Genomic DNA, 144179 nt, shown 5'->3' with positions numbered 1-144179 from the left:
TTAAGCTTAATTTTCCAGAAATTTGATATATCATAGTGGTAAAAGTAAAAGCTACTTTTAATTCTCATCTATTAAGGGCAATCATTTGATTGTGTAAAGATTGATAGCATTACACAATTAGTTCCTATAAGATAGTTTTGGTTTGTTTAGTCGTTTAGATCCACATTACTATAGAATTAATCTGCATTGGAACCGGACCAAAGTGTCTCACTTTGGTTTAGTTTTGGCCAGTAGTTTGGATTGGCACCCACATAAATTGAAACTTTAAACTAAGATTTTTGAGTTTCGGTTTACGAAGTTTGGTTTAAGCTCTGGACCATGTTTGTTCAGCATGTTTCTTCATGTTATTCAGCAGAAGGGATATGTTTGGTTTTGAATGGAAATATCTGAACAGCAATGCTCGGTCAACTTATCAGGTGATAGAATTGGGTGGGATGCCAACCATTGGAGACTGTGCCACAATTCTGCGTGCTGCCATAAGGGCGCCTCTTCCTTCAACTTTCCTAACAATATTGCAGACAACGAGTGGCCATTTGGCCTAGCTTCTCCTTCTGCTTTGTGCCATAATCACTTTCAATAGAGCATTTGGCAGTCAGAAAAGAGTCGAGCTTGCTTTTTAAAGCAGAAATGAGATATTGAGGCGAAAAGCAATGGCTCAAATATGGCTTCTGCTTCTCCTCTGGCTGGAAGTTGTTGGGGGATTCAAATGTCGTGCTTCTAACAGAAGTGTGCACAAACGGCACTTTCAAATAGCATGGCACCCTGCAGCCAGGCCAAATAGGCTCTTATAAGCTCTGACAATTTTCTTGTCTTAATGATTAATAGAGATGGAACGGTTGTTTGAACAAAACTAGTCTGTAGGAATCATATCCCTCCGAGTAGTTTCGATTCGTATCCTACTGAGTTGTTTTGATTACTGATACAACACTCTAACATTATGTTTTCGATTTGATTTGGATTGGCCTTTTCTTTTCCCCTTTCTTTGTCTTACGATTGATTCGGCCCATTATATGATGAAGTCGTCATCCTGTGCCTCGATCTTGGGGAAGTTGATGCGGCTATTGCAATAGTTGCAGATATGGAGACTGGCGGAATCAAAGTTGCAGACCAAACCCTAGACAAGGTGCTTTCTGCTAGACAATCTGTTGATTCTCCAACAGACAAGTCATCTATTATGGAGTGATTCTTATGGTGACAATTATCAAGCCTTAATAAAAGTTTGAGAACGAATGATATATTGTTATTAAATTGAAGCTCAATGTGGAGTTTTGTCAAGAAGCTGCATGCCAATTTTGGAACTCTAGAGAGGGAAAAAATGCAGTGAGTTTGTCAGATTGGTTTGATCAATCTGTCTGGTCATTCGTTCATGTGTAAATGGACCCCTTTTCTTGTTTTATTTTGAAGGGCCATGCTGCTGTATACTAAGAAAAACAAGTCATTTCTTATAATTGTTTCAAGTGAGAATGTATATTATGGAAGGAAAATGTTTCAAGATAGTTTGTGAGCTCACAGATTTAGATTTTCAATTAAATTTTGTGAACCCGCATTAGATTTTCCAATGTGTTAATCATATCATGGTGGCGCAGACTTTGGGTAATAGCCTATGGTTTTAGTGCTGAAACATGAAATTTGCTATATCTTGCAGTTATAAATGTTGCTCATTTGTGAGTAGCAGAAGGGATAAAGATTTAAGAAATACGTTAAGAGGAATGATTGATTAACGTTTCAGATGCTTTTTATGCTTGACTCTGTATTTACACTCATCCTCAACCAAAAGCTATTACTCTCATACGCAAGGGCTGACTGTTTCAATGATGTTTATTTCATAGGCACTGTTGGAAGGAGATGACTGTTACAGCGAATTAAACTAAAAATTTTATTAAATTGATGCTTGGCATAAGAATGTTTTAAAATTTTATTAAAAAAATTATTTACTATTTAAAAAAAAAATAACTTTAAAGTTATACCATCCGTACAAAAACTGTATCGTATTAACATTAACATTTTATTGATACGATACGGTAAAAAAACTGATTTGAAGTGTGCCGCCTATAGCTCGAGAAGAAAGAAATGCAGCGCGTGCGTACAGTAACAAGCCAAGACCAGCAATAAATACCAGCAGAACATCTCGTGAGACGTCCCAGTCGCAGGTCGCAGCTCGTCTTCATTTCGTTGGCAGCCGCAGGCGTGTGCTCGCCCCACCCCCTCCCCCGTGACCGTGAGAGGAGGAGAGTCCTTCAAGGCTTCAGTTCAGGGCACGCCCCCGCCCCCGCCCCCAGTCACGCGTTTCATCCCTCCCCCAGCAATGCAACGGCTCCCCATTTCAAACCCTCCTCCCCGCCCCTCCGCCCTTCATATACTCCCATGCCGTGCCGCACTAGCTCCCCATGTACTCCCACCGCACCTCATCCAAAAATACTGTTCACTCATGGCTTACCCACTAGTCATCTTCTTACTCTTTCTCTTCCTCCTATACTGGGTCCATCTACGCGCCCAAAACCTCCAAACATATATTGTCCACGTCCGCCCAGATGAACTGCCCGGGGCTTACTTCCCATTAACTAAGCTCCATCGGCACCTCTCCTTTCTCGAACAAGTCATTCTCACAGAAGAAGAAGAAGAAGAAGGAGAAGAAGGAGGTGTTGGTGAAATACTCAAAATTTTAAAATTTAAATTTTTATTTCTATTTGAATTTTAAATTATTTATTTATTTCTTATTTATCAGTATTTATTATTTTTATTATTTATTTATTTAATTTATTTATTTACTTATTTTATTTTCTTTCTTAGTGAGAAAGAAATCAACGGATATTTTTTTCATCCCGTTTTTTCCGCCAAACTAAATCTTGTTCCGTTGCGCGAGTTCCGTTTTTTTCTAGTAATGAGAAAGAGTGTAAAATTCTCTTTCATTTGTTTTTATCCTATATCAAGAAAGAATAGATAGAAAAGATATTAGATAATTGATTAATCTTTATCCATTTTATTCTTTTATTTTTTATTTTTGAATATTTTTTTATTCATTGGGTGTTGAAACAATCTTCGTTCTCTTTATTCACTGAGTGTTGAAAAAATTTTTGTCAATCTCCTTTACGATCGTGTTCGTAGGAGGAGTAATTTCGGTTGTACCTTGAGGTGTTATTTCCGATTAATTTCGCATATAAGGACGGAAATATATCTTAGGGCTCGCACGCTTCCAAATAAGATCAAATTTTTATTAAAATATTTATATTTATCTGTAAGTTTGATTTTATATTTATAATAAATTAATTAGATTTTAATCACAATCGAATTTTTCTGCCAATAGGAGGAGGAGGAGGAGGAGGAGGCACAGGAACCGCTTCTTCTCGGCTGCTGTACTCGTACCATACTGCGGCGGAGGGCTTCGCAGCACGTCTTACTGAAAACGAGGCCGCAGCTCTACAGGCATCGCCAGGGATCGTGTCGATCCGCCCCGACCGCCGCTTCGAGCTGCATACAACCTATTCCTATAAGTTTTTGGGGCTAAACATTAGCCCGGGCGGCGCATGGGCCAAATCGGGCCTTGGCCGGGGCTCCATAATTGGTGTGCTCGACACCGGTGTGTGGCCTGAGAGTCCCAGCTTCTCCGACCACCAGATGCCGCCCCTCCCGTCTCGGTGGCAAGGTGTTTGCCAAGACGGAGAGAACTTCAACTCCTCCAGCTGCAATCGGAAGCTCATTGGCGCGCGGTTCTACTCTAAAGGCCACCGTGCCAACTACCCAACCAACCCACCGGCTTCCTCATCCTCGTTGTTGGAGTACATGTCACCCCGCGACGCACACGGGCACGGGACCCACACAGCTTCGACGGCCGCAGGCACTACAGTGAACGGGGCAAGCGTTTTCGGGCTCGGCACAGGCGTGGCTCAGGGAATGGCCCCTGAGGCCCATGTGGCCGTCTATAAAGTCTGCTGGTTCAACGGCTGCTACAGCTCCGATATACTAGCTGGGATGGACGACGCCATCCAAGATGGAGTTGGCATCCTCTCCCTCTCGTTGGGTGGCTTCCCAATCCCGCTCTTCGAGGATAGCATCGCGATAGGGAGCTTTCGCGCGACAGAACGGGGTGTGGCAGTCATATGCGCTGCCGGGAACAACGGGCCCGTGCCAAGCTCAGTGGCCAACGAGGCCCCCTGGGTCACAACCGTCGGGGCAAGCACCATGGACCGGCGGTTCCCCATGTTCCTCCGGCTTGGCAATGGCCGGATCCTGTACGGCGAGTCCATGTATCCGGGAAACAGGTATTCAAAAAATGGGGGGAAGAAGGCGTTGGAGTTGGTTCATGAATCTGGCGGGAGCAAAGGCGCAGAATATTGTCTTAAGGGCTCTCTTTCCAGAGCCAGAGTGGCGGGAAAGATGGTGGTCTGCGATAGAGGGATCAACGGCCGGGCTGAGAAAGGCGAGGCTGTGAAAGAAGCGGGCGGAGCTGCTATGGTTCTTGCCAATGCGGAGATCAATTTACAGGAGGATTCCGTCGACGTACACGTGTTGCCGGCTACCATGATCGGCTTCAAAGAGTCGACAGAATTGAAGAAATACATCAACTCGACAAGGCGACCGGTCGGGCAGTTGGTCTACGGCGGCACGACAGTCGGTCGGGCGAGGGCACCGTCAGCGGAATCACCGCTCTCGTCCGGTCAGCCCACCCGTCATGGAGCCCGGCGGCAGTCCGGTCAGCAATTATGACGACGGCCGACGTGGTGGACCACTACGGGAAGCCGATAATGGATGGGAGAGACAGAGCAGGGCTCTTCGCGATCGGTGCTGGTCATGTGAATCCGACGAAAGCGATGGACCCTGGTCTAGTCTACGACATCGAGCCGAACGACTACATCACTCACCTCTGCACTCTCGGATACTCACATTTGGAGATCTTCACCATCGCTCACAGAAACACCAACTGCAACGAAACTCTTCACCGAAACAACAACTTCAGCCTGAACTACCCTTCGATTTCCATAGCCTTCAAACAGAACAGCACGAGAGTGATGATTCAAAGAAAACTCACCAACGTCGGCACCCCAAATTCCACGTACGCTGCACAAGTGGTTGCGCCACGTGGAGTGAAGGTGAGCGTCACTCCGGCGGTACTAACTTTTAAAGAGGAAACTGAGAGTAAGAGCTTTCAGGTTCGGTTCAAGTCGACGAAGCGAATGGCGGTCCAAGGAAGCGCTACTGGAGAGGGGTATTTGATATGGAAGGACACAAGCAAAGGGAAGTATAGAGTGAGGAGTCCAATATCTGTTAGTTGGACTTCGTAGGAAAGAGTGACCTTCCGAGTAGGTTCTAACTCCCAAAAAATATGGGTTTGGAGGTGTATTGAAAGAAGGTAATAGGAACGAAGCTTCTTTATTATTGGCAAAATTTCCTGTGTGCCCCTCCAAAAAGCATATATTTTCAAAGGTACCCTTATAAAAATTAAAAATATGCTAAATGCCCTTCTAGATACAACAAACTTTCAAAACTACCGTTTAAAGTAACTTCCGTTAAAATCTACACTAACAGCAAAGCAAATATCAGTTTGTCTTTTTCATAATTGTCCCTTTAAATGTTCCAGTTCTCACTAATAAATTATAACTTTTGTATAAAATTCATAATTAGGATTTAGCAACATGCATACTTATTGTCTAAGATATTTAGTTAAAAAAAATATCTTTAATATAATTATTTAGACCTACTTATGAAATCTGTGTAAGTCATTTAGTTAGATTCTCATACTGATTTCTGTAAAATTTGTATAATCTAATCTAAAAGAATAGTATTTTTATCTTATTAAATCTTGTTAAATGCTCCTAAATTTTTTTAGTTTTTTATAAAGGGAGAGAGTGAAGAATTAATTGATTGAACAATTATAAAGCTTTATCATCAATAAGTCCGGCTGAGGATACTATTGATAGCACCAAAGACTTAAATTTAAACCTTTGATTATTTTTACCCGTTAGATTATACTATTCAACCAACCACCCACTCAACCCTAGGGGGCCCACATCATCCTAACCGCGCATTTCTCAATCCAAGGATTAAAAAACTAATAGCACCAACAGCTTTGTGCTATTGATAGTATTCCAGTCTAGTTCATCATCAATTATGTAATATAAAATTACTTATCAAATTTGAAGTAATAATAAAGTAATTTAATATTATGTACAAGATTAGAAAGAAGCAACAAAAAAAATTTGATGCAACTATAAAAATAATGCAAGTTAAGAAAATCAATTAGAATAGCAATACAAACTAGCATGTAAACAAGCTTTTATTTACATTCTAAAATAAATTGAAGTAAAAGAAACCTGAAAATCTAAGACTAATCTAAAAATATTGAGTTAAAGATTCTATAATATTTAAATAATCTAAAATAATTAGCTTGAACAGTTTGTAATTCAAAAATGAGTCAAATTTTGCATAATACAAATTTGACGATTTAAACTAACATAAGTATCCAAACTAACTTATCCAATACATGTCATAAAAAGATATTAATAAAATTTATTACAGTTAAATATTTAACTGATATGAGTTAAATGTTAGTACATTTATTCAAACTATTATTAAATATTTATCTTTATGTACAAAGAAGATTTAAAAAGTGAGGGATGATTTTGAAAATCCTTTTATTTTGAAACCCACTTATAATAGTCAATGGTAAAATAGATATTTCAATCTTTAACTTATTTTTAATTTTAACCTAACTGAGGCAAAAGTAATAGAGCGAGTGAGGACTTAACGGTTTGGGCATTTTTGAAAAAAAAAAAAGACATTTAAAGGGATAATTATGATAATATTAAATTATAAGGATATTTATGATATTTATAAGTTTTACAGGGGCATAGATGAAATTGACCCTATCTAATATTGATCTGAAGTGTAATATTGATCTAAATACTCATATCAAATTAATAAAAAAATCATCTTTGTTAAGGCGTAACATCCAAAAGCTCCTAAGTCATGGACAAAATAGGTATTTTAAATTTTAACCTTTGGTAAACCACTATCTAACCAAGTTCAAAATAACTTGAATAGATGGAGTATAACAGGAAGCGCATTTATGAAATACAGTATGCATTTGGAGGGGTAATTATGATGTAATCCATGTAGGGCGTGGGCGCATTTGGTAACGAGGTCTATCTGACGTTAATATATATAAAATAAAATTATAATCAAAGCATACATATTTTTATTTTTAACAGACTCATTACAATACGCATTATGTAGTACATAATATTACATATGAAAACAAACTTATATTTTTTTGTCATAAACTTTCGTCACAAGTGACGCAATTGTCTTACAATTTTAAATGAATAGACCTGACAAGCGGGTGGGCTAAGTAAACCGCGAATAAGTTATTGTACTAGCGGATTAATGGTATGGATAAAATTTTACCGTAGATTTTTAGATAGCTAATATCTTTACATATACAACGGGTTGACATGAAGGTTACCCACAATATTTGTTTTCATTTTTGCTTTGTTGGCATTTGGTTAAACCGAATCGGGTGCGCCCATGATCGGACTTGATCCGACGGTTATTATATTGTCTAATTGGAGTAGACTTAATCTCGCTTTTAAATTAAAAAGCTAATTAGTGATATATTCTAATCATATTAAGATAACAATTATAAACCGATTAGGCCTAATCTTTTATTTTTCTATTAGGGTTTTATGATTCATTATAAATATACGAATTATTCTCTCATAGAAATATAATAACAAGAAAAATAGAGAAAAATACTCATAAATTCGTGAGTAATTTGTGGGCCATCTTGTGAGAGAGAGAAGCCATATTCTCCATTAACCTTTTATTTTAGAGGGTCTTGAATAGTAGATTAGAGATCGTACTCGTTCATAATTCGATCGACCGTGGGTTTAGAGCATTAGAAAGCTTTCATGGACGATTTGATGACACGTGAATTAATCTCTACGATCCGGGCTCGAGCTCATCGCCTTCTAGCGCGAGTCGCTTCGCAAAAGATACGAACGAATACTTCGGCTACATTCTACATTGGTATCAAAGCCTTATTAGATTGATTTCGTGCCTAAAATTAATTTTTTAATAAGGTTGCATACGTAGAATTAAATCTACCATCATTTGAATTTTTTCTTGCATGTTAATTGCGATTTTTTCTAAGGTGAATACATCTGCATGATTTTTACACATCTTGTAGCATATATGATATAAATTAAATCTACAAAGTTTGATTTAATTTAGTTTTATATTTTATGAAAAAACAAAATCCTAAATCGAAATTTTGTAGGTGGCTTATTTGATGTATAATGCATATCCCATTATGAAACTTACATGATTTGATCAAGCTCCTCACAGGCTTTCTATTGATATATTTCTTATAAAATTTGGAATTCCACTTTTAAAGTTATGAATTTTTAAAAATTATCCAATTTTTTAAAAAAAAATAAAAAAAATGAGAAAAAGGGTGTAGCGATGGAACCCGCGCGGACGCGCGCCCGCGGCTCCGCGTGGGGCGCGCGTCCAGGCGCACTCACGCCAGGTTGCGGAGGCCCATGGTGGGCCGGGCTTGGGCCGTGCAATGTCCTGTGAGCATCCTACAGGCATTTAAAAAAACAAAACGAAGGCTTCTGCAGCCCCCGTAGGCGGGCATGCAGCTCGTGCAAGCACGCAGTCTGCACGGGGCTGCAGCCCGAGCAGCCCGCAGGATGCGTGGGCCTACAGTCCAAGCAGGTCCGGAGGCCCCCAGGCCTTTAGGCTGCCCAAGCCTGCAGGCTGCATTAGCCTGCAGACTTTGGGCCTTTTTCATGATTTTTTTTAAAAATGAAATAATTTATTTTTTTTAAGCATATTAGATGGTTTACTATACTATTGTGACATACTAGTGTTGAACCCGCACTTCGCCGCGAATAGTTTTAACACCAATATTTTGATGTGAATTTTAATATATAATAATTACGAAAAATAAGGAAAAGAACAAAATTAAATATCAATACATATATATATATATATATGTAAGAGAAAGCAAAAGAATAGTAGCCAAGAATGAATTGCTATGCAAAAATAAGATGGAATAATAACAAAATATATAATTATGAACTATGCAAAATATATATTTAGCTTGAATGATTACTAATTATTTGTAATTATGTAATATGCAATCATTTATTTAGTTTAAACAATTTATTTTTTAAACAATTTTAAAATAAAACAATTTTAACTTTTGTTTTCGAAAAATTATAATAACGGATTAAGTAAAAAATATTATANAATATATATTTAGCTTGAATGATTACTAATTATTTGTAATTATGTAATATGCAATCATTTATTTAGTTTAAACAATTTATTTTTTAAACAATTTTAAAATAAAACAATTTTAACTTTTGTTTTCGAAAAATTATAATAACGGATTAAGTAAAAAATATTATACAGAAAAAGGTTTAGATGAGGCCTGTGACACCTTCCACCCTGTTGGCACGTTTTCAGGGTGGTGCAACACGAATCCAAGTAGCTCTAAAAAATCCAGCAAAAAATACAAAAGAAATATAAAAACTCAGTGTAAAGATAGGTAAAGTTCAGTGCATGAGGGAGAGAGAAAGAAGAAACAATTAGGAAAAATTTTCAAGGTTCGAACTTGATGAGTACGCGTTCTCCTATATACACACCGGAATCATGGTGAGGATTTTGTCGTTTCCCCATGTAAGGAAATATTTGGATAGATTTGGTATCTTCCTAAGGTGGATTTTGAAAGATTTGGTACTTTCCCGAGATGTAATCATTGAATAAATTTGGTACCTTCCCAAGATTGATTTGGGAAGATTTATTACCTTCCCCAAGATTGATTTGGAAAGATTTGTTACCTTCCCGAGGCGTACTTTCCCAAGGCGTAAAGATTTGGTATGAGAGGGGGGAAAGAGAAGAGATGAAAGGAGAAGAGAAGAAAGGAGGAACGGACACGTTTACATGAGAAACTGTATTTTAATGGATTAATCAAGGTAAGGATTTTGTCGTTTCCCCAGGTAAGGAAATATTTGGATAGATTTGGTATTTTCCCGAGGTGGATTTGAAAAGATTTTGTACCTTCCCGAAATATAATCATTGGATAAATTTGGTACCTTCCCAAGATTGATTTGGGAAGATTTATTACCTTCCCCAACATTAATTTGGAAAGATTTGTTACCTTTCCAAGACGTACCTTCCCAAGGCGTAAAGATTTGGTATGAGAGGGGGAGAGAGAAGAGATGAAAGGAGAAGAGAAGAAAGGAGGAACGGACACGTATACATGAGAAACAGTCAATTAATGGATTTGTATTTGATTTGGGAAGATTTGTTACCTTCCCGAGGAGTATCTTCCCAATGCGTAAAGATTTGGTATGAGAGGGAGAAGAGAGAAGAGATGAAAGGAGAAGAGAAGAAAAGAGGAACGGATACGTATACATGAGAAACTGTCAATTAATGGATTTGTATAAGCATGCTTTAAAATATCATGATAATTTTTATGCCTTTATGATATATGGATGATACTTATGGTATGGTGTATTTTAATACATACTATATCAAGTGGTTCTTATTTTGGTAAAGTAAATCATATGTTTTACTCTCAAATATTTTGCGCAACTTAATTAAATAATTAAAATTTTGACTTAGGGTGTGTGATGTGATTATGAGTTTTTTCTTTACGGATCTATAATCTAATTTTTAATTTGTTTAATTAGAGATGTGACAAAATTGAATATATGTGTCGTGTGTTTTTTTTAAATATCTTTTTTTTTTGCGCATTGTGTGAACTTAGTGAGATAATATGGCCTCCAAACAAGTTGTCGCTAATCTGATCAAAGGTGAGAAATTGGATGGTAATGAATATGATATTTGACACCATCAAATTCAATATATTCTCGTTGAGCAAGAGGTTCTGAAAAACTTGAGTAATAAGATGGACCAACCCACAGAGGGCAACAATGCCCAGGCTCACTGAGATATGGAAGCCTATAATAATTGGCTTAAAAAGGATCGCATTACTTGCATCACATTGCTGAGCGGCATGCATAATGATCTCTTGTGCGAGTATGAGAAGTACACGACTGCGCATGACATGTGGAAAGCTCTCAAAACTAAATTTGGTGTGACTTCGGTCACAAGGTTGCGCGGCCTAACTATTTGATTTGACAGTTATAAGAAATGTGCCAATCAGGCTATGAAACAGCAAATGAGAATAATGTCAAACATAATTCATGAGTTAAAGGCGGTTGGCGGCACCTTGACTAATGAGCAGCAGATCCAAGCTATGATTCTCTCATTTTCCAATTCGTAAAAACATATGCGAGTAAGTTTGACGCATAATGAAAGTGTTAAAACTTTTAAGGATGTTGCACAGCATCTGGAGTTGGAGGATGAGCGCCTTGAGATTGTTAAAACCTCAACTGCCAATGTTGCTCAGTCAAACTTTCGCAGAACATCCGAGTTCAAGTGAAAGAAGACTGCTAGGCCTTAAAGCCATAGCAGATCCGTGCTTAAGAATATGAAAAATACTAAAAGAAAGAGAAGCAAACGAGGTGGCAAGAAAGATAAGTCGAAGATAACCTGTTTCGATTGTAACCAGCTGGAACACTTTGCTCGTGACTGCACTGAGCCGAAGAAAGCTCGAGAGCAACAGATCACATAGCGAGGGATCCGATGGGATTTGTCGAGTACCATCGTGTGCTTGCTGGGAGTAGAAAAGTATACATGGCAAACGATTCAAGTGTCAATGTATTAGGCATTGGCACGTACAAGTTGATCATGCGAGGTGATCACACCTTATACCTTCATGGTGTACCTTAGCTCCAGGAATTCAACAGAACTTGTGTAGCACACTGAGCTGCTGCAAATATGGAGTTTAGTGAGAGAATAGTGCTTTTTTACTATTCTGAAGGATTTGACTGTGTTTGCAGAGTTTGTGTTGAGTACCGGTACTGGAATGTGGTACCGGAACTCAGTTGCGAACTGGTTTAGTCAGCTCTCGGGTTTTGAGGAACTCGGCTCAGGGTACCGGTATTGGGCGGAGTACCGGTACTGCATTGGGCGAGTACTGGAATGCAGTAGAAAACTGAAATTTTCTAGCGTTCGGGTTTTGAAGTACTGGACCTTTGATTTTGGATTTTGATCTCTTTTTCTTCCTCTCCACCATTGAAGCTTGCACCTTGGAGCTTGGAGTTGATGAGGAGCTTGTTGGGGGATCAAACTTCAACCCTAGCACTTTGTGACTTGAGTTGAAGCTTGTTTGGAGGTTAGTATCTTTCTCATGCTCTCTATTTAAGAGATTTGCAAGAGATTTGGGAGAAAATCTAGTTTTTAGGAAATTAGGGTTTATTTTGGGGTTTTCCATTTTCGAGCTTTTGGGATGAGATTGATGAGTGTAGAACACTCTTAGAGATTGGATTTGAAGCTTCTTAGCTTTGATTTGGACTTGGACAAGTTCCACTTGGTCAAAGGTAATTTTCACCTATTTTATACTTGATTTTTGATGAATTTCGTGGTTAGCTTTTTAGAAGCTTGTAACTCTTTGAAAATTTTTCTTAGGGTTCTAGAAGTCTTGGGGACAACTTCATTTGGTTCAAATTGTTGCATAATCATGCTATTCATGTCATGATAGAATTTTCAGATACTTGATATACATATGTTGTAACGTACTGGACCTTTGCAAATTACAAGGTTCGAGTGTTTGATTGGTGTTCCGAACTTTTCCACACTTTTTGGAGAGTCGTTGACAGTGTTCCGACCTATGGCTCGCATTCCGAGAATCGAGGTTTAAAACTTAGCAGTAAAATTTCTAAAGTAAAAATTTAGGCTGCTCTCGGGTTAGACTCTGCAGAGCAGAGTACCGGTATAGTATCGGGCCTGTACCGGAACTGGACCGGGTACCGGTACAACATCAGGCTGGTACCGGTACCTAGTGTATTTTTCTGCGAACCCGAGGCTCGGGTTGGCGCAGACTGCTGCTTGGTATCGGTACTCTTTCCCGTGTACCGGTATGCAGTGCAGATGCTGACTGCACGTTGTTGGAGGGTCTTTTTGAGATTGTTACATTTCTATTTAACCCTCTACAGCCCCTTGAGGACTCTTTTAAGCCATAGAACGTGGAGAACTCAGGTAGAGCCCTCTCCCTTGGATTCTCTTTATTTTTCTTGAGATTTAGCTTGGTTTGATCTCCTCTTTTTGCTTTTCTTTGGTTCATTTTGGGTTTTCACCATTAGAGAAGCTTTGGATTGAGGAGAGGAGCTTTCTAGAGAATTAATCTTCAACCCTAGCTGGTTTCTTGTGTGGTTTGAAGCTTTTAGAGAGGTTAGTATCTATGATTCTTTATTTGGATCATGTTTTCGTGGATTTTTGAGGTTGAAACCCTAGAATGTGAATTTTAGGGTTTATTTTGTTGATTTTTGATTTGTAGCTTCTTGGACCTAATTGATTGGTTTAGAACCTTTGTTTAGGTTAGATTTGAAGGGATTTTACTCTCATTTGGAGATTAAGAGAGATTTTCACCATACAAGGTGAGTTTTTGCCCTTTTCTTAGGTTGATTAATGTTTGATCTTAGGGTTGTTCGTTTGTTGTATTTAACTCTCTTAACATTACCTTTAGGGAGCTAGGAGAGTAGTGGACACCTTCGTCAGCGCAAACGAAGGGTTACGGGGAGTCTTGGTGGGTTTGACTTCGTCGAAATGAGAAAAACTCCACCTATGTCAATTTTTAATTGTTGTAAAATAGAAATGCATGCATATTCATGTTAGATAGAGCCTACGAGAATTTTAAAATGCTTAATATACATGTGCTATATTTTATGAAAATTACTTCTATATAGTAGAGAGAGATATATGCATTATTAGCATGCATGAGAATAGCGTTCTATTATATGGTTTGGGAATCTTGTTGTGTCACGCCCCGAAACCCGCCTATTTGGTCAGATTCGGGCACGCCGACAGACCGCCGAACGGACAGAGTTTTTCCTGTACGTCCTAGGCGTCACAATTAATACAATTCATGATGTTCCAACCAGGAACAGAAATCAACATACAGATTGCATATGAAAAGGTATCAACAATATAAACACATCCTATGTTATTACAAGCATTCACATTAATACATTTGCTTACATCACAATTACACATTTGATACATCTTGTTCTTCCATTTCCCTCTACCCATAAGCTATGCCGACTCGGGGTACCACTATCTCTCGTCTCTGGATAGGACGCTATCTACAGAGCTACGTCCTTGCTTCGCGCCGCCGCGCCGCTCACGTACAAACCTGTAACACCCCAAAACAACGTGGGGTGAGAACCAACTCCATGGTTCCCAGTGGGTACGGCCACCCAAGGAAAAAGCTCGACCAATAGGTCCAAGAAGGCACTGCAACAAGTTAGTCCAATAACATATAATAGATATATATTCGATATTGAACTAAATGTCATGCCTCACGAAATGCAATATGCAATACCTGTAACTTTATGCAAGTAGATTAATTGATTCTACTTCATATTATTAGCCATTCTTTACTTATAGCCAATCTTTACTTTATTAGCTATCCTTTATCATTAGCTTTTCTCTAGTCTTTACTTGGTCACATTATGCTCATTGGCGATTCTTTCCTAAGGTTGCCCATACCTTAGCCATCTATGCCACTCGACTCGGTCTTGAGTCAATCCTCTGCGGATAGTCCGCACACTGGCTGCTCAACAGCCCATCGCACTCGATGACTCGGCCACCCGGTGGCGAAATCGTCGCACACGCTCAGCTCTGGCTCAAGTCACCCTGCGGCATAATCCACAAACCGGCTCAACCATCCGGCGGCGAAATCGTCGCACACGCCACGACAATGGTTCTTTAGCCCCGGGCGGCGAAATCGTCACACACACCCGCACAACTCTTGGTGTTCCACAAGTTCTGGGATTCCGGAATCCATTTCACAGTACTCAAGGGTTGGTCTTAACACTATGAAATTGACCTATCTAGGTCCAAGCCTTTACTCAACCTAAGTTAATACTTTAGGTTCATTGCTTTCATACATCTTAGCCTAGGTTTGTTAACACTAGGTCCATTATTCTCGTCTACCTAGATTCACTTGACTCTAGGTTCTTACCTTTACCTCACAACCTATGTTCTCTAACATTAGGATTAATGCCTTTCTCGTTAACCTATGTTCATTAACACTAGGTTCATTATCACTCTTGTTCAACCTAGGGTCACGACTCTAGATTCAATGCTACTCGATCTATATGTATACATATGTCCTTTACTTAGCCTTTTTACATTAGCATCCCTATAACATGCTTATCAAATATGTACTTAGCATTTTTACCATGTCATCATCTATATTCTTAGCATTAACCACATGGTTGCATTTATTAATTCTACATCATGCTTATCATACAATTACTTAGCATTCTTACATTAGCATTTCTACACACGCAACATGACTAACGTATGTCATTTACTTTATGCTTTCCACTTAGCATTATTTACACTATGTCATTATGCATCGTTTGGTAGCCTAACTTAGCATTCATCTCATGCATACACATGCTCTATCAATAGCTACCACTACATGCATCAATGATAAACATTTAACTTAGACATACAGGCGACCTAGTCACTTCGGTAAACACAACCCACCTTAACTCGCGTTCCGGTTGCTTATCGACACTTGCAATCGGCCTCCCGCAGCATCGGAATCCTGCACGGCCCAATATTGCAACTGCGCCACAACCGTGCTCCGCTTCGCAGCCCCGAAAATTATAGGTCTTCGGTTATGTGCTACGGTGCTCCAAATCCATTTTCACGATTTTACGACGTCGCCTCGGCCCTCCAGGCGGAAACGAAGCTAAATCGTCAGTTTCTTCAATATCTTTGCAATGGCTCGACGGATTGCCAAACCGACTTCGCCAACACGTTCGTAGACGTAGCAATTAGGTTTACAGAGGGTTAAATGAGATCAAACCCTTATATTTACAAAAATCCCACTTTGGATGCCCTAGATGCTACTATTGCAAAAACTACCAAATCGATCTTCGATTCATGCAATAAACACCTAATTAGCATCTAGGAATGCTACTAAATCCATTTCTAGAGCATTAGGATCAAACTCTAGAGATCTACCATTGTAGGGTTTGGAGCTTACCTCCAAAAGCTCTCCAAAAGCAATGGAAGAAGAAGAAGATGATGATGGTGATTCTTCTAAGCCTCTTCTCTTTCAATCCTTCCTCTTCTTCTTCTTCTTCTCCTTCTCCTTCTTTTCTTTCTAGAGAGAGAGAGAGGGACACGTTTTGGGTTCACACGGTTGAGGGAGAAGAGAGAAATAAGCCAAAACCAACTTCTATACCCACTGCACATTTGCACAAAGGCTCCTCAACAATGTAAGTGTTGCACAGCCCAAATTGGGCCATTTTCGGGTGCTGGGACCGGTCCTTGGACTTGAGGGACCGGTCCCCGAAGGTCCAGAAAAACAGCATTCCAGACTTAGCCAAATTTTCAGCTTTTTCAGCTTTCGGGGTCCGTTTTCACTCCGTTTTCGCTCGTTTTCGCTCGTTTGACCTCCGATTCTTTTCAAATCGAACCGAGACTCTCCAAACATGTTTTCGAACATATTTTCATCATCTTTTCATCCACACTAATGCTGGATTTAGCTCACGGCCCAACATGGCCTTTCGGGTTTCGTTTTCGCGCCTACGCGCACCGAAACGCCCGAATGCTCCAGAACTTCACCGAACTTTATCGAGATCATTCAAATGACTTTCCAACCAAATGTACACCGTAACTTCAAAGTTTTAGAAGTTCGGTATGTTACATGTTGCTTGTAAAGAAAATGACTTATATGATATGCTCTTAGACTCAGAACTCATATTTGATGTAGTGGATAAGAATGTCATAAAGTGGCATGGAACATAGTAAATGTGAAACCTTTACTTGATGATATAGTGATAGGCCATTGGGTCACTAGTTTTTGTACCATGTTTTAGACATGATGACATTAGACTTGAGACGGATATTTATGCTTGCTTGCCATTGTGCTCATTTGTACATGCTTGTGAGGGTCGCTCCCCACAAGCCGGCACTCCGGAGATAGCCATCGCGACATAAGCTCGCCCGTGCGGGATTGGGTGCCGAAATAGGATGCCGTAGGGGAGGCTCGTTCCTAGGGTGGGAATGTTGACTACTATGGGGCTATTAGGCACTGCGCAGGCCGGACTACCCACGGGTAGGTCCTACATGATTGGGATACTAATGAACTAAAATGCAAAGTGGACATTAGACAATTAGTAAACAATGACATTTACTAGTTACATTGTGGACATCTTGTTGGTTATACTTATGCATATTCATGTTAGAATAGCATTTATAATCATGAAAATTCATGCTAAAGTAGGGGCATAGTATTTAGTAAATTCAATTCATGTTAAATATTCATACTATTCCTTGCAATTAATTGTTAGAACTTACTACTTTTGCTTTTTAGCCTAGTGGTGCATTTTCGCTAAGGTCAGCAATTGCCCACTGGAAACTATTGTTTAATAGTTTTCACGCCCCCCTGTTTTGTTGTTTTTCTTACAGAGCCTCCACTCCGGGAGAGGCTCGGGATCGCGGGAAAGAAATCGCCTCGAGCTAGTTAGTGAGGGATTTTACGATAGGTGGTTCACCTCTCTTTTTGTTCCTTTTTGGAGAGGATGAGAGTTTTTGTACCCATGTATAGAGACCACCATTTTTGGATTTTATAGCACTTGTATTTGGGGTTTTGTCGTTGTATGTACTTTTACTATTTATATTAGTGGATTAGTTCTTATTTATCCTTCCTTATTTTAGAATCTAGTTGTTGTATGCTCTGATATCTCTAGATATTTTTTATTCTCGTTTTATTTATCGCTTGTTGCAGATGCGTTATATGTTGTAGGCATATGAAGGGTCTGGACACGCACCGGGCAGGCTTCCGCTGGGTCCCGGGGTGTGACATATGTTATGTATGATATTTTGCATACTCGATATAGTAGAGATAATTTGACATATATGAAATTGCCATACTCTATTTAGTAGAGGTTAGTTGGAATACTCTATTTAGTAGAGATTAATTGATATACTTCTTGTAGTAAAGTATGTTGTAGTATATATTGTATTAAGTTCTTCTTATGCATTACTACATGTTGTAGTATATATTGTATTAAGTTCTTCTTATGCAAATAAGGACATGCATACTAGAGATGAGTAGTAATGACATGAAACACTACATGGCTAGTGGAACTAGAGGGATTAGATCTTGAGTGCTATAACTTGTTGTTTGAAAAAAAAAAAATCAAAATTCAAAATGAAAGTATAGAAGGAAGGGGATAGGGAAAGGAAAGAAAAAATTGATTGAAAAGAAAAAATGGTAAAAAAAAAAAAGAAAAAAAGATTCATACCTTGTATGAAAATATCATTCCCTTTTTATATTTTTTTTGAATAATTTTCAAAAGATAGTTAGGATCTTATTATAAGGCCTCTCAAAAAAAAGAAGAGGGGGATCTGAAAGAGAAGAACAGCAAAGAAAAAAACAATCACGACGATTTCTACAATAATAGGGGATACGCATGCATACGCACAGCGTAAGTACGGTTTTTTTGTTGGTTTGATCAACGCGACCATCTTCGTGATAGGTTTCGAATCAATCAAATCCGACATTAAAATCGTTGCTTCCGTTGCGCGTATGCATTATAATCTCCAAACCGTGCGTTTTTTTTTTTTGTCAATTTGATCAATCCGACCATCTTCGGATTGATTTTCGAACCGATCAAATTTGACATTAAATTATCTGCTTCCGTCGTATGTATCAACCGTGCGGCCATTTCTTCGTGATAGGCTCGACATGGTATAAAAAAAAAAAACCGTGCGGCCATCTTCGTGATAGGCTCGACATGGGTATAAAAATCGTGCGGCCATCTTCGTGATAGGTCGACACGATTAAACCCGCGCCACTTGAACAAAACGTTGTAATAAAAAAAAAAATGGACAAGTTCTGTTTCGATCGCCACCTTCGTTCTCGATGCGATCGTACTGGCTCGACGCGTCAACTTCATTTTTCGGACCACAAAAAAAAAAAGAAGAAACAAAACAAAAAAAAAAGAGAAGAAACAAACAACAAAAAGAAAGAAAAAAAAAATAGAGCAATTCTCCCTTTCTCTCTCTGTTTCGTACAGAGATAAAGAGAGAGAGAGAGAGAGTTGTCTAAAGAGAGAGTTGTCTAACTCTCTCTCTCTATCTCTCGCAGTCAACAAAAAAAAAAGGGATTTGTTTCCTCTCCCTGCCAGTCAACAAAAAAAAAAAAAGGGAATACAAAAAAAAAGAGAGAGAGTTGGACTTCTCTCCCTCTCACTAACAGTCAAAAAAAAAAAAAAGGAGAAAAAAGAGAAAAGAAAAGAAAAAAGGAAACGAAAAAAAAAAAGAAAAAGAGAAGAATGAAAAACAAAATACAAAAAGAGAGGGAGTTGGACTTCTCTCTCTCTCTGACAGTCAACAAAAAGAAAACAAAAAAAAAAGAAAACAATTATTATTCCCTCACTCTTAGTAAAAAAAAAAAGAGAGCAAAAAAAAAGGAAAAAAAAAGAAAGGGGAATAAAGTTTGAGGAATTAAATCGGAGTTATTTAATTCAATGAGTTAATCCATTACGGGCCTAATTTCATAAGCAATCAAAAATAATACAAAGTCCGTATGCAAATTCGGGTTCAAGACCCAGAGCATGTGAAGCTCAAGACTAATCTCAGTCTACATACAAATTCGGGTCCAAGGCCCAAAACATGTGAAGCCCGAAATCCAGCCCATGTGCAGATATAAATCAATAAAAGTCCAGCCCATATACAGGTTCGGGCCCAGAACATGTAAAGTCCGCAGCATACTTCAACCCACATATAGATTCGGGTCCAAGGCCCAAAATATGCAAAGTCTGAAATTTATTTCAACCCACATTCAGATTTGGATCAAAAGCCAATAAAAACATATGAATAAAATTCCTCAACTCAATCCCACAAAGTCCACAAATAAAGATCCACAACCCAAACCCACAAAGTCCACAAATAAAAACCCAAAAACCCAAAAACCCAAACCCACAAAGTCCACAAATAAAAACCCAAAAACCCAAAATCCACAAAGTTCACAAATAAAGATCCAAAACCCAAAATCCACAAAGTCCACGAATAAAAAGATCCAAAACCCAAAGTTCACAAATAAAAATCCAAAATCCAAAGTCTACAAATAAAACCCAATCAAATCTATCAAACCTATGTCACCCAAATACCTCCAACCCAAACCAAATTCATGGGCTTCCCAAATGGGCCCCTCACTATGAATTAATTCTATGAATTAATTTTTTGGGCTTTCCAAATGTATTCCCTATCACGAATTAATTCTATGAATTAGTTTCATGGGTCCTCTTTGTCATAAATTAATATCATGAACCAATGGGCTCTCCAAATGGCCCCTATCATGAATTAATTTCATCAAATAACTTGGTGGACTTTACAAATGGGCTCCTAGCATTATTTAATTTCATGAATCAGTTTCATGAATACCTCGATTTCAATCGACCGAAACGTCGATAAACTAAACCCAAATCCAAACGACCGAAATGTCATCGTTAAACTAAACTCGGATTTCATGAACCATGAACCAAGCCTATACACCAAATCCATGAACCATATCCAAGTTCATGAACCGAGTCCATACATCAAATCCATGAATCATATCCAAGTTCATGAACATATCCAAGTTCATGAACCAAGCCCATACACCAAATCCATGAACCATATCCAAGTTCATGAACCGAGTCCATACACCAAATCCATGAATCATATCCAAGTTCATGAACCAAGCCCATACACCAAATCCATGAACCATATCCAAGTTCATGAACCAAGTCCATACACCAAATCCATGAACCATATCCAAATTCATGAACCAAGTCCATACACCAAATCCATGAACCATATCCAAATTCATGAACCAAATCTCATGAGCCAATACTCAAATCTCATGAACCAATACCCAAATCTCATGAACCTTTTTTTTTACTCTAGCACACATACCTAGAGTAAAAAAAATTAAACATCGACCACCCTAATACATATACTTAGGGCTATGTCAATCGCCTTGACACATATAACTAAGGCGAAATATCTCCAAATCGACAGAGTTCTAAACCATATAATTAGAATTCAGTCAAATGATATCAACTTCATTCGGACTCTAAAACATATACTTAGAGTTCATCCGGCTAACCCTAACATATATACTTAGGGTCTAGTCAACCTTTTGCTCTAGTACATATACCTAGAGCTGAAGTTAAATCATGCTCGACTAACCCTAGCACATATACCTAGGGTCTAGTCGGTCTTTTGCTCTAGCACATATACCTAGAGCGGAAGTCAAACCATGTTCGACTAATCCTAACCCATATACTTAGGGTCTAGTCAGCCTTTCACTCTAGTACATATACCTGGAGTGAAACTCATACCCGATCGAGCTCTAATATATATACTTAGAGTTCATATGAATCAAATCCGACTACCCCTAATACATATACTTAGGGCTTAGTCAGATCTTCACTCTAGCACATATAACTAGAGTGAAAACATATTAAACTCGGTTAATCCTGATACATATACTCAGGAATCAGCCACTCTCTACTTTCGGGTAATTCGACCCACCTCAATACATATACTTGAGGTTTGGTCACATCTCCACCTTGGAACATATAACCAAGGTGAATATAATTGGACTCTAAAACATATACTTAGAGCCAATTAGACTCTAATACATAGAGTCTAATATCGACTAGGTCTTAACACATATACTTAGGACCTAGTCAATCTCAAATCCAATTAAATCCTAATACATATACTTAGGATTTAATAAATCAAAACTTCAACCGAATGCTGTGTCATTTTATGAAATTCATGTACAGTGGGGGTATGCCCCTGCTTAAGCTATGTAAACGGCAAATCATATGAATAAAATTTTATTTTCCTGCTTGGTCTCTTTTATCAGTATTTATATTTGGTCTCTTAATCGAGGGTTCCTTAATACTGACAGTGTGGGGTAATTAACAACAGATTCTTGAGTCTGTTGGAAGCCATGAACCTATAATCCTGATTTTAAAATAAAAATATAAACAAACTTTATCTCTACCATGAATGACCACTCGCCCTAGAAACACCCTACAGCGGGGCCGGTTCGTTCGCGGCAGACACTTGTGATCGTCATAGATAATGGCGAACGTGAGCCTTTGCATGCTAGTGACATAATAACTTGTGATCGTCATAGACAATGGCGAACGTGAGCCTTTACTGTATCATTCTCCAGCAGTGCGAAGACACTTCTGGTACTGAGTTGGCCAATATCATATTCGTGAAGCACAAACATAAATGTACTCCTATTAATGTGGAATATGCTGAATTATTCGAGTTGGCATTGTCAATTCATCCAGAACTTGTTTTCCTAGGTGAAACAAGAATTGATTTTAATCAAATCAAAGTGCATAGTTCAGAGTTTGTTTGCTGTGTGGCATGTCTTGTTTAGAGATTCATCCAACGAAATCGGAATTCCATTTTTGATTTTGATTCTATTAAATGCCATCTCAATTTACATCGACCCTCATCTTCGAGTTAAATAACTAAAAAATAAAAACTATAACATAAAAAACTTCATATTATTGTAACAGAGAGACTTGAATACGAAATCATGGAGAAAAATTACTAGCTGAAATATCAACAAAATTGCTATAGCGGAAACAAAATTAAACTTACCAAATTCAGAAAAACAATATCCTATGGAAGACCTATACATCTACCTACTCAAGTAAAAAAAATCCTATTAATACAAAATATTGTTAAGCACAGAAAATTTTCAATAAAATACAATTATAATAAAAATACATCATCTGTTAACTAGTAGATCATAGTCCAAATCAGTGAAAAAATTAGTGAAATAATTCACCATAATTAGAAATTAATAATTTACTCAAAAATGCTACAAACTATTGAAAAATTATGTGAATCAATGAGTTCAAATGAAGCAATGACTTCTTAATTAGTTCAAATGAAAAACTGCATTCAAATTAAAGAAAAAATTATAATTTACTCACTGCTGCCTTCGTGTGGGGCGTACGTGTGGATTGGGCTAAGCATCGCAGCTTTACAAGTCCAACCGAAAATAGAGGAAGAGACTGTGAGGATGGCCGCATGACATGAGTTCGCCGAAAAATGGGAGAAGAATGAAGAGAGAGAGAGAGAGAGAGAGAGAGAGAGAGAGAGAGAGTGAGAGAGAGAGAGAGGAAGTAGAGATGGAGAAAAGAGGAGGAAGAGGGCGGAGGATGCAACTACTAACCCTCTCTTTCTCTGTCTCTCGCACCTCTCGCTCTCTTTCTCTATCTCTCGCACAGCTCGCTCTCGCTCTCTCTCCCACCCTCGCTGTCACGCCCCGGGACCGTCAATTTGGTTAGTTCGGGTACGTTGATCAGACGTCGAACGGACAGAGCCTCCCCTGCCAGCCCAAGGCTAACAACAATGAGATCATATATGTAAACAGTTGCCCAGGAAACATTAACCTCACACATGCTCTAAGCAAGTAGTAATACAAGCAATCAACAAAAGAGAGAAAGATCTAGCTATTACAATTCCATTCAACATATACATCGAGTTTATATTTTTCGTCTCCAAAATGTATACATGTTCATCCACAACTCACCAAAATATATATACATCATGTTCTCCCATCTATATAGGGTGTACTAATGCATAAGGAAAGCTGCTAGCTAACTAGGGCGCTATGCCCTTACCGCGGTCCTCGCCCTGTCCGCTCGAACTCGGCCCTGCAACCAAAGTGGGGTGAGAACTACGAATAGTTCCTAGTGGGTTTGGCCGCCGACTCCGCCGATCTTCCAACTAGGTCTAAGCAGGTATAAGTAGATAGATAGATAGATATGAAAATGAGCTGCTACATAGTAACAAAACCTACAACATACTACTATGCCTAAATAAACAGAATGAATGCATGAACAATAGTAATGCACTCTACTAACATGATACTATATCTCAATCTGCATGATATAAATGAAATGTCTATATAGCAATGAAACCTACTATCAAGTACTATGTCTGATGTCCAATCTCATCTCGGCTAACCCGGGGGTTATGCCCAAACTCACATCTCAAATCTCACTGGTGAGTAGACTCTGCGCTACACACACCAGAGACCGCCTGCTGGGTAATCGTGTTACCCAAACATGACATCTACTCCGGAGCTCACTTGGGTGGGGCGACCACACCAAGGTTACACAGACTATGTGAGTACGATCCAATTCTCTGACTCGAGGATAGTTAGGTCTCTGTTGCACTAGTTCACATGCTACTACTTAGGAAATCATCTTTTATTCATAAGTTCATGTCATCAAGTTGTAAGTGTTTTCACTACACTAGTCCAAATACCACTCTTTGGTTTACATGCTACTACTCAGGAAATCATCATCTATTCCTAAGTTCATGTCATAGTGTTTCCACTACACTAGTCCAAATGCCACTCTTTGAGTTCATTTACATGTCCAAGTGCATCTTTTATTCTTTGGCACTATAGGATTCCATGTCAAGACCCAATCCTCATGTGTCCACTAAATCAAGTGCTCAACTCACTATATGATTTCTTCTATAGAAACATGTAAGGAATTGAAGTACAACTACTTAACACAACCTATAATGCATGATAACAATATATATGAACAGATGTTATAATAAAACAACTTGGACAAAAAAGGAAGTTTAACTGCTTCGGGATGGACACTCCCCACCTTCTGGTGATGCTACGAACCTAGACTCCAACTTTCGTAATTTTCCGCCGCCTATCTCTCTCGACTACGGCAAACGAAGCCAAAAATAGGCTTTCCTTTAATATCTTCGCGCCGACTCGTCGGATTGCCGAACTGAGTTCACGAATGCGTTCGATTACCTAGGAGATAGATATAAAAGAGATCAATCCCAACTTTGAATCTCAATTTAACAAAACCCTTTTTCGTAACCCTAGATGTTCGATCTTGCATGAATACACTATAAGGATTCTCGATTCAAGTAAATAACATCTATTTAGTACCAAAGGGTTCCACTAAAACCAATTCTAGAGTTTAAAACTCAAACCCTAGAAATCTACCATTAAAGCTCCAAGAGCTTATCTCTCCACAACGCCTCCAAGCCAAGAAAAAAGATGAAGAAGACGAAGATCCACTTCCTCGCTTCAACCTCCACCAATCCCTTCACTTGCTTCCACCCTTGGGAGAGCTTCTAGAGAGAGAAAGTGAGAAAAAAGATGAAGAAGAAGTGTTCTCTAGTTGTGAACAAGAGAGGGGAGATGAGATCTATTTATAAGCTGCCATAACTGCAATAAACCCCCCAACAATTGCTATTTGCAACATACTGCAACCTGCAGTTTTCTGCACTTGGTACTGGTACGCGGGCTTTCTGTCACCGGTTAACCAGCTGCGCAGAGGCCAAACCCGAGAGCTGCATTCTCGGTTAACTGATCTGGTACCGGTACGTATTAGGGGTGTCACCGGTTTAACAGCCTAAAATACTCAAACCCGAGAGCTGCTACTCTCAGTCTGCTACGGGGTACCGGTACCACTCTGATGTTTAACCGGTTACAAAATGCCCAGACTGCAGTTTTGCACTTGTTCAACTTCTATTTCACGCCAAACAATATTAAAACTCAATCATCTCTTTTAGAACTCAACTTTACCCTTCCAACATTATTGGAATGTCCCATGGGCTATGTCCAAGCATCTCTCTCGCCACGCTTTGGTCCTTTTGACCAAAAGTGGTTTAATAAGATGGGAAATCAATATCTTACACTCGCCTCTCTCTCGGGCGGAGGATGCCCTGGAAGAAAAGAGGGATGTCGGCAGGGAGGGCGCTCGCAGGTCTCTCTCTCTCGCAAGATGCCCCAGAAGAAAAGAGGAAAAAAGAGAAAGTGTAAGGAAAAGAAAAGGGGGAGTGAAGTTATCATTTTTTCTTTTTTCCTAAATCAGATTAATTTCAGCCCTTGGATCTAATGGTTGTATGATCTACAACCCACATGGGATTGTACCAGTAGCATCACTCTTTATCAAATTATGTATCTCTAAAGGACAACAAATTCAATGTAAAAACAACCGTTACGTAAAATAGTAATTTATTATCCAGAATGACTATCCAAGGAATTGGAAGTTGAAATTGCTACATATGTATTTCTGATTAAAAAAAGGGCTTTCGCCTTCAAAATTTCTGAAATTATCAAAATACCCTTCCGTACCTCAATTCCTATAAGTAAACCCTAAAAGATTTGGGGATATTTGAAGAGATTTTTAAACATCAATAAAAATATTTTGATCAACCAGAAATATATATTATATATTTTTTAAGTTTCGAAGGGTAGTTGAATAGGGACAATTGTTTATATATCCCTGAAAAATTTTCGACTTTCTGATTTACCCCTCTTAAAAGACTAAAATTAAAAATATTTTTTTACGTTGCAACCTATTTCAAATATACCCTAAAGTTAAATTATATTAATGAACTGTTAGCAATAGCCGTTATCTGTATGAAATTATTATTTTACCCTTTCAAATATACCTTTCCACCATCACCGACTTTTCTTATTCGCCCTTAAGTTAGGGTACAAAACGTATTTTGATTTTTGGTCTTTTCAAATATACCCTTCTACCATCACCAATATTTCGTATTTACCCTTAAGGCTTCGTTTGGGATTGCGGGGAGATTGCGTTATATGCGGTGAGAAACGACGATTGGAAAATACTCTGTTTGTTTCCGTACATAATATTGCGTTTTGCATATTGCGGTTAGTCGGTTACGATATATTTTCTGCGGTCTCATCGGAGAACGCAGAAGCATATCCCTATATGCTTTTTCTCAACTCCATTCTATCTAATAGCATTAGATAGACCTCAATACCAAACTAAGCCTAAGTTAATGGCAAAATAGGCATTTGATTTTTTTTTTAACTCCAGTAGATACTTAACTCATGTTTAACTGAAGTTAACTTAATGGGTGGTAACTGTAGGAGTATTTTGGAATAACAGAGAAACATATGAGGGGTATATTGAAAAAGAAAAAAAATAGGGGTAAATGAGATATTTTGAAGTTTTGAGCGGTATATAAGGCAATTATCCCTATTAAATATTAGGGGCAATTGCTTATATACTCCTGAAAAGTTTCCGACTTTCCGATTTACCCCTCTTAGAAGGCTAATATTGAAATACCCTCTTTACGTTCTGACCTATTTTTTATATACCCCTAGAGTTAAAATCTGTTAATTAACCTTGTTAACTTTGTAAAATTACTATTTTGCCCTTTCAAATATACCCTTCCACCGTCACTGACTTTTTTATTTGCCCTTAAAGTCAGGAGCACAAAAAGTATTTTGACTTTTGGTCTTTTCCAATATACCCCTCTACCGTCACCAACATTTCTTATTTGTCCTTAAGTTAAGGACAAAATTGGCATTTTAATTTTTTTTTAACTGTGGTAGATATTTAACTCACGTTTAACCCAAGTTAACTTAAAATGAGATAACTGCGGGGATATTTTGTAATAACGGTGAAACATATAAAGGGTATTTTAGAAAGAAAAAAAAAGTAGGGATAAATTGAATATTTTCAAACGTATGAGCGGTATATAGGCAATTATCCCTAAATATATTATCCCAAAAAAAAGGGTTGAGATCTCTACTTCTTGAGCTTTTTTTGCATTTGGCTTCCTCAAAAAATTATTTTCACAAATAACACCACAAAATTTGTAATTGTAATTTTGGCTCTATCCCTGCCACACAGGCGCCACGTAAGCGCCACGTGAACAAAGATGGAGATGCTGAAATAAGTTGAACACGGTAATCCATTCACCGTGTCTAAACACAGTAGACATGGTGAAAAAAAAATATAAGTATCAAAAAAGGGGAATAGAAGTATGGAACACAATAAACCATTCACCGTGTTTGAACATAGTGAATGGTTCACCGTATTCAACTTAACGCCACTCCCCAGCCGGCTTGCATGATGCTGATGGGACTCTTGCGTGGCAAGAATAGGGTCAAATTTACAATTATAAATTTGATAGGGCTATTTGTGAAAAAAAAAAATTTGAGTGAGGTCAAATGCACAAAAAGCCCCTACTTCTGGGATAACTGAGCATCAAGTTCAAGAGGCAGTGGAATAAGTAGCCACAAGCAGCTTTCTACAGACCCAACTTTCTACAGGATTGGGTTCATATGATTTTTATTCAAACTCAAATTGAAGTATATACTAGCTCAAATAATTCTTCAAAATCTACTAGAGTGCTGCATTGTGTAATGAACATCTCGCAGAAGAATCTCAGTAGCAAATTGGACAATCCATGATCTTTCACTCCATGCAATTTTCCAAAACAACACATTTGATTGAGAAAACAATACATTCGTTTGAGAAAAGAAGCAAATGTAAAATCTAAATACAGAAGAGTATATAGGAACAATAAACTGGAGTAACCAATTTCACACAGCAAAAGCATTTCATTGTAAGAACCAAGCAATCCATCCAAATATTGCACCTGCCTCAAAACAACTGGATTTTTCCGTAACTCATTTGTTGCCAACAATTAAATAAGAACTTACAACAACTCATCTAGTACAAAATTATATGCGAAAAAACTGTCAGGAAATATAAAGAGGCACTAAGCGCCCTTCAACCTACGCATACTTTGACTGATGCAGAAATACAGTTCTGCAAGCTCCAATGCTAATGCAGGGAAAATTTGATTTTGATCAGGCTTTACATACGAAGATAGAAGCAAAAATGACAAAATTAATCAGAAGATATTCTCTTCCATGCCTGCTTCCAAAAGATATGATGTTAAAGGATGTGGATGCTTGGCGTCATGAACCATCTGAAAATCGAAGACCAAGTAGGTATTCATATAAATGCATTTCTTAGACGGTTCAGATCTCATTAGGTTGAATAATAGAGTTTTGATCCCCTTAATTTTGAAAAAAAATTTCTCAAGCAAGCACTGTAAGGATATACTCGGGATGGTAGCCAATGCACGAACCTAGCCTGAGGACGAGTTAATAAGCGGAAAGGGATGGGCCTCTGTGTTGAATACAAACTTATCTAGAGGAAGAATATTGTTCTCGCCAAATAATAGATATAAGTATTTCAATGTCTCGCCCAAGAAGAAAGTTTCCATCTTGTCTCTTTTGTATGGAGGTATTGTGGTGACATCATCCAATGAAGTGTAGCCCCCAGACTCCACCTTAGTGTACTTCTCAAATGCTTCAAAAATCTGCCAACCCCACTCACGATATCTGCAAATTTTGACATTTAAGGAGCATAAAGCTCTATGAACAAAACCAAAGAAGAAACTCCCCAAAAAAAAAGGAATCGAGAAAGAGAAAACATGAAGGAAAAGCAAACCCCCCAAAAGAAAAAGGAATCAAGAAAGAGAAAATATGAAGGAAAAGGAAAAGAAAAGGTACTTTGGATCTTCCATAATTCGATGCAACACAAAAAGTGATTCCACAGTTTCCGGGCGCAATAGATTGTGGCGATCGTTGGGTTTAATTATTATATCATTCACATACTCGGAGCTTTTGTTCCCGCCATCAGGACCACCTTCAGAGCCACCCTAATTCAAAATGAAATACTCAGTCAAATGCATCGCAAAATAAATAAATTAACTAGAAAAACAGCAAAAAAGGAGTGTACAATGAGTTTAATAATTTGCTTTGAATGAACAGCAGCTTACCTCGATATGGAAATAAGCTATTTCTGGAGATAATCCAGTAGAAGTTACAGAATACATTTCAAAGCAAGTTTTTGCAAGATCCTCAGCAAGCTTTAAATTTTCCAAGTCTTCTGCAGACAGTAAGTTATTTTCCATTGCCTTCTTCTTAGTCAAGCCTTTAGTAGCACCAAGAGCTAGTGCCCCTGGAAGAAAACACACCTGCAAAGTAAAAAATATCTCACATAAACACGTTTACTTATTCATTGAAGCATCTGAGTAGAGATTCTGTAAACAAGGCGAATAATGATAAAAATTCAGGGCAAACATATAGAAGTATCAAAGACTTGAGCATATTTCCATCTAAATAAGTTCAAAAACACTATCACTTAGCTGGAAAATGCATGCTTTGAAGAATTTCTTCTCTGATTGAGCAGGTGCAATTTCTATATCGTACCAAAAGATTCTGGGATATTACTGTATAAGATTTTTTAAACCTGTCACTAAAGCTGAAAGATAGCCTACTTGATTGTAGCTAATAGAAGATGATAAATCTATTACCAATATCACTATGCCTAATAAAATGTTAAATTAGTAGTAGACCTAACATTTAAATAGCCAAGTTACTGATTAATGGAAAATAATAGGCAAGCAGGGTTATCTACCTATCAAGCTAATAGGCAAGCAGGGTTATCTACCTGGACAGGCTGATTGATGCTGCAAAAGACGAACTGTCAAAATTCCTCAGGGGAAATTAAAAAAAGTTATACAGTTAACTTTAGATTAAAAGAAAAAGCAGCATTGTTTAGCTAGAACACACCTCTTGGAAATTTTTTAAAAAAAAAACGTGGGAGTTTGTCATATATTTGGCTGAAGAAAATTATCTTATTCCATCAGAAGTTACGAGCACGATAAGATAGAGCACATACCAGGTGATCCATCTTTGGACTGAAGGCACCTTTGGATCCATAAGGAAGCTCCCCAACAAAGACCAAGCCTTTGGGTATAGATTTCCGGACGAGAAGGTGCCTGACTCCTCTCATTGCTTCTGTATACATCTCATATAAATACTTAAACTTAGTATCTCGACCGTCCTTTTGCTGAATCCAAACTTTAATTAGGTACTCATAGTAACTGTCACCACGAGAGCCCAGCCTGATATTCTCTCCACTGAAGTGTCCAGAATGTGGGCTGTGCTCATAATAAAATGAAAAAAAAAAAGATGTTACTTCACAATTGCAAGTGTTGATAAGTAGTCTAGCTACAGAAAACTCAACCAAAGGAAATTGAATAAAGGGAAACCATCAAGCTCAACTACAAGGAGTCTTGATTTCTATTGGGATTAGAGAGTGAGCAAAGTTACAGACTAAGGACAAGAGAATGAATGGTTCTCACGTTTTCCTGATTTCTTCTAGTACTTTTTCATATTGTGCTAAGAACAAAACAATGTTGCCAGCACATTTAACACAAAGTTAACATGTAAACAAGATAAGAATAATCAAACAGTCATCATCCTGTGGAATGAGAAGAACATTTACAGGAATAAAGATTACAAAAAGTGTTAATAGATTTCAAATACCTGATGTAAATAGGCACTAGTCCTTCAACTTTGGGAAGCGTTCGCATATGTTCCAACACCTTCATCGCCTCTAGACCATACTTAGGATCGCCTGAAATTTCACTAAGATAGTTAAACTCGAGTTGCACAGTTGCAACCTCGGACGTGCTGCTTAAGCCGCCAGGTGCTGGATGCGCAGAACTATCGTGAAGAACAACATCACTGAAAGGAATAGCCGTCGGACTTGAAGTGAATGCTGATAACAACCTGTCAGCCAAATGTTTGGCTACTTCCAAAAGTACTTGCGGATTAACACCCTTAGATCCCTTTTCACCAATGCTTAAATGATGAGCACTGAGAAGCCCACCCAAGACCCTAATTGTAGTTTCAAAGAAGTTGACCTGGCCTTTGCCATTGATTCTTTCTATTAAGTGGCTTTCAATCCAAGTTCCAGCCTCAGAAGCAATATCCTCAGCACCCATTATTAAAGCTGTATCTAGGGCATCAATAATAGTGGCACCTAGACCTCCTAAACCATCAACGCCTCTTTGGCTCAAGGGCATCAATTCGTCATACCCCATTGCATAGTTTCTATATCCAGACCAAGCATGGATGAATGCGTCTTTGACCTTTTGTTGCCTCAATTGACTTTCTGACTTGTCAGCATCAAGATTAGAACTAACGTTATGCATTACATTGGGAGGGAGTTGGGGAGGAAGCCTTGGAGGCTTTCTCCAGAACCTTCTAATCACATTATCACCTCTATTTTCACGCTTGTCTTCTTTATTTGCAGCACCATTCTGAAGCCCGTTAGATGCAAATGTGTTGGAACTTTGATGTGTTACAAGTAAGTATGTCAAACCGAAAACCATCAATAGCATCAAGAACTTCCCCAGGCTACAGTTTGTGCATTGAGATCTCCGATTACTTGTAATCAGAGCCTGCATAATCATCTGTAACGAATAAACAAAGAAAATAAAAGCTCAGAGGCAAGATTCACAGTATTATTTGAATAATTGCCGGTGACGTCTCTAATCAAACAGCAATCTGTTACAGAGTTCTCAACCAAAAGACCAGAATAAGAAAAAGGAAAAAAAATAAAATAAAACTCAATGCCAACTTCCTATTCGAATTGTCCGAATCATGAAATCTTCGAGAGTACAATCGGATGTTACAGGACAGAGATTGCATGTCTACAAAGGCAGTAAAGATCCAAGTACGATTAGACCTAAGCAGAATTTATCAAGAGGATTTTGATAAATACGACTTGCACAAGATTATAGCAATGGAGAAGCATTTGTGACAAAACTCAAATGAGAAAAAATAATAAGAAGAAAGGTCTTACTAATTTTGAGCACTAAACAACAACACATATGAGACACTCCGATCGCCCAATACAAATCAACCTCAGTCCCCCGTGAAAGATTAGATCTAAGCTATACTCCCGGAAATCATTTAAGCAAACATAAATGAAGTAAAATGAGATAAATTCGTACAAATTTCGGACTCAAAGCAACAACACGAATCAGTACCCCAAATAAGATTGGATCAAAGCTAACTTTCTCAAGAAAGGATTCAACTTTGCGTAAGATTATAGTAAGGAGAAGCATTTAACTAATTGAAAATGAAGTAAAATAATGAAAAAATTCGACTTTTTGTTTGAGAGATAAAAAATTCTTACTAATTTTCGACTCAAAACAATAATATGAAATACAAATTCAGATAATTGGATTCGAACCAAGTTCAATTCCCAAAATAAGTTTGGATCAAAGCTAAATTTCTCATAAAAAATTCAACCTGCGCAAGACTACAGCAAGGAGAATCATTTAACGAACCTAAAACGGTACAAAATGAGAAAAAAAAAATTTTCTAAATTCTCGACACAAAACAACAACACGAAACAGAAATTTCAGACCATCGGGTTCAAATCAAGATCAATTCCCGGAACTAAGATGAGATACAAAGTTAAATTTCTCCATAAAGCAATCGATTCGCACGAGATTATGGTGAGGGGACCTTGAATCGGGATCGGTGGCGGAACTTGGCGTTGTCGTAGTCCACATCGCGCATCGAATAGGGCAACGATTTCGACATGGTGGAGATATATCACCGCTTTTTTCTTTTTTTTTTCTTTTTTTTTCTTTTTTTTTCCGTCCGCCGCGAGATCGCAGGGGAGGAAGCAACGGAATGGCGAGAGCAAACGGAGAATTAGGACGACGCAAACAACCTGCTTTCGTCGGAAGTCAAATTACGGTAAGACCCACTTTAGCGTGCCGCGATCGGCAAGATCGGACGAGCCCTGTTTGGTGAGGAATTCTCGATATCACACTTGCACCAAGTTAAGGGCTTTTTTTTGCATATAGCCCCCTGGCAAATTTTTATTTTAAAAATAGCCTTCTTAAAATTTAATTTGCAAAAATGGCCCTGCGCCTGCCACGCAGGCGCCACATCAGCGCCACGCGGGCGGGGCCAGAGCCAATGTGTCAAGTTAAACACGGTGAACCATTCACCGTGTTTAGACACGGTAAATGGTTCACCGTGTTTACTACGTATATTTTATATATTGAAAAGAGGAATAGGGAGTAAGGATGTCAATAGGTATGGATATCCGAAATATTATCCGAACCCAAACCCGAATAAATTATATATATATAACGTATAAATTATTTTTATTTATTTATATAAATATAAAATATTTAACCGTTTCTTAGATCTTCATCCAGCTGTTAAATATTTATATAATATATAAAGCGTGTTAAATATTTATATATATATAAATAAATAAAAAATAAATTTTATATATAATATATAATACAATATCTTTATTCGGGTTTGGGTTCGGATAATATTTCGGATATCCATACCTATTGACATCCCTACTCCCTATTCCACTTTTCAATATATAAAATATACGTAGTAAACACGGTGAATCATTCACCGTGTCTAAACACGGTGAATGGTTCACCGTGTTTAACTTAATACATTCGCCCTGGCCCCGCCCGCGTGGCGCTGACGTGGCGCCTGCGTGGCAGGCCCAGGGCTATTTTTGCAAATTAAATTTTGACAGGGCTATTTTTAAAATAAAAATTTGTCAGGAGGCTAAATGTAAAAAAAGCCCACAAGTTAATTATGTAATATATTTTTATTTAAAAATAATTATAATAAAAATATTTTTTTATTAATTATGATGGAATATATCAATTCAAAAAGAATAATTTTATTACTTGGAAACATCACGTCGGCAATATATCCGGTAAATTTTAATTTTTTTTCGTATTTAGTTAATGTCTCAAAAATAAAGAATAAAAATAAAAATAAAAATAAAAATGTATAAAACTCACGGGACCATTTTGATTTTATTATCTAAGCTTTTTAAAGTTTTAATTTTAGTATTTAATTTTTTTAATTTATTAGATTTAAATTATTTGATAATTCTTTATATGCACAATTTAAGCTATTTAATTATTTTAATAATTGTAAGAATTGTATAAAATATCCCTATTAAGTTTGTAAAGATAAGCAATGTATTCAAATTTTACAATCAAATAATCATTAATTAGTTTAAATTAAATAAATTAATTGAGATACTTCTATAATCTGCAGTTTACCATCCTGTACAAAAATTATTACTTTTATGTATTGTTTAACAATAGGTTCTTGTAACTGAAATACACATGAAATAATTTGATCGTACAACTTTTTTAACTACACTTGAGCAAAGTTTAAATGCCTTAAGCCATAAAAAGGCAAATTAAAGTTGGCCAATTTGCATAAAAAATCCACAAGTTTTGAGCTTTTATAAAATTGGACAACCTTTTTCAATTTTGCAGATTTGGTCCGAATCCTCCCTATCGCCTCCTCCTCCTCCAACAAACCCACCTCCTCCTTCCTCAGCCTCTCCCTCTCCCACGACGACACCCCCACCTCTTCCCCCAGATCCGACCCCTGTCCTCACGATTCTAATCTCGAGGACTCCCGCGGCGACAGCGGCGGAGGAGGAGGCCAGGGATCCCTCTCCGCCAACCACTTCTCCTCCGACCTCCTCCACGCCGACGTCATCGCCGACCTCGCGGAGATCGCCGGCCGCATGATTCATGTTGGGTTCGGCCAGGAGCGGAGCTAGATGTACGTTGCCGTCTGCCGCGACGCCATCGCGGAGACCTTCGCCGCCCTCGGCGTCGACAAAACGAGCATCGAGGAGGTCCAGAGGATCAAGTGGGGCACCCTCGACTCCAAGATGAAGAAGTGGATCCTTGCCCTCAAGATTGCCGTCCAAGTCTTACTCTCCGGCGAGGGAGATGAGAGCGTCCAAAGAATGCAATTTTTTAAGGTGTAAAAAATGGTGTAATGATGTAAAAAGGAAGAAGGAAGAGGAAGAGGAGGAGAAGGAGAAATTATACAATTTTGGGTGAAATGGTGCAATTTTGGGTTTGCACCATTTCTTCTTCTCCTCCTCCTCCTCCTTCTCCCCCTCTTCCTTCTTTCCCTCCGCTTCGCGTGCCGACGGTGCACCTAGGCCGGCTCGACTACGACCAGTCCGACACGCTCGGCGTCCGGATGCCCCTCACGGTGGTCGCCGAGAACGACAACCGCGCGGCCACCGCGAGCTTTTCGAACGTCGGCTTCACGCTCAGCTTCCACTGGATCAACGTCACGCTGCTGCGCGCCGCCCCGTTCGCAGTCCCGTGCAACGGCTCGTGGCCGTTGCAGTATGACGTGCAAGCGGCGCCGGTCCCGCTTGCTGTTGACACTATGCAGGCCATGGACGCTGACGCCATACAGGCCATGGATGCCATGGGAGAGGGAGAGGCGACGGAAGGAAGAGGTGGGTTCATCAGCGGAGGAGGAGGCGATGGGGAGGGCGCCGCAGAGGAGGAGGTGGTGAAACTCGTCCTCGAGGCAGGTGGTGACGATCTGGAGTGCGTCCTCAAGAAAAAAATAATGAATGAAAAAAAAAAGAGAGAGAAAAAAAGAAGAGAGAGAGAGAGAAAAGAAATATGAGTATTTTCGTCCGATGGCGAAAATCCAGTTCGAATCTGCAAAATTAAAAAAGGTGACCCAGTTTTGCAAAAACTCAAAACTTGTGGATTTTTTATGCAAATTGGCCATTAAAGTTTACCATTATATTTTTTTTAGAGATTATGCAAAAGTTTATGAAAAATTTATTTGATAATTACACATTGATAATTTTTAATAAGAATTTTACAATCATTTTAAATTTGAAATTATAATGTGAACTCTAAATTTAGATATCGAACGCAAATTTCAATTGAAATTTCGATCAGGCATGGTAATTCAATATCCAATTCTTGTTAAAATCATTTAGGTATGTAAAATTATCCTTTTCTCCCAATGTATAATTTTTATTTACTTTCTCTTTTTGAGATAATGTTATGGTCTTTTTGCCTAAAACATCTGTAGAACGTAGCCGAAGTATTCGTTCGTACTTTTTTGCAGAAGCGACTCGCGTTAGAATGCGACGAGTCCGGATCGTAGAGGTTGATTCACGTGTCCTCGGATCGTCCATGAAGGTCTTCTATCACTCTAAACTCTCGGTGGATTGAACTACAAACGAGTACAATCTTCAATCCACCGTTTAATACCCTCTAGAATAATAGGTTAATGGAGGATGTGGTTTCTATATTTCTCTCTTGATTTTCTTATCCTCTTTCTTATGAGAGATCGCCCGTATATTTATAAGAGATTCCAAAATCCTAATAGATATGTAAGAAATAAGGCCAAATCGGTTTATAATTGTTATCCTAATATGATTAGAATTTATCTTTAATTAGCTTTTCAATTTAAAAACGAGATTAATCCTAATCCAATAAAATAACGTAATAACCGTCTGATTAAGCCCGATTATGGGCGCACCCGATTCGATTTAACCGAATGCCAACATCTCCCACTCGCACATGACGGGATCGATGCCATCGTAATCACTTCCTCAATATAACACCACTATTGATTCTATTCATACAGAGAAAATGAACAGTACGACTGCCGAGTCAACCTGCATTTTGGAAGCTTTATACTAGAAACCGCATATGGCTAGCATAGAGACATTAACCCTCAAAAAAGAATATTAGACTCGTGATGTCCTACACTATTGAATTATATCAGGTTCAGCATCTCTAATCCCTTAAAGAGCCATGCTAACCTCTATTGTGCACATTATGACATTATACTCATGATTATTTCGCTATGCTGAAGCGACACAACCTATCGACAATGAGTCAAAGTGTCTGAACATAATTCAACTAGTCTTCCTTTAACCCTCATGCCACTAAGTTGAGAACTGATTGTTTTCTCAGCAATGTCCCGTAAAGCCGCATCACTCATAGCCGTAGGAAATATGCCAAAATAGCAACATCAATTTTTTTACTTAATGACATAGTCAAAAGCCACTAAGAGCATCTAATATATATAGGACATCGCCTCAAAATAATGTCCATAAGAACTCACACGATGAGGAAGCAGAGATCTATTCACTCATGTTCTTTATTTGGTCGCCTAACACATATAGTATGAAATACATTGTAATGCACTGGATCGTTGCAAATTGCGAGGTTCGAGTGTCTGATTTGTGTTTCGAGCTTTTCCACACTTTCTGGAGGGTCGTTGATAGTGTTCCGACCCATGGCTCGCATTCCGAGAATTAAGATTTAAAACTTAGCACCAAACCTCAAAATTGCAGGAATTTTGGTCGCTCTCGGGTTTGCCTCTGCAGGGCAGAGTACCGGTACTGTAGCACACTGGACCTTTGCAAATTGCGAGATTCGAGTGATTGGATGTGTGTAAGGTACCGGACTTCTAAAATTATGAAGTTACGGTGTATATTTGGCTTGAAAGCCATTTGAATGGTTCCGGTGAGGTTGCGGTGGAATGTAATATATCGGATTTTAAATATAAAAATAAAAATAAATAAAAATAGTATGAGATACTATTTTTATTAGATTTAGAGAAGTGAAATATAATTTGAAAATGACCTGTGCTGAAATCGGAGCGAAAACAGATGATTTAGAATTTTCTGTGAGAGACGGGGCAGATAAATTAGCAGAAAATGCACAGTGTCAAAAAATTATGAAAACTGGAGAATATATCAGAAATATTTTTATGAGGCTAGATTTAAAGTTTCATGTCATTCTGACATCCGAAAGGTGGAAAATAAAATCCGACAGCTATCTGATAAAGATTACAGTTCAGTACAGTTTTCAGTGACCAAACGGGGTCGAAACTGAAAACTTAAGATATATTCTTACTCAGTACGTTAAACCGAGCTTGCCTGTCAAATTTGAGCCCAAACTGACATTCAGAAGGGCTCCGACTGTTCCGAACTGCTAAACTGTCCGGAGATGAATAGTGTTTTGAGGGTGTTAATTAAAGAAGCTTGGCTTTTTCTTCCCTCTCAGCCTGAGCACCACCATGGCCACACACACACACACGCATGGGGGGAGAGGGGGGGGGGGGGGGTGGGGCGTGGGGGCGGGAACCCTCCTTTCTCTCTCTAAATCTCTCGCTCAAATTCGCGGCGTTGGTGGAGAAGATGCTTGCGAACGCATTGGAGGCGACGGATTGAGCTTTCGTCCGCCCGTTGGAGCGGCGTGTTTTCGTCGCGGCGTTCACATTGTGGTAAGCTTTTAGGATTTGGCTTAATCCTTCACATTAAGTGTTCTAATAGCCTCTAATGAGCTTTGTTAGCTTGTTGATCCATTTAATTTGGATTATTTGGAGGTTAATTCATGTTAGGCTTAGAAAATAGAGTTTTATAAAATAGTAGGGTTTGATCTCATTTGACCATCCGTAAACCTAATTGCTAGGTAAACGAACGCGTTGGCGAAGTCGGTTCGGCGATTCGTTGAGCTGTTGTGAAGTTATTAAAGAAATGGACGTTAGGCTTCGTTTCCTCCTGGAGGGCCGAGGCGATATCGTAAAATCATGAAAATGGATTTGAAGCACCGTGGCATATAACTGAAGACCTTTAATTTTCGGATTGTGGATTGGAGGCCGTTCGGGTGGTCGCGCGAGAGATCGGGCCAAACCGGGTGCCGGGTGCCGCGGCCAAACCGGGTGCCGGGTGCCGCGGGAGGCCGATTGCAATTGTCGACAAGCAATCGGAAAGCGATTTAAGGTAGGTTGTGCTTACCGAAGCGACTAGGTCGCCCTTTATGTTTAAGAAACATACGAATTCACATTGATGCATATAGTTGTATTGGTAGGCTTATATGATAATATGAATGCTTGAAACATATTATGTAGTTGATATTACCTACCAATGAGATGAAATGTATAATAAATTAAATGCTAAAAGAATGCATGAGATGCTAAGTATAGACTACTTTGGATGATGATTATATGTATGTTGACATATCATGTGATGCTAGTAATATATATACATGATGACATGTTGTGAATTAACATATTGTGGATTATGTTAAATAGAAACATATACATGATGACATATATTGCATATGATAGAAGAATTATACATGTTGCCATATTGTGGAACATAGTAGATGAATTATGCATGTTGAACTTGGTCGATTAGAGAAATTGACATTGGAAAATAAGAACATGAAAATTATAATACTCGATGTACACAAGTAGAGTGTCAAGTAGATCGAGTGGCATTTGGACTAGTGTAGTAGAGACACTATGACATGTTTTGAGAATAAGTGTAATAGAGACACTTGTGACATTATCGTTGGGACTAGTGGATTTCCCGAGTCATTGTTGACCCTAGTTGTAGAGCATCCTCACTTGGAGAGGATTTGATTGGGTTGTTGACTCTAGTTGTAGAGCATCCTCACTTGGAGAGGATTTGATTGGGTTGTTGACTCTAGTTGTAGAGCATCCTCACTTGGAGAGGATTTGATTGGGTTGTTGACTCTAGTTGTAGAGCATCCTCACTTGGAGAGGATTTGATTGGGTTGTTGACTCTAGTTGTAGAGCATCCTCACTTGGAGAGGATTTGATTGGGTTGTTGACTCTAGTTGTAGAGCATCCTCACTTGGAGAGGATTTGATTGGGTTGTTGACTCTAGTTGTAGAGCATCCTCACTTGGAGAGGATTTGATTGGGTTGTTGACTCTAGTTGTAGAGCATCCTCACTTGGAGAGGATTTGATTGGGTTGTTGACTCTAGTTGTAGAGCATCCTCACTTGGAGAGGATTTGATTGGGTTGTTGACTCTAGTTGTAGAGCATCCTCACTTGGAGAGGATTTGATTGGGTTGTGGACCCTAGTTGTAGAGTATCCTCACTTGGAGAGGATAGATCTAGCTCACAGTCTGCGTTTGGGATGGTATAGCCATCCAATCCCCACATGGAGGGGATTGTCGTCGAGTACTCCGAAGTGTCGTGCGACTAGGACCACTTGGAGGTCCGGACCACATGAAGGTCCGCAGACGGTCCCGAGCTTGGGTGCACTTGGAGCTCCCTCCCCACTTTGGGATTGAAAGGTAAGTTATTGGCGAACCCTAGGGCTTCGCTACAGATTGGGTAATAGAACAGTGAACAATGTCATTGAACATTATTATTCGAACATGGATCGAATTCGTTAGCATGATAGTAAACCTTTACTATTTGATGCATTGTATGAGTTTTAGTTGCATCCCAGTTGAGTGGATTTAGGGCTGAGGTGCATGTGAGACATCCTTCACCTTGAGCCTGGCTTTGTGCGATATTTCGCGTGTGATTGACTCAAGACCGAGTCGAGTGGATAGCTTATAAAAGCAGGTTAAACCCTATAAGTAGAATTGTAATTGACAAGAATCTAAGATAGAGGAAAACTTAGAAGTCAATTGGTTGAACTGTGAATAACAGGAATAAAAGTAGTATCGATTGAACTACTAGTTGGTTGTATGGTTGCATAAACTGCATGAATTTCATATTGCATATTGTGAGGCACAACATGTATTTCAATACTTGAATATATATATCTGTTGGATATCTGTTGTACTAACATGTTGCAGGGCCTCCTTAGACCGATTGGTCGAGCTCTTCCCTTAGGTGGCCGTACCCACTGAGAATCATGGAGTTGGTTCTCACCCCACGTTGTTTTAGGGTGTTGCAGGTTCGCATGTGAGCGGCGCGGCGGCGCAAGGCGAGGGCGTAGCTCCATAGATAGCGCCCTACCCCAGAGACCAGAAATAGAGGTACCCCGAGTCGGCATAGCCTAGGGGTAGAGGAAAAGAAAAAAAGAGCAAACTTGTAATAATATTGCGATCATTAATTGTATTTGAAAGAAAATGTAATGTAATAATGCAAATGTGATGTAAAAATGAATCTAATGGGAATGCTTGTAATAACATAAGATGTGTTATGTTGTTTGATACCTTCCTTATGCAATCTTGCTTGAATACTGTTCCTGATTGGAACTTCTTGTACTTGTATTGATTGCGACGCCTAGGACGTACAGGGGAGACTCTGTCCGTTCGGCGGTCTGTCGGCGGCGCCGCGACCTCGGCCAAATAGACGGGTGGTCGCGGGTCGTGACAATGTGTTTTGAGCTTTTCCACACTTGGTGGAGGGTCGTAGAATCTTTTCCGACTTAATCAGTTCGAAAACCTGAGTTCTGGACGAGTCCTGAGAGTTTTTACTCTCGGGGACCAGTCCCTAATGGGAGGGACCGGTCCCCCAGTGAGCAGTGTTGCAGCAGCCTTGAGGCAACCGGTCCCTGGCGGGCGAGACCGGTCCCCCAGTGAGCAGTGTTGCGGCAGCCTTGGGGCAACCGGTCCCTGGCGGGCGAGATCGGTCCCGTGCGGGGAGAGACCGGTTCCCGAACGTGGATTTTCTGGGGGCAGGCCGAGAGACCAGTCCCATGTCGGGGAGACCGGTCCCTCAGCCCGAAATTTGCCCAGACCGGGCTTTGCACAGGATGCAAAGTTGAGGGGTTTTTCTGGATTTTGTTACACTAGATGGCCTATATGGCCACTCCACTCTCCCTTCTCCNGATTTTGTTACACTAGATGGCCTATATGGCCACTCCACTCTCCCTTCTCCTCATCTCTCTCCTCACACCCTCTCCACACCTTTGTTAGAGAGAGAAGCAGGAGAAGAAGAAGAAGGAGAAGGAGAGGGGGAGGATCTAGCTTGGATTTGGAGCATTTCTTTGCCTCACTTTCTCTTCCCACTTTGTTGGTGCTTGAAGGCTTGGACTTGGAGCTTGCAAGAGAGGGGATCTTCACCCTTGGAGCTTGGATTGGAGCTTCTAAGGAGGTTAGTTGCTCATCTCCTTTCTCTAGACTTCGATTTGTTGGTTTTTAGGAGATGGAACCCTAGAATGGAATTTTAGGGTTGATTTTGGGGCTTTTTGATCTAGGGCTTTTGAGGCTCGATTTCTTGATTTAGAATCTTCCTTTTGGTTGGATTGGAAGGATTCTAGCTCTCTTTTGGAGCTTGAGAGAGATTTTCTACTCCCTATGTGAGTTTTGCCCTTTTCTTGTGTTTGTTAATGTTTGAGCCTAGAGTTGCTCGTAACGCTTGTGTATCTCTTCGCTCATTACTTTTAGGGTATTTTGAGACTCGTGGACAACTCCGTTCGGCGAAACGAAGGACACCGCGACGGTTCGGTGGGTTTGACCTAGCCTGGCATATGAGAAATTCTCATATCCCATGTTTTATGCTTGTAGAGTAAAAATTCATGCATTTCCATGATAAATGTATTTATTGTAAATTTTAGGATGCTTAACATACCTATATTATGTGTAAGAAATTTCGGGCCCCTATATAGTAGAGGGCTACCATGTGTGACTTGTATATGATGAGCATCCTATTGAGACTTGGAATCATAATTCCTATTGTGAAAACGAGCATTACTTTCATGTAGTTTAAGCTATTCCTATGTGAGACTTAAAGGATCTTAGTAAGCCATAAAGGGGCATATGACAAGATTGACATGTGAGATCGTGAGCTAATGTCATAAAACGGCATTGAGCTTAGGTTGTGTGTGAACCTAGTGAATAGGGCCATTGAGAGAATTGGAACACGTTTGTACATCGAAATGTCTAAGTGTCATAAAAGGGCACTAGACCTAGTGAATGATTAGAGCTTCACATTGTGACCTAGAGCTAGATCATTGAGATGCTAGTGACTATTACCATATTAGAGACATGATGATTGGGTGCTTGAGACGACGATTACGCTTGCTTGCTATTTGTGCTCATTCGCACATGCTTGTGAGGGTCGCTCCCTACAAGCCGGCCGGAGTTGGCCTACGCTACTTATGTTCGCTCGTGCGGTATCGAGAAACCTACGGGGTCGGGAGGGATAGACTCATTCCTAGAGTGAGAATGCTGGAGCTACCACCGACACTTAGGTGGCACAAGCTGGACTACAATATGTAGGTCCTAGAACATGTTGGAAACAATGACATTGAACCGGAAAATGACTATCACTACTAGATAGGCTTAGTAGTTGGATTATCTTGACATGCTTATAGCATAGTGTTGGGACTTGCAGTACACATGATAGTCTTATTCGTTGCATCATAGTATACCTTGCTACATGATAAAGCATATTCATCATACCTTGACATAGCGGTTCATGATACCTACTTGCTCGTTATGTTTGGACATATTAGTCATGCTTGGACATACTTCATTTTGAGAAAGTAGATGTACAACACGTTTGACATCTTCTTACTTGCTACATAGTAGTTTAGCTATTTACTCATGCTTCCTTAAATGTAAACTATTTATTATTATTGTTTCCTTATGGACTTATCCTTTTCTTTTGGGGCCTAGTGGTGCATTGAGCTGAGGTCAGTAATTGCCCACTGGGAACTATAAATTATAGTTCTCACTAGGGGTGGAAACGAGCCGAGCTCGAGCGAGCTTATGTCAGCTCAAATTCGGCTTGAAATTAATTTCGAGCCTAAATCTAGGCTCAAGCTCGGCTTGAAATTAATTCGAGCCGAGCTCGAGCGACCTAATTCGAGTCAGCCGACCTCGAGCTCTAACGAGACTATTGAAATTCTCGACAATTATATAATCAATAGTTTACATTTTTATATAACATTATGTATAATTTCATGTAAATATGTTCACAATAGTTCAAAAATACAAAATAATTGCATAGACAATTTAGCTACGGGACTGACTGTTCTTAGAGCGGTGAGTGGGTCTGAGGGTGAGAACGACGAGTAGAAGAAAGAAGAGGGGAAAAAAATTAGGGTTTTGAGATTTGAATCACACACTAGGGCTAAAAAAACAACATGAAAGTCTGACAAGAGAGAGTGTGTTATGTAAAGAGTTTTTATATGCTCTAATTGCACGTTTATCCTGTTCGGGTTTGATTACGGGGCAAGACAATTAAATAGTCCAAATTAAGTTAAGCTATATACCTATAAACATAGACATTATATGATATAGAAATTTTATTTATATATATATATACCGAAATTGAGCTTTATACTTTTAAAAATATCAAGTGTATTGGTGCTTGTAAAATCTTTTAGCCATTGAAGTTAGAGATATGCAGTATAGTATGATGTGGCTCCCTAGGGTTGAGTGGGTGGTTGGTTGATAGATAAATACTAATGGTTTGAAAAGATCCAAGGAGTAGATATAAAGCGGACACCAACTTTACAGGCACCAAAATCTTGAATCCTTTTAAAGCCACCATAGCTGCACTATATATATAATATATCAATGTATAGTAGCATAATTCTATATATATATATATATATTCGAGCTTTTCGAGCTTTTCGAGCCTAATTCGAACGAGCCGAGTAATACTCAAGCTCGGCTTGAAATGAATTTCGAGCCTTTTATTTTGTTCAAGCTCGGCTCATTTAATTTCGAGTCGAGCTCGAGCGAGCCGAATATCGAGCCGAACACGAGTCGAACGCGAGCCGGCTCGCTCGTTTGCCAGCCCTAGTTCTCACGCCCTTTTTTTCTTATTGTTATTTCAGAGCCTTCGGCACCGGCGGAGGCACGGGATCGCGGCAAGGGAGTCGCGTAGCTAGCTAGCTGGGAGCTACTTGTGAGCATAGGTGGTTTATCTTTCGTTTTAGAGTGTGAGAGAGATTTTGAGAACTATGTATAGAGAGACGACCTGTATACTCTTTATGTTTAGTTTGTATTTGGGATTTTCTTTGTACTACTCTATGGCTTTATTAGTGGATTTCAGTTTCATACTTACCCCTCTGTGTAGAACTTAGTTATTTACCTTGCTCTGATATCGTTAGATTCTTTTGCTTTCTTGTTTATTTTCGCTGTTGTTGTAGACGCCTTATATGTGTAGACATATGACGGATCCGGGCGCGCTACCGGGAAGGCCTCTGCCGGTCCCGGAGCGTAACAGATTAGTTTGGTATCAGAGCCTAGGGTTGAGTCGTAGGGGACCTAGCAACCCTTAGGCCGGTTGGACTATAGGAAATAGGTTCGTGAGAGACGAGGTCTATTTAACTTGTAAGCGAAAGTATTATGATTGGATTTTATGATAACTCTAAAAAGTTAGAGTTTAATCGGAGTGTATGGCTTTTAACTTCGCGGAGGGTTACGTTGGCGGTCGACAACGTAACATCGGGAGTTAGTTGTGGATAACACTTCCTTACTTTCGCATGATTTGGGTATTATTACTTGAGCGGGGGTTCGATAGCGGGGGTTACTAACTTGCGCTTTTATGTTTTGTAGTGACTATGCCGATTACGCGCTCTCAGTCGGCGGGGGCGGACAATGCGGCACAGTTCGAGGAGGCTGAGACCTCCGCTACCTCCGGATCCAACGAGGTCCGTGAGTTGAGGGGTCAGTTGGCAGCCCTCACTGATTTGGTGACGCGACAGGCGGACACGGCGCTTCGACAGGAGGCGCGGATGAAGCTCCTGGAGGACCTTCTGCTGCAGCAGGCGGCTGCCAGGGAGGCTCAGATCCCTACACCACCCGCACCAGTAGAGGTGGTCGCGCCCAGGGTGTCGTCCCCTGCACTCAACGCTTCTAGGACGGCACCAGCGGCGGCACCTCGGGGAGAGGACATCGCGGCACCACCAGCGCGAGCATCTGTAGCGGAGGCGGTTTTCCCCGTGATGGTTGAGGGAGCTGAGCGGGATCGGCTTATGGAACGCCTCAGTGAGTTCAGGAGATGCAGCCCTCGGACCTTTGACGGGGAGAACGTGGACCACTGGATTGTAGAGAAATGGCTTATGCACATGGAGAAGCTGTTTCGAGACACCTTCGTCGAGGAGAGGGACAGAGTGTGGCTCGCCACACATCATTTGGACGGCGAGGCCTATCGATGGTGGTTGGACATCCAGGACAACCCCAGCACTGATTTGCCAGCGATTACTTGGAGGAGGTTCAAGGAACTCCTGCTGGAGCATTACTTCCCTGACAGTGTCAAGAGGAAGATGGAGCAGGATCTGCGCAACCTGGGCCAAGGGGACAGGACGGTGGCGAGTACGAGAGAGAGTTCTCCCGGCTTCTTCATTGCGTGCCCTTCGTTGTTCGGGACGACGAGGACAAGGCCCGCATCTTTGAGCGGGGATTGCGGCCTTTGATCTTCCGATTTGTTCAGTCTTCCAACCTCCAAACCTACCGGGAGGTTGTGAACCACGCACTCATCGTGGAGAGTGGAGCAGCAGATCTGCAGGAGCGGCGAGAGGCCTTGGATAAGGGCAAAGGCAAGAGGCCTGTGGCTGAGGGTGCAAGTAAGGCGCACTCAGGGAGGCCGCCGAGACATCCGTGACAGCGGAGCCAGTCGCGAGGACGTGGCCAGTCTACTTAGCGAGGAGGACTTGATCGACGCCAGGCTCCGCGCTGCGTGATCTGTGGTGGTCCCCATTTTCCACAGTAGTGTTCACGCAGTCGGGGCAGGTGCTACCTGTGTGGCCAGGAAGGCCATTTCTAGTCGGACTGTCCGAGGAGTCCAGCACCAGCACCTTCTTCGGCATCTAACCAGCCTTACCGGGTCCCAGCCAGGGGACACCTTCTGCGCATCACCAGGCTGGACGGCCGCCAGTGCAGCGGCAGGCGGAGGGGTCACGACAGGCCCCGAGTGGGCGCATGTACGCGGCCCAGACTGAGGAGGCGGCAGCAGCCGAGAATGTGGTCACAGGTATCATTTTACTTTATGGTATTCGAGTACGAGCATTATTTGATACCGGTGCATTGCATTCATTCATAGACCGGCTATTTGCCGAGTTGCATGGCATCCCATTGATATCCTTGTTGCATCCGGGACGAGTCGTGGTACCCGATCATTCCTTAGATATTCGAGAGTTTTGCCCCAGTTGCCCTGTTCGGGTTGGAGATTGGATCATGCCCGCGGACTTGCTAGCTTTGCATAAACTTGGAGAGTTTGACGTTGTTTTGGGCATGGATTGGTTGACCAAGTACTACGCCACAATTGATTGTAAGAACCGAACTGTGACGTTTAAAGAGCCGGGGCAGGCGGAGGTTGTGTACCGAGGATGCCAGAGTTCGCTGTATACGATGACGATTAGCTCCTCTCGAGCTAGACAGTTGATCAGCAGAGGCTGCGTGGCCTACTTGGCTACTATTGTGTTACGGGGCGATGTAGACGCCCCTAGGATTGAGGACATCCCCGTCGTGCAGAAGTTTGGAGATGTGTTTCCAGCGGAGTTACCGGGCATGCCACCTGATAGAGAGATTGAGTTTGTGGTAGATCTCGTCCCCAGGACTACTCCAATCTCAAAAGCGCCTTATAGGATGGCACCGGTGGAGTTGAAGGAGCTGAAGGCACAGTGCAGGACCTTCTGGACAAGGGTTTTGTGCGACCGAGTGTGTCACCTTGGGGAGCACCGGTCCTATTTGTCAAGAAGATGGATGGATCGCTTCGCTTGTGCGTGGATTATCGTGAACTCAATAAAGTCACGATCAAGAATAAGTATTCATTACCAAGGATTGATGATTTATTTGATCAGCTACAGGGATCTAGTGTGTATTCCAAGATCGACTTACAGTCGGGATACCACCAATTGAAGATCAAGCCTGAGGATGTGTCGAAAACTGCTTTTAGAATACGGTATGGACATTATGAGTTTACCGTTATGCCGTTTGGGCTTACTAATACCCCGGCAGCTTTTACGGATCTAATGAACCGTATTTTCAAGCCTTATCTAGACAGGTTCGTCGTAATATTCATCGACGACATTTTGGTCTATTCCCGAAGTGATGCGGATCACGAGGAACACTTGAGACTTGTACTTCAAGTGCTTCGGGAAATGAAGCTCTACGCCAAATTGAAGAAGTGTGAGTTTTGGCTTAGAGAGGTGGCATTTTTGAGCCACTTGATTTCAGGATTAGGTATAGCCGTGGATCCTAGAAAAATTGAAGCTATCAAGGATTGGCCGAGGCCTACGAGTGTGACCGAGATACGGAGCTTCATTGGTTTGGCCGGCTACTACCAACGGTTTGTCGAGGGATTTGCAAAGTTGTCTACTCCCCTCACGAGGCTCACGTATAAAGGCACCAAGTTCGTTTGGAATGATGCATGTGAACGGAGCTTCCAAGAGTTGAAGCAGAGATTGACGACCGCCCCGATCCTAACCTTGCCAACTGCTGGAGCAGGGTATGTGATTTATAGTGATGCTTCCTTTAATGGATTGGGTTGTGTCTTGATGCAGGACTGGAAAGTGATCGCGTATGCATCTCGCTAGTTGAAGGATTATGAAAGAAACTACCCTACTCATGATTTGTAATTGGCGGCCGTGGTTTTTGCATTGAAGCTATGGCGCCATTATCTGTACGGCGAGCGATGCGAAGTATATACGGATCACAAGAGTCTAAAGTATTTATTCTCTCATAAATAGTTGAACTTGAGGCAGCGCAGATGGTTGAGCTACTCAAGGATTACGATTTGACGATACTTTACCACCCGGGCAAGGCTAACGTGGTGGCGGATGCGCTAAGTAGGAAATCGACGGAAAACTTAGCAATGCTTGTGGTTACTCAACCGCCGTTGATCGAGCAGATGAAGCGGTAGGAGTTGGAGGTGGTGGCTCCTGATACACCTTTGAGACTGATGACTTTGGTAGTGCAACCTACACTTGTGGAAAGAATTAAAGAAAAGCAAGTCTCCAATGTGGAGTTGCAAAGGATTCGAGCTAAGATGATTGATGGTTGCACCGGTGACTTTTCTGAGGACGGTGTTGATCGATGCGTTTCCGCGGACGGATCTGTGTACCGGCGGAATCAGCACTTAAAGAAGAAATTCTCCTAGAAACACACCGAGCACCGTATGCTATACATCCGGAAGGCACCAAGATGTACAAGGACTTAAGGTTGCTTTATTGGTGGCCCGGGATGAAAAAGGACGTTGGTGAGTTTGTTGCTAGATGTTTAACTTGCCAACAGGTGAAAGCTGAGCACCGGGTTCCCGCGGGGAAGTTGCAGAGCTTACCGATTCCGGTGTAAAAATAGGAGAAGATCACCATGGACTTTGTGATGGGTTTGCCCCGCTCGCAGGCCGGACATGATGCTATTTGGGTGATCGTGGATAGGTTGACGAAATCGGCACATTTCGTTCCTATCCACACTATTTGGACTGGTGAGAGACTCGCACAGGTATACTTGGATGAGATTGTGCGATTGCACGGGGTACGTACATCTATTGTTTCAGATCGAGACCCCCGATTCGTATCTCACTTTTGGCGGAGCTTACAAGATGCTTTGGGTACGCGCCTAGACTTCAGTACAGCTTTCCACCCCCAGAGTGACGGGCAGTCAGAGCGTACTATACAGACTCTCGAGGACATGCTTCGAGCCTGTGTGATTGACTTCCAGGGAGGATGGTCGCAGCACCTACCGATAGCAGAATTTGCTTATAACAACAGTTATCAAGCAAGCATCAAGATGGCATATTTCGAGGCACTTTATGGACGGAACTGTAGATCGCAACTTCACTGGAGTGAAGTTGGCGAAAAATTGGCTTTAGGCTCAGATGTGCTCCAGGAAGCTGAGGACAAGGTTCGCATTGCTAGGGAGCGACTGTTGACAGCCCAGAGTAGGCAAAAGAGTTATGCTGACAGGCGTCAACGAGACTTGGAGTTTCAGGTTGGTGATCACGTCTTCTTGAAAGTCTCGCCGACCAGATTGATTAGAAGATTCGGGATCCAGGGTAAGCTGAACCCCCGATACATTGGACCGTATGAGGTTTTGGAGCGTGTAGGCCCGGTAGCGTATCGACTTGCTCTACCTCCGAACCTATCGGGTGTACACAATGTCTTTCATGTATCGGTCCTTCGGAAGTACATCCATGATCCAGCTCATGTGCTTCACGCTACACCATTGGAGCTGCGAGAGGATTTGAGCTTTGAAGAGGAACCTTTGAGGATTCTGGCTCGCGAAGTAAAAAGATTGCGGAATCGTGACATTCCCTATGTGAACGTGCTTTGGAGCAACCACGAAGAGCGCGAGGCCACTTGAGAGTCGGAGAACGCACTGCGGGAGCGTTATCCCCATCTTTTTCAGATGGAAGCTTGAGGTACTCTACTTTTTGAGTTTCGCGGACGAAACTCCTTTTTAGGAGGGGTGAATGTAGCACACTGGACCTTTGCAAATTGCGAGGTTCGAATGATTGGATGTGTTTCAAGCTTTTCCACACTTAGTGGAGGGTCGTAGAATGTTTTCCGACCTAATAAGTTCGAAAACCTGAGTTCTGGACGAGTCCTGAGAGTTTTTACTCTCGGGGACCGGTCCTTGATGGGAGAGACCGGTCCCCCAGTGAGCAGTGTTCCGGCAGCCTTGGGGCAACTTGTCCCTGGCGGGCGAGACCGGTCCCCGAGCGCGTCCAGGCGGGGAGAGACTGGTCCCGTGCGGGGAGAGACCGGTTCCCGAACGTGGATTTTCTGGGGGCAGGCCGAGAGACCGGTCCCATGTCGGGGAGACCGGTCCCTCAGCCCGAACGCCCAGACCGGGCTTTGCACAGGACGCAAAGTTGAGGGGTTTTCTAGATTTTGTTACACTAGATGGCCTATATGGCCACTCCACTCTCCCTTCTCCTCATCTCTCTCCTCACACCCTCTCCACACCTTTGTTAGAGAGAGAAGAAGGAGAAGAAGAAGAAGGAGAAGAAGAGGGGGAGGATCTAGCTTAGACTTAGAGCATTTCTTTGCCTCTCTTTCTCTTCCCACTTTGTTTGTGCTTGAAGGCTTGGACTTGGAGCTTGCAAGAGAGGAGATCTTCACCCTTGGAGCTTGGATTGGAGCTTCTAAGGAGGTTAGTTGCTCATCTCCTTCCTCTAGACTTCGATTTGTTGGTTTTTAGGAGATGAAACCCTAGAATGGAATTTTAGGGTTGATTTTGGGGCTTTTTGATCTAGGGCTTTTGAGGCTCGATTTTTTGGTTTAGAATCTTCCTGTTTGTGGGATTGGAAGGATTCTAACTCTCTTTTGGAGCTTGAGAGAGATTTTCTACTCCCTAGGTGAGTTTTGCTCTTTTCTTGCGTTTGTTAATGTTTGAGCCTAGAGTTGCTCGTAACGCTTGTGTATCTCTTCGCTCATTACTTTTAGGGTATTTTGAGACTCGTGGACAACTCCGTTCGGCGAAACGAAGGACACCGCGACGGTTCGATGGGTTTGACCTAGCCTGGCATATGAGAAATTCTCATATCCCATGTTTTATGCTTGTAGAGTAAAAATTCATGCATTTCCATGATAAATATATTTATTGTGAATTTTAGGATGCTTAACATACCTATATTATGTGTAAGAAATTTCGGGCCCCTATATAGGAGAGAGCTACCATGTGGGACTTGTATATGATGAGCATCCTATTGAGATTTGGAATCATAATTCCTATTGTGAAAACAAGCATTACTTTCATGTATTTTAAGCTATTCCTATTTGAGACTTAAAGGATCTTAGTAATCCATAAAGGAGCATATGACAAGATTGATATGTGAGATTGTGAGCTAATGTCATAAAGCGGCATTGAGCTCGGGTTGTGTGTGAACCTAGTGGATAGGGCCATTGAGAGAATTGGAACACGTTTGTACATCGAAATGTCTAAGTGTCATAAAGGGGCACTAGACCTAGTGAATGATTAGAGCTTCACATTGTGATCTAGAGCTAGATCATTGAGATGCTTGTGACTATTACCATATTAGAGACATGATGATTGGGTACTTGAGACGATGATTGCGCTTGCTTGCCATTTGTGCTCATTCGCACATGCTTGTGAGGGTCGCTCCCTACAAGCCGGCACTCCGGAGTTGGCCTACGCAACTTATGTTCGCTCGTGCGGAATCGAGAAATCTATGGGGTCGGGAGGGATAAACTCATTTCCAGAGTGGGAATGCTGGAGCTACCACCGACACTTAGGTGGCACAAGCTGGACTACAATATGTAGGTTCTAGAACATGTTGGAAACAATGACATTGAACCGGGAAATGACTATCACTACTAGATAGGCTTAGTAGTTGGATTACCTTGACATACTTATAGCATAGTGTTAGGACTTGCAGTACACATGATAGTCTTATTCGTTGCATCATAGTATACCTTGCTACATGATAGAGCATATTCATCATATCTTGACATAGCGGTTCATGATACCTATTTGCTCATTATGTTGGGACATATTAGTCATGCTTGGACATACTTTATTTTGAGAAAGTAGATGTACAGCACGTTTGACATCTTCTTACTTGCTACATAGTAGTTTAGCTATTTAATCATACTTCCTTAAATGTAAACTATTTATTATTATTGTTTCCTTGTGGACTTACTCTTTTCTTTTGGGGCCTAGTGGTGCATTGAGCTGAGGTCAGTAATTGCCCACTGGGAACTATAAATTATAATTCTCATGCCCTCTTTTTTTTGTTGTTATTTCAGAGCCTTCGGCACCGGTGGAGGTACGGAATCGCGGCAAGGGAGTCGCGTAGCTAGCTAGCTGGGAGCTACTTGTGACCATAGGTGGTTTATCTTTTGTTTTAGAGTGTGAGAGAGATTTTGAGAACCATGTATAGAGAGACCACCTGTATACTCTTTATGTTTAGTTTGTATTTGGGATTTCCTTTGTACTACTCTATGGCTTTATTAGTGGATTTCAGTTTCATACTTACCCCTCTGTGTAGAACTTAGTTATTTACCTTGCTGTGATATCGTTAGATTCTTTTGCTTTCTTGTTTATTTCCGCTGTTGTTGTAGACGCCTTATATGTGTAGACATATGGTGGGTCTGGGCGCGCTACCGGGAAGGCGTCTGCCGGTCCCGGGGCGTGACAGGTACAGCATCGGCATGGTACCGGTACCCTATGTATTTTCCTGCGCGGCCGAGGCTCGGGTTGGCTGTCTGGCTGACTTGGTACCGGTACTGTTGCCTGATGGTACCGGTACGCAGTGCAGACTGCAGTCTGGCAGTTTTTGAGGGGTGTTTTTAGAATTGTAGCAATACTACAAGTACCCCACGCCCCCTCTTGTGTTCCCTGAGCTTGGACCAGTAGTGAACAAGGTAAGGGAGCTCTTCTCACCTCCCCTTTGATTTTCTTTCATTTTTGTTGAGATTTTTTGAGGATTAATCACCTCTTTTGCTTCCTTTTTGCTTCTTGGTGACATTTCCACCATGGTAGAAGGCTTCGAGCTTGGAGAAAAGCTTGTTGGATGAGAGATCTTCAACCCTAGCTCGTTCCAAACCTAGTTGGGAGCTTCTAAAGAGATTAGTAGCATGTTTCCCTTTTTTGATCCATGTTTTGGTGGATTTTACATGATGAAAATCTAAAATGTGAAATCTAAGGTTTATTTAGGGATTTTTGATTTGTGGCATTTGGGGCTTAATTGATAGGTGTAGAATATCTCGTTGGGGTGGATTAGAAGTGCTCTAGTCTCCTTTTGGGATTTGAGAGGATTTTTTTCACATTTAGGTGAGTTTTGCCCTATTCTTGGATTGATTTGAGATGAACACTTCGGGTGCTCGTTTGCTTTGTCTAACCCTCTTAGAATTTTTCTTAGGGAGCTAAAGGACGTGTGGGCACCTTCGTCGGCGCAAACGAAGGGGATCCGAGGAGTCTCGGTGGGTTTGGCCTCACCGAAATGAGAAAATCACCTATGTCATTTTAACCATTGTAAAATAAAAAATCATGCATATTCATGCTAGATAGGGCATATGTGAATTTTAGAATGCTTAAACTGTATATGTTATGTATAATGAAATTTTACCTCTATGTAGTAGAGTGATTAGTGCATTGTGATTATGCATATGAATAGCATTCTTGTATATGGCTTTGGATCATGGTTCATGTAGTAGAAATGACATGTATGATATGCTCTCGGACTTAGAACTCATGTTTGACATAGGAGAAAACATAATGTCATAAAGGGGCATTAAACTTGGATTATGTTTGACATAGTAAACCTAATGTCATGAAGTGGCATCAGATGAAGTAAATGGATTGAACTCTACATTGTGACATAGAACTAGATCTTTGTGGTCGCTAGTACTTATATCATATTTTAGACATGATGACATTGGACTTGACGGACATTTATGTTTGCTTGCCATTGTACTCATTCGCACATTCTTGTGAGGGTCGCTCCCCACAAGCCGGCACTTCGGAGATAGCCATTACGACATAAGCTCGCTCGTACGGGATTGGGCGCCGAAATGGGATGCCGTAAGGGAGGCTCATTCCTAGGGTGGGAATGTTGACTACCACGGGGCCATTAGGCACGGCGCAAGCCGGACTACCCTTGTGTAGGTCCTATATGATTGGAACAAGTTGAACTATAATGCAAAAGTGGACTTTAGAGACAAGTAGTAAACAATGACATTTTACTAGTTGTGCTTGTGGACATCGTGTTGTTTATACTTATACATTTTCATGTTAGAATAGCATTTATACTTATGCAAAATCCATGCTAAGTAGAGGCATAGTAGTTTACAAGCTTTATCATGATTAGCATACATGTTGTATATTCTATTTAAATGTTGGAACTTACTACTTTTGCCATTTAACCTAGTGGTGCATTTTCGCTAAGGTCAGCAATTACCCGCTGGGAACTATTGTTTAATAATTCTCACGCTCCCTGTTTTATTGTTTTTCTTACAGAGCCTTCCACTTCTGGAGAGACTCGAGATCGCGGGAAAGGAATCGCCTCTAGCTAGTTAGCGAGGGATTTCCCGATAGGTGGTTCACTTCTCTTTTTGTTTTATTTTAAAGAGGATGAGAGTTTTTGTACCCATGTATAGAGACCACCATTTTTTGAATATTATAGCACTTGTATTTGGGGTTTTGTTGTTGTACTACTTTATGTTTATGTTAGTAGATTAGTTCCTTTATCTACCTCCTTATTTTAAAATCTAGTTGTTGTATGCTCTGATACTCCTAGATGCTCATTTATCCTTGTTTTATTTATCGCTTTGTTGTAGACGCCTTATATGTTGTAGGCATATGGCGGGTCTGGACACGCACCGGGTGGGCTTCCGCTGGGTCCCGGGGCGTGACATACATGCTATGATAGAGAATCTCAATGAGTGTATGTCTTTCTCAATGTTATACGGATCCTAGCTCAGTCACTCTCGGAGTATCTTGCCCGAGTTCTCCATTTGCTCGCTACCTCAAGCGCCAAACAGTGAGCTCACATCCAATTCTTAATATGCAGGCCATACGAATCGTGGGCCTATTCATATGGACTCAAAATAATGTCCATAAAAACTCACACGATGAGGAAGTAGAGATCTATTCACTCATCTTCTTCATTTGGTCGCCTAGCACATGTAGTATGAAATACATGCTATGACAGAGAACTCAATGAGTGTATGTCTTTCTCAATGTTATATGGATCCTAGCTCAGTCACTCTCGGAGTATCTAGCCTGAGTTCTCCATTTGCTCGCTACCTCAAGTGCCAAACAGTGAGCTCACATCCGACTCTTAATATACAGGCCATACTGTAGTATCCCTGGAGTGCAGCAGTTGAGACTTGTCGACACGTCGGGAGAGTGTCGGGACAAGTCCGAGTCGCGTTGGCGCAAAATAGACGTAAAACGGACTCAATGGGGACGAGAGTAGGAATCAGCACTGGAATCTGCAAATTGCAGATTTTCTATATTTTGTACCTGTACAAAGGGGTGTACCGGTACCCTATATAGTTTTCCTGCGCGGACTGCTCTCGGGTTTGCCATCTCTGCTGCGTGTACCGGTACAACATTGATGTTGTACCAGTACACCAAGGTAGGTAAGGGGCTTTTTGGAAATTTTCTCACCTTGTTGTTGTCACCCTCTCCCCCACTCCTTCATATAAGTGTAGAGAGGCTGAGAGAAGGGTCTTCATGCAACCTTCACCTTTCTCTCTCTAGGTTGAAGCCGTTCGTGGTGGAGCTTGCCGAGGGAGTTCGGATCGACGCCGACGCCGCGCCGGGGAGCCGTTCGAGCACACGATCGTTGTAGTTGCTGCGTTGGGAGGCCGGGCGAGCGTGTGATTCTGCTGTTTCGACTTCGCGCCGGATTTGGAGTAGCTTTCGAGATGGGTTAATCGTCGGTTACCTTCTAAGTGTATATGTAGTTGACATGTGTTCATTGTGTTATTTTGCATATGAAAATTGCTCGATTCATGGATTTAGTATATTTATCTACAAAATCTGAATTGGAGCCTAGTACTGGACTATATATACTTACACATGTTGGACTTGGATATGACTTAGGAGAAAACCCGCAATTCTACCCTGTCACATGCTTAAACTATCTGATTTAGCTCTAAGAGCCGTGGTTTATTTGTATCACCGCAGTATCAAAGCTGTGGATACCCAGGGTAGTTTAGAATGTATTTATGCTCGTGTTGAGGTGACGAGTGTATTTTTACAGCAGTGTTTAGGCTGTTCCAAATTGCCGGGTGCCGTTGGGATTGACGTGGACCCAGATTGCTGTTGTTGCATCCGATTGTGCCGAGGGCACGTGAGTTCAGTTGTTAGACCCTGTTTACTTGACTATAGCCTATGAGAGCCTGATTGAGCTCGACAGAAACACGCTTGCATACTCGGTTAGGTAGCGCCCACGAGTGCCACTCCGGAGTTGGGCTTTGTGCTATTGCGTTAGTGTCGTTGGTCCTGGTTGGACTTGCTCTCCACTGACGACCTGGTTTGGTGTCAGATTGTATAGCTTCGACAGGCGGGATGGGTGTGTTCACAGTCTCTAGTGAGATTGGGTCAGGCTTTACTATTTTCCTACAGAGTGTTGGTGTTCGACCGAGATAGTATAGGTGTATATAGCTGTAGATTTACTCCAGCTTTCTTACTATACTTGCTTTTGTACACTTGGTGGGTGAACCGATGAATTTGAGGACGGTACCCACTGAAAACTACTTGTTTTTGCAGTAGTTCTCACACCCAGTTGTTACCCCTCTTTTGCAGAGCCTTCTGTTCCGACGGCTGCATCTACCGAGACCGATCGTGGCAAGGGCGTTTGCGGGTTAGAGCCCTTCAAGACGAGTCGCCGAGCTAGAAAATTACCAGCTACAGGTAGTTGTAGTTGTTGAGTTCATATACATACTTTTGTTGTATCTCGCTGAGCGAGCTGTTATATACATGGATACTGTGAAATTTTGTTAAGACCTAGCATCCAGTAAAGATTGAGTTATTGTTCTCTGCTTCATCCGCTAAACATTCTTCATGGCAATATAACTATGTATCTTTTCAAATTTTCTACACTGTACTTTGTCCATGCAATTCCATTAATATATGGACAACGATTTTGTTATGTTTTTCGACTTAAACTAATATTTAATATTAAAAATATTTATGCAAATATTTTTTTTACTATCGTGCATTTATTGTAAATCTTTTCAGCAGCCACGAAGCACAGATCCTTAACTAGTTATGAATTAAAATGTAAAATACGTGAACTATAATACATTTTAAATACAGCCCAATTTAAAAAATTTAATTCTAGGATCAGATTTTGTAACATTTTATAAATAATATTTAAGCTTTTATAAATGGTCTTATAATATCTTTGAATTTTAGTATTTGAATTTATAAGTTGATACTAAATTTTTGGTGCAATGGATAGAAAATGGTAGATAACTAAACAAGGAAACCATCGCCTACTAGCATCTCCTCTAAAAAAATAAAACATAAAAAATAAAAAAAAAATTTTAAAATCCACTAGTGCCTCCGTGCTGCAAAGCATTTGAGAGAGAAACAATTAAAAGATTTGAAAAACTTCAAATACCATCCTTATAATTTTACACTTTTTCACTTTAATACTCTGTAGTTTAAAATGTATCAATTTAATACCCTATAGTTTCACACTTTCTCACTTTAGTATCTTATAATTTAAAATGCATCAATTTAATACTATATGGTTTCATTTTTTTCTTTTCATCGGCTCTGTTTATATTTCATTAAATCATATACAAAAAACTTAAGATAGTCTACCTGAATTTATCGAATATTTACTTTAGGACCTTTTAGTTTTAACTTTGTCACTGACTTTTTTTTTCTCAATTAATATTTCGTTAAATTATATACAAAAAAATTTCAGATACTCTACCTAAGTTTATCGAATATTTACTTTAGTACCCTTTAATTTTATCTTTGTCACTGATTTAACGAAAAAAATTAGTGAAATAAATAGTAAAAAGAGAAAAATGAAACCAGAGTACTAACTTAATACACTTTAAACCATAAGGCAGTAAAGTGAGAAAGTGCGAAACCACGGACCAATTTGACACACTTTAAATCATAAGGTACTAAAATGAGCAAGTGTCAAACCACGGGGGTATTTGAAGTTTACCCTAAAAGGATTTTGCTGTTGTCTGTACTTAAAAATGGGCTACTAGACCTTAAAATCAAAATATTTAAATTAGAGTTTCTACTAACATTTCCGTTTCACATCATTACCTCCGCCTAATAATCGACCACTATTTCCATCATCAGGAAGTACGTTAAATACATTACACCAACCTTGACTTGCCCAAAGGAAGCTGCATTACTAAGTGAAAGGAAAATTTCACCAGCAAGCGCGCACGCGGGCGAGAGATGTAATATACCTTGCAGAAATACTAATCCAACGGCCGGAGATTCAAAACTAGAGAGAGACGAAGAGAGATGTAATATGCCCTTGTAGAAAGACGAATAGAACAGCAGGAGATTTTAACTTCAAATGCAACTGAGCAACTCCATGTATACTGTGTTCGTCTTCAGAAACTGATCCGTGCATGCTCCCTGGTGGAACAAATAGAAAAGGGCGAAGATGAAATTCTTTTTATTTAGTTAGATAGAAACAAGTGGAAGAAAAGAAAACTCGCACAGGAGAGCTAAAAAAAGATTTGTAACATCCAACTCGATTAAAAAATACAATAAAGAAAAATGATTTGAAGGAAATACATTAACAGTGGAGGCAACGAACCAAGAAGTGCGTCTTTACTAAAACAGGGAAGCGCATATCAAAGAATAACGAAGACATTTTAAAGCCAAAACAGCATGCAAACTACTCTATATTATAAATAATGCAAGCGGGGGCATCTACATATCTGCTACACAATTCCATTGATCAAGAGAAAATATTATGGAAAATTTAGTACATTGTGAAAGAAGAATAAGAACAAGAAAGAGTCAAAGGGGGGAAGAAAAATGTACCGCTAGATGATAATATCGGCAGCTTTAAAGATTGTGCTACTCTGAACCTTCAATAGCAAGCATTGCTGACGTGATATTTTTCCAAGGAACTAACATGCTTCACAATTAAGTATAATCTTTGTAAATAATTATTTTTTAATACGGAGTTTACTCCAAAGTTAGCAAGGTCTTTCCTGATTTCTTCTTCTTCTCTGCCCAAGCTGGTCCGTAGATTAGCAAGTTAGTCCTACCAAACCGCCGATCAGCAATCTGTGCAGTGTTTATTCATTAATGAGCACAAGGATTAGAAGAATAATACAACATAAGGATTTCACTATTAGATTTACGTAAGGATTTCACTATTAGATGTTTGTAGACTATTATGAGCAAAAGATGAAAAGGAAGAAAAAGAAAAAGAAAAGGACTCCGTACACTTACCTTTACTAGGTGTCCACAAGTGTCAGCCATTGAAGTTTTTAGTGGGTACTCGACAAGCTAAATGAAAAGACGTATTTTATTTCTCCAACAAAACTAATAAAGGTTATATGCATAAATGAAAAGAAAATGTAGAAGAGTAACTCACAATAAAGCAGTCTTCTCCTACCAAAGGAGATTTGGCAAGCTGATCCATTAGTATGCTGTAATCGACTGCAGTATATGGCGGTGTCACACTAATGTAATCAAATGACCTACTTTTAACTGCAAAAAGAATGATACCACCCACATTAAAAGAAACATTAAATGAACTTATATGAAGTGAAAATTCTTTATGTCACACAACTAAAATCCTCTTGTAGCATAACAAACTATTTCCCAAAAAGATACATATGAAACATGCCGAAACTTATAGTTAAGAAGCATAGCATGTTAAGAATTGTTCAATTATAAGCCGATTGCACAAAATAATATTGGCTACAACATCATTGGCTCAAGTTTCTTATGTTTTATATGTATATCCTTTTTCATTTTTTTATAACAAGGAATACCTCTAGACTGTTGAACATGTTCCAAGAAATTCTCTACACGATTCATATGGATAACTGAAGCATCAAGGAATCCAGTCCATTCTAAATTTGGCCGTAGAACCTCAGACACAATCCAAGGATCCATCTCAACAAAGTGTGCCTGACAGGAGGTAGTGATCAAGAGAATGCAAGTAATAAAACATGCAGAGTGACAATAATTAAAAACAGAGAATATATATATATATATATATAGAGAGAGAGAGAGAGAGAGAGAGAGAGAGAGAGAGTTGAGCTAGAATGCTATCGATAGCAAACGGGCTTCGTTGCCACCCATTTGTTTTCGATGATGGAGCCTCCAAATCGACGATTGGCACCGTTGAACATAATATATATCAAGGTTTTAAGTGTCCGTCGGCACGGACCATATCCACCGTGCCGTACCGTACCAACAAAATACCGGCACGATACAGACCCCGTGCCGATGGCACAGCTCAAAACACTCTATTCTTTAAATTAGTAAGTAATTTTCTCAATTAAGTTCAAAAGATATGATAAAAAGGCATAATAAATAATTAGAATATTTTGTTGCTAAAGAAATTAAATACTTCATACTATTATGTGTCGGCACGCAAGAATTTTTTTGACCGGCACGCATCGGCACGGCCCGGCACGCACCGTGCCGTACCGTGCCGGCAAGTTTCCGACACGACCCCGTGCCACAACACTTAAATCCTTGATCTATACCACTTGAAGTATCTAGAAATCAAATTTCATACTTTTTCAATATTGTTCTCTTGTCCATCAAGTGGACACAACATGAACAGCTGAAAATGAATATTCTTTAAAAAGTGATGATAGAAATCTTATAATCAAGATCGAGAGTATAGATCTTGTTTTAAATAGTTTAAAGAATTTTCTAACCAAAATTCAAATGATTTGGATAGCTTTACACCGTTAAACGAGAAAACGCCTCACATCTACCATTAAAATTATAAATTTTGAAACCCTTTGATCATTAGATCAACGATGTCGAAAAGATTTGAAATTTGGTTTCTAGATGCTTCAAGTGGTATAGATCATGTTCAACGGTGCCGATCGTCGATTTAGAGGCTCCATCATCGAAAACAAATGGGTGGCAACGGAGCCCGTTTGCTACCAATAGCATTCCAGCTCAACTTTATATATATATATATATATATATATATATATATATATATATACAAGGATTTAAGTGTCGTGGCACGGGGTCGTGCCGGAAATTTGCTGGCACGGTACGGCACGGTGCGTGCCGAGCCGTGCCAATGCGTGCCGGTTAAAAAAATTATTGTGTGCCGACACATAATAGCATGAAATATTTATTTTCTTTAGCAACAAAATATTCTAACTATTTATTATGTCTTTTTATCATATCTTTTGAACTTTATTGAGAAAATTACTTACGAATTTAAAGAATAGAGGGTCTTGAGCTGTGTCATTGGCACGGAATCTGTATCGTGCCGGTATCTTGTTGGCACGGTACGACACGGTGGATACGGACCGTGCCGACGGGCACTTAAAACCTTGTATATATATATATATATAGAACTAGGCTACTATGCTATTAATACACCAAGTCATTGGTGCTACCAAGTTTTTGGCCATTGAATTAAGAGATGTGCGGTTAGGATGATGTGGGCCCCCTATGGTTGAGTGGGTGGTTGATTAAATAGTATAATCTAACGGATGAAAATGATCAAAAGGATAGATCTAACGGCGGAAAACTTGGTAGCACCAAGTGCTTCGTGCTATTAATAGCATAGTAGCCGGACTCTATATATATATATATATATATATATATATATATATATATATATATATAATAACAAGATGTTTTCTTGCCTAAGATTTGATGACAAAAAGGCAAAATTTGGGTTTTAACAACCTAAAATAAATAATCAGGTAATTATGAGTATTCAAACCAGTATAATCAATCACATTTTCATGCACTAACTACTTTGGCTTTGAGCAAAAAAATGAAAAAAATGTCATGTGCTCTTTTGTGATAGTACTTTTCAAAATTACTTAGAACTTTGATCTTTGATCAATCATAACATGCAATTATATCGTTCTCCTTTTGAAAAGATTTGGGTTTAGCACCAATTTTAGCAAATTAGAAGCTTGATACGATTCTATCGTATCAGTAGGGATAATTAGAAGCTTGATACGATTCTATCGTATCAGTAGGGATAAACGATCATTTCGAGAGGATCTAACCTCCTAAAAAGAGAGATATTAGAGAGATAGAGATAGATAAGAAGGGAATGAGAGGGAAGATAGAACAAGACGATCAATTTCTTCTTATTATTCCAAACCCTAGAAGATACACATTTATATAACCCTAATTACACTTTTATTGGAAATGACTGAAATATTCTAAAATAACAATATATTATTTCATAATTAGAAAATCCTAATATAGAAATGTATCATTCCACCGCCCTCGAAAGCCACCTTGTCCTCAAGGTGGAAAATCCTCAACCTCGTCTATTTTCCTTAGATCATCTTCTCTGTTTTCATCAGGTTCGGCCTCGATAAAAAAATAGTTGTTTTGATTTGCATCGATGTCCGGGACTATGTTTTTCATCACAATTGTAGGAAAGGCCCTGATCTCTTCTCACTTTTGCTTTAGCCGGTGTAAGGCGCTTTATGGGTGGAAGCATCTCATTAGATATAGGTGTCGTGAAGCAGACAAAAGAGAAGGCTTAGGCTTCATAATGCGATGGTGAGCTATCAACTTCTCTTGTAGATGAGCAAGGCCGATGGCGACTGACATAGAAGTTGGTCGGAAGGCTCGAACATCATGCTTTAGGTCCTCTTTCAGCCCACTAACAAAGCAACATATGAAAAATGCCTCAGTTAATCCTGAAGTGCGATTGGCAAGCAATTCGAATCAAGCCCGATAGTCACGAACACTCTGAGTAGGTTCTTGTTGTAATTTTGAAAACTCGCCCATATAGTCCTTATATATGGTTGGACTAAAACGAGTGTAGAGGGCTTCTATGAAATCCATCTATGCTACAACTCCACTGCTTTTCTCAAACCATTAAAACCATTGCAATACTTCCTTCTCCATATAGTAAGATGCGAGCGGAACCTTTTGGGCGTTCGGTATTTGATTAAATTTAAAGAATTGCTCCGCTTGATACACTCATTCAGTCGAATCCTCTCCACCGAACCGTGGAAACTCTAAGCATGTATGCAAGGTTGCACCAATATATGATTTTCTATAAAAAGAACCAATGCCCCCTCCTTTATAGGAGTTGGGAGTAAGGGTATAGAAGGAACCAATGCCCCCTCCTTTATAGGAGTTGGGATTAAGGGATGATTTTTGTTGGAACTCGAGACAGATGTGTCTTCATGTAGTCGCAGATCCATCTTTATGCTCATAGCGACAATCAAACCTTTGAGATCATTAACAGAACCGCTAATGAGTCATATCTCGGTCTCCAATTTGTTGAGTCGGGCGTCGACGTTAGAAAACTGAGCGTTCATCTCTTCTTTTCTTACGAACTCTCCGTCTATCATCTCCAGAAAATTTTTTTGTGCTCTAGTGAACACCATACAAGACTCTGATACCAATTGATAAGATTCTATCGTATCAGTAGGGATAAACGATTACTTCGAGAGGATCAAACCTTCTATGAGAGAGATATTAGAGAGAGAGATAAAAATAAGAATGAAGGGAATTAGAGGGAAGATAGAACAAGACAGCCAATTTCTTCTTATTATTCCAAACCCTAGAAGATACACATTTATATAACCTAACCCTAATTACACTTTATTGGAAATGACTGACATATTCTAAAATAACAATATATTATTCCATAATTAGAAAATCCTAATATAGAAACGTATCAAAGTTGCAATAACCAAGATTCAAAACAGTTCCATCACAATGCTGAATTCGTAGTGTATATTATTTTGTTACTAAGGACTAATCAAGAATAAGATGTTCTCATACAAGGCACCAANTTATTCCATAATTAGAAAATCCTAATATAGAAACGTATCAAAGTTGCAATAACCAAGATTCAAAACAGTTCCATCACAATGCTGAATTCGTAGTGTATATTATTTTGTTACTAAGGACTAATCAAGAATAAGATGTTCTCATACAAGGCACCAAGAAGAAGTAACAAAACATAAATAGAAAATTTTCAAAATTACAACAGAAAGGAACCCGTTTCAAGTTAGAACTTGGGAGCAAACCTCTGAACATCCTCGACTGATAGCTTCAATGCCAACAGATCCGGTGCCGCTATATAGGTCTAGCCAGCGACCTGGCCTCAACGAAGCAGGACAACCACTAGCCACCTACACATAAAACTGTCCACTTCGATCAAAATCTGTCATCATTTATTCGGGACAAGTGAAAATTCTATGATCATAAACACAAAAAATTCTTGAATAATAATGTTTGGCTTGGCTTCAAAAATTCTATTTTATACATTTAGTTGAAAGCAATCTGCAATTATTTCAAAATAATTTGAGTCCTTTCTCACAGAAATCATGTCTACAATTCCTTTATCAAACTGTGAAATCTTTAAGTTTTGTACATACATTTCTCTGTTCTCAGTCTCATTGCCTAAACTTTTTTTCCTCTTTATTTTTTGAGAGAGAGAGAGAGATAGCATGCTACTTGCTTTGTTCATTTTCTTAAAAAAAATGAACTTAGCTAAAAATATAAAATAACTAGACATTGAATTTGGGACCTCAGTACCAACCATCAAGCACTTTACCACCTATGCTAGCGATGGTCATTCCATGGCCTAAACTTTCATTTCTATTTGGATGAACATTGCATGTAGCATATTTCTCTATTCTGATACGTTTTAACATAATCCCTAATTTTTCTTTACCATAATACCATGTTTGCAGTTCAGTATCTGACATTATCTAATCTCAAATGTTCAGTATTGTTGAATCATCCATAACTAAATTACACAAATAAAAGGAGAAAATAAATTTAGTTTAACAATAAGAGTTTAGTGCTGAACCTCTGCTACAGAAAAAACCTAACATTAGAGAGCAATCTCCGCTGACCATTACTTTCCTAATCAGTACTTTTCAAGGATTTTCATGTCACTTGATAGGCAATTATAAAGTTCACATCAACATTCTTTATCAGCAAATGAACAAATGGTCTGATAATCGTTAGGAAATATGAAACCAGGAAGTTGCAATGAAGTCAAAATCACCTGTAAAATGTCAAATGCTGCTCCTCTTACAACTTCCATCATTGGTCGGACATCCATTCCTTTTGGAGAAAGCAATTTCCTTCTACGAGCTTTTCCCCCAAGCACCTACCCAAACAAAAAAGTTCTTGTTCATCAGCATGAATATAACAAGCATAGTAGATGACAACTTGCAGGTCAAAAATTGATCAAGACCAAACATTGTTCCTTTTTCGAACTTTCTTAACCACGCAGATGGGCAATTCTAGCATCCACATGTTATATTCAAACTTTATTATTGTTTTACTAAACCTGTCCCAATCAGCATTATAGCACATTAAGAATTCCACGGCACATTAAAAATTCTTACATCACCAATTCACATATTACTAGGTCGATGGTCAAAATGAGCACGGATACAAGTAAAGCAGAATTTAGGGCCAGTAAGAAGCAGCATATACTGAAGTATGAATGTTCTCCTAAAATTAACAAGTTAGCGGAGTTTACCTCAATTGCAAAAAAAAAAAAAAAAAAAAAAAGATGAAGCCGAAGGGAGCAACCTGAAGCAATCTATGAGTGGTACGAGGCGACTTCGGCGCTTCAGTGAGCACCGGCTTTTGCCTCCCTTTCCCTTCTTTACCTGCTTCCTCTCCCTTCTTCCTCCTCCTCAACTAGAAATTGTTCAAAATGTAGTACATGAATCAGAGAGATACGAAATTCAGAACATGAAGTTAGATGAAATAGAGAACAGATTCGAACTCAAACCCTAGGCGATTGCTCATCTATGAAATCAGATGGATCGAGGCCGTAGCTTTCGAGTATCTTCTTCTTCGCCTCCTCGCTCGCGTATTCCTGCCGAGAACCTGCAAAACCCTTCCTAAAATGATGATCTCTCGAAGCGGGATGAGAGAGAGAGAGAGAGAGAGAGAGAGAGAGAGAGAGAGAGAGAAACTCACCGGAGAAAGAGACGGTGGTGAGCGAGGTGCGATGAGCGAGGCGTAGTAGGGGAGAAGGTAGGAGAGAAAGAGAGGAGGGAAAGGGGTAGGGATGTGGTGTAGGAGAGTGGAAAGAGGGTGGGAGAGGAGAGGAAAGAGCGGAGGACGCCATTAATGCCGAATCCTGAAGCTCGAGCAGTGAAGGGAGAGAGTGTCGAGCAGGGGATAATGACGAGGATTGAGGAGGGGGGTTGCAGACGGTAGAGGAAAGGGGTGAGCATCGGGTTTTTTTAGTGCAACAGGCTTTTCCTAAAATTTTATTCTAAAAATAGATCTATCAAATTTTTATTTATAAATATAATTCTATAAAAACGGTGAATGATTCATCACTTTTAAAAGCGGTGAACCATTCACCGCTTTTTTTTTTTTCTCACTTTTTTTTTTATTTCTACGATGGTAAAAGCGGTGAATGGTTTACCGCTTTTATCTTTTTTCTACTCGTAATGAGAAGTTATGAATGCGATAAATCATTTATTGCATTTAGAGATCTATTTTTATAATTATTTTTTTAACAAAATTATTTTTATAATTATAAAAATTGATAGGTTTATTTATAAAAAAAATTCGTGAGCATCACAGTGAGAGAACCACTGAAGCGGGCCGCGGTGGGGTATTGGGGCCCAACATACTTTGCAAACGAGTAGGTCTAATGGAACGGGCTTCCGGAGAAGCTTCTGAGTTTCACTTATTTTTGAGTAGCTAATAGCATTTTAATCCTTTTGGGAAATAGTCTCCTTCAGGCACTTATTTCGGGGTAAATACAAATCAAATAAAAGGTTTAGATGTGACAATGTGTTTGGCAATAATTCACAAGCCGAAAGTAATTTGATTTCATGGTAATAATTGGAAACGAAAGTATAACTTATAAATAGTATGGAGCTATTATGCTTTCGAAAGTGTAAAGGAGTCGGTTCTTCTGACTTTTTGATTCCCAGATTAAGGATTATCGGATTGGAATGATAGTGATTCTTCTTAAATTTAGTGATCCCCCTAGAAAAATTAAATTAATCCAAAAGCTTGAAATTATTAAAGAATTAATTCAAACGTTAAAAGATTAGAAACACCATATCAGTGGTACTTCCGGAAGCATGATAGTCGGACTTCTAATAAGTATAACCATCAATCTTAATAGCCGTTTATGTTTTTCTTTGTTTGTGGGACCTTGGCACTTAGAAATTCTAAACTTGTCGGTTAACATACTTAGAGACACTATAGGAGCCTCACCACATTTCTGAAGACCCAGAAAACTTATTTTCATTCTTTAGATCAAAGCAAAATGCTATAAGCTATTTTTGCAATCATTTTTTCAACATGAACCTCTGAAAATTATTTAAAAAATAAACCTCTGAAAATTATTTAAAATAAACCTCTGAAAATTAACCTCTGATAATTATTTAAAAAATTATTATTTGTAGGCACCTCCGAAGGAAATTTGAACAAATTCATATCACACTAATCCATATGATAAATGGACAAACTGTTGAGATTAACAAGCTCTGATGCTATTCGCAACAGGTACTAGGATTAAATTATGATATTATGAACTATATCATTTCAAAACCATGCCACTACATTGAGTATCACTGAATTAACAGCTAATAAACATTATCAATTCCATTAAAAATCAGCATATCGTATGATAGTTTGATACCCTTGATAGAGTTGTCCCCTCAGAAGTAAATAAAAAAATAAAAAATAAAAAAATCACATCCACTTAGTACACAAGTAGCAATTTTGATTAAATAAATCATAACAATCATCAAACCATATCGTCTACCGTAAATTTACAGTTTTGCCTCGATAAACTACATTGTATTAACTTAAACCAAAATTTGTAAGACCCTCCACTGCAACAGGTAGGGCCATTCTTTTCTATTTCTTGCTAATCTTAACTAGACTGCCGTGGAAACTTCTCTTTCTAGAATGCCAAGGGTTCCCACAGGCTTTGTTCTTAAGCCTTTCGTCCCCACTTCTTCAGCAAGCCTTTCTCTGCTAATCTCTTTAGCTTCTGCTCTTTTCTCGTCTGTACTTGTTCTTCAAACCCCTCATCTAACATCTTCATTTTCTCAACTAGTCTGGCCTTAAACACCTGCAATATAAGCAATTTACATAAAAAATTAGCATCCAGTGCCAGCATAATATCTATATACCTTCAAATAAGCAAACTAATAACAGAAGAACTGCTCTCTGGAATGCTAGCTACTATTGCTATCACATGCCAAATTTCGTTAAACTAAAGAATATTAAAGCAAACAATAGCAACAATACACTTCAAACATAAACGTAACCGAAGAAACGACCTAACGGATAACAATTCACTCTTCTTTAATAAGGCTATAACAGAGATGATATTCTCAATCCAAGCTGCTTACTATTTCAAAACCATAGATTGTAGATATTACATATGATGAGCAATAAGTTCTTTAGAAGATATGATTCTAGTGATTCTTTAAGCTGTTACTGATATGTTATTATTCCGAAATAATTCATCTCTAACAGTGAAAAGGGGAATGTGCTTTGAGAAAAATTCTCCAGCTCTTAGCCCGGAAGTCATCACCCATCTCTATTCTGATTATAAAGAAGTGAACTATAGACGGTACTCAATTTTAAAGATCCATTTAGGCAAATCTACGATAGAATGGTCTTAATAAAATAAAATTAAGATACGTTGATTAGTTAAAAATAAGCATCATATCATTGCCATACTAAACCTCAGTAACAAAAGCTTATAGACTGTCCCCCTCTGCCAGCCCTTGCAGTATGTCCCACACGATGGACATATTCCTGTGGATACCTAAAAGCGAAAAGAAAAGTTGATTGATCAGATTATACTATATTATATTATGAATTCATATGATTGGCTTGGAGTTTTAAGGTCAAGAAAAAAAAAAAAACTGAAAGAGAAGTAAATGGTAAATAACAATAAACCTTGGAACATCATAGTTGATAACAAGATCAACTGTTGGAATATCCAATCCACGGCTGGCAACATCAGTAGCAAGCAAAATACGAACCCGACCAGACCTAAATTGCTGAAGTGAGGCAAGTCTTAGAGACTGAGACTTATGCGAGTGCAGAGCAACAGCATCCTGATCAAGTTCTTCCAATAACAAACCTAGAAAATGACCAGTCCTGCAATGACATTAATGAAGCATCAATTATATTCAATAAAAAAAAAATCAAACTGATAAAGTAGCATCACAAATCACAAGGTAGACAAAATAAAAAGAAATGCGAGAGTACAATACAATTTTTAATGTGCAGATGCAGATCACATCACTGACAAATATTGGCAGTCCAAAAATTTCACCATCTATCTCCAAATAATGGAAAAAGTTTGGAGCTGAATCACATGCCGAATATTGAAGTATAGGAGTACCCAACTTAACTAAAGGATCCTACATATAAGTTGATATGGCGTTGTTCATAGGCCTGCACCTTAAGTACAACCAGCTATGGCTGGCAGCCTAGATTGAGCCCTGGGACTGATCTTCCCATTAGCAATGTGCCTTTCATGAATTGAAGTTTATCCACTATAGGTAAGGGAGTAGAGCCCTGTACTTGTAATTGCACAGCTGGAGAATGAACAGAGAAAGAAGCTTGATTCCTTGCAGCTAAAGAGAATGACCCCTGTCCCACAAGATTTGTCCTAAGCTGCACTTCTGCTTCATCTTGATCCCCAACTTCTCTCTGCTCAACACCAATTAATACCTCTCCTAACTTTGGTAAGGAAAGAAAGCTCTTAGCGCGCAAAGCACATCTCCGTCTCCTGTCATCTGAAGGGAACTGGAAGATGGGAAAAGAAGACCTCTTCCAGGTGAATCCTAAATATATATTAATCTTGCATATGCGGCATCGTTATGTATCCTTCGTTCTTGGATTCTGCATGAATTTACTCACAACTCCAACAACAAACAAACGCAATGTCAGGTCGTGTGATCATTATATAGACTAGCATGCATGACTGAACGTAGAGCCAAAATTCACTAGCAGACCAAGTCAGACGCAGGTGCCAAATCCTCAAAGTAGAGTGTAGATCGGCCTAGTGCACCAACCACATGGTACGATGGGCACTCAAAGACCTGGTGAATGATGGCCCACCCCACCGAAGAGAGCTTATGTCATATGGGAACTCATGGCTGGAAACAATCCTTAAGGTTTTGATGTCCATTGTCCAGTTACAATAATAAGAAAGAATCAAAGTCCTGGTTGGTTGGTGAGCCTAGTGTTAGGAGACTATCTAGCTTGGTTCGGAGAGCACTTGTTGGGTTAAAGATTTGTTTTTGCTAAATGTTATGGCCTAAATGCTGAACTATTGAACCTACTTGTTCGGATGGGTGCTCACCCCAAAGTGTTCCCGGACTGCATGCATACATCCGTAAGTAACTTAGTGCAATATGGCAAATTTCATTGAGAGTCAGCAAAGAAAAGAAAAACAGGTCTACATTATTAATGTGTATTTGAGAGATTGTCCTCGGGCTGGGGAGTGTCCACATGAGTTCTTTCTTTTATCACTTAGGAGCCGTGCGAGATGAAAGTCCCATGCATGGTTTTGAATGAGAGAAAGAAGTGAGGAATTCTCTTTTCGACTCTGACTCTCCCACTCTAGTCATTGTTTTCCTTCTTTCCGATACTTCGAAAGTAGTTACTTCAGCTTTAGCCACACGAATTTTCGATATTCCTCGTTCTTTCTCATCAAACGAATGGCATCTTCTCGTCAAAAGAAGACACTTGGTTACTATCATGCAAAGACATAACTAAGAATATATGCGACCAATAAAACGAAGACAAATGGACTTGCAAATTTACATGAAAGCTTTTCTATAACTAGAACAACTACTAGAGATCACATACCTGCAAGTAGAAACGAATACTATGGCCGAACGGATGCCGTCATCCACCATTTTCGTCAAAATATGGAAAAGGTAAAGCTCCCTTGCATCCGGAGTGATATGAAGGTTCTGTTGTTTAAAAGATTCAACAGTCTTAAACCCTTTGTATTCTTCAAAAAAGTAAGACTTCTTTGCGGAAATCTCAAGCAATGACTGCAGATTATCTGTCATTGTTGCTGAAAACAATAAAGCTTGCCGATTTTTGGGTAAATATTGAAATATCACCCGAAGCTCCTCCTCAAAATTGACATCCAAAACTATCTACTTCATCCAGCACTAGAAACTGAGGAAGCCAAATTACTTGCTTTAGATACTCCCGCTTAGACAGGTAAGACTATTATCGTGAATTAGTGCAACATGGCATTGTCTAAAGTTGGCATGATCTCTCTTTGAGCCTCCATTAGTTTAACATCATTCATATTTGATTAGTCCATTTTCTTTTGCAGGGCAGTAAATAAGTGCTAGTTACAAATAAAGTAACAATTTAGTATGAAAACTGCTGATGATGCAAACTTTGCTCAACAAACTACTATGAAATAAACAACTAAATTTCCTACGAGTCTTATAAATCCCCCCATAAGTACATTGTCCAGTATACCAACTACACAGTTTTTTACCCTCTTTCCAGTAAAAAGGAAAGGAAAACTATAAGAACGTAGGCACATTTTTTTTTTCCAGTAAAAAGGAAAGGAAAACTATAAGAACATAGGCACATTCTTTTAACAGTAAAAAGGAAAGGAATGTTGGAATTAGTTTAATTTAAAAGATTTGAGTTAAATCTAATAGATAATTAAAGGATTTAATTAAAATTTCATCTAAATATAATATATTTAATATGAGAAAATTGGGCCCACTTAACTCCCTTTCTCTCCTCTAACCATGAAAAAGGGGTAACGTATCTCACTTTCTAGCGAGACGTGGGATCGTGGATACCACTTTAGCGGAACTTCTCACAACGGTTCTTTGGACTGTCAACTTATTATAAAGGCACATTCTTTTAACAGTATCGTGGATACCACTTTAGCGGAACTTCTCACAACGGTTCTTTGGACTGTCAACTTATTATAAAGGCACATTCTTTTAACAGTAAAAAGGAAAGGAATGTTGGAATTATTTAATATGAGAAAATTGGGCCCACTTAACTCCCTTTCTCTCCTCTAACCAAGAAAAAGGGGTAACGTATCTCACTTTCTCGCGAGACGTGGGATCGTGGATACCACTTTAGCGGAACTTCTCACAACGGTTCTTTGAACTGCCAACTTATTATATAGGCTAAATTATAGAAAGGATCGTGGATACCACTTTAGCGGAACTTCTCACAACGGTTCTTTGGACTGTCAACTTATTATAAAGGCACATTCTTTTAACAGTAAAAAGGAAAGGAATGTTGGAATTAGTTTAATTTAAAAGATTTGAGTTAAATCTACTAGATAATTAAAGGATTTAATTAAAATTTCATCTAAATATAATATATTTAATATGAGAAAATTGGGCCCACTTAACTCCCTTTCTCTCCTCTAACCAAGAAAAAGGGGTAACGTATCTCACTTTCTCGCGAGACGTGGGATCGTGGATACCACTTTAGCGGAACTTCTCACAACGGTTCTTTGGACTGTCAACTTATTATAAAGGCACATTCTTTTAACAGTAAAAAGGAAAGGAATGTTGGAATTAGTTTAATTTAAAAGATTTGAGTTAAATCTACTAGATAATTAAAGGATTTAATTAAAATTTCATCTAAATATAATATATTTAATATGAGAAAATTGGGCCCACTTAACTCCCTTTCTCTCCTCTAACCAAGAAAAAGGGGTAACGTATCTCACTTTCTCGCGAGACGTGGGATCGTGGATACCACTTTAGCGGAACTTCTCACAACGGTTCTTTGGACTGTTAACTTATTTAAAAAACTACACTTTGCCCCCTTAAAAAATAAAAAATGCTCACTTCGACTCCCGTCGTCAGTGCTCCGTTAGAAATTCGTTTATATCCTATTATTATATATTTTTTATACCCAAAATACCCTTAAAACCCTCATCTCAAATGCGCCTCCTCTCTTCTCACCGATGTCCTCGACCGCGCCGCCTCGCCCTCCTCCGCCGCCTCGCCCTCATCTACCCCTTCGTCCATGCCCACACACACGTCCTCGCCCTCCTCCACTACCTCGCCCATCTCTCAGTCCACACCACCCTAATCTCCTCCCTACCGTTGCCGAAATGGAAAGGCGGCGAGGGTGCAGGAGAAGCGGGAAGCAAGTAAAGGAAACGAAGTCGGAGTCGGAGTCGGAGTCAAGGGAGGCGCGAAAGACAGAGGAGGAGAGGTTGCAGATGAGCAGGATTGGGGAGGAGACGAAGAAGGTGAGGAGCAATTTGGTCATTTTATCATCACAGTTAACACCGTACCCCTCTGTGAATAATTTCATTTTTAAAGAGGCAAAATGTTGGTTTTTAAATGCTATGGAGAGAAAGTAAAAAATCGGGTTTTGATGGAGGTTTTCTATAATTTAGCCTATTATAAAATAGAGGAATAAAAAAAGAGATAGATATAAGATTCTAACTAACAGATTTTCTCCTTTCGTTCGTCCTTTCTCTACTCTATCTTAGTTAATTTTGTAAAGTTGAGATTTTGAGAGCCAAATTGATGTTCAATCAAGCACTCCTTTGAGACAGTGCAATCAAAGAGATCAGGATAATCTGAGTGTTGTATCGCTAGAGCAACTAGCCAGAGACTCGCAAATGGAGAGGCTAAAGTTACTCTAGGATAGTGCATCACACGCCTTACCAGGCTATTTCCCAAAACCCTTTTTTTCTTTCAATTTAGTTGTCTTTAATTTAATATTTATTTGTCAGTAGATTTAATCAAAAATATATGAAATCAAATCAAATTCTAGAATTTATCCCAACAATCTAGAGTAACTTTATCTGGAATTTGATAAAATTTATTTATCAATTTCTCATGATTTTATTTCAATTTTATTTATCAGGATTAGGGTAATTATTCAATTGAAACATAATTAGGTAGAGTATAATATTTAATCGGAACATAAGAACGCAGAGTATATTATACATATATATTAGAGATCAATCTAATATTATATATTAGAGTATAATACTCTAATATTATATATTATACTCTAATATTATACTCTAACATATTATACTCTAATATTATATATTGGAGTATAATATTTAATCGGAACATAAGAAGGCAGAGTATATTATACATTATACATATATATTAGAGATCAATCTAGATTTTGCTTTTAAACCTAATTAAAATAGAGAATATAGATTTGTTGATATTAGAGTTAATTCTAGATTAGTTATTATCTGTAGTGAAAAAAAAAAGAAAAAAAAATTGTATATTTCTTATTAAAAAAAGCAGTTGTGCGACAAAAATCCTGTTTTTAGAATTAATTTATCTAAATCCCAACCTTGGACTTGTGGCTTGAAGATAACAATTTAAATCTTTTCCTGTTTTTGAGAAAAAAAAAAAGTATAAAAAAAAGGGAACCAAATATAAAAAAAAAAAAAGTGTGGTTTCCTACAAAGAGTTTGCTGCAGTTTGGGCTTCCGAGATTTAATTAATTATTTTAATTATTTTCTATAAAACAATTAATAGATCGATAGCCTTTTATTTTTGCTGATTGCTAGTTTTTATTATTAGCATTAATTTCATGATTAGTGCTTTCTCTTTTGGAACTGTTGTAAATTTATAGTTTTATTTTTGCAGTAGAGTCGTAATATTTATTAGCTCTATTTATTTATTATAGCATGGATGATGCTACATCTGCAAAATCAAAACCATTTGATGGAACAAATTTCCGTCGATAGCAGAATCAAATGCAATTCTGGCTCACCACTTTGGGATTAATCTTAGCTATTTCTGATCCAACCGAGATGACCTCGAATCTAGGTCATACTAAGACACCTCTGCTGTAAATCACCGTTGGGGTTCAAAGAAGTACACCAGTAGTCTCTCCCACTACAGTGGCCACACCATCCACACCTCTCCCCTCTTCTGACACAACTAATTATCACTGTCAGACATTGTTTGAAAAGGCATGCCTGAGGCGCCCACGTCAGGTGAGACGAGAGGCGCGTCTCAGGTGCGCGCCTCGCAATAATTAAGTTTTCAAGGAGTTTTTATTCAAGTTTTCGAATTGTCGGATTTTGAATTTGCATATTATACTTTAACCCAATAAGATACTTAAAAAATATTAAAAAAAATCTAAAAAAATTCAAGTTTTTGGATTATCGGGTTTTGAATTTGCATTTTATACTTTAAACCCGATAAGATACTTAAAAAAATCTTGAAAGAAACCCAAAAATTCCCTAAAAAAATCAGCTGCTCGCACCTTCCTCTCCTTTTCTTGTTCTCCCACATCCTCTCTCTGTTGAGCATCCAACAGCAACTATGCTAGAAGCAGGAAGCAGTGGCAGCAAACCAGCGATGGCCAAAATAAGCAACCAGCAACAGCAGCAGGAGGAAAACAAGAAGCAGTAGCAACGTCAACAAGAACATCAAATTAAACTATATGCATGCGTTTTCTTTACTTTTTGATGGTTATTTTGAGATTTTTTTAATATAGAACATTAAATTAAATTAGGCTTAGTAAAAGTGCGCCTCGCCTTCTTGAGGCGCGCGCTCCGCAGTGCGCCTCGCGCCTAGTCTCCAGAAGTGTCTTGTGACTCTCCGCGCCTCGCATCTTTTTAAACACTGCTGTCAGAACAAAATATTAAGTGCTTTAAGTGAAAAATTATATGACATATATTGTCATATTACTTCAGCCAAAGAAATATGGAAAATCTTAGATGCTAAATATGGTCAATCAGATCCTAGACAAAAAAGATTTAAAGCTTATGATTTTATAAAGAATGGTAGAAAATAAATCCATAATTGATCAGTTAAATGAATTTGAATTAATAGTAGAACAACTTAGGTCTAGTGACGTGACCTTAGATGAAAATTACGTTGTAGCTAGTCTAATTGATAAATTACCACTATCTTGGTCAACTCACCTCTACAACCTAAACCATATTCAAGGTGAATTAACTTTGAATTATGTCCTAAACTCTATTAGGGTTGAGGAGAAAAATAGAACAAAAGATAAAAAAGAAGAAAAACAATCTGTGATAAATAATTTGGAAGAAAATACCAAATTAAGGAAAAATCAAAATAGAAATAATTTCAATAAAAAGAGAACATTTAATAAAAGGTGATTCAATTATAATAATAACAATAATATTAGGAATAATAATAATAATAATAATAATAAAAAAAGAACTCGCGCTGAGAGGAATAGTAGGGGTCGGTGCTACTACGTGTGTGGCAGGACGAACCATATCGCCAAGAACTGTTTCTACAAGAAGACGTCTCCCCCAGCATCAAAACGAAGAACATCAAATACTGGGCAGCCTCAAGTTAATATGCTGACTGTTGGACCCAGTACCACTGAGACGTCATCCAGGTTTCTTTCTTTTTTTTCGAAATAATATGACCTTAGATGCTAATGACTGGTGGATTGACACCGGGGCTAATGTGCATGTGTGTGTTGATCGCTCTTGGTTTTCCATCTATCAGGTCTCAAGTGGAGGAACTGTGACTTTGGGCACATACGCTACAGCAAACATGTTGGGAATTGGTCGAGTGGGTTTGAAGTTGTCTTCTGGCAAGACTTTGACCCTTCACAATGTCTATCATGTGTCGAAGATTAGAAGAAACCTAATAAATGGATCCCTACTTGTACAGAGAGGTTTTAAATTAGTTTTTGAATGTAATAAACTTGTAATTAGGAATACATTTTGTAGGAAAAGAATTTTTATGTAATGGTTTGTTTAAGTTGAATGTAAATTTCTCCGCATGTAAATACAAATTCTCATGTTTTGAATGTTGAGTGCTCTTCCCAAATTTGGCATCCCAGACTTGGACATATAAATTTTAAATCATTAAGTAATATGATGAAATTAAATTTAATTCCACAAGTAGAAATAAATAAGAAAATATGTCAAATATGTGTACAAGCTAAACTTCCTCGACAACCCTTCAAAAGCGTAGATAGACTCTGATTTACTCGATTGGTTCATAGCAATGTATGTGATACAAGTCGAGTATCTCGAGGAGGAAATAAATATTTTGTAACATTTATAGATAACTTTTCCAAATATTGTTATGTATATTTAATGAAAACTAAGAATGAATTATTAAATAAATTTAAAGTATATAAAGCTGAAGCTGAAAATCAAACACAATAAAATAAAATTTCAGATCCTATCAAGGAGGAGAGTACACATCTAATGATGTCACATCATTTTGCCAAGAGCATGGCATCATACATATGGTAACTGCTCCATATTCACCTCAATCAAATGGGGTAGCTGAAAGGAAAAATAGAACTTTAATGGATATGGTAAATTCAATGATATTAAATTCAGATGTACCTGAAAATTTGTGGGAAGGAGCATTAATTTCTACCTCTATAATTTTAAAGAGAGTCCCTCTAAAATATACTAATAAAACGCCATATGAGCTATGGAAAAATAAAAAACCTAATTTAAATTTTCTTAAAGTGTGGAGGTGTTTAGCAAAAGTAAAAATACCTGAAATTAAAAGAAACAAAATAAGACCTAAAACAGTTGATGCATTTTTTGTAGGATATGCAACAAATAGCAATGCAAATAGATTTTTAGTAATTAATTCTGAAATAAGTGAAATATAAAATAATACAATTATAGAGTCTAGAGATGCAATTTACTTTGAAGATAAATTTTCATATAAAATTAATATAAATAATAATATACAGACAAATAATCAAATTTCAAATACAAGAATTAGACCTAGAGATCAAAATGTAGATGAAGAACGTGAGCCTAGAAAAAATAAAAGAGCAAGAATACCTAAATATTATGGAGAAGACTTCTATATATTGCTATTAGAAGAGACACCTACAACTTGTGAAGAAGCAATGAAATCCATAGATACTGAATTTTGGAAAGAAGACATAACAAATGAAATTCGACCAATTAGAGAAAATCAAATTGGACTTTAAATGATTTACCTCCAGGATGTAAACCAATAAGTTGTCAATCGATATCTAAAAAGAAATTAAGACCATAAGGTACTGTAGAGAAATATAAAACTAGTTTAGTAGCAGAGGGATTTACCCAAAAATCTGGAGTTGATTATTTTGACATTTATGCTCCAGTAGCTAGAACTACAACAATTAGAACTCTATTAGCTCTAGCATCAATTTATAAATTAATTAAACATCAAATGGATGTTAAAACCACATTTTTAAATAGATAATTAGAAGAAGAAATCTATATGGTGCAGCCAAAAGGATTTATAATGCCAGGCCAGGAAAATAAAGTATGCAAGTTAAGTTGATCTTTATATGGCCTCAAGCAAGCTCCTAAACAATGGCATGAAATGTTTGATAACTTAATAATTTCAAATGGATTTGAAACTAATATGTCCGACGAATGTGTTTATAGTAAAAGAATAAGGATCAAGTTGTAATCATGTGCTTATATGTTGATGATATATTAATATTTGGAACTAATATGGATGTGATCCTTATTCTTTTACTATAAACACATTCGTCGGACATATTAGTTTCAAATCCATTTGAAATTATTAAGTTATCAAACATTTCATGCCATTGTTTAGGAGCTTGCTTGAGGCCATATAAAGATCAACTTAACTTGCATACTTTATTTTCCTGGCCTGGCATTATAAATCCTTTTGGCTGCACCATATAGATTTCTTCTTCTAATTATCTATTTAAAAATGTGGTTTTAACATCCATTTGATGTTTAATTAATTTATAAATTGATGCTAGAGCTAATAGAGTTCTAATTGTTGTAGTTCTAGCTACTGGAGCATAAATGTCAAAATAATCAACTCCAGATTTTTGGGTAAATCCCTCTGCTACTAAACTAGTTTTATATTTCTCTACAGTACCTTATGGTCTTAATTTCTTTTTAGATATCGATTGACAACTTATTGGTTTACATCCTGGAGGTAAATCATTTAAAGTCCAATTTGATTTTCTCTAATTGGTCGAATTTCATTTGTTATGTCTTCTTTCCAAAATTNTTTTTAATTATGCTCTCTCTCTAACTTATACTCTCTCTCCCTTTTTTCTAAAAAGATGTTGAAACTTTTGGTAACATTATCTAAAATTAATTAAACTAATTAATTAATTAATTGTATATTTTTTGCAATATTAAATAACATGGCTAATTAATATTACTATGCGAACCAAATACAGGAATTCCACATTCTTAGTAATAGGATGAATAGGAATAAGATTCTCGGATATCTTTTATTCCTAGTAATCTTTCATAAATGCGAACCAAACGCACCCTTAAAGAAAAATACCGATAATCCCGTTTGTATTGATAGATATGCTCAAATCATAGGGTCATTGGGATTTTCAATTAATTTTACTAGACCCGATTTAGTTTTTGTTGTAAATAGGCTAAGTAGATATTATATAATCCAAGTAGAGAGCACTGCGTGGCACTTGAAAGAGTATTTGCTTATATCAGAGGCACTCTTTCATATGCATTACATTTTAGTGGTTATGCTTCAGTCTTAAAGGGCTATAGTAATGCAAATTGGATCAGTGACACCGTAGATGTCAACTCCACAACTGGATATGTATTTATTTTAGGTGGTGCAGCAATCTCGTGGAAATCAACTAAACAAACAGTAATAGCTAGAAGTACTATGGAATCAGAAATGATTGCACTTAACCTTACCGTTAGTGAGGCAAAATGACTAAGAGAATTCCTACATCATATTCCACTTGGTGAACATCCAATTCCACCAATATCAATACATTGACTGTAAAGCAATTATTGATAAATGTGCACAGAAAATTCAAAAGTAAAGATGAGTCGACATATGAAAATGAGACATAAATATATTAGAGGGTTAATAAACAAAAATGATATTACTATCATTTGTGAGATCCATAAAGAATATTGCTGATCAACTGACTAAAGGTTTATCTAGGGCATTGGTCCTAGAGTTGTCGAGGGGGATGAGGGTAAGCCCACAATAGAAGTCATTGGCGGTGGGAACCCTACCTAAATGGTAATGGGTAGAAACAAACTGAATGTATGAACTAATGTGATGAGCACCACTTTATATTTTCCTATCCCTGTGGCGACAGTGCTCAAATTACAAAAGATAAGGGATGAGGAAGAGCTAAGCTCTAAATGGTTCAGAGACCCATGAGGCAGGGTGTTACCTTACCTACACCCTTATTAGGACCTACTACGGCTTCATTTAGGATTGCGGGGAGATTGCGGGGAGATTGCGTTACGTGTTATGAAAAAGTACGTCGGAAAAATACCCTATTTATTTTCATACGTAATATTGCGTTCCGCATATCGCGATAAGTCAGTTACGATATATTTTCTGCAGTTACACCGGAGAACGCAAAAGCATATCCTATATGCTTTTACCCCAACTCCATTTTATTTAATAGCGTTAGATGGACCTCAATACCAAACTAAGCCTAAGTGTATGGAGTCGTGAGGCTGTGACTATGGAATTTGGGCTAATTCCTAGAACATAGATGATTCGATACATGCGCATGGCCATTAAAAGCACACATATGCTATGAACGAAACCGGCTGTACTGTGTGCATGATTTGTAGAAATCCGTTTCACCGGCCCGATTCAAGGCCTAGTCCATCGAATGCTCGTGGATGTATACAATCAACACTAAGCTAAGGTTCAAACTGAAAGGTACCTATAGCCGAATGCAAAGTATAAAGATCTCAACTAATTTTGATGGCTTTTAATTTTTTATATTTATTAATGGTTTTGATTGTTTATATGTTTTCGATGTTTGAGAAGTTTTTTTTAATTGAATTTTAAATTAAGCGGAGGAATGTTGGAATCAGTTTAATTTATAAGATTTGATTTAAATCTAATTGATAATTGAAGGATTTAATTTAAAATTTAATCTAAATATAATATATTTAACATGAGAAAATTGGACCCACGTAATTCCCTCTCTCTCCTCTAACCGGAAAAAGAGGTAACGTATCCCACTTTCTCACGAGATGTGGGATCGTGGATTCCGCTTTACCAGAGCATCCCACAACGGTTCTTTGGACCGTCGACTTATTATAAAACAGAGGAATAAAAAGACAGATAGATACAAGATTCTAACTAACAGATTTTTTTTTTTCTGTCGTTCCTTCTTTCTCTACTCTATCTAAGTTTATTTTGTAAAGTTAAGATTTTGAAAGCCGGATTGATGTTCAATCAAGCACTCCTTTGAGACCGTGCAATCAAGGAGATCGGGATAATCCAAGGTGTTGTATGGCTAGAACAACTAGCAGGAGACTCGTGGAGGGCTAAAGTTATTGTAAGACAATGCATCCCACGCCTCACGAGACTATTTCCCAAAACCTTTTTTTCTTTTAATTTAGTTTTGTCTTTAATTTAATATTTATTTGTCAGTAGATTTAATCAAAAATCTGTGAAATTAAATCAAATTCCAGAATTTATCCCAACAAGGAAAGCTATAAGAACATACGCACCTTGGTCCTGGAAAAAACAGCAACTATATCAGGATCCCCCTCAAGAAGCGTCCTGATTCTCCCGGTCGTCGCGATCACGACATGCGACCGCCTCGCCAGGCCCCGTGCCTCGCCGATGGAGTCGAACCCTCCGATGGCGACCATGCACTGCAGGTTGAGCGGCGAGCCCAGGGCCCGGAAATGCTCCGCGAGCTCGCGCGTCGGAGTGAGGACGAGGGCGAAGACGCCGAAGGGGTCCTCGGCGAGGCGGTGGAGGATGGGGAGGGCGAACGCCGCGGTTTTGCCGCTCCCCGTTTGGGCGATGCCGAGGACGTCGTCGCCGGCGAGGATGCGGGGGATGAAGCAGAGCTGGATGGGGGTGGGGCGCCGGATCCCGAGCTCGCGGCAGGTGGCGACGGCCCACTCGGCGAGGCCGACGCCGGAAAAGGAGGCGGCGCCGCCTCCCGCACCCGCGGAGCAGTCGGGATCGGGATCAGAGTCGCCCGTGGTCGGTGTCGATCGAGAGGGTGGGATTGGGGGGTGGTGTAGAGAGGTTAGGGTTTTGGGTTTGAGGAGGAGGAGGCAGGGGTTTGGATTTGCGTTTGTTGGAGGAGAAGATGCGGCGGAACGGTCTCTCCACAGAGCTTGCTGGTTCTTCCAGGAGTCCAGGGGAAGAGCGAAAGACAGAGAGAGCATAAGTTCCACGGGTTTAAAAGCCACAGTTATAAATTACAATTTAATTTATAAGTTTTAATTTTTAAATTAAAAATTTTCAAATTTTAAATTTAAAAATTTTAATTTTAATTTTAATTTTTAAATTTTAAATTGGCCAATTTGTATAAAAAATTCACAAGTTTTAAGTTTTCGCAAAACTGGGCGTCTTTTTCGATTTTGCAGATTTGATCTGAATTTTCAACAAACTAACCAAAATATCGTTATACATTTTTCTCTTTTTTTTTATTCTAACGTTTTTTTTTTTTTTTTCTCACCGAAGAAGNCCCCCGCACCTCGTGCCCTTGCCCGCGTACGCCCCGCCCTCCTCGCCTCCGATCATGCCTAGGCCGCACCGCGATTCCTTTTTTTTTTTCCTCTCCGACTCTCTCCACCCGCCGTCCCCACCACCGGTGCCGGCAACAAAGAGGAAGTGCTTTTTGGGGCACAGAAGCACGCCGGCGAGGAAGGGAGAGAAAAATAATTGCACTCCGATGAGGGCGATGGTTGCGATAGAGGGCAAGGAAGGGTCGTGACCAAAAAAATTATAAAGAGAAAGAAAATAAGAATAATAAAAAATAAAAATAAAAATAAAAATACAAATAATTTCTACAGGAAAAACCAAAAATTATAGAAGAATGAAGAAGAAAATGAAATTGCACTTTTAAAATAAAATTACATAGTTTAAAAAAAAAATTTGCACTGTTTTAGATCAAAGTTACACTCTTTGAGACAAAAATTACACTCTTTGGGATGAGAGTTATACTCTTTAGGCGAAAGTTGCACTATTTGGATGAAACACTATTTGGATGATATTTACACCATTTCTTATTCTCTTCTTCTTCCTCCTCCTTCTTCCCCTTTGTTTTCTTATCCTCTTCCTCCTTCCTCCTCCACCTTCTCCGCCACCGTCGCCATCAAGCACCCCTCGCGCCACCGCCCCCCTTCTCTGCCGTCGCCGCCACCCTCTTCTCCCCATAAATTTTTATACAATGAGTAATCTTCTAGAGAAAGCAATGAACTTTACTTTACTATATCACTTAGGCTTAATTTGGTATTGAGGCCTATCAAACGCTATTAGATAAAATGGAGTTGAGGAAAAAGCATATAGGGATATGCTTCTGCGTTCTCCGATGGGACCGCAGAAAATATATCGTAACCGACTCATTGCGATATGCAGAACGCAATATTACATACGGAAACAAATACAGTATTTTTCCAACGTACTTTCTCACCGCACGTAATGCAATCTCCCCGCAATCCCAAACGAAGCCTTAATCTATATTGGCAAATAAGAATGAAGAAGGATTAGTAAATTACCTCCCCAGTAGCAATTGTTATCTCCGAGAAGATGAACTAAACGGGGCTCGAAGAAACATGAATGAATGCCAAACATTGCTGCAGAGTTGTACACGTTTCTCTTCAAAGTACAATTTACTGTGACCATTTTGGTCGAAACTTCAATATTGTCCGTACCCTCTCCAGCGTAGAAGTTACTCATTTCCAAACTCTATGCCGAAAAAAGAAAGTCTAGTTAGAATAAACTATCCATATAAGTAGTCACTATCTCATTACCAACATTTCACCCGAGAGAGATTAGTTAAGAATATAAGAATGATCGAGCGAAAAACTTGGAAGTTTCGTCAACAAAGCTCAATCTTATTAAGCAAATGATCAAGGGGGGCGGTGGCGCCGGCGGAGAAGGGAGCGGCGGCGCGAGGAGCGCTTAACAGTGACGGTGGCGGAGAAGGTGGAGAAGGACAAGAAAACAGAGGGGAAGGAGGAGGAAGAAGAAGAAAATAAAAAAATGGTGCAAATTTCACCCTAATAGTGTAACTTTTGCCTAAAGAATGTAACTCTCATTTCAAATAGTGTAATTTCTGTCTCAAAGAGTGTAACTTTCATCTAAAACAGTGTAAAATTTTTTTCAGACGATGTAATTTTATTTTAACATTGCAATTTCATCATCTTCTTTTTTTCTATGATTTTTTTTCCTGTAGAAAAAAATATTTTTTATTTTTATTTTTTATTATTCTTATTTTCTTTCTCTTTATAATTTTTTTTTGTCACGCCCTCTCCCTTGCCCTCTATCGCAACCATCGGTCTCGCCGGAGTGTAACTATTTTTCTCCCTCTTCCTAGCCGGCGTGCTTCTGGGCCACGAGAAACACTTTCTCTTTGTCACCGGCGGCGGCGGTGGGGACGGCGGGTGGAGGAGGGTCAGAGAGAAAAAAAAAAATGTCACGGCCTCGACGGGGTAGGAGGCGAGGAGGGCGGGGCGTGCGCGGGCGATGGCGAGGGCGTGAGTGGCAGAGGAGGGGGGCCGTTTCCGCGTCCGCCTTCGCCGACTTCTTCAGCGAGAAAAAAAAGAACGTGAGAAAAAAAAAAAAAGAAGAGAGAAAAATGTGTAAGGGTATTTTGATCACTTTTGTCACGCCCCGAGCTTCGCCTATTTGGTCAGATTCGGGCACGTCAACAGACGCCGAACGAACAGCACCTCCCCTGTCTGTCCAAGGCTCCAACAACAAGTATAATTAAGCAATTCAAATAATGAGATTTGCAATTATACAAGGCTTCAACGAGGGCAAGCAACAACAAGTAGTGAAAGCTCTAAGCTACTATATACAACCACATACATAATATTTGATTACATTTTAACCAAATATAAGTAAACTAAATCTATTACATTCATTCTCTTTGCATTCATGATTCTTTTACATCACATAGTCATTCGCCCAAATTACAAGATTCTTTACATCTTTACATCACTTGATCAACATAACAAAAGTTGATACATAAACAAAATGGAAATGACTATAGTCCGATGGCCACTAGTTATGGCGCTAAACCCTTGCCTCGATCCTCCGTCGCCCTGCTCGCGCTCGGATTTTTAGGGTTAGTGGTGTGAAAACTACAACGAAGTTTCCAGTGGGTTCGACCGCCGACCTCGCCGACTTACCCACTAGGTCTATTCAGGCATATGTATTTCAAAGAAAGAAAATAGCAAACCATACTAATGCTAATACTATGCCTGCAAAAAACTATCAACAAATAGATAATCATATGTATGATGAATATGCATGCATGCTTTTCCACGTTTACTTTGGCTTATACCCAATTAAACCGGTTAACATTTGTTAACCCCAACAACTCACAACCCAAAATCCCTATCATTCGGGGAGGCTCCAAGCACTACCACCCAAGGGACCGTCTTCGAGGACCGCGCTCCCTGTGGTGACAATACCGGAACGCACCGCTTTAGGGGGAGCTACCATGTCACGCCCCAAGCCCGCTACTAATTTGGCCCGGTTCGGGCGCGTCGAACAGACGCCGGACGGACAGCACCTCCCCTACCCGCCCAAGGCTCGACAACAGATCATGTACAAGAATTTGCCCAGGAATTTAATTCAATACATACATGATCACAAAGAGCACAACTAGTGCTAACAAGTAAGAGCAAGATACAAGTATTCCATAAAGTAATTAAAGAGAGATATGTCTATCTATTACATCCATTCAACCATTCTTTTACATCAAGTTTACATTTTTGTAACTTGCAAAATAGATATATATACAATAATCCTCCAAAATACATAAGCAACTCCCAAAGTATAAATACATCTCAGGGTACTCTAATGCATAGGAAGCTGCTATCTGACTAGGGCGCTATGCCCTTACCACGGTCCTCTGCCGGTGCTCTCTCGCTAGGCCGTGCAACAAAGTAGGGTGAGAACTATATAAATATAGTTCCCAGTGGGTTCGGCCACCGACTCCGCCGATCTCCCCACTAGGTCTAAGCAGGCATAAGCAGGTAGATAGATAGATAGATATCCAAAACTGTATTGATGCATATTGAAAGAATTGCAAAACTCTACTATGCCTTGGGATTCAAGAATGAACAAGATAGCCATGCATTCGCTAACATGCTATAATACCAACATCAGTATGGATGCAACTCTACTATGCTCAATATGCACAATATGCCAAATTTGCATAATTCTCTTGAGTTTATTACCCAATCATTTGGCTGGCCCATAGGCGTGTCCTCAACTCACATCTCAAATCCGTCTATGAAGGGGGACTCGAACCACCCGAGGGACTGTCTGCGGGACCCCACATAGGTTATCCCTTGGGACCCCCACATAGACTATCCCAATCGATTCACGTGCCAAACTCCGGAGCGCACTACTTGTGCGGAGCGGCCGCCACAAGCGCTGAACAAACAATGTGAGTATAATCTATTTCTCATCCAATGAGGAGATCTAGTCGCTAGGACTATCATGCCACAAGTGTTCTTTAACACTAAATTCTAATGTCACTCGTCAAGTTGTTTACTTGGTATACATGCCACTCATCATAATGCAATGTCTCGACTATTCTAGTTATGTATCATCATATTCAACCATGCAAGATCAAGTTATTGTTTATCTCTATAGGGTTCTATGTCACAAAGCTCATTCTCACGCATTCCTAAGTTCACATGCCAAGCCTACTATGCCGCAATACAAAGGAATGTGCAAGAGTAGTAAAGTAAACATTTAAACACCCTACTATGCATGATGCTATATGAAATATAATCAACATAAAAATACTTAGACATAGGGAGAAGCCCAGTTGCTTCGGGATAGACACCCCCCACCTCTTGGGTAATGTCGCGATGCTAGGTACTCGATTTCACGATCCTTGGTCGCCGCCTTTGCTCTTCGGGTCAACATGAAGCCCCGAACACTTGTTTCGGCTATATCTTCGCACCCGCTCGACGAATGCTCAATCCGTCGGTTCCCACGCGTTTAGACATCTAGCAATTAGGTTTACATATGATCAAGTTAGATCAAAACCCCTTACTTCCAAAAACCCCAATTTTGGAGCCCTAGGTTTAACCCAATGCAAAAATCCCCTTCTAGCTTCAAGGTTCAAGCATAAAGCTTCTATTTGGCATCCAAAAGATCCAACAGAACCAATTCTAGAAGATAAAAACCCATAAAAATGGTTCTACGATGAAAGCTCTCATGAGCTTACCTCTATAGCAAGCTCCAATGGTGGAGAGGAAGAAGAAGATGCCAAGGATCCTTTTCCTAGCTTGCTCCTCCACCAAATCCTCCTCCTTTTTCACCTTCTAGAGAGAGAGAGAGAGAGAGTTTAGAGAGAGAGGGAGCTAGGGCTTGGGTGAGAAATGAGAGAAAAAGAGAGTGTTTTCTCTTCTATACCCCCAACTCAAGTCACAATTGCAGTTTAGCCCCTCCACTTTACTTCTCTTGACCTGCCCAGACTGGGCACTTTTCGTGCTCGGGGACCAGTCTGTCCCTAGAGGGACCGGTCCCCGAGAGCACCTCTCTTAGGCAGAAGCTCGCTGCCAGCTTCTACGCATACAGGGACCGGTCCGTCCCTACCAGGGACCGGTCCCCGAGAGTGGAACTCTCGGGACTTAGCCAATTTTTCTTCTTTCTCGCTGGATACGCGTACGGGGACCGGTCCTTGCCTTAGGGACCGGACCTTCAAGGACCGGCCCCTTTCAAGGGACCGGACCCCGAGAGCAGACATTGCGAGCAGAATTTTCTGCCGCATTACTAGCTTACGTGGACCGGTCTCTCCCACCAGGGATCGGTCCCCGAGAGCAAAATCTGCCAAGTGCAGATTTCTGCACAACTTGCTCTCGGGGATCCACTACAATGCACTTTTCGCATTTTTGACTTCTTCGGCCTTTCCGAAGCATTCCCACTCGACAATTAATCGATTCTGAACGAAGTCCAACTTTCGGATTTCGAGAATTCACTTCCTTACATCTTCCCCTACTTAAAAGGAGTTTCGCTCTCGAGCTCCCAAGTGGCTTCACGATCATCGTGATTGCTCCACCGGACCTTGACATAAGAAATCTTACGATTTCGCAATTTGCGCACCTCCCGCACAATAATTGACACCGGGAACTCCTCATAGCTCAGATCTTCTTGAAGTTCTGGCGGTTTGTATAGCATCGCGTGCTCGGGGTTGTGAATATACTTGCGAAGGTTGGAGACGTGGAACACACTATGAACATCTGCAAGCTGTGGCGGCAACGCGAGCCAGTAAGCTACCGCTCCAATACGTTCCAACACTTCGTAAGGTCCAATATATCGAGGACTCAACTTCCCTCGAACCCCAAACCGCCTTACACTCCTCATAGGTGAAACCTTCAGAAATACGCGGTCTCCAACCGTGAATTCTATTTCTCGGCGGCATTTATCTGCATAGCTTTGCTGTCTAGACTACACCGTGAGCAATCTCTGTCGAGCGAGGCGAACTTTCTCCTCCGCCTCCCGCAAGACATCGGGGCCTATCTCTACACGCTCACCTACATCACCCCAGTGCACAGGAGATCGACACTTCCGCCTGTAGAGGACTTCGAACGGTGCCATCTCAATACTAGCTTGGTAACTATTGTTGTAGGCGAACTCGGCCATAGGTAGTGACTTGCCCAACTACCCTTATAGTCAATGACACACGCTCACAACATATCCTCCAGAATCTAGATAGTTCTTTCGGACTGCCCATCTGTCTGAGGATGAAACGCTGTACTGAAATTGAGCCGTGTGCCAAGGGCTTCCTGCAGGTTTTTTCAAAAGTGTGAAGTGAATTGGGGGTCTCGATCCGATACAATTGATTTCGGCACCCCACGCAATCTCACTACTTCATTAAGGTACACCTGCGCCAACTTATCACTCGACCAGGTAGTGTGGATTGGTAAAAAGTGTGCAGATTTCGTCATACGGTTCACAATAACCCAGATCGCATCGTGGCCGCCCAAACAACGAGGTAATCCAACCACGAAGTCCATAGCTATATCTTCCCACTTCCGCTCCGAAATGGGTAAACTCTGCAGCTTCCCTGCAGGATATCGGTGCTCTGCAACTTGCTGACACACCAGACATTGCGCTACATAGCGCCCAATGTCCGCTTTCATTCCCGGCCACCAGTACTATATCTTTAGATCTTGGTACATCTTGGTGCCGCCCGGGTGAATACTGTAAGGAGTCTGATGAGCTTCTTGCAAGATCAACTTTCGAACCTCCTCGTTCTCCGGTACACACCACCAGTTTCGGAACTGGAGCGCACCATCGGCGTCTATGCCGAAATCACCACCACGCCGACTCTCGATGTTGCGCCGTACCTTTTGGAGATTAGGGTGCACAGATTGCAGATTTCTAATCCTCTCCAACAAGGTCGGTTGGACAACGAGAGCCATTAGCATAGCCGGAACCCCGGGAGCCACTATCTCAAGATCCAATCGTTTCATCTCTTTGCATAGAGGACTCTGAGTCGTGACTTTCTGCGCGAGGTTCTCTACCGACCTTCGGCTAAGGGCATCGGCGACTGCATTCGCCTTTCTCGGGTGATAGAGAATTGTGACATCATAATCCTTCAGTAGCTCTAACCACCGCCCTTGCCGCATATTCAGTTCCTTCTGTGTGAACAGATATTTCTGACTCTTGTGGTCAGTATATATTTCACAACGCGCGCCATACAAATAATGTCTCCACAACTTAAGAGCAAACACCACTGCGGCTAACTCCAAGTCGTGGATAGGGTAGTTCTTCTCGTAGCTCTTTAACTGACGGGACGCATACGCGATCACCTTCCCGTTTTGCATCAGAACACACCCCAATCCCAAATAGGACGCGTCGCTATACACCACGAAGTCTTAACCCTGCACCGGTAACGCGAGCACCGAAGTCGAAGTTAGCCTCTCCTTCAATTCTTGGAAACTCCGGTCACACTCGACGCTCCAAACGAACTTGGTGCCTTTCTGAGTAAGACGGGTAAGTGGAATTACAATCTTCGAGAATCCTTCCACAAACCGTCTATAATAGCCCGCTAAGCCAACAAAGCTTCGGACTTCTGTAACATTAGTCGGGCGAGGCCAATCCTTTATTGCCTCGACTTTCCTCGGGTCAACGGAGACTCCGCCCTCGGAAATAACATGCCCAAGAAATGCAACTTCTCGAAGCCAGAAGTCACACTTTTTCAACTTAGCATATAACTTCTTCTTCCGAAAGATTTGAAGTACCTTTCTCAAGTGCTCGACATGATCCTCCATACTGCGAGAATAGACCGGGATATCGTCTATGAAAACTACGACGAACTGTTCCAAATACTCCCAGAAGACACGGTTCATCAAATCCATGAACGCTGCCGGGGCATTCGTGAGCCCGAATGGCATAACCGTGAATTCATAGTGCCCGTACCGTGTGCGGAATGTAGCCTTCTGCACATCCTCCGGCTTAATCTTTAACTGATGATAGCCTGACTGGAGGTCTATCTTCGAGTACACACTCGACCCCTGCAACTGATCAAACAGGTCATCGATTCGGGGTAACGGGTACTTGTTCGTGATCGTGACCTTGTTCAACTCGCGATAGTCTACACAGAGTCGGAACGATCCGTCCTTCTTGTGCACGAATAATACTGGGGCTCCCCACGGCGATACACTCGGCCGGATAAACTCTTTGTCAAGGAGCAGTTGAGCCCTTAACTCCTTTAATTCCGCTGGCGCCATTCGATACGGAGCCTTTGAAATCGGCGCGGTCCCGGGAATCAAGTCTATCACGAACTCGATCTCCCGATCAGGCGGTATCCCCGGTAACTCTGCGGGGAACACGTCCGGGAACTCCCGTACCACCGACAACTCCTCGAGTGCCGGAGCCACTCGATCAACTTCTATAACGGTCGCCAAATAAGCTGCGCAACCGCGGCTGACTAGTTTCCTTGCCCTCGTCGCCAACACCGTCGCGGTGAAGCACGAGCTCTTACACGCCTTGTACGTGAACTCTTCTTGTCCCGGTTCACGAAACGTGATCACTTTGCTCTTGCAATCAATCGTCATGTAGTACTTTGAGAGCCAGTCCATGCCCAATATGACGTCGAACTCTTTCAACTTCTTGAGCACCAACGTACGGATTGGCATTATCCAGTCACCTATTTGTACTGGACACACCGGACACTTCGTGTAAATATGAAGTGCAGGCCTAGGGCCCTCTACTCGCCACATGCTATCACTCGCTTGAATCTCTATATCACGCATGCGTGCGAATGATCTACTTATGAATGAGTGTGTGGCACCTGTATTAAACATAGCTCTGGAGCGAACTCCGTTAATTAAAACCATACCTGCCACAACATCATGCTGCTCCGCTTCGACGGGCTCCTCGGCTTGGGCCTGAGCGGCGAATACCCGTCCGCTCGGCGCTGATTGAGTAACCTCGGGCTGATGCGGCGCCATCACGCATCCAGCCGATATGGCAGTAGGGGGAGCTCCTCCATAATGCGCCGGAGTCGCTGGAGTTGACGCAATTGACGGGGTAGGCGGGGCCCTCGCTGGACAGTTGCGGCTCAAGTGCCCTTCTTGTCCACAGTTGTAGCACTTGCCTTGACGTTGCCTACATTGCGGCGCTCTGTGGCCCCCGTCCCGCAAATAGTGCACTGCTGCGACCCACGACTCCACGACTGTATGCGCAGATGCTTCGGGGGCTTCTTGGAACTCGATTGTCCCCCCGAACCACCGCCTTGACGCTTCTTTCTTCTGTCCTTGGACTCGGCCAACATCTCGCACTTCTCTCGAACATGGGCGTCACCGTGCTCCGCCCAAAGTGCTCGTTTCACTTATTTCCACCAACTTTCGCCGTCTTCTCGAGACAATGAGTGGCGAGGTTCACCTTGTCCTTTTCCAGTGTATAAAGATCCTGTAAAAGGGTTTCCATTGAGTCGATCCACAACTCGACTATTGACGGCTCCACCTTCCCCCCTTCGAAGATTGGCGAGTTGAACTTCTTGAATCTCATAAGAGCCGTCAACGCACGCTCTCGCTCCACTTCCTCAGCCGCCGCATCGGGTGTTGCCGTACCCGAAGCCGCCGGAAGCACACTTGCCAGCGGGGGACATGCCGCCACCGGAATTGCTGCCACTCCCTCACCCTCTGCCGCCTCAGGCACGTGCACCGAGGGTGTAGGAGGATTACGACCTTCGGTCGCCGTCGCAGCCGTTGCTGCAATTTGCCGCTCCATCAGCTCCTGGAGCCGATCAAGGCGGTGCCGGAACCGTTCTGCGCGTGTAGCGTCTTGGAGACATTAGTTCCTGAAACGCAGCAACCGGGTCAATTAACTTAACCCATCAACCCATTCGCGATTACCGAAATTACGCGACTTAACATTAAAATCAGGCGGAAGCACACAAGTGTACTCATTCTAGACTCTTAGCGTCATATCGTCGGCCGCTGACACAACCACTTCAAGCCAAGAACTAATACCACTTGAATCCATCTCTATTCACAACTAGAGACATATCACTCTCAACTTCGACCCAATCGCATCTTCCGCCACTCGGCATAGGTTCACGTCATTCACGCACCCAAAGCCTTAAGGCTTACCAACCTAAGGTCTCCTAGGTCCATCCTAGACTTCTTTTTTTTCTTGCTCTTAACTTGCTCTGATACCATAAATATCTGTCACGCCCCGAGCCCGCTACCAATTTGGTCCGGTTCGGGCATGTCGAACAGACGCCGGACGGACAACACCTCCCCTGCCCGCCCAAGGCTCGACAATAGATCATGTACAAGAATTTGCCCAGGAATTTAATTCAATACATACATAATCACAAAGAGTACAACTAGTGCTAACAAGTAAGAGCAAGATACAAGTATTCCATACAAGTAATTAAAGACAGATACGTCTATCTATTACATCCATTCAACCATTCTTTTACATCAAGTTTATATTTTTGTAACTTGAAAAATAGATATATATACAATAATCCTCCAAAATACATAAGCAACTCCCAAAGTATAAATACATCTCAGGATACTCTAATGCATAGGAAGCTGCTATCTGACTAGGGCGCTATTGTCACGCCCCGAGCCCGCCTATTTGGTCGGATTCGGGGATGTCGACAGACCGCCGAACGGACAGAGTTTTTCTTGTATCGCGGATAGAGTCTCCCCTGTACGTTCAAGGCATAGCAATCAATACAATGTACGAAGTTCCAACCAGGAACACATTTCAACCAAGATTGCATTATGGAAGGTATCAAACAACATAACACATCCTATGATGTTACATGCATTCACATTCATACATTTTTACATCCCTAAGTAAAGCCGACTCAGGGTACCGCTATCTCTGGTCTCGGTGGTAGGGCGCTAACTACGGAGCTACGCCCTTTCCTCGAGCCGCCGCGCCGCTCACGTGTGTACCTGTAACACCCCAAAACAACGTGAGGTGAGAACCAACTCCATGATTCCCAGTGGGTATGGCCACCCAAGGGAAAAGCTCGACCAATAGGTCTAATGAGGCACTGCAACATGTTAGTCCAATAACATATAACAGATATTTAAACATTTATTCGATATTGAACTACATGTTATGCCTCACGATATGTGATATGAAATCCATGCAACTATGCAAGTAGATTAAATGACTTACTCTCTATCATTGTCATTCTTTATGCTATTAGCCATTCTTTATCGTAAGTCATTCTTTACTACTGGCAATTCTTTACTCTTTGACATCTTTTATTATTGATATACTTTAAGATTAGCCATTCTTTCTTAAGGTTACCTTACCTTAGCCAACTATGCCACTCGACTCGGTCTTGAGTCAATCAACTGCGGATAATCCGCACTCTGTCAGGCTCGAGGCGAAGGACGTCTCACATGCACCTTGGCCTAAAATCCATTCGACTGGGATACCGATTTCATAGCTCATAATGCATGCTTTCACACATTCCCTTTGACCTTTACCCAATTATCTCGGTTAACCCTTGTTAACCCCAAAACTCACAATCCACATATTCCGTCTACCGGGGGAGGCACTTGGCACTACCACTCGAGGGATCTTTGCCGGAGTACTCTCCCCGTGGTGTCTACACTCCGGAGTACACCGCTTGAGGAGGAGCTACTTCTCTCAAGCCGGAACCAATGTGAGTATGATCCAATTCCCAATTCGGGAATATATAGCCACAACGCCACAAATGCCACAATGACATAACCGGTTTCTACCTTGTCACATATGCCACTCTCTAGGCCACCCTTGCCATAACATAGGTTTACTTGACTCTAGATTTAATTCACAACCTATGCTCACAACCCAAGGATTATGTCACTCACCTAGATTTAATTACCTCTAGGTTCATTCTCAACCTATGTTCTTTAACACTAGGTTCACGTCCAACCTTTGTTCTTTAACACTAGGTTCATGTCTAACTTATGTTCTTTAACACTAGGTTCATGTCTAATCTATGTTCTTTAACACTAAGTGCATATCTAACCTATGTTCTTTAACACTAGGTTCATATGCCACTCGATCTAATATATAGATGTCCGCATACACAATACAACTAACATAATCCTCTATATGTTAACTTACATTTTCTAACATTATCCACATGCATCCATCTAGCATTACTATAACATGTTCATCATGCATTCATTAATAATCTTCATGTTAGTATGCTTCTCCTAGCATCATGTAGTCATGAAATTATCTAGCATTTATATAGCATGCTTCTCATGTATTCTATGATAGTCAATGCATAGCAATTATCACAAGCATATTTACTTAGNATTTTCTAACATTATCCACATGCATCCATCTAGCATTACTATAACATGTTCATCATGCATTCATTAATAATCTTCATGTTAGTATGCTTCTCCTAGCATCATGTAGTCATGAAATTATCTAGCATTTATATAGCATGCTTCTCATGTATTCTATGATAGTCAATGCATAGCAATTATCACAAGCATATTTACTTAGCTTTTACATTATGCCATTAACATGCATTCCTTTAGTGTTAACTACATGCATCATTTCAATGCCAACATGCATTATCTAGCATTTATATAGCATTTAATTCATTATGCATTTCATCTCATTGGTAGGCAATCTCAACAACATAGTATGTTTTTAAGCATTCGCAATATCACGTAAGCCTACCAATACAACTATATGCATCAATTAGAAAACCATTACTCTTAGACATATAGGCGACCTAGTCGCTTTGGTGAGCACAACCCATCTCAAATCGCTTTCCGATTGCTTGTTGACATTTGCAATCAGCCTCCCGCAGCACCCGTGTCCGGTTCGGCCCAATTTCGCTAATACTCACCAACCGTACGTCGAATCGCGGCTCCGAAAATTATAGATCTTCGGTTATGTGCCACGGTTTTACAAATCCGTTTTCATGATTTTACGATGTCGCCTCGGCCCTTCAGGTAGAAATGAAGCCTAAATGTTCGTTTCTTTAATAACTTCGCGTAACCTCGACGAATCGCCGAACCGACTTCACCAACGCGTTCGTTTACCTAGCAATTAGGTTTATAGAGGGTCAAGTTAAATCAAATCCTCATATTTTACAAAACCCCATTCGGAACCCTAACATGCAATTAACCTCCAAATAATCCAAATTAAATGGAGAAAACATGTTTAGAACACTCTAGATACTACTAGAATATCATTCATGAAGGATTTAAATAAAATCCCAAACTCTTATCAAAACGTGAACGCCGCGACGAACGTACGCTGCTCTAACGGGCGCACGAAAGCTCGATCTGTCGCCTCCAACGCGTTCGCAAGCTTGCTCTCCACCAACCCTCAAATTTTTAGAGAAAGATTTGGAGAGATGAGAGAGATCTTTAGAGAGAGAAAGAAGAGTTTCTCTCTCCTTTCCCATGCGTGCGTGAGTGGTGGGGTGGTGTGGTCGGCTGAGGAAGAAGAAAAGGTCAACACTCCTCTTTAGTCAACACCAAAATACTATTCACTCTAGGCAGTTTAAAACTGACATTTTTTGTCGGAGCCCTTCTGAATGTCCGTTTGCGCTCAAATTTGACAGACAGGCTCGGTTTTACTTAATAAGTCTAAAAAAATTTTAACATTTCAGTTTGGACCCCGTTTGGTCACCGAAAACTGTACCGAACCGTAATCTTTATCAGATAGCTTTCGAACTTTATTTTTCACCTTTCGGGTGTCAGAATGATATGAAACTTTAAATCTAGCCTCATAAAAATAATTCTGACTTATTCTCCATTTTTCATAATTTTCTGACACTGTGCATTTTCTGCTAATTTGTCTGTCCCGTTTTCAACAGAAAATTTTAAATCTCCTGTTTTCATTCCGATTTCAGCACAAGCCAATTCTGACTTATATTTTACTTCTCTAAATTCAATAAAAATAGTATCTCACACTATTTTTATTTATTTTTATTTTTTTTATATCAAAATTCGGTATGTTATAGCTATGCCCTTACCACGATTCTCTGCCGGTGCTCTTTCGCTAGGCCCTGCAACAAAGTGGGGTGAGAACTATATAAATATAGTTTCCAGTGGGTTCGGCCGCCAACTCCGCCGATCTCCCCACTAGGTCTAAGCAGGCATAAGTAGGTAGGTAGATAGATAGATAGATATCTGAAACTGTAATTGATGCATATTGAAAGAATTGCAATACTCTACTATGCCTTGGAATTCAAGAATGAACAAGATAGCCATACATTTGCTAACATGCTATAATACCAACATCAGTATGGATGCAACTCTACTATGCTCAATATGCACAATATGCCAAATTTGCATAATTCTCTTGAGTTTATTACCCAATCATCTGGCTGGCCCATAGGCGCGCCCTCAACTCACATCTCAAATCCGTCTATGAAGGGAGACTCGAACCACTTGAGGGACTGTTTGTGGGACCCCACATAGGCTATCCCAATCGATTCACGTGCCAAACTCCGGAGCGCACTACTTGTGCGGAGCGACCGCCACAAGGGCTGAACAGATAATGTCACGCCTCGCGCCCCGCCTATTTGGTCGGATTCGGGCATGCCGACAGACCGCCAAACGGACAGAGTTTTTCCTGTACGTTCAAGGGGTCGCAATCGACACAATACAAGTGGTTCCAAACAGGAACAATATTCATACAACAATTGCACAAGGAAGTATTAAAAACATAACACATCCTATGTTATTACAACCATTCATATCTCATGCATTTTTACATTCAAATCCCTTTTACATTAAGCTTCCAAATGCAATTAAGTTACTACATCATTTGTTTACAAGTTTGAATACGTCTTGTTCTTTTCATTTTTCTCTACCCCTAGGCTATGCCGACTCGGGGTACCGCTATCTCTGGTTTCTGGGGTAGGGCGCTATCTATGGAGCTACGCCCTTGCCTCGCGCCGCCGTGCCGCTCACGTGCGAACCTGTAACACTCCAAAACAATGTGGGGTGAGAACCAACTCTATGATTCCCAGTGGATACGGCCACCCAAGGAAAAAGCTCGACCAACAGGTCCAAGGAAGGCAAACACATGTTAGTCCAATAAACAGATAGATATAATATCTAAAACATGCAACTAACATTACCATGCTTTGCCTCACAACTGTAACAATGCCATGCTATATGCAATAATGCAACAATGCAACTCATGCAAATAGATTTATTGATTTTACTCATATTCTTTGCCATACATTTATCGCTAATCATTCTTTACTTATTAGCTATTCTTTAACACTTGCTATTCTTTAGCTCATATCATCTAACTCTAAGGTTTTTATTACCTTAGGTTGCAACTCATAGCCACTTGCTTCTAAGGTCTCTATTACCTTAGCTCTTGCCACATATCACTAGCTTTTAAGGTTTTCATTAACCTACATAAGCTAACCACCCAACTCGGCCTCGAGTCAATCATCCGCGGATAGTCCGCGCTCTGCCCAGCTCGAGGTGAAGGAACCTTCACATGCACCTCAGCCTGCAAGCCAAGAACCACATCGCCCAACAGTCTGCCCGAAGGTCCGTGCACCCTGGTCAAGGATCCCCCGATGGGAGAGGAATATGCCGTATACACCCGCAGCCGAGATCCCCGATAGGGAGAGGAACATGCCGCATACACCCTAGCGCTCTCTGTTCTTGCTCAATCACAATCCTCGAAATTCTTCCGGTGGGAGAGGAACATGCCACATACACCCGCGGCCAAGAACTATCGAGCTCACAATCCTGGGATTCGGAATCCACTTCACATAGCTCAAAGGTTGGTCTCAAACCCTATATCAACCTTTCTAAGTTTAATGCACTTTCCACCCTAGGTCCAGCTGACTCTAGGTTTAATGCCTCAATCATATAACCTAGGTTTACTTTAACTCTAGGTTCAATCTCAACCTATGTTCTTTAACACTAGGTTCATGCCACACACCTGGATTCAATTAACTCTAGGTTCATCCTCAACCTATGTTTTACACACTAGGTTAGATGCCACTCATGGTTCACCCTAGGTTCAACAACACTAGGTTCGTATCCGACCTATGTTCAATAACACTAGGTTAATGCCACTCGATCTATTCGACACTTAATTGTCCACGTCGAGGTTTAAAGCTACATGTTCTCAATGCTAGCATGCATCTTATCTAACATGCTCTCATAACGCTAAATGCGTCTAGCATATATTCCACTAGCATATACTTCTCATGCAATTATCCACTAGCATGGTTTTCATAATGTTAACATGCACATGCAATTCACTTAGCATTTCTATTTCATGTCTTTATCTTATGACAGTTTATACATATTTAGCATCTATTGCATGCATACATTTCTATCTCATGCCTCATGCATTCATAACTAGCATCTTTGTCATGCATTCGTTTTCTCGATCATGCATCAACAAAAGTCCATGTTCCGCTTTGACATGCGGGGTGACCTAGTCGCTTCGGTAAACACAACCCACCTTAACTTACTCTCTGATTGCTTGTAGTCACTTGCAATCGGCCGCCCGCGGCACCCACTATTCGACTCGGTCCGCACTTGCAACTGCTCACCAACCGTGCGCCGCTTCGCAGCCACGGTTAAAAAAGGTCTTCGTCTATGTGATACTGTAAGGAAGTGAATTCTCGAAATCCGAGAGTTAGACTTCGTTCAGAATCGACTAATTGTCGAGTGGGTGTGCTTCGGAAAAGCCGAAGAAGTCAAAAATCTAAAAAGTGCATTGCAACGAGTCCGCGAGAACAAAATGTGCAAAAATCTGCACTAGGTAGATTTTGCTCTCGGGGATCGGTCCCTGGTATGGGAGACCGGTCCCCGTAAGCTGGGTGCACGGGGAAAACCCTCTACGCACCATTATTGCTCTCGGGGATCGATCTCTAGAGGGCGGACCGGTCTCCCGGGGACCGGACCCTTAGGGGCAGGCTGGTCCTCGTCGGTGTCCTGCGAGAGCATTGCTCTCGGGGATCGATTTCCGGAAGGAGGGACCGATTCCCGTACGCGTGGAGGTTGGCAGACAGCCTCTGCTCACGAAGGCTGCTCTCGGAGACCGGTCCCTCTACTGGAGGACCGATCCCCGTGCGCGAGAAATGCCCAGTCTGGGCAGGCTGAGGGAAACAAAGTGGAGGGGCTTGGCTGCAAATGTTACATAAGTTGAGGGGTATAGAGCGGTTGGGCCCTCTCTTCTCTCTCATTCCTACCCCCAACACACACATCTCTCTCTCTCTCTCTAAGAGCTCTCTCTCCTCTCTTGAAGCAAAGAAGAAGGAGAAGAAGAAGAGAAGAAGGAGAAGAAGGAAAAGAGAAGAAAAAGAAGGAGGAGAGCTTGGAGAAGATCATCTCCACCACCTTCCTCTCTCCCTCTTCATACCATTGGAGCAAGCTTGGGAGATAAGCTTCTAACTTCTCTCATGGTAAAACCCTAGGGCTTGGATTTCTAGCTTTGTAAATGGGTCAAATGGACATCTAGCATGCTTAATAGATGCTTAGAGCTAGAATCTAGGGTTTTTATTGGGGATTTTGCTATAGTGCAAACTTAGGGCTCCAAATTGAGGTTTTTGGAAATAGATGAGATTGATCTCATTTGAGGGCATCTAAACCTAATTGCTAGGTGTCTAAGCGCGGGGGCGAAGTCGGATTTACGATTCGTCGAGCCGATGAAAAGCTATTAGCAAAACAAGGCCGACCAAGCTTAGTTTCGACCTAGGAGGCCGAGACATCATCGTAACGTTCGTTGGGAAGCGTTTCTAGAACCTCTACATCGACAAAAGGTGGGAGGGTGTCATCCCGAAGCAACCGGGTTCTTTTCTATGTCTTAGAACATCATGATTTGCATCTCTTGCATATGCATTGGAGGGTTGCATTGTTATTTCCTTTCCTTATGCTTTCTAAATGATAACCTAGTGTGAGTGGAATACTTGGTAAATTGGATAGGTAAGGGTTCGGTCGAAACATTGAATCCTATAGTGCTAAAGGAAATAGATGAACTCGTTGATAGTTAACGATATAACGAGTGGCTTATAATTGATATGTGAACAAGATGAGTGGCATCTAATGTAGTGTATTTGACACTAGAGGTTTGTGAACTTAGGGATCGGTAGATTCCCTAGTAAACGACTCGTGAACAAAGAACTTAGTATAGCTAAGCACATGTAACGCCCCCAATAGTCTCTCATCGGATGGGATACTAATTCTGATAAGTTTATATGAGACCTACACGCTAGTAATAATAACTGGGCTTAAGCATTTTGGGCCAGTGGTTTTGGCCCAACGAGTTATTATTGCTGGCGGGTCGGGTCGTTGCAATTGGTATCAGAGCCGAATACCAGCCGGAAATGTGAGAACTAAGTGCTATGCGGGACAAAGTGCTACACCAACGGGTTTGGTAGGAGCTACCTCTTGAACCCGTAGGAGCCACTTCTAGAATTTCACATCGCCTGGTAATGGTCCTGGTTTGTCTGTCTGTGATCTGGTTTGGACCCGACGAGGACGTCAAGGTCTAAATAGGGGGAGTTTGTAACGCCCCCAATAGTCCAACATCGGATGGGATACTGATTCCGATCAGTTTATATGAGACCTACACCCTAGTAATAATAATCAGGCTTAAGCATTTTGGGCCGGTGGTTTGGGCCCAACGAGTTATTATTGCTAGTGGGTCGGGTCGTTACAATTGGTATCAGAGCCGAATACCAGCCGGAAGTGTGAGAACTAAGTGCTATGCGGAACAAAGTGCTACACCAACGGACTTGGTGGGAGCCATCTCTTGAACCCGTAGGAACCACCTCTAGAATCTTACATCGCCTGGTAATGGTCATGGTCTGTCTGTCTGGTTTGGACCTGACGAGGATGTCAGGGTCTAAACAGGGGGAGTTTGTAACGCCCCCCAATAGTCCCACATCGGATGGGATACTGATTCCAATCAGTTTATATGAGGCCCACACGCTAGTAATAATAACTGGGTTTAAGCATTTTGGGCTGGTGGATTAGGCCCAACGACTTATTATTGCTAGCGGGTCGGGTCGTTGCAGTTAAATATCCCTAAATCTTGTTAATAACATGTTTGAGGTGAAAAAAAAATAAAAATGATGAATAGAATGCTGAACTTGTAGAATATTATTTTGGATGTGTGTATTAAGTAAACCTTTTATAAATAGTATAATAATAAAATGTTATGTAAGCTTTATTACTCAAAAAAGGATGCAGAATATTATAGGAATGTTATCAAAAGTAATCTATCGTATTTCGTTTGTCATGTTATATTATATATTTCGTTTGTCATGTTATATTATCTATACATATAATGAAAGTTGANTATTTTGGATGTGTGTATTAAGTAAACCTTTTATAAATAGTATAATAATAAAATGTTATGTAAGCTTTATTACTCAAAAAAGGATGCAGAATATTATAGGAATGTTATCAAAAGTAATCTATCGTATTTCGTTTGTCATGTTATATTATATATTTCGTTTGTCATGTTATATTATCTATACATATAATGAAAGTTGAGTTTGTACGACGCGCTCCCCGCGTTTTGGGGGCCTCGCGCGAGAGAGAGAGAGAGAGAGAGAGAGAGAGAGCAGACAGAGAGAGAGAGAGAGGGAGAGAGAGCAGACAAAGAGAGAGAGAGAGAGGGAGAGAGAGATAGAGAGAGAGCAGACAGAGAGAGAGAGGGAGAGAGAGAGAGGGGGGACAAAGGGGGTCCAAAGGGGCCCGCGCCCGTGCGCCTTCCGCGTGAGGGTTGCGCGGGAGAGCGAGAGAGAGATAGAGAGAGAGAGGGGGGACACGGGGGTGCCGGGGTACCCGACCCGCGCCCCCCGCGCACGGGGGCGCGCGCGCAAGAGAAAGAGATAGAGAGAGAGAGGGGAACATGGAGGTCCCGAGGGGGGGACACGCGGGGCCCAAGGGGCCCTCGCGCGCGGGAGAGAGAGAGAGAGAGAGAGAGAGAGAGAGAGAGAGAGAGAGTGAGTCTCACTCTCTCCCGCCTCCTCTTTACCTCTCCCTCTCCCCCTGCTCTCTCCTTCTCCCCCCACCCCCCTCTCTCCTCTGCTCTCTCCCTCTCTCTCCCCCCCTCTCTTCACCTCTTTTCCTCCCCCCCGCTCTCTCTATCTCTCTGCCCCTCTCCCCAGCGCGGGTGGGCGGCAGCGGGAGGTGGAGGGGGGGGCGGGCGGCAGCGGGAGGCGGAGGAGCGGGCGAGGGCGCGGGGCGGGCTCCGACGGGGGGCGCGCGCGGGCGCGGCGTGGGCGCCGGCGCGAACGGGCACGAGCCGAGGGGCTGCGTCGCGTATAAATTATAACTCTTATATGCTGCTTCTAATTCTGACACCTTACATGTACGGAAAAAATTTTGTCCATGGATTGGGTCTGTTACTGACCTAGTTGGGCTTCAGCATGGTAAAGCGATAAGAAGAAGCAACGTGCAGCTGAAAATAATGTTGTCCCCACTTTTGAAATGGTCGGCCCTTGAACAATCAATTGGACCAGCTAGAAACACTGAACAAGGTTGTTCCGGAAGTAGCATTCTAGGTATTATTCGCTTGAAGACGAATCCATCAAAATTAAAGACTACAGGGAAGAAGCTTTTCTAGCTGAGTTCACTACAGTTGACGATAAAATCAAAATAGCTACCCTAGTCGCTACCAAAAAGGACAAAGGCAAATCAATATCAGACTATTATACAAAGGTAACAAAATTTTAGTCTCAAATGTCAATGTTTTGCCGTAGAACCGTTATTTAATAAGTGAATTATGTGCTGTGAGTGGATTAATTTTGCTTACAGTGGAGTGCTGTGTTCGCACAGTTAGATTGTAACAATTTATACTACAGTGGGGAGTCAAACAGCTGAATCCACCATTCAATGATCACCTGCTTCAACTTGGGAATTCGATGATAAGAGACATTTGCAAACAGAATATAAAAGACAACATAAAAGCTGGTCCCAAAAGGTAGAACAATAGAAGCTACAGGGCCAAAATTACACTACCCGGTACAGAGGAGCACCCCCAGTTCAATTTGCAGCAGCCATCACAAAATAAGACGCCATAAAGTATAGAGTTTATTCAAACTGGAGTCCTTATAGCAGCACCCAACAAACATGAACACCACAGAGAAAACAACCGACTCAACAGCGCAAGCTCAAAACAGAACAACTAAAGCTTGCAGACCGCTAACATAGCACGACACCATAACCTTATACACTCCCAACAGCTAGACATAAGAGACATAGTAACAGTAGTAAAAGACGTAATACACTCCCAAGAGCAACACATAGCAGTAGTATTAATAGGAATAGTAGTAGTAGAAGTTGACAAATATATGCAATCAAATCACTCTTCCTCCTCAGACTCTGCTGTCTGTAGCCACTCAACAAAGGGCTTCACATTCTTCAGCACCTGAGAGCTCTTGCCGCCAGCTGTCCCTTCCTCATACCACTGTGCTATGCTTTCTTCCTCCAGAACATCCGCATCATAAAGTGCTTTGAGAACGAGTGCCACCTCCTTCAGGGCTTCTGCGCTGCACTTGCCACAAAATACTTCGATAGCTTGGAGCAAAAGCAACTGAGATGCCTCATCCTGCACAAAAGCAGCAATGTACTTCCTTTTCTTGCCCACCTCCTTTGCAAATCCTTTGCCAACACCTCCAAAAAGAGCCTCAAAAAGGGCTGTCATTACATCCTGAGGAGGCCGATCTGATGTACCCAGAAAACTTTGAAGCTGATTTGGGGTAGAACCCTTGTTTATATGATCCTTGATCTCCCGAAGCAGTGAATCATAAGCATTGATATTGGCTTTGTCACCATTTTGGGTAGCACAAGATTTTTCTTCATCTTTGATCTTTCCATTTGTGAGCCCCTCTTTCTTTGCCTTCTCTTCCTTTTTGTTATCCTGTTCAGGCTCAGTGGCGGAGAGCATCACCATCTCCGAGGTCACAGCATTAAGCTGTTCTTGAATCCGCTGCTTTGCTGCCTCCAGTGAGGTGTCGGTTTGCCACTGGACATCATCATCATCATGGTCATCATTATCACCAGCTGCATTATCACCATCTTGACTCTCAACGGGCAAAGCTGAACGATCCTCATCAGAACCACCACCATTAGCTTTCTTCTTCGAAACACTAGCTTTTGCATCAGCAGCTTCCTTGGAAGAAGCACCACCTTTCTTCTTCACATCCCTTTTCAGCTTCTTCTGCTCCTCATCAGCAGCCTCCCCTTCCTTGAGCCGTTCCTTCTCAGCCCTCCTCATTGCCTTCTTATTATCTTTTCCTCCCTTCTTTTGCTCAGGTGGGTTCTTAAGAATGAAGGTCGTGAGCTTATCCCTCATATCAACATCAGACACATACCCACAGGCAGCACATTTCAGGGTAATCATCTGAGTCTTAGTGATCACAATTTCAGTCTCAGGGTTGCCACATCCGTAGCACTGCACGTACTTCTTGATGAAGTTCTCGAGAAGGCCAGCCAGCTTGGCAGTGTCATGGGCTCCATTCACTAGGGAAGTGCCAGTCTTCTCATCAAACTTCGACTGCGCACCAAGCTCGCAGCCAAAGTACTTGGTGGTGTAAGATGCTGGCCTGGCCAGTGCTTTTGCAACGTCCACCATGTTCACAATGTTGGTCTTGATACCGTTTCCCCGGCCTTCAATCTTTGTTATCATCTTGGGCATCTTGTACCTATAAAAGGCATCGTCGCTGTTCGCAGCACCAATATTTTGCAGAGCCATATTTGCTACCTTCTTAGAAAATGAGAGAGTTGATACTATTATAGGCAGCAACACTCAGCAGTGCTGTTTCGTTCGAGAAGACCAAGCGGCTGTTCGCAACTGGGGAGAAGTTGATTACAGTAGCAACTACCAAACTTTTGCAGGAATGCCAAATGGACTCGTGATGCATGCAGCCAAGAAGACTCTCAGAGGAGAGTCGGAACTTTTTTCTTGAGGTAGGAGAATATTCTCCGAGCAAGCCAATTGATTCAAAGCAGAGAGAGGCTTGTTCAGACATAAAAGAAACTTCCGTGTTCACGGTCTCCACTTTGGCAATGTGCTTGTAACAGAATAGTTTGAGATGCCAATTTCCTGAATAAGAATTATTCAAGCAGTAAACAATAATACTATAACCACAATAATGAGAAAAAGTAATAATTTATTCCGTCTAAGGCCCTATTCTACAATCATTCTTCAAATTAGCAAAGAAAAACAAATGCAAATACAATACAAGCTCACTAAGTAATTCAATTGGACCGCATAAAAGTACCGATTGAGCAAACACCTGAAATGTCTAGTCAGGACAATATTAAGACAGAGAGAGCCATTCAAGTAAAGAAGAGCTTCTCAACAGACTAATCAAAGTGCCAAAGGCAATATCCTTCCAATTGGCTAAGACAGACCAACGTAATTACTCGAGAATATAAACAGATTCCAAAGAGGTGATTTCGACAGATTATACACACAAGGGCACAAACAAATTGCAAACTAATTGGCTGACTGTTGAGGATTAACATGCACATATTTTGTAGAGCCTTGTACACATCCGCAAGCATCCTAGAGCCCAGCTACTCGTGGCCAAGGAAAATTACCTAAATTGAATACCCAACATTTTCATAACTAAAAGACTGCAATTCAATAGATAAATCAAGCAGTCTCTTAGCAATAGTCTAATGTCAGTCTGTCACTGAATTGTTAACTAATAAATTCACCAAAATTTAACACTCCCAAGACATGAATTCATCAGAATAACTGAGCAGCAAATCTTGCAAACCAATACAAAGAAATAGTAATTGAATTTCAAGGTTCCCACTTGTGCCACAAAGGTGGCAACCAATATCTTCAGGTGGCAACAAGTATGTCAACATGGTAGATAGACCAGTGGTTTCTAAAATTCCAGCATGACACTCCAATCCCACTGATAGTGTTTCTTCCTCCTTTTGAGCAGATGGCAAATTATTTTTCAAACACTAACCATGAATTTGAGGTACATATGTTTCCTTCTAACACTTGTTCTTTAATGCTTTCAGGTCAAACTTAACTAAGAATGGATGATTTATTCATGACTGGCCATTTGTTTTCTCAGTTATGTTCTTAGGGGAAAATGATTATGGTTTCTAGGCATGTAGCTATTCCCAGCCAAACTATGACACAGTTGGTAAAAACAATGTTGACCATCAAATGTAGAGAATTTAATGAGGCAAAGAATGAGTAACACGGCAAACCACATTTAGACTTCTTTCGTTCCCTTTCGTTACACTTGAAAATGTCTCAGTTTGCACCTAACAGACGCAAGCAATCCACATCTCTAAAGCAGCTCAGCTTATGTGAGCTTTAATGTATACAGTAACTGCTTTTTTTTTTCTTTAACTAGGTATTTTAGCTCATTTGTCATTATTTTATTTCACAAGGTTAGACTTATAACTTTACTGTAAGTGCTATCCGTAGTAGCCAACGTTGTAGATTGATGAATCATACCAAGTAGTCGACTTGAATAACACCACACAATATATTATAAATAGCAAAATTGTAACCAGATATTAATGCTTAACATGATAAGATCACAACAGGGACTAAATTTACGAGACTTTTCATAGTAGCGAAGATTCTACTAGGATTAATTCCCGACCAAATGGTCTCACAGTTTATTCTCCAGTGATTTAAGTAGCGGTCCTGCTGATTCCTAGATAACTAGTTTCAAGGAAGATACTAAGAAAAGCTTGTTTGACATTGACATTATCACTTTGTTCTAATTTAGCCTACAAAAAATACAATTATGAATGTTTGTTCCATCATTTTGTTAACAAATTATCTATTTACAAATAATCAGTGATTCATTTTGTTTCCAGATTATGTATATTTAGTATTTAGTATTTACATATCCAATAAAATGCCTTCTAAAATGTGTTGTTATGCAATGAGTTAATACAATTTTAGAGGACGTTTAACCACTATGTTGTTGTTATGCAATGAGTTAATACAATTTTAGAGGACGTTTAACCACTATGTTTTATCAGAAACGCCATAATGACAATGCCCCATGGATTCTAGATGGAAATAATTGTAATTAGAAATGAATGCTTAATATAATTAGATTCTAGATCACAACACAAGCAAAAATTACGAGGAAATTAATTGGAGAGAAGATTCTACTATGATTAACTCCAGAACAAATTTTCACACAGTTTATTCTCTGGTCATTTAACTAGCGGGCATGATGATTCCCAGATAAGCAGTTTCAAAGAAGATACTTAGAAAAGCTTGTTTGACATTGGCACTATCACTTTTATTATAAATGTTTATTCCATCATTTTGTTACCGTATTTCTAGATCCGATGAAACCATTTGACCACATAATAGTGATTCTGTTAAAACATAGTGTCTAAAAGTCTTCTAGTACTAATTAGCTCATTGTATAGATAACACACAAGTAGGTCATTCTAATGATATATAATTATTATGTATCACGTCATTATAAAAAGTACGCTTTATAATGTCATTAATAATGGCAATAATGACTCAATTTCCAGTTGCTCTGATGGTTGAATTGATGAACTGTAACCCTCTTGACTTTCATGTGTCAGACTTAACTACAAGCCCGAACCCATACATGATAAATAGCAATCTAATTGCCAAGTCTAAACTGAGGCCTAAGGCACAATTCAACAATTCGAGTGTCAAACTTAACTACAAACATGGGCTTGGCACATCCAATGGTTTGTCCGGAAGAAATTCACATATAATATGTACATTACTATTCACGGAGTTTGAAAGTGAATCATTCATGAGTAATAAATTCCTATTTATACACATTATTATCCTTCTAACTTCCCTGTTTTCAATAGCCATATTTATTCCTACAATATATAGCACATATAGTCAAGTTACAGGCAATTTTATTCGATGAAGCGTTTTCTGCAGATTTTAGAGAGGAGGTACAGCTGGAGGGAGAGGAGATGGTATTCCACAGTTTTTAAAATTTTTGACAAACCATGGATTGCCAATCGAAAAAAGGTCAAAATTGCAACAACAAAAAGGTATGGTTTAAATTGAAAACAAGTAAATTTAACACAGAAAAGACCACCATGTGACTGCTAAATGATTTGAATATATTATTTAATGATTCTCAGTTCCATTTCACATTTGTATGCAATTCTTTTACGAAATATACATACATACATACATATATATAGAGTTGAGCTAGAAATGCTATTGGTAGCAAACGGGCTCCGTTGCCTCCCATTTATTTTCAATGATGGAGCTTCCTAATCGGCGATTGACACCGTTGAACATGATCTATACCACTTGAAGCATCTATAACCAAATTTCATGCTTTTCCGATATTGTTCTCTTGTCCATCATGTAGACACAAAATAAACGGCTGAAAATGAATATTGTTAAAAAAATGATGATAGGAATCTTGTAATCAAGATCGAGAGCATAGATCTTGTTCTAAATAGTTTAAAAAATTTCTAACTAAAATTCAATTGATTTGGATATCTTTACACCATTAAATGAGAAAACGCCTCATGTCAACCATAAAATTACAAATTTTGAAACCCTTTGATCATTAGGTCAATGATGTCAAAAAGATTTTGAAATTTGATTTCTAAATACTTCAAGTGGTATAGATCATATTCAACGGTGCCGATCGTCGATTTGAAGGCTCCATCATTGAAAACAAATGGGTGGCAACAGAGCCCGTTTGCTACCGATAGCATTCCAACTCAACTCCATATATATATATATAACCATTGCATCTGTCCTCAAGTCTTGCTTACAAATTTTATCTTTAGAAAATATCATATGTAATCAAATGCTTCATCCAATACTTATTCAATCCTGTTCCAATCTGGTACGGTCCATTCTTCTCCTATACGATCCAATCTTGGGGGCCAAACAGACTCTTAATGGATAAGAATGTTTATAAAAAACTATAAAACTCGCAGGTAGACATCTGCAAAGAACTGAGGGACCATTCGGTTCAAGCTTTGTAATATTTTGAAAATGTCGTATATTTTATATTAAGAATGGCAAGTTTGTTACTAATTTATCAAGCCACTTGGGTTGAAAGGCTGTTAAGAACTAGCATATTCTTATTACTGTACTACTAATAATTCCCATCAAACATGAAAATAAGAATACCTCCTAACCCAGAATAATCTAGTATTCCTACCATCTAGGAATATACAATGATTTCACTACTTCACTAACACCTTCTACAACTATCCAACTCAATGATTTAAATATTTTCAATAAAAGAATATGGAGGATTATGAAATATTACAAACCGTGAACCAAACCGACCCTAAAAGTAATCTCCACATCCAAATTTGCCACAAATTCTACCAAACAAAACCGCAGAACTGGTGTCATTCTCCATAATTAAAAAAAGGCATGATATAACTTCCGACATCCTATAAAATATGTAAAAGTTGTCTCAGAAAGCGAAAAATATGCATGCTCAATAAATTCTCAAAGACCAACAACAAATCAAACAGCAATCAATGAAACAATAAAGGTCAAAATTGAAAGGCTAAAACGAACAATTATATATAATGCGATTGCTAAATGCAAGATCCTCGACTCATCCAAAGTCAAGCTAAGCAATCAACGCACGAGAAATCATTCAAAACCTCGGATCAACAGAACGCCCAACTAATCGTGCAAAATCGGTAACTATAATAAGAGATTAAGCTAACCAAATGTCCCCATCTAATAGCTCTATCAGAAGAGACGCATAAAACTCTAACTCACAGGATAAAAAGGATACATAACTCGAACAACAAGATCCGATGGGATCGTCCCCGAAACAAAACACGAGGAGAGGCAACAAAATCAACCCTAGATGGAACAAGATCGGAAGAACTCGTAACGCTACAAATCAATCGATCGACAGATCGCTACGTGAAAAAGAACAAATTGAACACGAGATTCATTTGGGAAAAGTAAGAGGAGGAGATTTCACCTCGATCGGGGACGATTACCGCAGAGAACTTCCGAGATTTGATCTTCTTCTTCGTTCGGTATGTGGAGGAACTGAGGGGAATTTAGGGTGGTGGGTGATATTTATACTTTCAAAAAAACACACGCATCGAAATGAGATTTTAGGGCACCGCAAGTTATAGATTAGCTTTGCGTTTCTAGTTAATTGCCTTTCTGCCCCTCTCCTTTGGTTTCATGATGCCGTGGTAGGAGCGAGAACTCGTCCCATAGTTAGTTAATTCGGATTCGGCAAAAATTCGGTACGGGTATAATTCGGATAAAATTCGCCTACTAATTTTTAAATTCGTTGAAAAAAATGGCTAAAAAACGGATTCGCCAATTATTCGGATACGTGATTTATATGGATATTATACGTTCACTANTTTTTTTTTTTTTTTTTTTGCCACCCGCGAGGCCCACGAGTCCGCGTCACAGCAAGCCAGCAACCACGCCGTTCTTTTGGGCCGAATTATTCGTGAACCGTTTAATTCGCGAATAATTACTTTTACCCAAAAAAAATACGACTTTTTTCGAATTTTTTAAAAAAATACAAAAACGGCTGTTTTATTCGGCTTTTTAAAAATTCGCGAATAATTCGTGAATTAACTAACTATGCTCATCGCTTGAACCTGAATTATTTTCCGATCGATACGGTTCAATTTTAAAAAGTAAAATAAAAAAAAAATCAAATAAGCTGAATTAAAAAATTAGATTATTAGCTATTATTATTTTTGAATAGAGTAATAAAATAAAATGTACCATACTTATAAGTTCTAATTTAATTTTAAAAAAAATTATATTATTAAAATCAAATAAACTAAAGCAAACCAAAATTATTTGGTTTAGCATCCAATTCAGCTTTATTCAATTATTAAAAAAAAAACCTAAAAATTGAAACGTATTTAGACAGCAACTAGTTAGAAAAATTTTCTTTATAAGCGTTTAGGATTTAAACAACTCTATTGTACATCTTTGAGATTTGAAAAGTCTAAAAATGAATAATATAATAAATTTATTGCAACTAGTTTAGGTTCACGCTTCGCTACGGATCGATAGTATTTGTAATACTCGTATCCAATTAAAATTTAAATATGCAGGTATGATTGTAGTTTTGTGATAAACCTGTCATTAATATTTTTTTTGATTTATTTGTATCGTCGGATTAAGCGGATTTGATTGGATTTGATTTTCAGATTAATTATACTCTAATACTAGTTAGAGTATGATTGAGATTTAGCCATAATTAATCACCTATAAATAGGTAATTTAGGGAGGGAGTACGACCAAAATAATAATAATAATAAATATTGTAGCCGGATTCTTTGTCCAAGCGTGGCCACCGGCGGGAGCAGGATCCGACGATCGTGGAGGAGAGAAAAAAAGAGCGAGAGCGAGGTGAGTCTCCAATAATTAGTTCTCTAGTTTTTTTTTTCTCTCTCTTTTCTTTCTTCTTCTACCTCCCCATCTTATCCTCTCTTCTTATTGTACCGCCACCACCGTCGCCGGAGTGGTCGCCGGCCTCCTACAGTCGGATTCGGGTGAACCCCGTATGGGGTGAACATGGTTGGCCATAAGAGGAGTATGAGAGAACTTTTTTAATTGAGTTGGGAAGGAGAAGAAAGAAGATGGAATTATTTTGGATCTGGCTAGATCCGGTTTACGGTGGACCACGTTAATTTTTGCATGGTTTATTTTTACGTTTAGGTTTCAATTTATCATAACGATATTAGACGTGATTAAGTTATTGATTAGAGTGTTTTGCCTCTATCGATTGAATTATAATTAACTGGAAAAGCTTTTGGCGCACGCTGCTGATGTTGGACCGGATGCGGTGAAATTTTGGTGCCTATAATGGCTTAAAATATCAGCCAGGGACCAATCTATAAATAGCAGTTTTGGTTTTAGGGACTGATCCGTAAAAGATACATAACTTTTTGTCCTTAAGGCGGAATTTTGCGATTCAAGCGCTATAGGACTCGTCTTGAAATTATGGATAAGATCGTGTGATCTAATTATCCTGATTTACTATATAATTTTCGTAGAATTTTTAATAGTTAAAGGGCTTGTTTGAAAATATATTTTATTTGGGTCTTTTCGTCGTTGTAGGTGCTGAAACCGCTGTAAAACCTCAATCTTAAAATGTGACGAATTTGTAAGCACTAATAGAGGCAAGTAAATAGCTACTTTTCTGCAAACGGTAAAAAATATGCAGATCCGAGTGGGTTCGGAACACGATTGTTATCTATTTTGTTTACTAGTTGTTGATACTTCCGAGTAGATTTTATAGTTATCATTGACTGGCATGATTTATTTATTTTACACATTATTATTATCAGGATTTATTGTTCTTTATGACTTTTGCGGTCGGATTCCTCGGAGGAGAGGGATTCATCCTATACGCAGTTTTCGAGGAGGAACGAGGCGTAATTGTAGCTCTCGTGGTCAGAGCGATGAAGTGGAGATGCTTTAAATTATGACCGTTGTGGTTTCAAATCTAAAACTTATTGTTAACCTTGAAGTAGATTTCTTATTACGTATTGCGCTTACTTTTGTCGTCTGCCATTTCAAGTACCGAGAGTCATGACGTGTAAGATAATTTGTAAGGTACCGAACTTCTATAATTATGAAGTTATGGTGTATGTTGATTTGGAGAGCCGTTAGAATGGTTCCGGTGAGGTTTGGGAGCATTCGGGTGTTTTCGGTACGCGTCGGGCGCGAAAACGGAACCCGAAAAGCAATGATTGGACCTTGGCCGAAATACGGCAAGGCGTGAATAAAAAAATAGTTTAAACGTGCTCGAATATATGTATTGGGGGTCTCGGTACAATTAGAGATGAATCGGAGGCCTTAGGAGCGAAAACGAGCGAAAACGGACCAAAATTGGTAAAAAGGTTGAAATTTTGGCTAAGTCTAAAAATGCTGATTTTCTAGACCTATGGGGTCCGGTCGCTCAAGCCAAGGACCGGTCCCCGAGACCTGAAAATGCCCAGTTTGGGCTGATGGCAGTCTTGTAATTAAGGGGAAGTTGATTTGTAAAGGGGTTTTGACCCCTTCTTCTTCCTCCTACAGCCTACACACACACACACCATTGGAGAGGTAGAGAGAAAAGCTCTCTTCTCTCTCTAGAATACTCCTCCATCTCTCTAGATCCATCTCCCAATTCAAAGGCTTGAAGGAGAAGGAGCTTGTTAACGCGTGGGAGGCGTCGGTTCGGGCTCTCGTGCGCTCATTTGAGCGGGGTGCTTTCGTCTCGGCGTTCGCAAATTGGTAAGTGTTTAGGATTTGATTAAATCCTTCATGATTAATGTTCTTATAGCCTCTAGAGTGTTTCTAGCATATTTTCATCATGAGATTTGGGTTATTTAGAGATGATGCTAGAGCTAGGGTTTCAAGTTGGGATTTTGCTATGTGTTAGAGTTTGATCTAAATTGACCCTATAGAAACCTAATTGCTAGGTATTCTGATAAGTTGGCAAAGTCGGTTCGGCGATTCGTCGAGCCTACACGAAGATATTGAAGAAAAGGACGTTTTGGCTTCGTTTCCGCCTGGAGGGCCGAGGCGACGTCGAAAAATCACGAAAACGGATCCCGAGCATCGCGGCATCAAGTTATAGACCCTTAAAACCTGAGGCCGCAAATTGACGCACAGTTGGTGATCAATTGCAAGATCGGGCCAAACCGGACAACGAATACCGTGAGAGGCCGATTGCAAGTGACTATAAGCAATCAGAAAGCGATTTGAGGTGGGTTGTGCTCACCAAAATGTTTAGCTCACTTCCATGACGAAATGATGTGAGATTTACTATTGATGCATATAATGGTAGCTAGTGGTAAAACATATGAATGCATGAGTTAAATGCTATGTTAGGCTACCAAAGAATGCATGTTGACATAGTATGAATGATGCTAGTTGAAAGTATGAGATAAATGGCATATGAATGTTAATATTATGAGAATATGCTAGTTGTAATGCATAATGACACGTTGTAGGGAATGCTAGATAACATGCATGTTGACAAGTTGTATATTATACTTGATTTATATGAGTTAATCACAGGTCGATAACTCTAGGGTGAATAGAGAATTCAACATTGGAAATAGGAACATGAGGCTTATGAATACTCGATATGGACAACTAGGATGTCAAGTAGATCGAGTGGCATTAAACCTAGTGTTATTAAACATAGGTTGGACATGAACCTGGGGTCATGAACATAGGTTGAACAAGCGGACCTAGAGTCAAGATCTAGGTGAAAATGACATAGGACCTAGAGTGTTGGAACCTAGGTTATGATGTGTAGTGAACCTAGAGTGTTGAATCTAGGTTGTGGATTATAGTGGTAGTAGCCACTAGGATGTATGGGTCGGACTTAGATAGGTCAACAGCTAGGGCTGGCAAATGAGCGAGCCGGCTCGCGTTCGACTCGCGTTCGACTCGATATTTGGCTCGCTCGAGCTCGACTCGAAATTAAATGAGCCGAGCTTGAACAAAAAGAAAAGCTCGAAATTCATTTCAAGCCGAGCTTGAGTATTACTCGGCTCGTTCGAATTAGGCTCGACAAGCTCGAAAAGCTCGAATATATATATATATATAGTAGAGCTACTATGCTATCNAAATAATCTGCGAATATCAAGATCAATATCTACTGTTTGAATGTGCGCGAATATATATATATATATATATATATATATATATATATATATATATATATATATATATATATATATATATATATACATATATATAGTAGAGCTTATATGCTTTTAAGAGCACAGGCCCATCTGTGCTTGTGAATTTGTGACCATAGGATTTCCTTGAGATTCATGCTCTACCAAAAGCCTACTAACAGCCGTTTGTAACTTTTTCGTTTCTTTCTCTCACACATTTTCTTTGTTCACTGACACACACACCCTCTCTCTCTCTCTCTCTCTCTCTCTCTCTCTCTCTCTCTCTCTCTCTCTTCTCCAAACCCATTACCCTCAAACCCATCCCCCCAAAACCCACCAGGCCAACCTCCCTAGTGCCGCATCGCCTCCACCACGTTCCCGACGGCTACCTCCACATCGCAAGCGCCGGCCACCCCCTCTCGTGAGTGCCGGTCGAAGAACGCTGCGTCCCCTCCACCTCGTGCACGGAGGCCACCTCCGCCTCACAAGCACTGGCCGCTTCCCCCTCACGAGTGCCGGTCAAAGACTCCACCTCACGAGCGTAATCCGCCTCCACCATCACAGGTATGATCACTAATTTTTTTCTTTTTCCCTATCTCATATACATATGTTTCTTTAATTTTGTTTAAGCAAAATTTGGGCATACAAAGATTCTGTCAGAGGAGAGAGAGAAAAAATATAATACAATTTTATTTTTATTTTTGTTTGTTTGGATACAGTTAGTTAATTAAGTTTTTTTTAGAGATTATTAAGTTGATGGCAATATCTTGTTTGTTTTGTTTGTTTGTTTGGATGTAGTCAATATAAAATTTGTGGTAGGGACAGAGATATATATTTTTTTCCTATCTCATATACATACGTTTTTAAATTTTGTTTAAGCAAAGTGTATGTTCTATCTAATAATTTTGTTCTAAAGTTTTAGCAAAGTTGGGCATATAGGGATTCCTGCCAACAAAAGAGGAGAGAAAAAAGTTTATATTTATATTGTTTGTTTGGATACAGATAGTTAATTAAGTTGTTTTAGAGATTTTTGAAGTTCTTTTTCTCCAATTTTTATGCATATTATTAAGTTGATGGCAATATCTCTTCACAATTTTGACAGGATTATTGATGGCCTCTTCAGCAAGTTTTCGTGAAGATAGGACAATTTGGTGCAAATGCAACCAAATAGCTATAATACGAACTTCACAGCAACCTAGAAGTAAAGGAAGACAATTTTACGACTGTCGAAATTATGAAAAAAATAATGATAAATACTGTGACTTTTTCATGTGGTGCGATAAACAATTAGTGAAATCTAAAGAATATTTGGAGTCATGTTCAAATCTTTTGAACTCAAAGGAAAGTCTAGCCCCCGAAATAGCAACTTCTGCGCAAAAAATTTCGGATGAAAAAATGCTTCGATGCATAAGTTATAATCTATCTAATTTGGCTGAGCAAATAGAGAATTTGAAAATTAAAGTTGAAGAAGTTTCTACGAGGACGACGACAATGGTGGAAAGAATCGAAGCTGAAAGAAAGATCTTCATTGTATTTATTTTAGCAATTTTATGTATTAAATTTTTATTCACCTAAATCTGTGTATTATAGTGGATGCTTTAACCATGTGAAACAACAGTATATTAATCATTGCATGGATATTTATTTCTATTCACCTAAATTGACGTTATATTGCTTATTTTACATGCTAGTATCATAGAGTGGAGTGTAATGCAGGGAACAGGATGTGAAGTGGCATGGGTTTAATTGTTTTGCTAATAAAATTCTAGTGTAGGTGAAGTTTGATAAAAATATACACATTTTGCATGAGAATGTATTTTTGAATTTAAATGTGTTTGAGTTTGATTGCTACGAGCTCGCAACTTAGGCATGACTAATTGAGCATGCTTTGAATGGAATTATATAATTTGTTTGACAATATCTAATAGTTCTATCTTACATAACCATATGCAGAGTTTTTCTCGATTTGATATTCAAAGCACTAAGGCATCCTTTAGTTTTCTGCATTTTGTTAATGGATCATCACAATCAAATCCACTGCCATCTTCACTGCTGCTGCTAGATATTAAGACACAATAGCAAGATATATGTAAATCTGGTTATTGTATTTGTTTGTGTTTTTCTATCCAATTTAGCTTTAGCAACTACTTACAACCAAATTTGCTGCTGTGAATGACAAATAATTAGTGAAATACAATAAACCAGTGGATTTATATACGAGAGAATGCACAAAATCTGGAGCTGATACTATAAACCAGTTGACAAGCTTGGAGTGGAACACAAAACCAGTTGACAAGCTTTTTTTAAAACAGTAGGCAACCCCTTTTGTAACAAAGTGGAACAAGCACATAAAACATAATAGTTCAAAACTCTTCTTCATAATAAAGTCCAACACAACAATCCAACAAAGTTTAAAACACTAATAAACATCTGCAAGCTGCACATAATAAGGTCCAACAAAATATTTTACAACACAAACAAAAAACTGCATATAGCATAATAAAGTCCAACATATCCAAAATAACCTACATATAGCATAATAAAGTCAAAAGAAAAGGCATATAACATAATAAAGTCTCATTCAATCAAACAAATCCTTCGACATAACTCTCAATATTCTTCTTCATTTGTTTCTTCAAGGCTCTCACTAAAACTTTGCTCGTTAGATGGCGCTTCATCAACATTCTGCAAAATAATATATTTATTAGCATTATGTGATAATAGGAAAGGTAAAAATTTTAGAAGAAACTTTAAAAAAAAATTAGAACTGTATCTTAAAAAAATATGTAATTTATCTCACCTCCTTACAGGTCCTGATATTATGACCTTTTTTACCACATGCCTTGCAAGTTCTCGGTATCTTAGCTTTTTTTTCAATTTGTAGCTTTAGTCTTTGCGGTTTTCTTCTTCCTTTGCATTGCAAGTGAGGGGGATCTTTAATCATATTATCTGATGTAAACTGCTTTACTCGACTTGATTGTGAAATCACAATCCTATGAAGATCATTCGAAGGCTCCTTGATTGTCTCTACTTCATTCTCGAGAGTCTGATTAACTGATATTAGAGCATCAATTCTTGGTCTAATTATCTGACAAGCAGTTTCATACTTTGTTCCCAATTTTGGTGTTGACCTTTCTCGTTAGTTGCAGATTTAGAATAACCTGCTTTCGAACAACAATATGTTATAGATGTCATGGCATCATCTTGTTTTCTTGCCTTATAATGGCTTGATTTTCTTATACTAAATTCCATTTTAAAAGCATAATCATTATAGAACTTTTTAGCGGCCTCCATACAGTCGAACTCTAAACCAACACGTGGCTCATCGATAGAATGTTTGCTCATACATATTTGTTCATTAGCAGCCACTTCTTCAACTTCCTCATTCGTGTCATTTCCAACATCAAAATTACATAAAGAAACTGATGATCCAATTATAGAGCCATGTTCCATCTTTTAACTAACCCCTATAGAAAAAATCAAATAAATGTTCTCTAAGTTGCTAAGATAATAAAAAAGTGTAACTTGTATGTAATTTGCTTATACTTTGATATATATGAGAGCAGAATAACAAATTTTACATTGACTACATACTTTGAAGCAATAATTAAAATTACTAATCAAATAAAAAAAAAAACTTCAAAAACCTCAAAAAAAATTTAATTAACTAACTGTATCCAAAGGTCCAAATATAATTAAATATAAACTTTTATTACACTTTTTCTCTCTCTCCTCTTTTGTTGACAAGAACTCTTGTATGCCCAAATTTTGTTTAAACAAAATTTTAAAAACGTATGTAAATGAGTGTAAGGACTGAGATTTTTTTGACAGTGCTACTAAACTCTCTGTTGATGATATTTATGTGTGTAATTTAATTACATAAGTACTCGTCAAATTTTGGGCGAAAATGAGCTAAAATGGAGAAGATACGCGACTTTTAGTTTTCACTTAAGTGAATAGTAACTCCGGTTTTCCGGAGAAGCCACGGAGTAGAGTTGGCTTCTGGCACGTATCGGACTCCGTTCATATCAGTCCAATAGCTCGTTTCGACCGGTTCAGCTGTTTTGGAACCAATGGCACTGACGGAATTGGATTTGGATGCACAGATTTCGAGAAAAAGGGGTTTAATGGTTTTAGCATATAGTCGTCTATATGCGAGTTTTGGTGGAACCTTGGAGGGATGGTTTTGTCGCAAATCGGAAACCTTTTCGGGCGAAACGAAATGCTAGATTCGATGCCCCAGTCGTGCTTATCGCGCTAGCGCAATCCGTTCGGAAATCCGACGGACGGATCTTCGGGAATCGCGAAAAGTCCGCGAAGGGGCTGATTTGACAAAACGAATAAATCGCGAAGAAGCCCATTATTTTATGCGCCGTTTTGCGAGTTTTCGAACTCGGAGGGACTGTCGTGCAAGGTGCACCAACTGGTAGGGAGTTGGGTCGAAATTGATCAACTTCGGGGGTTTTTCCGCAAAGTTTACTCTACCTACATATAGGAAGATCTAGGGTTTCGAGGTGAAACCCTAACCCTAATCCGCCCCCAGCTGACCTAGAGCACCCTAGCCGCCCCAGCGTGAGGCCCTGCCCCTGTCTTCTGTGCGCGCGCCGCCGGCCGCGGCAGTGCGTGCTCGGCCACCGGAAACCCTCCTGCAACGTCCGCGTCCACCCTCTCGTCCACTCCTTTCCTCCTCCTGCCGATGAGCAAGGATCGGGCAATCCGCCACCTCTGCGACAGGGAAGCCCTGGCCGTGTGCACCTCCAGCACTTGTTCCCACGCTGCCGGCCATTCCCCGACACGCGGCAGCCACCTGAGGGAGCGTGCGGCCACCCGGCGTCAGCCCAGACTCTGAGCCGGGCCAACCTTGGAGCCGCGCCGCCCCCCAAGTCCTACCGCCGCTTCTCGACGCCGCGGAGGTCTCCGCCGACCGTCCGCGACCACCACACCCGACCCGGCCACCCTGAGCGCCGCGGCCGCCGCAGGGCCCCTGCCGCCGCCTTGTGCTGTACGGCGAGCGCGGGCCGCCTTCACTCCGGGCATCGCCCGGCCGCCGCCGACGCAAGCTCGGCACCGCTTCGACCCCGCCGTCATCCCCGACCGGCCCGACAGCCCCGGCCGCCGCGTCGCCGCTGGCAACTGTTGGAAAGCACCAAACGCAAGGGAGTGGCGGTCCGTACGCCGCCGCCGCACCTCCGGCCGCCTGCGCGCCTGACGTGGAGTGCCCCGGAGCCCCGCCATCTGGTGCACCCATCCCCGGCGGACCGCCCGCGCGGAATATCGCCGGCGGCCAACCCCTAGTTCCCCCCATCACTGTGAGTGTCCATTTATGTTCCAGCACTTGTTTTTCGAGTTTCCGGTCACCTTTCGGTGATTCCGATAAGCTCCTGAATTTTGGAAGTGAGGCACGATGATCTAGGGTTCGTGTTGAACATCGTGCTCACCTCCCACAGCGGCAAAGATGCCCCTGGTTAGTGAATTAGTCGCGATACTTCGCGCGGTGCGCGCAGTTTAAAACCTTCGCGTCGCTGTGCGCGCACCGCAGTCGCGAATGTGCTCCGAATGGTGGAGCACGGTCTCCGGCACGCTGAAACCTATCAGCAGTGCGGCGGTCGCGCGAACTCGTATCGCAAACTTGGCATAAAACTGTCGGAAATCGCATAAAATGATTTAAGTGTTCCATGATGTGCTTTCTTGCGAATAACTTTCGATCGGTCCTGTGGATAGCGTGTAAATGCTGAGGGTAACCTCTGGACTGATCGTCCAAGGCCCAAGCCCTTGCGGAAATCGAAAAGTGGATTTCCGAGCGCGTTTTTCGGCGAAATTTGCGAGTAGAACGCTGTTTCGGTTCGGAATTCATCCGACGGGGTGCCTCGTGGTTGATTGTAGTGTCGCTGAGCCATGTTGGGCCTGGTCACGTGTCTTCTCGAGGGCTCGGAAACGACGGTGACGCCGTGAGCGACGTGGAGTTTCGTACGGTTTTCCGGGACTTCCGCTGGTTCGGTGGTTGCGTTTTGAGAAACCGATTTCGAGGGGTTATGATTTTGGATTTGTGTGAGAATGGTCGTGTTATTGTGTTTGTGGGTTAGACTCTAACCGGTGGACCCTTCGTAGGGTCGGTCGCTTCGTCTTACGCCTTCGCGAGACCGTTTCAGCTTTATACAGGTGGGTACTTCGATCGAGTCGGTTAACAGTGGTGCACGCTTGGCGATGGTTTCTTACCCTTACTCTTCTGTTGTTTACTATCGCATTATATATTGAGCTTGCATCCCCGTTGTTGTTCTAATTATTACTTTACTATATGTTTCTATGCTTAGTTCATGTGTAGGAGTTAGAGCAGTTTATCCATATGTATACCGGTGACTGATTGGTCGGTTGTCTGTACTTTATTTCGGTGACCTGATTGGTCGGTTCTCGTACTTCGTTTCGGTGACCTGATTGGTCGGTTCTCGTACTTCGTTTCGGTGGACCTAGTTGATCGGTGCTTATTTATATCTTGTTGACCTGGTTGGTCGGTTGTTGATTATGTATTGGGTGTGTCTGTTTCTGACTTCTGTCGTTCGATGACTTTGAGGTCGGTATACCTGAGGGGTAGGATTGTCGGCTGGTGCTGACGGTAGTTCTGGACTATATCGAATACACTCCTGTGACCTATCTGGTCGGTTCTTGCGTTCGTACTTTTAGTTGACATCGAGCAGTATCTACATACTATCTTTATTTACTTGCCTGGTTGTTCTATATGTAGTATCCTGTATAGGGTAGAGTAGATGGCATTCGTATATACTTATACTTGTGACCTGGTTGGTCGGTTCTCCTGTTTGCATCGGTGACCTGTTTGGTCGTTCGTTACTTTCCGTATATTGACCTATTTGGTCGGTTCACGTTGTTACTTGATGACTATACGGATCGGTTAGCCCGAGGGGCGGTGATTATCGGCTGATTGCCGACGGTTGGCTATTGATTCATATCTGCATTGATCGCCACAGCTCGGAGTGCATTTCACGTACACCAGCGAGTTGATCCCCGCAGGAGAGGTGTTCTTTTTCGGAAAAGTGGTCTGTACATCGACCGTTGAGCCCAGTAGTCTGCCTGTTTCTCTGTGCTATAGGGTTACAGCCAGGTGTGAGCAGTAGTGGCTTTTGCCTGAGGTCCTTAGACCGACACGGCGGTTTAGATTGGAGTACTTTGGACTACTTGTCCGCGGTTGACGCATATAGTTATAGTAGCGGTGTTGCATGTATACTTTATTCCTTCTTTACATTGTCTTGCCTACTATGTGTTTTGATTATCCCTGTATGTATGCTTTTCGTTCTATTTACAGTAGCGGTATTGTTCTCTCATATCTATTATCTCATTCGTCATTATCGTTGCTACTGTATTTCACTTACCCATATACTATTGTTTATCTTCCTGATCCGTGAGTACTTCCTCGCCCTCGTCGGCTTGCGGTACCAATGGAGGGAAGCGACATGTTCTCACCTCCCCCACCATTTTTCAGGTATCGCGGGCGATGTTTAGTGGGACGAGACGTGAGGTACGTGTGTAGCGGTCGATAGAGCTTCCGACCCAGGTTATTTCGATTTAGCTATTACCCTTTTTATTTCTGTGGATATATATAGCTTAGTCGGTTTACATGGTTCAGTTTTGTGTTATTATCTGAATATCTGAGTTTTCAGTTAGTTTTGGAATGTAATAAAGGATTTGTGTTTTCTTGAAATAAAAATGGTTTTCTACCCCTCGTGGTAGCGTTTTAAAAGATAAAAGTTCCCGTGTAGGGAACAGTTTTCAAAGGGTTTTCTGTGATTTTGTATCTTAGTATTTCAAAATTTGTTTCTGTAATTGGAAACATTTTAACTGATAGATGTGAATTTATGTTTAAATATTGAATGAAAAAATATGAATCTGTGGTGAATGGTGTATGAATATATATAACTGTGGTTATTTGTATGTTCATCTGGTTGTGGTTGTATCATGTTTGAACTCTTGTACTTGTGCGACGCCGTGCAAATACAGGGGAGACTCTGTCCGTGTGAACGGTGGATCTCCTGTATTTGTGGCGGATCTGGCATACCGTGGGGTCAGGTTTTCAAAAAATTCAGACGCTTTTCCGCTATGCTTTAAACTAAAAAGGGACCCCGGGGCGTGACAATGAGATAGGAAAAAAATAATAATCTTTGCCCCTACCTTAAATTAAACATTAACTACATACTTTGAAGCTCTAATTAAAATTATTAATCAAATATACAAGCTTTAGAAGCTTACAAGCATGACCTTTATTTTGAAAAATTAATTAAAATTAGTGATCATACCTGTGACGATGGAGGCGGCTTGCAGTTGCGAGGTGGTGTCTTCAACCGGCACTCGCGAGGGGGAGGCGGCTGGTGCTCGTCAGGTGGAGGCGGCCTCCACGCACGAGGTGGAGGCGACGCGGCGCTCTTCAACAGGCACTCGCGAGGGGGAGGTGGCCCGCGCTTGGGAGGTGGAGGCGGCCACCACGCACGAGGTAGAGGCGACGCGGCGCTCTTCGATCGGCACTCGCGAGGGTGAGGCGGCCGGCGTCCGTCGCGCATGAGGTAGAGGCGACGCGGTGATGGGTTTTGAGGGTGGGTTTTGATGGGTTCTGAGGGTGGGTTTTGAGGGTTTTGAGGAGGATGAGTTTTGAAGGAGAATGGGTTTTGTGGGTAATGGGAAAAGAGAAAGAGAGAAAGAGAGAAAGAGAGAAAGAGAGTGTGTCAGTCAATAAAAGAAAACGAGAGAGAGAGAAATGGAAAGTTACAAACGGCTGTTAGTGGGCTTTTGGTAGAGCACGAATCTCGAGAAAATCCTATGGTCACAAATTCACAAGCACAGATGGGCCTGTGCTCTTAAAAGCATATAAGCTCTACTCTCTCTCTCTCTCTCTCTCTCTCTCTCTCTCTCTCTCTCTCTCTCTCTATATATATATATATATATATATATATATATATAGAGTTGTGTCCCTATACTATCAATAGTATAGGGATTCCTATACTATAGTGTTTTAAACCATTGGATTGTCTTTGAGATCCGTGCACAGATTTGGAGTTTTAATGGGAGGAGGAGGGATGGAGCAACTTAACACCGTTAACAAAGAAATAAAATAGGAGAGAGAATCCCATTTCATACCACACACTCTCGCTCTCTCTCTCTCTTTCTCTCTCTCTCTCTCGAAATCCCAACCTGAAACCTCTTTTTCTCTTTCTCTTTCTCTCTCTCTCCACCCCGACATCTCTCTCTCTTTCTTTCCCATTTCTCCCAGAGGAACTCATCTCCCACCATCTCTAGCTCTCCTTCCCTCACCCCGCTCCTTGCCCCCGCCCCCACCTGCCGGCCCCACACGTCGGCGCAGCTCGTGGACGCTCCAACCCTAGCCGCGTGCGACACTGCTCCGCAAAGCCCTCCAAATGACAGGGCTCCTCGACAAACTTGGTCAAATATTATTTTTTAGTTAAATTTTTAAAAATTTTTAAAATTATTTAAAACATAAAATGATGAGCATATGCAATTTTTTATAATTATAGAAAATGATAATTTTATTTTATTTTTTCCAATATTTCTTTTCATTGAATTAAAATTTTATATTTTAATATAAGTTTTTGAATATTTACAAAAAAATGTGTCATGAGCTATGGATCTTTGAAAAAAATACAAGATACTTGTATTTTCTTTTTTTTAAGTATTTTTTTTTATATTTTTATTAAAAAAATTCTACAAGATTGGTACTAAATAATTTTTATTTTTTCTACAAAAAAATATTTAAATACACGATTCTTGGTACAATTTATATTTTTTTACTGATTTTTATAAAAATTAAAAATTATGTTAAAAAAACAAGATTTGTGCTAATTTTTTTTTTCTGATTTTTAAAGAAAAATTTATCAATGTTTGTATGCATCCTTAAAAATAAATTTATTATAACTAAATTATTTTTTCATGTAGGTAATTATTATCATTTAGCATGAGAAGCGCAACCAACGAGCGGATTGTTCACTGCAACTGTAATGAAGTAGCTGTTTTACGAGTTTCCTCTCAACCTAATAGTAGTGGAAGATCATTTTATGGGTGTCCTAATTATAAGAAAGAAAATAAAAATTATTGTGATTTTTTTCAATGGTGCGATGTTAAAATTATAAGGAGAGACAAAGATATATCTGAAGAAGATAGCGCTAACTCTTCAAAAGTGGAAAGGAGTATGTTTTTTCAACGTTCTGCATCGCCGGCAAAATATTCAGATGAATGGCTGTTTGAACATATTAATCATGTAGAAATGAAAACAACTAAACAAATTGGTATTCTAAAAGCGCGAATTGATGAGCTCTCCACAAGGGTCACAGAGGCTGAGAGAAAATTGTTCATTATCATAATTATTGTAATTTTTCTCTTTGTAATATTTAAGTTCTTCTAGTTTGTTTTATGCATTATGTAATACTTAATCATTTTAATACTTTAATCTGATGGAGTTCTTTTGGATGTAATTTGCTCCTAGATCTTATCAGCCTTGTCAAAATAATAATGGACAAGCACCAGCTTCTTTTGTATCAATGTGGTATTACCAAGCAAATTACGTTCCGAAAAAAAAAGAGATAGCAACAACACTAAGCTATCAGATCACCACAACTTGCTTATTTTCAGGACATAGCAAAGTTTCAAACCTATTTGTGCGGACTCGAATGGTTTCTGTGGTTTAGGCGGCAACAAGTCTCTAGGCCTTTTAAGATGATCAAATAGATACATCAAATCTTCATAAAATCTCCATATTCTGATCAACAAAGTAACACAGAGTCACACACACACACACAAAGACAACACAACATTTAAACAAATCAAAATAATTAACTAGCTCCGACAAGCTCGATCGAATTACTCGTATGATCAAGCACTAACTAGTTTCAACCAACTTGGTATGATGATCTAAAACTAGCGCCCTTTGTAGTACTACTGTAATTCATAACAAGAGCCAAAATATTTTGATTTCGGATTGGTTTTAGACCATAGCTCTAAATATCCAATGGAGAGAAAATTACATTTTAATTTCACACACAACATATAGTACATCAACTAATTTCACATTGAACATCTGTCTCAATTTTAGTCCTCTGATGCATCTCTACTATTTGTCCCGGAAGATTCACTTGATTCACCATCTAGACAATCTGCAACAGTAAGCCCCTGTATTATAGAACCATAAAAAAATTATATTAGTTTCAACAAAAATTATTGAAACTAGCTAGTAAATAATATATGTAAAAAAATTTAGCTTACCTCTTTACAAGTTCTAATATTATGTCCCCTTTTTTTGCAATTTGCACAAGTTCTAGACTTTTTGGCTTTCATCTCAGCCGGTGGCTTATATCTTTGGGGCTTTCTTTTACCTTTGCAATTAGATTGAGGTGGATCTTTAACAATGCATTCCTCCATAGTTGTCCTTACTTGAGTAGACTGTGATAAAATAATGTTGTGGCAATCACATTGTTTTTCTTTCGTAGTTCCTTTCCTATTCCCCATTGCTAAATTAAGTGACTTTAACTCCTAAATAGCTGCATCAATCTTATGGCAAGCCAACTCATATGCCTCCAAATTTTTTGATCCTTCATAAATAAACTGTTGAACTTTAAAATTCAGCGAGTCATACCAATGTGCAGTACCATTCGAAGATCCACAAGAACTAGTAAGTTTTAATTTGCCATCTTCCATTCCTTTTTTTGCATTTTTGGTCCACCTCTTTAAAATGTACCTTGTAGGAATAAAGTTCATTCCTACATGTTGCATCACACGTAGTGCGTGGGGGCATAAGATACCGGTGAATTCAAATTGTTTACAATTGCAACAAATTTTCTCAGTTTCTACTTCAATTGCAACTTTATATGAGCATGATCCTTGTTTTAATGTATAAATATTTTCCAAAAGGGTTGTTTGGTACAACTTGTATTTGCCTCCATTCAAATAACTCCAAAACTTAGCATCTCTCAAGTGCTTTTTAAAATCTGAAAATATGACTTTAGTGTAGATCTCGCTGTCTTGTTTCTCTATTGGGATTAATGACCATAAAGATGACTCTCATCGTTGTTTTGAATTCCTCCTCTTCTTCTTTCTGTATCGACTTCGAATTATTTTGTCAATTGTTGTACAAATCTATAGATTTGATGTATGCGAATCACCAAACATTTTCAACCATAATTTGCACTCTCACTCCGTTGGTGAAAGTAGACATATCGGCAAAAAAGTGTCCCTAAAAAATAACAGTGAGCCCATTGATGCCGCAGTATTCCATAATAATTGAAGGTGGTTGTCACATATGCAAGTCATATTTATCGAGCATCTCATTCACCTAATTTCAAATTCTTCTGTTGTCAAGCTATAATTAATACGATGATTTTAGCTTCATTCTTGAAACCTTCCTTTTTGTTATATCAACACTCCAAATGTCTCTTGCCATTTCTATACATGCCATTGACAACATCTATGCACAGTATTGGAAAAAATCTTGACCAATTGCTTTTTCTCATTGCCGGATCATTGGTCTGTAATAATTGCTTTTGGATGCACTCCGACATTGCCTGTAACCATGTATGAAACAACCAAAAAAAGTATCGGTAGTTTATCCCTTAAGAGGCCAATCAAGAAAGATTGATTGTCTATGATGATTAACACCAACAAATGGAGCAAATGGCATTGTTATACTTTGTTTGTCATATAAGTTGTATCAATGTCACAACATCATTAAAAGTTGGTATGCCAATCTCGGATCTCCCATCAATTCCAAAATATATTTTTCGTCATATGATTATCTCGTCAACCTCAATTGAGTAAAAAAATGAAGGATCAGAGGCATGAGTTGCACGAAGATAATTGAGAGCCATTTGCAACATAACTCCAACAAGTCCCTATTTGTTGACACAATCTCATTACATTAAATTCTTTATAGCAAAATGATATTTGCGATCCCCCATCTCTTGCTGCTATGTAAGAATAATTTGACTTGTTGAAATAATTTTATCTCATTAACAGTGTATAACTTGTTTTATTGCTTCATTCGAAGATATAGACGATGAGAACGAAGCGAAACTTGTTTTCGTTGGGGGCTTGCCATTAAGATCATGTTGATGCTCTTCTATAAGATCTTAGTACACACCCACTTTATTTCTTTTATCATCTTTACTCTCATAAGGCTTCTACATGCCTGATCGTTTGTGTTATTATGAAATTTGCCGCCTGTAACGGTGTGACTTGCCTTGGCTTGTAGTTGTAATACTACGCTTGTCATTGTCTCGGACTTTAGATTGACACCTCTTTTTGAACAAGTCAAGAGCATACTTGTCATCATTCATCTTGTTTCCTTGCTTATATTGAATAGCCTTTCTTATGCTAAATCCGAGTCGAAATGCATATGAGTTATAAAAACGTAGTGCCGTTCCTCAGCACTGTTAAATTCTTTACCATATAGGGTCTTCACTTACAACTTCCATTGCATCCCTATCTTGCCATAAACTGTTTGGTTCTCATGTTTATCTAAAATCGGCATCAAAATCATCACTAATATTTTCTGGAGCATTGCTTTGACAATATAGATCAACCATCTGAATTCATATTCTCATTGTTTCTTCTAATATTTTCAGATTGAAAAGTATATATTCCATCTATAACATTAAACATCATAAAACAGGAATATAAAAGTAAGTTATAAATAGTTAGCTAGAAGTTTATATATTTAATTATTATAATCATCTCATATGATTTCTTAAAATTTTTTTGTTTTACTTTTTAAAAAAGTACCATAAAGATAAAATGTACAGAGAATAAATTTTTATCCCCAAAAAATGTAAGAAATTTTCTATTTATTTACTTGCAATAAAATCATAAAAGAGAAAAAAATAAGGGAAAACTTCAAAAACCCCCCCTGTGGTTTCGTGCATTCTCACTTTGCTACCCTGTGGTTTAAAACGTATCAATTTGCCCCCCTGTGGTTTCGTTTTTATCTTTTTGTTATCAATTTTATTATTATTATTTTTTAAAATCAGTGACAAAGTTAAAATTAAAGGATACTAAAGTGACTATTCGATAAATATAGATGGTTATCTGAAGTTTTTTGTATATAATTTAACGAAATATTAACGAAAAAGCTTCCGAAAAGATAAAAATGAAACCACAGGGGGGTAAATTGATACGTTTTAAACCACAGGGTAGCAAAGTGAGAATGCACGAAACCACAGGGGGGGTTTTTGAAGTTTTCCCAAAAAATAAACACTTGTAACTAATTTCCTATCAACAAAATATGAATCTATAACTTAAGAAATAAATAATTTCCTATCAACCATTTAATATAAAGAAAAAAAATATTTTAGTTAACTAGGGATTAAATTAACCTGCTCATGATTTTTGTTGTTGTTGTGGTCCATGAGGTGCCCTTGGATTTGGAGGGTGTCGGGGAGCAACGTCGCCGCGGCGTCCAGGCAATGTCCGCAGGTGGGTTTGGAGGGCTTTGCGGAGCAGTGTCGCACGCCGCTAGGGTTGGAGCGTCCACAAGCTGCGCCGGCGTGTGGGGCCGGCAGGTGGGGGCGGGGGGGAGGAGCGGGGTGAGGGAGGGAGAGCTAGAGATGGTGGGAGATGAGTTCCTCTGGGAGAAATGGGAAAGAAAGAGAGAGAGAGAGATGTTGGGGTGGAGAGAGAGAGAAAGAGAAAGAGAAAGAGAGGTTTCAGGTTGGGATTTCGAGAGAGAGAGAAAGAGAGAAAGAGAGAGAGAGTGGTATGAAATGGGATTCTCTCTCCTATTTTATTTCTTTGTTAACGGTGTTAAGTTGCTCCATCCCTCCTCATCTCATTTAAAACTTCAAATCTGTGCACGAATCTCAAAGATGATCCAATGGTTTAAAACACTATAGTATAGGAGTCTCTATACTATTGATAGTGTCACGCCCCGAGCTCCGCCATTTTGGTCGGATTCGAGCACATGACAGATGCCGAACGGACAGTACCTCCCCTGTCCGCCCAAGGCTCCAACAACAAGTATATTACAAGCAAGTCAAAAGAGAATTGTGGAATATACAAGGTTTGCACGAGGGCAAACAACAACACAAGTGAAAGCATCGAAACTAACGAAACATCCATTACATGTTATTTGATTTCATTTGAACCAAACACAAGTAGTCCATTCCTTTCCGCGTTCTGCTCATTTCGACGGAACCCGGCACGACTCACGGGGAAGTGATATGTTACAGATAGTATAGGAGCACAACTCTATATATATATATATAGTAGAGCTACTATGCTATCGAAAGTATAGAGGATTTGGTGTTTTCGATTTTTTGATTCTTAGATCAACCCCTTTAATCATTTCTTATCTTTGAATTAATACTATTATTACCTTGTAGGGACCACTCAATCCTAGGATATATATATATATATATATATATATACTTGATGATACGATAGCTTTTATATCTCCTAAACTACAAAAGCTTAAAAACCGGGAAACTAATTCTTAACATACCAACCCTACTAACGCCAGGGGGGATCTTAATTTATTATGGGAGGGTATTATTTAATCTTTAGGGGGACCGCAATCATCCAACATACAATTCTTAATCAAGGGCCAAAATTCGAAAAACATCAATCCTCTATATTTTCGATAGCATGTAGATTTATTATATATATATATATATATATATATATATTATATATATATATAGAGCTAGGCTACTATACTATCAGGTAGCACGGAGCGCTCCGTGCTACCAAGTTGTTTTCGATGATGCGCTTCCAAATCGACGATTCGGCTCCGTTAGAGTTGATCTACACTATTTGAAAGTATTAGAAACTAAATTTTCATAATTTCGATATCATTTACCTATAAACAAGTAGTCTAAAATTGAACGGCTAAAAATAAAAATCTCATAAAAAAATGACAAAAGATTTAATTCAAGATCAGATATACTGATCTTACTCTAAAATATGTGAAAAGAATTTTCTATAAAATTTTCATCGCATTTGAATTGTTTTACACCGTTAAACTCACAAACACACCACATCGGCCATTAAAATTGTCAATTTTGAGATCTTTTGATCATAGTCAAATGAATGTCGAAAAAATTTGAAATTTAGTTTCACAATACTTTCAATAGTATAGATCAAGTCTAACGGAGCGATCGTCGATTTGGAAGCCGCATCATCGAAACAACTTGGTAGCACAGAGCGCTCGTCCTACGATAGATATAGCGGACTCATTATATATATATATATATACTATATATATATATATATATATATATATTAAAAAAATATATAAATATATAATATATTTTAATTATATATAGGCTGAGTGAATTAATCTTAGTTTAGTTAAAATTGGGCAATGTTGTTGGGCCATAAAAACAAACCAATAGACAAATAAAGATCAATTTTACTAAATTTTTACATTTTTCCTTTTCTTCTTTTTTTTCACAAAGCTTCTAAATTTTTTATATGTTTCTCTCTCTTATTTTGTCTCTCACATAAGTGGCCAAGCCAGAGCCTCCAAGTTACAAGCTAACAACATATGCCGTCGTTGCCTACCTTGCTATTAATTGTATGCTTGAGAAAATATACAGATATATTTAAAATAAAAATTATTATCTATATAAAATTTTATTTTAGTTATATATGATTGGATAGTTTAATCCAATATTTATCTATTATTTATTTTATTTTTGACCGCATAACGAAAATGAATAATATAGAGATTGAAGGGGAAAGAGAAGAAATATGAGGCTAAAGAATCTAGATATTTCAGACCATAAATTATTTTTTTGAGCTCGCTCGACTTGAAATTAGGCTCGCTCGAGCTCGGCTCGAATTAATTTCAATCCAAGCTTGAGCTTAAATTTAGGCTCGAAATTAATTTCAAGCCGAATTTGAGCCGAGGTAAGCTCGCTCGAGCTCGGCTCGTTTCCACCCCTATCAACAGCATAGGGTGTATGACTAGCCTTGAGATGTGGAAATGGATTCCGAAATCCCAAGACTTATGGAACACCGAAAGGAGGTATTGGGCGTGTGCGACGATTTCGCCGCCCGGGGCTAAACCATTGTTCGGCGTGTGCGACGATTTCGCCGCTAGATAGTTAAGCCGGTTTGTGGATTATGGCCAGGTGACTTGAGCCAGTGTTGGGCGTGTGCGACGATTTCGCCGCCCGGTAGCTTAGTCACGGAGTGAGGTGGGCTGTTGAGCAGCTAGTGCTCGATAGTCCGCAGATGATTGACTCGAGGCCGAGTCGGGTGGATAGCTTGGTTAAGGTGGTAGAAACCTTAAAAGCTAGTGATAAATGGCAAGAGCTAAAGTAATAGAGATCTTAGAAGCAAGTTGGATTTGAGTTGTGAACCTATGGAAGTAGAAACCTTAGAAGCTAGATTACATGAGCTAAGATTAGCAGAATTGAATGTAGAATCAATGGATCTACTAATTGGTTGCATAGTTGCATAAAATTGCATGATTTTCATATTGCATATTATGAGGCATGAACATGATGATGTTAGTTGCATAAATCATATGATTATATATATCTGTGGATATTTGTTGGACTAACATATTGTAGTGCCTCCTTCGGATCTGGTGGGTCAAGCTTTTTCCTTGGGTGGCTGTACCCACCGGGAACTATGGACAATAGTTCTCACCCCGGTGTTGTTTTTGGGGGTATAGGTTCACACGTGAGCGGCGCGGCGGCGCGAGGAAAGGGCGTAACTCCGTAGATAGTGCCCTACCCCAGTGACCAGAGATAGCAGTACCCTGAGTTGGTCTAGCTTAGGGTTGGAAAGGAAATGAAGGAACCAAAATTGTAATAAATTTGTATTAACTTAGATTGTATTTGGATGAAAGCAAATTGTAAAAGTGGTGTACAATGCATTTATGTGAATGCTTGTAATAGCTAGTTGTTTTATGTTGTTGATACTTCCTTATGCAATCTTTGTTTGAATATTGTTCCTAGTTGGAAGCTCTTGTATTGTATTGATTGCGACGCCTAGGACGTACAGAAAAAACTCTGTCAGTTCAGCGGTTTGTTGGCGTCCCCGAATCTGACCAAATAGGCGGGTGTCGGGGCGTGACATAATTGGCCGGCGAGAACTCGTTAGATAAATTTTAAATTTTGGACATATGATTTATTTTGATTTGAGGTTGATTAATTGGACATCTAGTAGTTATTGTTTAGTTTTGTTTTAATTAATAAATTATTTAGTCTTTAACTGAGATAGTGGCTTTGGATCAATTTAAGGCCTTTCGTTTTTCGGAGGTTCTTCCTCTGAATTCGTGGCCGATTGTTGCAATTCGAATCTGAGCATTTGGATCTGGGGCGTGTAAGGACTGAGAATTTCGCAGTGTAGTTGAACTCTCTGTTGACGATGTTTTTGTGTGTATTTTAATTACAAAAGCACTCGTCAAGTTTCGGGGCAAAACGAATTAAAATGAAGCTGTTTACGCGATTTCTAGTTTTCACTTAAGTAAATAATAATTGGCTTTTCGATTTTGGATGAACGCGTAACTTTGGCTTCAGATGTGAAGCAGACACTGTTTTGATCGATTCAATAGGTCGTTTTCAATGGTCTGGCAGTGCCGGGAGTCATAGTGAAGTCAGATTTTGGATTCGGCAACCCGAGTGTGGAAAATTGGCAGATTTTTGATAAATTGGTGATGCACAGCTTGGGTCTCGGGAGGAAAAACCTATTATTTTATATATGGATCTAAATGGGGCTGGTTGTGGAGGGGTTCTATGCGATTTACACCTCATGTGGAAGCCTCGTCATGAAAAATTGGAATAAGGCGGGACTTGCGTGCAAAACTCCACTTTTGATGCATGACAACTTGGTGTCACGCCCCGAGGCCGCCAATTTGGTCGATTCGGGCACGCCGACAGACACCGAACGGACAGCACCTCCCCTGTCCGCCCAAGGCTCTAACAACATGTATAATACAAGCAAATCAAACAAGAGATTACAATTATACAAGGCTTGCTCGAGGGCAAGCAACAACCATAATAGTGAAAGCATCTATGCTACAACACTAAACATACAACCACATACATGTCATTTGATTTCATTTAAATCAAATACAAGTAAACTATTACATTCATTCTTTTCCTTTCCATTCATTTACATCACATTGTCCTTTAACCAAAATATAAGGTTTATATTATTTACATTCCTTAGTTCAACATACAAAAGTTGAATGTACATATAGGGTATGCCGATAACTCCGAAGGCCGCTAACTACGGCGCTAATCCCTTACCTCAATCCTTCTCCGCCCCACTCGCGCATGGATCTGCAGGGTGTTGGTAGCCGAATTTCCCAGCCTTTGACCCGGTCAAAGATCCTCCCCGTGGAGCGTGTCGGGGTGAGGAACGGCTGCGGATAGTGACCCTCGAAGTTCGCGCCCTTCGACTGGATCAAGCGATTCGACTGATGAGGGATCGAATCAGCCGGGCCTGAAAGCTCTTTTCACTCTCCGGTTCGGCTGGATGAGCCGAATGTGCTGGGAAAGTCGGAAATTAAGCCAGGAGATGAGTCGAATGGCTAGCACAACACAAAATCTGGTCGGCCAGAATAGCCGAACGTGACTTTCTATTGAATAAGGAATGGAAGAGTACAAGAACATGGGAGTGATGCCCGTGGGGCAGACAGACTCCAAATATATTCTACAAGGGAGTGATGCCCATGGGGCAGACAGACTCCAAATATCTAAGTTACAGGGACTACTCCTAGGAAAAACAGTAAATGCGAGAAAGAAAGATGCAGGAAAATAAAGGTGGTCTTTTGTGCGCAGGGGCGAAGACCCCTATTGCAGGCTTCAAAGTTACTATTTATAGCCCATATTATTAGTTGGTTGAAAGTAGTTGGGGGGAGTGGTTGTAATTATGATCGTGAAAGTTATACTAACTCCTCATGGAATACGCTAACTCCTCATGGAAGTTACGCCCCAATCTTCAACCGTTCCCGCCTTCTTGTCCTTCAGGTGTCTTATTGCCGACTCCTGGTGTACCACGTGTCACGCCCCCGCCCCGAGGCCGCTACCGATTTGGTCCGGTTCCGGCGCGGCGAACGGACCGCCGAACAGACAGCAAATCCCCTGTCCGCCCAAGGCTCACCCCACGAGATCATGTACACAAGTCCCCAGGAAACAGACTTGTCTAAATACATGATCTAACAATAACGACGGAGCACAAACAGTGCTTAACAACCAAGAGCAAGCAACACAAGTAAGGCATACAAGTGATAAGAGAGAGATGTATTAACTATTAAACTCATTTGACTTTTACAATTATTTCATCCTTTACAGACTTCCAAAATATATACATATACAATCACTCTCCAAAACCTCACCCTATACATCATCTACTCTCAAACATAGATACAGGGTAGAGCTAATGCAAAAGGGAAGTAAGCTAGCTATGTACGTATATCACTAGGGCGCTACGCCCTTGCCACGATCCTCGCGCTCGCCGGGGACACTCGAACTCGGACCTGAAAAAGGTGGGGTGAGAACTATCTTCCATAGTTCCCAATGGGTTCGGCCGTCGACTCCGCCAGTCTCCACACTAGGTCTAAGTGGGCACAAGTAGATAAACAGATAGATAGATATGAAGAGCTATGAAAACGGAATAGTAAAGCTATACTACTGTACCCGAATCATGTATATGAAGAATGCATGCACAATGAAATGGATAATCAACTAGCTCTTCATATGTCCAAGAAGTAAGGCTATTTACTTGTTCATTAATCTCGTGGCTCATTCAAGGATTCGCCCACTACTCACATAGCCATCTCGATAACTACGAATCCGAGACTGTCTGCGGGACCCCACATAGGCCATCCCTCGGGACCCCAAATAGGCCATCCCTATCCCACGGGACCCCAAATAGGCCATCCCTCGTGACTGACTCCGGAGCGCACTACTTGTGTGGAGCGACCACCACAAGTCGGGAACAGACAATGAGTATGATCCAATTCTCCCACCTCAAGGGTACCCTATCCTCTAGGGCTACTACCACCATAGTCAATGGGTTTCATATACGCTACGACTCACATATGCCACTCGTTCTTTGTTTAATTAACAACTAGATGCCACTGGTTCTTTTATTTCAACCCTTTCGTCATTCTTTTATTGCTGCACTATAGAATTACAAGTCTTGACCCAATCCTCATCGATCCACTATATCGAGCAACCAATACATAATATGGTATCAGATAGGAAAGCATAAGGAAAGGCAATGCACAATTATCCTACAATGCATGTGAACACAAGATGCATGGTCTCAAAATACTAAGACATAAGAGGGAGCCCGATTGTTTCGGGATGGTTACCACCCACCTCTTGGTGATGCCGCGATGGTAGAAAACTCGATCTCGCAGTCCTTGGTCGACGCTTCGACTTCTCAGGTCGATCCGAACCCTTAAGCGCTTGATTCGGAGATATCTTCGCACCCGCTCGTCGTATCGACGAACCGTCTTCGCCGACGCGTTCCGAGACCTAGCAATTAGGTTTACGACCTATTAAAATGGATCAAAACCCTAGATTTCCAAAAATCCCGAATTCGTGCCCTAGGTTGGCAACGATGGGGAAATCCGTGGTGCGAGCTTTGAATGCGAGCTCGAACCATCACCCTAGCTTCAATAGGTTCCATTCAAACCATTTCTAAGCAATAAAATCCAATCTCAAGAAATCCACCATGGATGGGTTTGAAGCTTACCTCTATGCCAAGCCCCAAGTTTGCTCTAGCTTGAAGGAAAGAGGGAAGAAGATGATCTTCCTCTTCTTCTTGGTCTTCTCCTTCCTCTTCTTCTTCTTTTCCTTCTTTTCCTTCTTCTCTTTCCATTCTCTTTTCCTTTCGTTCTAGAGAGAGAGAGGGAAAGAGTGTGAAAGGGAGAGAGAGCAAATGAGAGGAAGAGAGGGGTCCCCCACCTCTCATATAGGCCATTTTGCAAATAGCCCCCTCAACTTTCCATCCTCTGCAGTAGCCCTCACTGGGCATTTTCGCAGTGAGGGACCGGTCCCAGGTCGGGGAGACCGATCGCCGAGAGCCTTCCATCTCAGGCAGAGGGAGTTTCACGTTCGGGAACCGGTTCCTGCCTAAGATACCGGTCTCCGGGAGACCGGTTCTTGTCCGAGAGACCGGTTCCCGAGAGTTGGGTTTTCGGGACTTAGCCAAATTTCGGGACTTTTCGCTGGGTTAACGTTCGGGGACCGGTCCTCCCCTGCCAGGGACCGGTTGCATCACGGATCCCCGCAAGCCCAGCCTGATGGACCGGTCCCTCCCTGCCAGGGACCGGTCCCCGAGAGCAATTATGCTTCAGTGCAAATTTGCTCTGCTGCTCTCGCGGACCTTTCCTTAATGCACTTTATGCATTATAATCACCTTCGGACTTTCCGAAGCTTATACACTCGACAAATAGTCGATTCTAAGCGAAGTCGAATCCTCGGATTTCGAGAATTCACTTCCTTACATCGTGTCCTTATTGGCTCATACGTGGATTAGGTCGGCTCAATTTTGGTATCAACAATGCCCCCCCAATAGTCTTTCGAATGAACATTCGGATGACTATTGGTGCCAAATCGACTGTTCAAAAGCACAGCCGAGACCCAAGCTTTAGTTTCGCTGGTCTTGGTCGGCTTTAGGAAAACGGCGCTTTATCATCCCAGCCACATATATCTCGGCTTCATCAGCCGATTCTTTACTTTTATTCGATTAGTTCGGCTCTTCTTGAACCGAATGTTTTTCTATCAAGAAATTCTTCTTAAAGAAAGTGGCTATATCTCGGCTTCATCAGCCGATTCTTCACTTTCACTCGATTGGCTCGGCTCTTCTTGAACCGACTGTTCTTCTAGCAAGGATTTCTCCTTGCCTTTGCTTTGATTTTTATATCGGCTCCATTGCAGCCGATCGTCCTCACTTTTCTTCTGAAATTGCTCGTATTGGGCAACTCGAACACCTAGATCAAATAGGTTAGAAAAATACTTATCTTCAAAATGGTCTTTTATCTTAAAATGCAGACCATTTAACGCCATTTTGGCGAACTCTGATTCCGGCATTCTCATAAAGCACCAGGTTTTGGCTATTTTGAAACGGTCCAAATACTCTTCGACCGTTTCACCTGACATTTGTCGGTATAAAGCCAAGTCGGCGACCGATAATTGTGGCTCTGATCTATAGAATCGCTCATGAAATTTTCTTTCCAATTCGTCCCAATCTTGGACGGAATTGGCTGATAAACTTGTATACCAAGTAAACGTCGTTTTAGTTAACAACGTGTTAAATAATTGAAGTTTCAAAAATGAGTTAGCGGCCGCTTCTCTACATTGGGCCGTGAACCGGGCTATATGCTCTACCGTATTCTCGGTCTCATCGCCCGAGAACTTGTCGAACTTCGGCATTTTCCAGTTTGCCGGATACGGATGCTCTGTATCTATGTTTGCTGGATACGGGGATCGAAAAACAGGCCGCATAGCCGGCCTGGCCCCTACTCCGAAGGTATTTCGAATGACTTCCTCAATCTGAGCATACAGCGGAGCTTGTGCTTGAGCCGAATTTGGCCCTTGAGGAACTCCAGAATTCTGTATTGCAGGGTTCGCTCCTTGCATATCATTAGGGGCCTACCCCCCAGCCCTAATCCCTACATTTTGGGGCTGATAAGCTAGTAAAGGAGGTAAACTCGATGCAATCTCCGACTGAGGGGCGGCGTTTATATTCGCCGGCCTGTAAGCAACCTGGAAATGTGCCATTTGCGGTTGCGCCTGTGAGACCGCCGGCGTGACGGGATTTTGTTGCACCGGCACATTTAGGGGCCCTTGTTGCCCCCCCATAAGGTTGCACGTTTCGTGTAAATAATTGTCTGATTCGACCAATATTTTCATTATAGGCTGTGATAGCGGTCAGCACCGCGTCTAGTCGAGCGGTACTTTGATGGATATTTTGATCTAAAGTTTGCAGGACTCGGCTCATCTGGTCAAGTGCCTGAGTTAGACTCGGCTCTTGATGAGCCGACTATCCAATAGTTTCTCCTTTAACTGGCAAAACTGCTTGACATTCGCCAGCATTGTCTGAATCACTAGGTTGATTACTTTCAGAAATTCTAGGAATGGCCCTATTACGTAGATTTATGGCGTTATCATCAGCTATAATCTTAAAAATAGAATCCCACCGGGCTGCCAAAATTTGTTGGTAGCCGAATTTCCCGACTTTTGACCCGGTCAAAGATCCTCCTCGTGGAGCGTGTTGGGGTGAGGAACGGCTGCGGATAGTGACCCTCGAAGTTTGCGCCCTTCGACTGGATCAAGCGATTTGGCTGATGAGGGATCGAATCAGCCAGGTCCGAAAGCTCTTTTCACTCTCCGGTTCGGCTGGATGAGCCGAATGTGCGGGGAAAGTCGAAAATTAAGCCGGGAGATGAGCCGAATGGCTAGCACAACATAAAATCTGGTCGGCCCGAATAGCCGAACGTGACTTTCTATTGAATAGGGAATAGAAGAGTACAAGAATAGGGGAGTGATGCCTGTGGGGCAGACAAACTCCAAATATATTCTATAAGGGAGTGATGCTCATGGGGCAGACAGACTCCAAATATCTAAGTTACAGAGACTACTCCTAGGAAAAGCAGTAAATGCGAGAAAGAAAGATGCAGGAAAATAAAGGTGGTCTTTTGTGCGCAGGGGCGAAGACCCCTATTGCAGGCTTCAAAGTTACTATTTATAGCCCACATTATTAGTTGGTTGAAAGTAGTTGGGGGGAGTGGTTGTAACCATGATCGTGGAAATTATACTAACTCCTCATGAAAGTTACGCTAACTCCTCATAGAAGTTACGCCCCAATCTTCAACCGTTCCCGCCTTCTTGTCCTTCAGGCGCCTTATTGCCGACTCCTGGTGTACCACGTGTCCTTATTGGCTCATACGTAGGTTAGGTCGGCTCAATTTTGGTATCAACACAGGGTTAGTGGTATGAGAACTACAACGAAGTTCCAAGTGGGTTCGGCCGCCGACCACGCCTACTCGCCCACTAGGTCTATTCAGGCATATGTATATAAAGAAAAGTAGATAACAAACCAACTAATGCTATTAATACAATGCCTGCAAGAAAGCTATCAACAGATAGATAGTCATGTACAAGATAATTATGCATGCATGTTCTTGTTCTCATTTTCTTTGGCCTTTACCTAATCATCCTGGAGTGCTCTTGGTTTACCCCAAACTCACAAACCACATATCCCATCTACCGGGGAAGGCGCTTGGCACTTCCCGGGGGGATCATCGCCGGGGCACTCTCCCCGTGGTGTCCACACTCCGGAGTACACCGCTTGAGGAGGAGCTACCTCCCTCAAGTCGGAACCAATGTGAGTACGATCCATTCCTCAATTTGAGGAAGTATAGCCAAACTTGTCTCAATTCACAATGCCTCAATACCAGTGATAGGTTGCTACCTAATCATGTATATACCACTATATCCGAGCCACAATGGTCATGATGCCACTCTAAGTTAAACCTTGTTCAGCCGTTCTCATTCTCGGTGCCAATCTCGTCACTAATGTTAATGTCACCTTTGTTTACTATTGTCATAGTCTCTTTCATACATTCACATACACATAGGGTTCTTCACATTCATAGTCACATGGTTCTTTGTCAATTCATATGTTCTCTAAGCATATAATTGAATTTCAACCAAATACACATCACACTACCCTATATGCATAAATGATAGTACATCAATATGCTCAATAAAGTAACACAGACATAGAAGGAGATTTAGTGCTTTCGGATAGCACCCTCCACCTTGTAGGAATGCTAGGATGCCACGATCCTGATTTCGTGATTTTTAGACACCTACGTCGTAAGCTGCGGCAATCTGTACCAATTTAGCCTTTTTCTTGAATTTCTCCGCGTACACTCGTCGGATTGCCGAACCGAGCGCACCAACGCGTTCGTTGACCTACCAATTAGGGTAGAAGGAGATCAATCCCAAGATTAGACCTTATATAAACCAAACCCTAATATTAGCCCCTTATACAAAATCATCTTTTCCAATCAAGTCCCTAGACTTGAAGAATCATAGGGAAAACCACTATAAAAGCCCCTAGATGCCATTACTAGAAGCTACTACTCAAACCCTAACTCAAAAACCATTGAAACTCACCTAGAGTCCAAGCTTTTCCTTCAAAAGCTCTAGCACAAGCTAACCACCACCTTGGGAAGCTTCTTCTCCAAGCCTTGCTCCTCCAAAACCTTCCTTATCCAAGCTCTAGAGAGAGAGGAAGAGAGAGGAGAAGGTTTTTAGAGAGAGAGAGGGAAGTCTCTTGTGTGTTGGGTTGAGGGAAATGAACCCTAACCCAAGCCCTAAGCCACATAACCATTCAACATGTCATTCTTGCACTTAAGCCCCTCACAATTCACCATTTCACATCAGCCCTCATCGGGCAATTTTCGCATATGGGGGCCGGTCTCTCCCTGCAGGGACCGGACCCCGTGAGCTTGACTTTAGGGACTTAGCCAAATTTTCACAATTTCGGCAGATCTCGCGTATGGGGATCGATCCTTGGCCAGAGAGACTAGACTCCGAGAGCTCAAAACTTGATACTTAGTCGCTAGGTAGCTTTCTAGCTTACCGGGACCGGCCTCTCGCCGCAGGGACAGGACCCCGAGAGTCCAAATTCTAGGACTTAGCCAATTTTTTACAGGTTTGCTCTCTTGGGTCCTTTTACTCCATACCAAGGTTCCAAAACACTTAGAACCCATTGTAACTCATCCGACTCCGTGCTCCGCCCGTTTCGACGGAACTCGGCACGATTCACGGGGATGCGATATGTTACATTCTCCACCCCTTAAAAATAGTTTCGTCCGCGAAACTTAACACGTACCTTAGCTCACTTGATCGAACAAGTGAGGATAGACCTCGCGCATCTTCTCCTTGAGTTCCCACGTGGATTCACGCCTCAAGTGATTACTCCATTGCACTTTCACGTACAGAATAGTCCGATTTTGTAGCTTCCGCTCCTCTCGAGCAAGAATGCTCACCGGAAACTCTTCATAAGTGACATCTTCGTGCAGCTCTACCGGCTCAAACTCCATCACATGTGAGGAGTTACGAAAATACTTGCGCAGATTTGATACATAGAACACGTTGTGCACACCCGCAAGCTTCGGCGGTAACGCTAACTTGTACGCCACCGGCCCAATCCGCTCTAGAATCTCGTATGGTCCAATGTATCAGGGACTAAGCTTCCCCCGAATGCCAAACCGCTTCACCCCGCGCATAGGCGATACCTTGAAAACACATGGTCACCAACCGCGAATTCCAAATCCTTTCGGCGCTTATTCGCATAGCTTCGTTGCCGCGATTGTGCCGTCCACAATCGTTGGCGGGCAAGACAAATTTTCTCTTCCGCCTCTCGCACCACATCCGGACCAAGTGTGACTCTCTCACCCACCTCGCTCCAGTGGATAGGGGAGCGACACTTTCGTCCATAAAGTGCCTCAAATGGCGCCATCGCTATACTTTCCTGATAACTGTTATTGTAAGCGAACTCCGCCATCGACAAATACTCGTGCCACCCACCTTTATAGTCCAGTACACACGCTCGCAACATATCCTCGAGTATCTGAATTGTCTTTTCCAACTGGCCATCACTTTGAGGATGAAACGCCGTATGAAATCGAGCCACGTGCCCAGAGCATCCTGCAAGCTCTTCCAAAAATGGGAAGTGAACCGGGGGTCTCGATCTGACACAATCGATAATGGGGTTTCCATGCAATGTCACTACCTCTCCAAGTACACTTGCGCTAACTTGCCTCCGGACCACGTGGTGTGGATCGGCAAGAAATGAGCCGACTTTGTCAAATGGTCCACAACCTCCCATGTCGCATCATGTCCGACTTGCGATCGGGGTAATCCGATCACAAAGTCCATCGCTATGTCTTCCCACTTCCACACGGAAATTGGTAAGCTTTGCAACTTCCCGCGAAAAATCGACACTCAGCCATCACTTGTTGGCACGTCAAACACTGCGCCACAAAATCCCCAATATCTTTTTTCTTGCCCGGCCACCAATAATATAGTTTCAGGTCCTTGTACATCTTAGTGCCGCCCGGGTGTATACTATACGGGGA

At 40.4% G+C, this 144179-nt stretch overlaps 5 protein-coding genes and 1 pseudogene across 7 annotated transcripts; 1 reads left to right on the top strand and 5 right to left on the bottom strand.

Moving 5' to 3' along the window:
• On the top strand, window positions 2306-5362 carry LOC109727556 (subtilisin-like protease SBT1.2). The gene is given in 3 exon segments (XM_020257695.1): window positions 2306-2639; window positions 3305-4627; window positions 4630-5362. Coding segments are annotated over 3 exon segments (2307 nt in total). The 3' UTR covers window positions 5280-5362.
• On the bottom strand, window positions 28539-33634 carry LOC109727322 (mannosyl-oligosaccharide 1,2-alpha-mannosidase MNS3). 2 transcript variants are annotated; one of them, XM_020257393.1, is made up of 7 exons: window positions 33341-33634; window positions 31346-32277; window positions 30696-30957; window positions 29791-29988; window positions 29522-29670; window positions 29095-29350; window positions 28539-28932 (listed from the first exon to the last, which is right to left on the bottom strand). In XM_020257393.1, exons 1-6 carry the CDS (start codon window positions 33416-33418, stop codon window positions 29095-29097), a joined length of 1875 nt encoding a protein of 624 aa, XP_020112982.1. In that variant the 5' UTR covers window positions 33419-33634; the 3' UTR covers window positions 28539-28932. The 2 variants fall into 2 exon arrangements, with proteins under 2 accessions (XP_020112982.1, XP_020112983.1); XM_020257394.1 differs by lacking the exon at window positions 33341-33634 and adding an exon at window positions 33240-33340 and having other exon boundaries at window positions 28539-29350.
• Window positions 59050-67249, bottom strand: LOC109727417 (putative rRNA methyltransferase YlbH). 2 transcript variants are annotated; one of them, XM_020257541.1, is made up of 10 exons: window positions 66970-67249; window positions 66779-66876; window positions 66574-66684; window positions 66038-66142; window positions 65049-65153; window positions 60822-60960; window positions 60419-60483; window positions 60274-60330; window positions 59857-60105; window positions 59050-59442 (listed from the first exon to the last, which is right to left on the bottom strand). In XM_020257541.1, the coding sequence occupies exons 1-9, from the start codon at window positions 67118-67120 to the stop codon at window positions 60004-60006; spliced, it is 933 nt and encodes a 310-aa protein (XP_020113130.1). In that variant the 5' UTR covers window positions 67121-67249; the 3' UTR covers window positions 59050-59442; window positions 59857-60003. The 2 variants fall into 2 exon arrangements, with proteins under 2 accessions (XP_020113130.1, XP_020113129.1); XM_020257540.1 differs by having other exon boundaries at window positions 60419-60534; window positions 66970-67248.
• On the bottom strand, window positions 68671-83159 carry LOC109727287 (annotated as a pseudogene).
• LOC109727068 (eukaryotic translation initiation factor 5-like) lies at window positions 104374-111396 on the bottom strand. The gene is made up of 2 exons (XM_020256950.1): window positions 111373-111396; window positions 104374-106496 (listed from the first exon to the last, which is right to left on the bottom strand). The coding sequence occupies exon 2, from the start codon at window positions 106143-106145 to the stop codon at window positions 104754-104756; it is 1392 nt and encodes a 463-aa protein (XP_020112539.1). The 5' UTR covers window positions 106146-106496; window positions 111373-111396; the 3' UTR covers window positions 104374-104753.
• Window positions 119024-124670, bottom strand: LOC109727652 (chitin-binding lectin 1-like). The gene is made up of 2 exons (XM_020257819.1): window positions 124360-124670; window positions 119024-119110 (listed from the first exon to the last, which is right to left on the bottom strand). The coding sequence occupies exons 1-2, from the start codon at window positions 124618-124620 to the stop codon at window positions 119084-119086; spliced, it is 288 nt and encodes a 95-aa protein (XP_020113408.1). The 5' UTR covers window positions 124621-124670; the 3' UTR covers window positions 119024-119083.

This window comes from Ananas comosus, linkage group 22 (genome assembly GCF_001540865.1).
Source record: "Ananas comosus cultivar F153 linkage group 22, ASM154086v1, whole genome shotgun sequence".
In the NCBI taxonomy this organism is placed as follows: domain Eukaryota; kingdom Viridiplantae; phylum Streptophyta; class Magnoliopsida; order Poales; family Bromeliaceae; genus Ananas; species Ananas comosus.
This window is presented reverse-complemented; position numbering and strand designations above follow the sequence as displayed.

Bases quoted from the DNA above. Each gene is read 5' to 3' on its own strand.
- LOC109727068 (XM_020256950.1), bottom strand. From the start codon at position 106,145: ATGGCTCTGCAAAATATTGGTGCTGCGAACAGCGACGATGCCTTTTAT.
- LOC109727322 (XM_020257393.1), bottom strand. From the start codon at position 33,418: ATGTCGAAATCGTTGCCCTATTCGATGCGCGATGTGGACTACGACAAC. The intron at 30,958-31,345 runs GTATTTGAAATC...TTATGAGCACAG, and splicing joins CTAGTGCCTATTTACATCAG to CCCACATTCTGGACACTTCA. The intron at 29,351-29,521 runs GTACCTTTTCTT...CAAAATTTGCAG, and splicing joins CGAATTATGGAAGATCCAAA to ATATCGTGAGTGGGGTTGGC.
- LOC109727417 (XM_020257540.1), bottom strand. From the start codon at position 67,120: ATGGCGTCCTCCGCTCTTTCCTCTCCTCTCCCACCCTCTTTCCACTCT. The intron at 60,535-60,821 runs GTATTCCTTGTT...TTCTTTTTGCAG, and splicing joins ACATGTTCAACAGTCTAGAG to TTAAAAGTAGGTCATTTGAT. The intron at 60,106-60,273 runs GTAAGTGTACGG...AACACTGCACAG, and splicing joins CTTGTGGACACCTAGTAAAG to ATTGCTGATCGGCGGTTTGG.
- LOC109727652 (XM_020257819.1), bottom strand. From the start codon at position 124,620: ATGCGCGACGGACGCCGGCCGCCTCACCCTCGCGAGTGCCGATCGAAG. The intron at 119,111-124,359 runs GTATGATCACTA...CTCTAATATCAG, and splicing joins AGCCGCCTCCATCGTCACAG to TTAATCAGACTCTCGAGAAT.